The sequence below is a fragment of the Citrus sinensis genome, chromosome 2, assembly GCF_022201045.2.
Source record: "Citrus sinensis cultivar Valencia sweet orange chromosome 2, DVS_A1.0, whole genome shotgun sequence".
NCBI classification, from domain to species: domain Eukaryota; kingdom Viridiplantae; phylum Streptophyta; class Magnoliopsida; order Sapindales; family Rutaceae; genus Citrus; species Citrus sinensis.
This window is the reverse complement of record NC_068557.1, coordinates 24,159,885-24,303,225: the sequence shown is the minus strand read 5'-3', so window position 1 is coordinate 24,303,225 and position 143,341 is coordinate 24,159,885. Positions and strand designations below refer to the sequence as shown.

At 33.2% G+C, this 143,341-nt stretch overlaps 16 protein-coding genes and 1 long non-coding RNA gene across 22 annotated transcripts in view; 10 read left to right on the top strand and 7 right to left on the bottom strand.

Moving 5' to 3' along the window:
* The window catches only part of LOC102618963 (cysteine-rich receptor-like protein kinase 43), a 4,489-nt gene extending 2,957 nt beyond the window's left edge, over positions 1-1,532 (top strand). The window contains exons 4-7 of one of the 2 annotated variants that reach the window (XM_052435323.1): positions 201-237; positions 313-435; positions 545-695; positions 972-1,532. In XM_052435323.1, the coding sequence (XP_052291283.1) occupies positions 201-237; positions 313-435; positions 545-695; positions 972-1,385 (725 nt within the window). In that variant the 3' untranslated portion in view covers positions 1,386-1,532. Of the gene's footprint in view, positions 1-200; positions 436-544; positions 696-971 lie in introns of both variants that reach the window. The other variant, XM_006469150.4, reaches the window with a different exon arrangement.
* A 4,974-nt stretch (positions 1,533-6,506) lies between these two features.
* LOC102619266 (HMG-Y-related protein B-like) lies at positions 6,507-7,612 on the bottom strand. Its single transcript, XM_006469151.4, has 2 exons — positions 7,364-7,612; positions 6,507-7,270 (listed from the first exon to the last, which is right to left on the bottom strand). Exons 1-2 carry the CDS (start codon positions 7,472-7,474, stop codon positions 6,749-6,751), a joined length of 633 nt encoding a protein of 210 aa, XP_006469214.1. The 5' UTR covers positions 7,475-7,612; the 3' UTR covers positions 6,507-6,748.
* A 7,474-nt stretch (positions 7,613-15,086) lies between these two features.
* LOC102623504 (phosphoglucomutase, cytoplasmic) lies at positions 15,087-22,092 on the top strand. Its single transcript, XM_052435130.1, has 18 exons — positions 15,087-15,349; positions 16,218-16,299; positions 16,702-16,757; positions 17,282-17,395; positions 17,550-17,612; positions 18,012-18,131; positions 18,251-18,351; positions 18,861-18,920; positions 19,022-19,121; positions 19,232-19,389; positions 19,475-19,570; positions 19,873-19,936; positions 20,088-20,169; positions 20,276-20,451; positions 20,525-20,601; positions 21,098-21,230; positions 21,370-21,486; positions 21,582-22,092. The coding sequence occupies exons 1-18, from the start codon at positions 15,269-15,271 to the stop codon at positions 21,651-21,653; spliced, it is 1,752 nt and encodes a 583-aa protein (XP_052291090.1). The 5' UTR covers positions 15,087-15,268; the 3' UTR covers positions 21,654-22,092.
* Positions 22,093-24,463: 2,371 nt separating this feature from the next.
* Positions 24,464-26,884, bottom strand: LOC102619559 (pectinesterase). The gene is made up of 2 exons (XM_006469152.4): positions 25,919-26,884; positions 24,464-25,426 (listed from the first exon to the last, which is right to left on the bottom strand). Exons 1-2 carry the CDS (start codon positions 26,814-26,816, stop codon positions 24,747-24,749), a joined length of 1,578 nt encoding a protein of 525 aa, XP_006469215.1. The 5' UTR covers positions 26,817-26,884; the 3' UTR covers positions 24,464-24,746.
* Positions 26,885-39,420: 12,536 nt separating this feature from the next.
* Positions 39,421-40,504, bottom strand: LOC102619845 (21 kDa protein-like). Its single transcript, XM_006469153.4, has one exon. The coding sequence runs from the start codon at positions 40,443-40,445 to the stop codon at positions 39,807-39,809; it is 639 nt and encodes a 212-aa protein (XP_006469216.1). The 5' UTR covers positions 40,446-40,504; the 3' UTR covers positions 39,421-39,806.
* Positions 40,505-51,096: 10,592 nt separating this feature from the next.
* LOC102623794 (receptor-like protein 7) lies at positions 51,097-54,316 on the bottom strand. The gene is made up of 4 exons (XM_015527336.2): positions 54,280-54,316; positions 53,981-54,191; positions 53,831-53,877; positions 51,097-53,681 (listed from the first exon to the last, which is right to left on the bottom strand). Exons 1-4 carry the CDS (start codon positions 54,314-54,316, stop codon positions 51,097-51,099), a joined length of 2,880 nt encoding a protein of 959 aa, XP_015382822.1.
* An 11,222-nt stretch (positions 54,317-65,538) lies between these two features.
* On the top strand, positions 65,539-69,996 carry LOC102620120 (endoglucanase 8-like). Its single transcript, XM_006469154.3, has 7 exons — positions 65,539-65,836; positions 65,932-66,339; positions 66,455-66,547; positions 66,647-66,808; positions 68,545-68,656; positions 68,811-68,974; positions 69,259-69,996. The coding sequence occupies exons 1-7, from the start codon at positions 65,606-65,608 to the stop codon at positions 69,580-69,582; spliced, it is 1,494 nt and encodes a 497-aa protein (XP_006469217.1). The 5' UTR covers positions 65,539-65,605; the 3' UTR covers positions 69,583-69,996.
* Positions 69,997-78,917: 8,921 nt separating this feature from the next.
* LOC102620402 (protein PLANT CADMIUM RESISTANCE 2-like) lies at positions 78,918-80,128 on the top strand. Its single transcript, XM_006469155.4, has 4 exons — positions 78,918-79,097; positions 79,296-79,367; positions 79,481-79,693; positions 79,840-80,128. The coding sequence occupies exons 1-4, from the start codon at positions 78,998-79,000 to the stop codon at positions 79,923-79,925; spliced, it is 471 nt and encodes a 156-aa protein (XP_006469218.1). The 5' UTR covers positions 78,918-78,997; the 3' UTR covers positions 79,926-80,128.
* Positions 80,129-87,564: 7,436 nt separating this feature from the next.
* On the bottom strand, positions 87,565-89,351 carry LOC102620680 (phenylacetaldehyde oxime monooxygenase CYP71AN24-like). The gene is made up of 2 exons (XM_006469156.4): positions 88,342-89,351; positions 87,565-88,225 (listed from the first exon to the last, which is right to left on the bottom strand). The coding sequence occupies exons 1-2, from the start codon at positions 89,302-89,304 to the stop codon at positions 87,614-87,616; spliced, it is 1,575 nt and encodes a 524-aa protein (XP_006469219.1). The 5' UTR covers positions 89,305-89,351; the 3' UTR covers positions 87,565-87,613.
* A 5,175-nt stretch (positions 89,352-94,526) lies between these two features.
* Positions 94,527-95,609, top strand: LOC102624090 (MLP-like protein 43). The gene is made up of 2 exons (XM_006469255.3): positions 94,527-94,769; positions 95,198-95,609. The coding sequence occupies exons 1-2, from the start codon at positions 94,580-94,582 to the stop codon at positions 95,476-95,478; spliced, it is 471 nt and encodes a 156-aa protein (XP_006469318.1). The 5' UTR covers positions 94,527-94,579; the 3' UTR covers positions 95,479-95,609.
* A 2,497-nt stretch (positions 95,610-98,106) lies between these two features.
* On the bottom strand, positions 98,107-99,511 carry LOC102620964 (uncharacterized). Its single transcript, XR_369580.4, has 3 exons — positions 99,302-99,511; positions 99,059-99,152; positions 98,107-98,364 (listed from the first exon to the last, which is right to left on the bottom strand). It is a non-coding gene; the product is annotated as an uncharacterized LOC102620964 (long non-coding RNA).
* Positions 99,512-100,708: 1,197 nt separating this feature from the next.
* On the top strand, positions 100,709-101,973 carry LOC102621161 (protein PLANT CADMIUM RESISTANCE 2-like). The gene is made up of 4 exons (XM_006469157.4): positions 100,709-100,954; positions 101,163-101,234; positions 101,348-101,560; positions 101,707-101,973. Exons 1-4 carry the CDS (start codon positions 100,795-100,797, stop codon positions 101,790-101,792), a joined length of 531 nt encoding a protein of 176 aa, XP_006469220.1. The 5' UTR covers positions 100,709-100,794; the 3' UTR covers positions 101,793-101,973.
* A 6,248-nt stretch (positions 101,974-108,221) lies between these two features.
* On the top strand, positions 108,222-109,610 carry LOC102624376 (MLP-like protein 43). The gene is made up of 2 exons (XM_006469256.4): positions 108,222-108,501; positions 108,954-109,610. The coding sequence occupies exons 1-2, from the start codon at positions 108,312-108,314 to the stop codon at positions 109,232-109,234; spliced, it is 471 nt and encodes a 156-aa protein (XP_006469319.1). The 5' UTR covers positions 108,222-108,311; the 3' UTR covers positions 109,235-109,610.
* A 189-nt stretch (positions 109,611-109,799) lies between these two features.
* On the bottom strand, positions 109,800-110,165 carry LOC127900337 (uncharacterized). The gene has a single exon (XM_052434979.1). The coding sequence runs from the start codon at positions 110,163-110,165 to the stop codon at positions 109,800-109,802; it is 366 nt and encodes a 121-aa protein (XP_052290939.1).
* Positions 110,166-116,256: 6,091 nt separating this feature from the next.
* Positions 116,257-117,546, top strand: LOC102621443 (protein PLANT CADMIUM RESISTANCE 2-like). Its single transcript, XM_006469158.3, has 4 exons — positions 116,257-116,485; positions 116,692-116,763; positions 116,855-117,067; positions 117,230-117,546. The coding sequence occupies exons 1-4, from the start codon at positions 116,326-116,328 to the stop codon at positions 117,313-117,315; spliced, it is 531 nt and encodes a 176-aa protein (XP_006469221.1). The 5' UTR covers positions 116,257-116,325; the 3' UTR covers positions 117,316-117,546.
* An 8,143-nt stretch (positions 117,547-125,689) lies between these two features.
* Positions 125,690-128,459, top strand: LOC102621737 (protein PLANT CADMIUM RESISTANCE 3). Its single transcript, XM_006469159.4, has 4 exons — positions 125,690-126,136; positions 126,256-126,327; positions 127,071-127,283; positions 128,014-128,459. The coding sequence occupies exons 1-4, from the start codon at positions 125,986-125,988 to the stop codon at positions 128,130-128,132; spliced, it is 555 nt and encodes a 184-aa protein (XP_006469222.1). The 5' UTR covers positions 125,690-125,985; the 3' UTR covers positions 128,133-128,459.
* A 10,095-nt stretch (positions 128,460-138,554) lies between these two features.
* Positions 138,555-141,238, top strand: LOC102622021 (uncharacterized). Of its 5 annotated transcripts, XM_025095725.2 has the most exons (4): positions 138,555-139,301; positions 140,012-140,066; positions 140,708-140,773; positions 140,973-141,221. In XM_025095725.2, exons 1-4 carry the CDS (start codon positions 139,074-139,076, stop codon positions 140,978-140,980), a joined length of 357 nt encoding a protein of 118 aa, XP_024951493.1. In that variant the 5' UTR covers positions 138,555-139,073; the 3' UTR covers positions 140,981-141,221. The 5 variants fall into 5 exon arrangements, with proteins under 5 accessions (XP_024951493.1, XP_052291543.1, XP_006469223.1 ...); XM_006469160.4 differs by lacking the exon at positions 140,012-140,066 and having other exon boundaries at positions 138,558-139,301; positions 140,973-141,238; XM_025095726.2 differs by lacking the exons at positions 140,708-140,773; positions 140,973-141,221 and adding an exon at positions 140,429-140,663 and having other exon boundaries at positions 138,558-139,301.
* Positions 141,239-143,341: the final 2,103 nt, after the last annotated feature.

The following is a 143,341-nucleotide window of genomic DNA, read 5'->3' as shown; positions in this document are numbered from 1 at the left end:
TGTTTAACTACTAAGTTGATGGTCGTCAGAAAATAATTAAATCGCATGACAGTTGCTTCATTTGTTCCTTGTGTTGGGTCCAATGTAATGGACCAATTTGTTTTGCAGTCACTTTATTTGTTACTTCAGTAGGCTTCAATATAATGGATCAATTCACTTTATACTCAATAGTGATTGCCATTGCTTTGATATCTGTACAGAATCGAGAAGAAATCATGAGCTTAATTGGAAGCAAAGGTATGACATTATCACTGGCATTGCTCGGGGATTGCTTTACCTTCATGAGGATTCACACAACTGCATCATCCACAGAGACATTAAGGCCAGCAATATATTACTCGATGATAAGTGGATACCAAAGATAGCTGATTTTGGCATGGCCCGCCTTTTCCCAGAAGATCAAACACATGTTAACACCCGTGTAGCTGGTACCAAGTATGTTTTCTAGCATCCGCTATAATCTGTGATTATCCAGGTGCTTGAATGATAAAGTATTAAAGTAATGTAGGATTTTTTTTCCCCTCTTCAAATAATATGAAAACAGTGGATATATGGCACCGGAGTACGTAATGCACGGGCATCTATCAGTTAAGGCAGATGTATTTAGCTTTGGGGTTGTGATTTTAGAGCTCATCAGTGGACAGAGGAACTCAAGCTTCAATTTAGATGTAGATGCACAGAATCTACTTGATTGGGTAAGAAGATGATCAGAACCATTAATTTTGTCCAATATTGAAAATATAGCTTACGGTGAACTAGATTAGAAATGATCTGGGCCTTAAAAATGCCTCTGGTAACTTATGCAGGCCAAACCCTGGACACTGACTTAGGCAACTTATAAATTGAATTGGGCCTTCGGGTGTTAGAGATTATGAAACTAAGAAAGAAATTTTGTTAGAGATTATGAAACTAAGAAAGGCATCTACGGCACATAGGAGAGATTTCTAAGTTGCAATTTGACTATATTGCAGGCATATAAACTCTACAAGAAAGACAAAAGCTTGGAGATTGTAGACCCCAGTTTAGCAGCATCAGATTCTGGTGACCAAATAGCAATGTGTATCCAAATAGGATTGTTATGCACACAAGGTGACCCCCAGTTGCGGCCAACTATGAGACGTGTAGTCGTGATGCTATCAAAGAAACCTGGCCCTGGCAATCTAGAAGAGCCAACTAGGCCTGGCGTGCCAGGTTCAAGATACAGAAGAGCTAGAAGACCGGCAGCATTGTCATCATCAACTGCCGGAAGCTCCGGTGAATCCAATTCCCGTACATACACTTCAAGCTTAAATACAAATACTGGCACTGCTAGTGCCTCTACATCAGCTCTTGCAAGCCCAAGACAGGACAAGCGTGGGAAACGTCCGGTGGAGAGTTGGGATTAGATGTAGTGTAGAAAAATTTTGGTTATCCTTTTGTGATATTTAGTGTATTATTTGATTGTGTATACCAAAGCCGAGTTGTAGCCTCACGTTATAAATGAAAAATGGCGTCATCATTGAAATTAATAATAAATCATTTGTGCTTCGTTCGTTTGTGTAACTTTTAACCCAAAATTTTGCTATTCGATGAGTCTTTTATACCCGGAAATTCACAAAATTGATATAAGATTCGACTGGTGAGCCGCGATCTTACCATTTACAATTTTATCTGAAAATAAGGAACTATCAGGTTCATACTTCATAGAACATCAACTTTGCTGGCATGATTCATCATTGTTGTGGCGGGATTCTGATCGTTACATTGTTCTGACGTATGTTGGGGCCATTTTATAGTGCTGGTATAAAATACAGTATCAATAACAGTGAAAAAAATTGAACCGATTCACAATACTGATTACTTAATGAAGATTAAGTGAAATTTTAATATTGACTGTCTTTTTAACGTGGTAATAATCTTATAATATTTTAAATGAGATAAAGAGTTAAAAAAACAAAAAAAAAAAAATCTGATGATCTAATAATTTTTATTTTTATTTTGGTGGTAGTAATTTACCAAAACACAATTTTTTTTATTCGAGGCTCCACAATTAAAAGTAGTACAAATATGATGTTTTATAAGAATAAATCTAACTAGTTACACTTTGTATTGCAAAATTATATACCTATTATGTTGGAAATAAATTCAGTTGTACATATCATTGCATTAATGCATTCAGAATTTTGACCTAATAGTAAGTCTATAAATGACTGTATTTGCAAATAGACTAGACTGACACGGATTTTTATACATCCCTCGCTACCTGCGTCACGACTTATCTTTCGATTCATTTTTTTTTTTAAACGACATCTGAATATAAAGCAAAGTGTAGTGTTTTATTTATAGAAAAAGAAGTCTACTGTTCAATAAATTGAAGTTTACGCCCCGGGGGGGAGATGTATATCTAAGTAAAAATTGAAGATCACTTTAATTAGAACTTTTTAAAAAAAAAAAATCTTACATTTTAATTTATAAACAGTGTCTGCACTAGGGTTTTTATTTCAAAATTTTCTGTACTTACAATAAACATAAAGATAATTGATGCAAATAATTAAATGAATAACTTTTGAAAAAAAAAAAACAAAGATAGAAGTTAACTATCAATCTGGTTTATTCATTTTTATTTTTTTCGCCAAAGTGGTTAGTTTATATTTGTAAGAAATTAAGGAAGGAGATTTTCACTTTTTAATCAAATTGACGATAATAAAATTCACTATCATAAAATTTCTTATGGTATTGTAGAAATTATTAATAAGATTGAAAAATAAATAAATGATATTTCAGTCGGGTTTAACTAATGTCACAATTTGCTAGATAGTACATCACAATGTACTATAATGCAATGTTTACTGCAGCCAAACATAAGACTGCACAATGCAGTCTCATGTTGTGAGGAGTATCAAACACACCTTAACTGCTTTGAAAGAAAAAGCAGAGCAATATGCAACTCAAAATTAAAATTGAGTTGACAATAATACTAAATTTGAAAAATCAATTTATATTATCTAAACTTAGGATCAAACTACAGTGTAATTGTTGTACCGTGTCACAGTTGCATCCAGTCTTTGGATGCACTTGAATTAATGGAATCCACTGATATCCAACGGTTAGATGCAATTGTGGCACGGTACCACAGTTGTACCACAAGTTTTCCCTAAACTTATCGTGTAATATGATAAAATATTGGAGAGTTAAAATGGTATACAATAAAATAAATTTTGCTTTAAAAAAAAAAAGAAATTATATTTTCTACCATACATACAACCAAAGTGAAAGTATAAATGTACAATAAAAGTCTAATACAACCCAAAATATAAAGTTCAATTGAAGCCCACAGAACCCACAAAGAAAGAAAAAAAAAAGAATTCCACAATCTCAAGGAGATTCGAACTTAGAATTACGATGACAAAATATCGACCTAAAGACTTTTGGTGTAAAATTAAAATTAAAGCCAGTGAAAACTAAATTACTACATAACCGGTAATAACAAAATTGAAAAATTAGAACAATAATGAAAGAAGTAAAATTGCCAATGTTTTCGAGTCTTCCCGAACACAATCACAACCCCAGAGTATCGCATATCTAAATAGTAAATGAATATACGAAGTCAAACTGTAGCAGAAGGAAGAGATACAGTATATAACACCAAATTCCTCTGGCAGATGAAGACTGAAACAGAGTCTTCGTCGGCATCAAGACCACGTTTATGGTCGAATCTTCCGGATGATATATCATATACTTGATCATGCATCGCATTCACTACGTAGGTCAGATACATTTCCGTGGCGTCTGCAAAACTTGGCCATGAGAAGCAAACGTTAGAGGCGTAAAACCTGCATAGACTGCCATGGATTCCTCACCAGCGAAAGTATACCATCGAAACTACTATCACTTTCACGGATACAAAGTCTCTTGCTTCTAAACATTCGCCACTTTTTCTACTAACTTACCATCCCTCTACAATCCCTTCAAGTAATCAAACCACTCAACTCAACAAGGGGAAGGTACAACATTCAGACATCTCTAGAGAAGCACGTGTAGACTCGGAGACAGAGTAGAGAGTTGATGTCGGGGACATGGAATATGTGCTAGGAGTTGTCTTCTGTTCTGTGAGTCTTAAATTGGGTTTAAAAGTAGTAGTTGCTTTGTGGGAAGCATTCCCACGTAACATAGTCTGTTATTGTTAGAATCCTATTTCGTATCTAATTATTTAACTCTTCTGGGTGTTATTACTTACCTTATTAATCACTTGGGTTTAGGTAATGTTCCTTTTCTTATTTTCTATAATTTAATTTCACACCTTTTAAAACTTTAGCTCTAAAATCACTTTTTCAACTCTTTAAAATCACTTATAACTATCAAAACGTATGACAATCTCGAATTGATCTTAAAATTTCAGAGGTTCTTAAATTAAAAAATATATATATTAACCTATAAAACCCAACTGATGGATTAATTGTTGTTACAAAGTCGAATAATCCGTTTTAGTAATTAAGAGATTCCTATGAATATCAACGCGCATACGTTTAGAAATATAAGGAAATTTGAGGTAAATTTATGCTACATCTTATATTCCAAGTAGTTTACCATACAAGACTGCCTTAATTAAACTAAGCCAGGTGTCATTCATAAACCTACATGCCAAGTCAGATGATATATTGCCATTTGTCAAAATTTAAAAGTAGGATAAGACACCATTCCCCCTTTAGAAAAATACATAAAAAGAAAGAGATGAAAAGATAAATGAAAAATGGGTTGTCCATTTTCTTCACAATAAATGAAGTACAACTAAAATAATGGAAGAGAAACATGAGATATTTTAAGGTACTTTTCTTACACTATATTCACTTAATACAATGAATGACGTGTGTATGAATTAAATATAATTAATAATTACATAATAATTTTTTTGAAATAAATGTATCATATGTCGTACATGCATTATGTAGGTGTAATACAATAAAAGTGTTTGAGAATCTCTCAAGTAATAAATATAGAGAGAAAATGATAAAGAAGCATAAAAAAAAAAAGAACAAAAATTTGTTAAACTCATCAACAAAATTCTAAATTGAGATGGTATGTGTTAAAATTTTTATGGATGAATGTACATATGATATGGTAGTTTATATCACCTAAGATTTTCTCTCATGATTTGAAATAAAATATTTTCTAGAGTATTATATTACAGTAGGGGGGCAATGTAACTCCCAAATAATATCCCATGATATTGAATCTCAAAGGATGTAGTTTGTTGATTTTTAACTTTCATATTCCTAAATTATTTTTTTAATGAATTAACTAATTTAAAAATTACAAGTCAATAATATCAATTGACATCTAAATACATAGATATTACCTAAACTCTTGTGAGTGGTACTAATCATTTGTATAAGTTTACTTTTGGGTTTTATAATTTATGAATTAATGATTCATTAGTTAAACAACCGAGTAATTAGAGCCACCCTCTCACAAGTGTGAGATAAGTGATTCGAATCTCCACAGATGTATTGTGAGAATTTAATTTAAATTTCCTTCCTCAAATCTTAAGTGAAGGCAGTCTTATTTAAATTTTCTTTCTCAAATCTTGAGTGAAGACAATTTTCTTCTATGAGTAGAGTTAATGTTCCTTAAATATTAGAGAGGGATTTAATTTAAATTTCCTTCCTCAAAACTTGAGTGAAGACAGTTTTCTTTCATGAGTAGAGTTGACGTCCCTCAAATATTAAAAAAGAGTTAAAATTTAAACGGCATTCTATAAAATTTTATGTAAATTGATCACAGTAATTGAATGATCGTAAATATCATAAGAAATAGTCTCATAAAAAAAAAGAAAAAAAAAGAGATCCATGAGTTGATACCCCCCAATAGATATTGTAAACTCTTTTACTTTCCAGTTATCCTATTTTTTCATGTTTTGTGGAGGACATTTCCAACAAAAAAAAAAGCAAAGTGATATTGATTTAGAAAGCTAATTATGATCAAGCAAACAAGACATACATACAGTATACGTGATTGAAATAATTCCTTGGATTAATTAACATTTAAGCTTAATGTTACAATTTCAGAAAAATCGGTTAATTAGTCAAAAGAAAATATAAACTAACTATGATTTTCAATGGGTAATGGAGATTAGGTATAAAGCATGGGTAATGTTGTGAAGGCCACAAGGCCGGCCCTTTAAATAATAGCAACCAAATTAAATTTCAATAGAGAACCCGCCTAAATAATTTTAAAAAAGAAATGAAAAATTCATGGCCCACTGCCTTTGGTACAAAAAATAATATAAAAAGAAATATTCCCATATAAAAAAAATGAGACTTGACAACAAAGCCAAGCGCAAGCATTCCATAAAGAAGAAGAAGGAACATGCTGGCATGCATATACTACTAGTAAACGCAATTAATACCTTATCTGTAAAGGCTCCACAGATTTTTATTTTATAAAGGGCAAAAAAAAAAAAGCAAAGAAAGCAAAGATTGAAAAAGTCGTCAGAATCAATGTAATTGTTTTGGAGATGGGCAAGGAAAAAGAGAAAAAGCCTAAACAGCCGCTGAACATAAAATTTACATTCAAATTACAGTCACATTAACCTCTCAACATTACAACTCCATTACCACAACACTCACTCCCTAACATTAATTTTAAAATAAAATAAAATAAAAATAAAACCATCAATTAGTAAAAACTAACACACCTAAAAAAGAACCTAATTTAATTAACTAAATCAACTCCCCTTCTCTTTCTTTCTTCTTCGTCAGCTTAATTTCAGTCAACCAGCTACCGGCGCAACAGCTGGCTTCACTTTAGGTGGCCGGCCCCTCCCTCTCGGCGCTCCGGTAGCTGGAGCCGAACCAGAAGAAGCCGCGGCTGAGGCGGGAGCCGGACCCGGACCGGGCGCAGTCTTAGCCTTCTTAGGAGGTCTGCCACGTGGCCTCCCACTCCCACCCGAACTCTTCTTCTTAGACGCAGCCGGCGGCGCGAATGGATCTCTCGGCTTCGGCGGACGTCCGCGCGGTCTCGGCGGCGACAACACTGTCCCGGGCGGCAACGGATCCTTCGGCTTCGGCGGCCGGCCACGTCCTCTCTTAGGCGGCGCGTTAGGGTCGGGCTTCATGTAGTTGTTTTTTACCATCACGAGCTCTCCGCTCTGCTTCATTTTGTTTAAGTGGTGAGCAAGTAAGGTAGTGTGAGCCGGCGGCAGATCCGGGTAAGCCGACTCCATTTGCTTCGAGATCTCCGCCTTAGACGACCCCGCCTTCTCGTTCAATGCTTCGATAGCCGCCATGATCATCTTTAAAAGAGAAAAAATAAGCAAATTAAAGAATTAAGAACACATTCAATAGAAACTGGAGTCAACAAAATAAAACAAACAACTCATAACTACCTCCGGATATTGCGGGAGAGTAGGAGGAAGCTGTTGATGTTGAGCCGTTTGATGTAGCTGTTGTTGTGCTTGCAGAGCTGGTTGCTGTATCGCAAACTCGGCGGAAGCCATTGTTGGTGAGGGAGCGGAAGTGAGGGGGGACTGTTGGAGTGCGAGAAGATGGTGAAGTGAGGGGATTTAAAAGAAGAAGAGAGAGTGGTTTTCTTGAGGTTCGGATTCAAGGCGAAGAGTGGTTTGGATGTTTGATCTGACGGCTGGGGGCTATGAGATTGTGTTCGGATCCGACGGTTATGGTTGATTTGAAGTATAATCACTCGGATTGATGACGTGGATTCGGACAGGGATGGGATTTCGGGGATTGTTCATGCGATTTGACTGTTTTGGACATTTTTTCCCGAATCGATCCCTTATCATCAACGTTTCGAAAATTTTAATTGGCAGTGTTTACATGTGGAGCGGCTGTTGTTCCTTATCCACGTGTTCCTTTGCCATTAGCTTTATGGGAAGAGAGAACAAAATATGGCTTTTCTTTGACCTACTAAGATCTCGACACCGCATCGGGAGCACGTGCGAGTGGATCATCTGATTTTCGAATTTGAGGACCCAGATTCAGCATCCAAGTGCGGAGAGGCGCAGGGCCCCACATTTTGGACACGATATGAGGAGGAACGAAGAGTTATTATCTTCTGTTTCGAAGGAGTACGTTATATCGTGGAGAACCGTGATGTGTGTCCGCAGTGTTTCGAGAATTTAAGGAAAAATAGTGACTTCGGCGTTGACTTCCTTCGTGGTACAGTACTCTTAGCCATAAGCCACAACAGCCCGCTCCTTAAAATTCAAAGTCTTTCTGACCGTACAAAATTATTTAAATCTGGACGATGTTTTGTACATCCATTGACTCCTGGGTCCCTTCGTCTTTCACAGTTACAGAGAGTATACCGTATTCATACAGCTTTCGCAATTACAATTAAAATTACGTAAATTAGCCACTTAATCACGATAAAGGTTTGCTTGTCTATATTATATTTATTTTTGGCCATGTGATGATGAATATATTTTATTATCTGCGCTGAAAAATTATAAAAAGAAGATGGTGTATTGGAGTTCTAATTCAAATCTAATCTAAAAATTTTTGTATTTGATTGTTTAGTTTCTTTAAAAAAAAGATAATTACAAAAGAGTCATATTATTATGTACGGATGATATAATCTTCGCAATTAGCAGACAATCAAGAGTAAAACACACGGTACGTATCCACCTGCTTTCTTTTTACAACAAACATTGAGAAATGTTAATGAAATTCAAGCTCATAAATTCTGGTGAAATTTATTAAAAGCTAGGTACTTAACTAACTAATACACTAAAGCGACGTTTGTTTTTTAACTTAATAATTTAAAATGACTTAACTTAATTAATTAAGTTAATTAGAGGTGCTTGTTTTTATAACTTAATGAGACTTTTTAGATAATTTTGACTTAATAAAATAAGTCGATTTTTTTGGCTTTTTACTTAATGGAAAAATCTGAATTAAGTCAATTACTTACTAATATAAAAAATATCCCTACTTTATAATTTATTTTTCATGTCTATCCCAAAACTCACCCATAGACATTTATCCCACATAAAAATATCCATGTTTTTTCTTTCTTATATTATATACGATAAAATTTAAAATTTATGGTATTTTATCTATTAAAATTCTAAAATAATTATGTATTCACTTGAATATAATTTTACTTATAAATGTTAAAATATTGTGGTATTTAATATATTATTTATTTGACATTCAAATTTAATAAGGATACAAATGTAAAAGTACATACTTTCAGCTTTTTAAGTTAAAAAAACAAACAACTTAATACTTATTTTCTGAGATTCAGACGAAAAAACAAACATATTATTCAGATTCAGACATTCAGATCTATTCAGAATTCAGACTAATTTAGGTCTATTCAGATTTCAGACAAAAAAACAAACGCCACCTAAATATGTATGGTAAAATGATGTTGTTCTTAAAATTAAAATTTAAAGAAATCTCGCTTATTTGAATTGTGATACAAATTTGGCCATACGATAATTTTGAAAGTTTTAGTGCACATTTTTCAAGAGTAATAATGTTATATAATTGAGAAACATTCTATGTATCTTAAATAATGTGACATCTAATGTATTATTTGTTGACATGTGGTATAAGATTATCAAATTAATGATAAAAAAAAGTCTACTAACATGTGGCATAAGGCAAAAAACAATTGGTAACACATCATTTGGAATATAAATTATGTATTTTGCAATGTATATGTCGACTAGTGAGGTAATATACCTTATTGGAAAAAAATATTTAAATTCAAGTTAATTTTTGGGATAATTATTTTTTAGTGGGTGGATTTTGTTAAGAAATACAATGAATCAATTTATAAATTGTCTTTTGTAGTAGAGACAAATTGTTATTTTCAAATTTAACTGAAAAATTAACAAAATAATTTTTCTCCTCTCTCAAATCTCAAGCACATGGTTCACACCACTCTTTTGCCAATTAAAAATGTAGATCCCTCTTAATTTAGCTCTCACTTCTCACCCTTGATCAACATAATCCTCTTTTACTTCATTAAAATTCTTCTTCTTTCTTTGCCCCCAACAAAATAATTTTCTATATACTCCCCTGTGTGTATCCAATTGAATAAGTAGAGTATTGTTGTTGTAAATTTTTGTTTGACATGTAATAACTAACTTTTTGTTTCAAATACCCTTCTATATTAAGCTTTGCGGACCATTTCTCCTTGATACGTGGATTTCCATTATTAAAAGTTTTGCAAAAGAAATGAAATTGTCAAATGATGCCAGAATTGCTAGCAATAACCCTTCTACGCTCAAATCAGCCTTTTGAATTTAATTATAGAGAGAGAACCTAAAGAAAGAAGGATATCATTTCTTTACCCATTTTTTTCTCTTGTCCTTAGGTGTGAGAAATTCTGACCTTTATATAGGTAATTTGATCCACGCGGTAGATGCGTCATCATGACATGTGGCGTTATCTTAATGACAAGTGTCTGCAAAACTCATGCATAAAAGACACCTGTCATTAGGTGTCAAAGTTTGTTCATGACAAGTCTTCTTCGAACACGTCTTGATTTTGGGCTCTTGACCTTTATTAGGCTTGAGTACTTCGGTTTTCATGATGATTCCTCATAAAGAGTATACAACCTTTGTAGAATCTTACTTTCAGGTAGCTTGAGTATTTGCTGAATATCTAGGTCATTGTTTTTATAAAGAGTGGACCTAGATCACTCTTTGTAGAAACACGTCTTTGACACTTTATCGAAAACTCATCTTTTGGGTATTTTATTTAAAATGGACCTGAGTCACTCTTTATAGAAAATAATCATGGGTCGTACTTTGTAGAAACATGCCTTTGGCGCTTTGTCGAAGACTTATCCTTTACGCGTTTTACTTAGAATGGTCCTAGATCCTTTTTTAGAAAGAATAGACATAAATCACTCTTTATAAAATAGTGGACCTATGTCATTTTTCATAAAGAATAGATCTAGGTCACTCTTTGAGAAATACACCTTTGGCTTTTTGTTGAAGGCTCACCATTTGGGCATTTTATTCAGAAATGACTTAGGTATTTCTTTATAAAGAATGAACTTAGGTCTTGCCTTGTAAAAAATAGATATACGTCATTCTTTATAAAGAATAAATCTAGATTACTCTTTGTAGAAACACGCCTTTAGTGTTTTGTTAAAGGCTCGTCCTTTAGATGTTTTACTTAGAATGGACTTAAGTATAAAAATGGACATAGGTCACTTTTTGCAGAGAATGGACCAAGGTCATTCTTTATAAAGAATAGACTTAGGTCAATCTTCGTAGAAACACTCCTTTAGAGTTTTGGTATTTCTTCATAGAAACCGCTTTGGCATTTTCTTCTCTCTTTATAGAAATCACCTTGGCGTTTTGTTCTCTCTTCATAGAAACAGGCCTTTGGCGTTTTGTCGAAAACTTGCCCTTAGGTGTTTTACTTAGAATTGATTTAGATCCTTTTATTTATAAAGAATGGACATAGGTTGCTTTTTGTAGAAAATTGATTTAGGTCACTCTTTGTAGAAACACACCTTTGCATTTTGTTGAAAACCTGCCTTTTGGGTATTTTACTTACAATAGACCTAGGTCACTTTTTGTTAGGCATATACTTGTGTGGGCTTTTTAGGGTTATTCTAATCTTTGTACAAAAAATATAATTGATTTTCAAACATGAGGGGTGTCATATTAAACTGAAACATATGTATGATATATTATGTGCAACGAATTAATGTTTTTAACTATTCATAACAATAATTTACAAATCTTAATTCAAGTTTTTTAGATTCATAAAAATGAAAAAAAAAATTGTTTGAGACCATTTACCACCACAGGAATTGTAATTTTCATTAAAATCTTATTTGATATAGTAATGTATAATATAAATATTTCATTCTAGTCCGAAAATTATCCATACTTTACCCTAGGTAGAGTGGCGGACAAGTTGAGTGTTGGGGGTGGGCATTATCCGACTTGATTCGGTTTAGACTCAGAACCGAACCGAACATAAACCAATTGATTCATGATTTTATGAACCATTGAACCGAACTAAACGCTAGAATTGAATTGAATTTAACCAAATTAATTCGGTTTGGTTTGGTTTGGTTTTGTTTTATTTTGGTTCAAGTAATTTTACCTTATATATTCAATAAAAAAGGACATAATAGTAATATATTATTACTACGATAATAATTTTGAATCTATAAATCATAAACAATAAACAATATAATAAAGTCTAACAATAATCTAAAAATCCACTATAAATTACAAAAGAACCTTCAAAATTCTAATATCAATGAGGAGTTAAGCACTTTCCCAATCACTATTTATTAGTCTTTCAACTTCTAGGTCCACAATATTTACATTATCTCTCAAAGTAATCAATTAGTCAAAGCACCAACAAATTAAGAAAAAAAAATAGAGTGTATGCTATTACATTGATAATTACATGTATTAACTAACAGATAAAATCGTCAACTTCATAATCTAAATGTTCTTCATGTTTAACTCAAGTCTTAATATGGAACACCAAAATGATACACATTTGTTGATTTACAGTGTTCTACATTAACAAAACTTAAGCAAATCAAAATTGTGCAAGCTACTTAAAATAAACTTAAATTTAAATTTCACAAAACATGCCTTCTAAAAGTTTATCCATAAATTCATTTTCTAGAACTAATTGATTAAGGTTCTTTGTCATATCTAAGAAAAGAAAAGACTACCAATTTTATGTCAATATCAATACTTTAACCATATCAAGAGTTAAAGAACTTGTATATTGATCTAGTTTAGGCTAAGGTTTTCAATTTTTAATTTTCATAAATTCTATTTTTAATTTTTTTTAATTGTTTGGTCCTGGTGGTTTGGTTCAGTCTTAAACTGAATCAAACAAAACCCAATTAATTTAGAAATTTCTGAACCATTTGGTTTTTGTGAACCATTCGGTTCGGTTTGCTTCGAGTTGAACCCAACTAAATGCCCAACCCTATTGACTGCTAATGGTTTCAATTGTATTAGTTATAACTAATAACTTCAATAGGTGAGATTCTAGAGCACCTGGGTATTACACCCAATTAATGTATATACGTTATTTGTGCATTTATTTTGAAAAATCACCACGTAATTGGTAGTTATATTTAATTGAATTACATATCATACTTGTATTAATTGGGTGTAGTATCTCTGATGTACTATAAAATTTCTCCCTCATCAGACAAGTAGTGATGGTTATTAGTAGTGGTTGCTTTAAAATTATGTAATATCTTAAAAATAAAAGTAATTGTTAAATTATTTATTAATTACAAGCACAATAATATAGGAAGAGAAAGAGAAAAAGCAAATAAGAGATACAATGTCTAGAGAGAAATTTTATTCAAAATCAAATATATACAAATAAAGAGTAAATGTCTTTTTGATACAATCATAAAATAGTAAGTAATATGTTATAATTATGTGAGATAATAATCTTTAAATTAGGGAGATAGTGAGAGTTATAAGAAGGTTAAAGGTTGCTTGTGGGAAGATAGAATGTTGCTTTAATAAACATCCACAAAAATTAAAATTATTCCATAATAGTTATAACATTTTATTTTATTGTTGTAGCATATATAAGTATTGATTTATAAAATTATTTTAGTAAAGTACTTAATTTTATTGGTATGAAGTCAAGTTTAATTTTTTCTAAAATAATTTGTTAGTTCAATTTTTTTAATAATTTCTTAATAGGAACGTCTTTTGTAAAAGAGATGCCACGTACACAGATTCTTTCGTATATAAAATAATATGTCATTCAAGCGTTGATTAGATTGAAATAAAAAATTTAAATATAATTGATGAAAATAATCATGTGGGTCTGTGATACTCATATGGGCAACACTAAAAAAAATGAAAATTATGCTTTTACACACTTGGGGACTAATTTTTGTTTTGCTGGGTTTCCTTTTGGCTTGTCTAGAGAAGATGTACAATGCTTTAGATGACTTATGACTTCTAATTTCATCAAAAAATGGGACTTGACTATGTTGCAACTATGGTACAGTGCCACAGTTGCAACATAGCCGGACCCCAAAAAATGACCTTTGAGGACTTGAGGTGTGTTCTAAATTTTTGCGTTTTTAAAATGAAGGATCTTTCATCATAATTTAGTGGTGAGCTTTTGCTTTCAAATTTTTACGGAGAATTCAAACATTTAAATGAATATCTCTCTAAATATTAATGGAAATTAATTTTTTAATTGGTTTTGATATATATATTATCAATAAACTTCAAATCATTTGAAAAAAAAAACAAATAAGTTTTTTAAAAAGGTAATTACTCTACACACACATGTTTGGTGCTTTTCTTTTTTTAAACCTATTTACATTCATTAAATTATTTGAAACTTCCTTTCAAAAAGTAATTTTAAAAATTAAAATATGTTAACCAAAATCAAGTAGATGATACATACAAGACGAGTAAATTTGTTAATTTTTCGCTAATTCTTGTAAATTTCATCGATTTGATTTTATTTTAATGATCTTGACGGATTGAATTGAATTTGTGAATCATAAATAAATAAATTAAATATTTTTAAAATATAAAACTATTTAAATTAACAATAATATTATAGATCCCAATATTTGATTCTCAATTTGATGTATTTCTCATCTATTGGAATGTATTTATTATTACTTGTAAAGTTACTTGATCACCATCTAATATATAAATGCCGTATATTTTAAAACTTAAATTAAGACTTAAATGTTAAAATAGCTATTCTCTATATAAGACTAATTACATAATTTTTCAAACAATTATGCATGTTTTCGAGTAAAATCCCGGCTCTCCTATGAAATAAGTTAGATTTCATTAACCTCGGGCCTTGACAAGTGATTTCGAAAACGCTTGTTTTGGCTGGCCAATCTGGGACAGATAACCGGGTAAGTTAAATTTAATGAACAATTTCAACAAATAATTTAGGACAAAATTAAATTATTAAAAAAAACGTTTTTAAATAATTTCGTTTTATCCAATGAAAAGCGGGCAACAAGAGAATCGATATCGTAACCGCGGGAACCGCTCTTTCCCCATCTTCTTACAATTACGTGAGGCTTTAAATTGCCCAATACCATGTCCGTCATCCTATTCTCACTCATTCCGTAGAACAATAAAATGAAAAAATAAAAAGAAAAATGTAAAAGAAAAAAAAAGCATAAATAGCATCGCACACGCGTCCCTTCCTTATTTCCGCATCCTATAAAAGGCAGTTAGCTCCACTGAGCTATTTTCCAAACCCGAATCCACTGGGAAGACAATCCAATTTCCGAAATCAATCGAATTCACGAAATGGTGATGTTCAACGTTACGCGAAAGGAAACCGCGCCTATCGACGGCCAGAAGCCTGGAACTTCTGGTCTCCGTAAGAAGGTTTACTCTTTTGATTGATTCCTGATTATTGATTTTGTGTCGGATCTATCGTTATTTTCTATGATTTCCGAAATTAATTTGTTAATCTAATCGAATCTGATCAACGGTTACGATCAGCTGATTTCATGCATATTGTTGTATTGAATCAGAGCTTAGTTGAGACTGATAATATTTTGTTAAAGGTTCGTGTAGATTCAATTGTCGCTGGAACTTTTACAGTGCTGAATTATTTGATCAATTGTTTTTTTTTTAATTAAAGTTGTCTTGGCTTTTGTACTTATTAATTACTATTCAGAAGAGCTAATGCATTATTATTCAGATTTTGTGTTTCCTTTAGATCTAATCTATACTTAATTTTTTTTTTGGCTTATAAATTTGATTATGTAATGAAGTATCTGCTGGCGCTGGTGTTTGATGACGCTTACCAGAAGATTGTTTTTGCATGATCTAATTATTTATTTATTTGTTTTATTTTTTCTATCATTCGTTGGACTAATTAATTAGCTTTGGCTAGTAAAATGGCCTGTTTGCAGATATGGTTGAAACTGCTTGACAAAGTCATATTTGAGTGTCCACAAAACACACTATTGTAGATGGCTTGTTCGGTTTGGTATTGGATCTGTTTGCCATACATTATCCATCATCTCTGAAATTGTTTTTTAATTTGAATGAGTTCATGTTATGAATTTTAAGGAGCCAATTTAATTGGATAATTAATGAAGATATCATTATTAGACACTACTCAATTAGAAATTGGATGATGTAAGATGTCTTTTTATCTTCCAAGAATATTCTCTTTCATAGCATGTGGTTGTGAAGGGGGCCTTTTTCTTTTTGATTTTAACTTATATTGGCTGAATCTTTTTAGGTGAAAGTGTTTACGCAACCAAATTACCTTCACAATTTTGTTCAGTCTACTTTCAATGCCCTGTCGGCAGAAAAAGTTAGAGGTAATAGTTCCGTGATTGTTGCTTTATCAATATCTTCCCTCTTTTTTTGGGAAAACCATTTTTCTTTCTTTTTCTTTTTTTGATTACATAGCTATGATGGTGATCTTTTGCTAAGGTTTATAACTGATATTCCTGGTATGATGTACTTTCTAAACTACGTAAATGTTTTTGTGACTTCTTTTGTAGAATTTAGCTTAACATATATTTCCATTCATACACTTTATGAAGTAATTGGGAACTTTCAATGGAAAAAAAAAACTTAAATTCAATGTTTATTTTTTGGTATTTGGCAAAGAAATATTGGTCTTTATTTTTCTTGATGTTCTTGTTGAATAAAATTAGGTAGAATAAATTAACCACATGCTTACAGCTGAACGAGTAATTGTTTGTTCATGTGAGTAGGTGCTACACTTGTTGTTTCTGGTGATGGCCGGTACTACTCCAAGGATGCCATTCAGGTATCTGTACCTATTGTGTCAAAAGAGGCATTGCATGCCAACTTTCTTTTTCTTCGTTTGTATTTTTAAATTGTCTTGTAGCATGTACTTTTTTTTTTTGCTTGGAAATGGGGTTTGTGTATTTTAATCCACAATATGAATACTTGAGGTAGTAGAGGGTATACAGAATCTAACAACTAAGATTGTCCATGGTGTTTTGTTCATAGAGCATGATAATTATTTTCTTACTAAGAGTGAGATGTATTATCTTCTTCTTTATGTTAAAGGGTGTTTAAAATCCACCATTATACAAAAGAGTTGATAGAACTGTTTTTTAATTTGATAGAACAGCCTCTGGGCCAGTGTATGACTTGGAGGATAACTGAAGCACCTCTGCTAATCAAAATCTAAGTTTATGATCTACGTTGATATTTTTGAAGACCTTCTGTGCCATGGTTTTGCTTATCCATTTCATTGCATTCATAAATGCATGATGCTCAAGATTGACAAATTATTTGTTTCTAAAGCACTGTACTGTTCTGCAGATTATAACTAAAATGGCAGCTGCAAATGGAGTACGACGTGTATGGATTGGTCAAAACGGATTGCTTTCAACTCCTGCTGTATCAGCAGTAATTCGCGAAAGGGTTGGGTCTGATGTGAGTATTTTTTGCCAAAGTTCTTACATTAATCCACGATATGTCTTTACCTTCACAATATTCTTTGTGTTGGGAAGCTGGTTCAAAATCATAACGATATCCAAACATAAAAAGTTGTAATGACTACTTTTTGACCTATAAATATCCATTTCAGGGATCCAAGGCAACGGGGGCTTTTATATTGACTGCAAGCCACAATCCAGGTGGTCCTAATGAGGTAGGGTATGCTCATTTTTACAATTTCTGTCTTATTGTTGTTGGTGTTACTGATTTTATTGTTGTTGTTGTTTGTATTATTATTATTATTATTATTATATATATATATATTCTTTTTTTTGTGGTTTCTTGTGTTTCTATATTGGTCATTACTTGCTACCAATTTTACGTCTGAATTGTTCCAGATGAAGGAAATGGAGTGAAGGCTTGATTAGCATGATAAATGGATATGTTATGTATCTTAATTCTTTATGCATTTGGTAAAGGGATGGAATAAGAGAAACTTATTTGGTATTTTATTTGAACAGCTGAAGTAGCCACAGTTGTCTCTCCAAATTGATTGAAAATTTAAAATGTGACACCGAGCTTTAATTTTTTCATCTTTTGTTCTTTATGCCAGGATTTTGGTATTAAATACAACATGGATAATGGAGGACCTGCTCCGGAGGGAATCACCGATAAGATCTATGAGAACACAAAAACAATAAATGAGTACTCAATTGCAGAAGATCTACCAGATGTATATATCGCCTGCAGTCAAAATTGTTCCCTTTACTCCTTTTTATTGTTTTTATCAATCTATTGGTTGTGTAGTCCCCTAATTTCTTTCTTTGTTAAAATTCTTGTTATGTATTCCAGGTGGATATCTCTGCTGCAGGTGTAACCAGCTTTGGGGGGCCTGAGGGACAATTTGATGTTGAAGTTTTTGATTCAGCTAGTGACTATGTGAAATTGATGAAGTAAGCTCTTTTCATTACCCACACACTCTTTTTATCTTCATTTGATCCAGGAACTAGTTTTAATAATGTTTCTCTCTCTATCTTTCTCATTTTTTCTTACTTCTTGATATGAGGTGCCCGTTGTTGTGAGCTTTGCAAAATTAAGGGAATGGACTTTCTTTATGCAAACTTATTACTGTGCAAACTATATAAAACATTCTCTGTTAATAGAATATTGACCCTTTGCTAATGTACTATCATCTTTTAGTATGTGATAGATGGACGTATATGGTTATAGCCATATTTCTCACTTGCTGCTTTATGTTGTAAGATATCCACAAGGTGTCGAGTGTTGCCTTGTAATGGGTAACGAGAAAAAAAGTCATTTGTATTTTCTGAGGGGTGGGGGGGGGGGGTGGAAAAAAATTGATTGCAGCATGCTTCTTTCTTTTATTGTAATCCTGATGATAAGTGTACAGTGTCCCTTTTTTTAAAAATGATTTTAATCTTTTTTGCTTGTGATTTGCCAGGTCAATTTTTGACTTCGAGGCGATCCGCAAGCTACTTTCATCTCCAAAATTCACATTCTGGTACGTTGACTCTCACGTCTCTATGGTGCATGATATTCTTTTCTGGAATATGTTTGAGTTTCTGCTGGATGCTGAAAATTCTTACATTATCTTTATTCAAGCTATGATGCACTACATGGAGTTGCCGGTGCATATGCCAAACGCATATTTGTAGAAGAGCTTGGTGCACAAGAAAGCTCGTTGTTAAACTGCACACCAAAGGTCTAGTTATTTTTTATCTGTTTATTGCTACAAAGGTTTGATCAATTTTCTTCTGCTTTACGATTCTAATGAGTTTACTTTTTCCTTTGTCCGTAAATAATACCAAACAGGAGGACTTTGGGGGAGGGCATCCAGATCCCAATTTGACTTATGCAAAAGAGTTGGTTGCTCGTATGGGATTGGGTAAATCAAACACTCAAGATGAACCGCCAGAGTTTGGTGCTGCTGCTGATGGTGATGCGGATCGTAACATGATCCTTGGCAAAAGGTAGCATTTTTCATTGGTTTTTTAGCAAGAGAAGGTTCACATAAATGATAAATTTGGCACTTACAATTTTCTTTGGCATTGGTAGGTTTTTTGTTACTCCATCAGATTCAGTTGCCATCATTGCTGCAAATGCAGTTGAATCCATACCCTACTTTTCTGCTGGTTTGAAGGGAGTTGCCAGGTCTAACAATTTTCTGCTTTCGCTGCACTTACCACTTGCATAAATGCTGTCATAAATCATATGCAGTTAGAGCAGTAAGTTTCAATCAATGTAGTCTTTAGGAAATCATCTTGGACAAAAAAAAAAAAAGCACACACACACACATTGTGAATATGTTTGTAGTGTGTACCGGATGACATGTTTGGACTGTTTGGAGGTTGCTAGTCCTATGACGTGTTTGGTGCCATTTAAGATACTTCTTTAAGCTTTAACACTTCTTTCTATCAAAATTGAAAATCAATGTTTGATTTGCTATTTTGTAGGAGTATGCCAACCTCAGCTGCCCTAGATGTTGTAGCCAAGAACTTGAATTTGAAGTTCTTTGAGGTAATATCATTTACCAGACTTTCATTTGGTGGTAATATCATTTACCAGACTTTCATTTGGTGGTAATATCATTTACCAGACTTTCATTTGGTGGTTGTCCTTTGCTGTTATGTCATGCCACATAATTTGGTTTCTTGCTTCAATGCACCAGGTACCAACAGGGTGGAAATTTTTTGGTAATTTGATGGATGATGGGTTATGTTCAATTTGTGGGGAAGAAAGTTTTGGAACTGGTTAGTATTTGGCATCTTTTAAATCAATGAGGCAATATGTTTTCAATATTAAGGATCAATGGATACTTGAACAAAGCTGTTTAGTAATAAAAACATCTGTGAACAGGCTCAGACCATATACGTGAGAAAGATGGAATCTGGGCTGTTCTGGCCTGGTTATCCATTCTTGCTCATAAAAATAAGGAAAACCTTGATGGGGGAAAGCTTGTGACAGTTGAAGATATAGTTCGCAAGCATTGGGCTACTTATGGTCGCCACTACTACACTCGATATGACTATGAGGTATTTTGAAATTATTTTACTAACAATAAATATCTGAAGCAATATTTAATTTTGTTCAAATTGTTTCTTGAAGAATGTGGATGCAGGTGCAGCAAAGGAATTGATGGCAAATTTGGTCAAAATGCAGTCTTCACTTCCTGAAGTTAATGAGTATGTTTGTAAAACACTCTTAAAAAAATTTTGCAAGTTTTTTCAAGTTAATATTCTTCTCAAGAAGTGGTCAGCTTTTGTAATCTAGGTGCCGTTTAAATTTTGCTTGTGTATATTTCAAGTGCAAAAACCTTTATATTACTTCTGCATGGAAAGTCTTGAAGCTTCTAAATTGGTACTAACTTCTGGATACAGTATAAGTATTCCCTGACTCATTCATTTAAAAAGCAGGAAGCAAAAAAGTACTCTTCAATATGGAGCACTGGGAACAGCTTCTGTTAATTGTTTGGATTTAATGATGCATTAGTCAATCTCATGGATCTTCATGGCCAATTTATGTTGTTTTTTCAGGATTTTATTGAGTGTTAACCCTTTTGTCGTAAGGCCTGTGTTTGTCTTGTTCGTGGTTTCCTTTTTTCACAACCTTGAATTAGCTATCACAACTGGCATCGGAATAAACCAGATTTTCTGTACTTAACATGCCGTTCTCATGCAGTATTGTGAAGGGGATCTGTTCAGATGTGTCGAAGGTTGTCAATGCAGACGAATTTGAATACAAAGATCCTGTTGATGGTTCCATCTCAAAACACCAGGGTATCCGATATTTGTTTGAGGACGGATCGCGATTGGTAAGTGGACTCTCATAAATTAGGTTCTGCATTTGATGGAATTTTGAGTGAATTACTTCCTCAGATTGTCTTTAGAGAATTGTTGAAACTTGACTGAAGTTGTTTTATTCTTCTTTCCCCTCTGTGGAAACTTCTACAGGTTTTCCGCCTCTCGGGGACTGGTTCTGAAGGTGCAACCATCCGTCTCTATATTGAGCAGTATGAGAAGGATCCTTCAAAAACTGGCAGAGATTCTCAGGAGGCGCTTGCTCCTCTAGTAAGAGAGCTTTGTCCGCACCCAGTTACGACTAAACCATCCATTTTTCTTATTAATCGTTTGGACTGACTTCAAACATGTATGTATCGTTTCAGGTGGAGGTTGCTCTAAAGCTTTCTAAAATGGAGCAGTTCACTGGCCGATCAGCGCCTACCGTCATTACATAAACACATAGTGCTGCTACACGTGAGCCATCCATGAGATGGAAAGTCCATTTTGGCAATAAACGGGGTTTTGTCTTGATGATGTCAGGCATTATACAACTGAACTGTCAGCTGAAACTTGCATACTCTGCCCTTGACCCAGTTACAAATGTTTTTTAATGTTTGTCATTCTGCCTACTTTGACATAAACACGAGAGTATCTGGAACAAAGAGTATCTGCAGTTTAAAATTTTTGATGTTCAAAATAATTTGGATGTTGTTAATTAACTAACAAACCATCTGTTTTGTCTATTAAATTTTCTAACGTTATGATATCTGAGACAAGCGTGTAAGGATGGGTTTAGCTTTCTGATGTTATATACGGTTTCTAGGCAGGGGATCTTGTTAAGCCTATAAATGCTGTAAATGCTGGGACTACTATATATATATAATCATTCTTGTATGCAAGTGTCTTCATTTTTTTTGTTCGCATATATTATTAATTAAAATGATTCTATTAAATCACATGATTTAATAATATGTTTATATTTTTAAAAAATAAGGATGTCTGCATTGGAGAAGCATTCTCTCTCTCTCTCTCTCTCTCTATATATATATATATATATATATATATTCTTATGATTATTAGTTAATTAAATCTTAATAATGCATTTACTAATCAGTAATTGGAATGGGATGGAATTGAAATGAAAATGAGAATTAGCATAAATTATTTACTTGTAGAAATTGAAATCATAATGAGTTGTATTATTATTGATTATTATTAATGTGTTTATTTTGTCTTCAAATCATAATAGATTATTATAAGTTATTAAAATGACCTTAGTTGATTATTGTAATTATTTATTATTGTAATTGTGATTATGATTATTATTATTATTATTATTATTCAAAATAATTATTTTAATAACAATAATAAAAAATTAATAAATTGTAATAATAATAATAATGACATTAACAAATAACGATAGTAATAATAATAATTATTATTATAATAATTATTATTATTATAATTATTATTATTAAATAATGAAGGACCTATTTGTAAATAATACAAAATTTTTATGGAGATTGACCAAACTTAATTGAGGACATTTCAGAGGTTATGAAAATTTAATAGGAATAAAATGAGGAGAACTCGTGCTCCTTATATTCTCCTTTTACTTTTATAAATAAACATTATTAATAATTTTTATTACAGATTTTGATTCATTAATCCTACAAATAAACACTGTAAAAGTTAAATAGTGGGGGCATGGTCAAGAAGGCTTAGCTGGCATGGTCTTGATTAAAAATTTGGACATTTGTGGTCAACAGTTGTGGGCAAGTCTGCATGGGATTTTAGTGCCGTATGAATGTAATGTATATCATTGTCTGAAGGAAGCCTCCACTAGCTAAAGGAAGCTGACTGGCTGCAATCATCACCATTTTCACATCGATGCCACCATTCTTCATTTTAAGGTGGAAAAAATGGAATTTCTTTTTCTTATTTTCTTATTTGTATTAATAGAAAATGTTTCGAGCCGTTCATTTTATTTTTGTTGGGTATACCACTCATTGCATTTTGCGACACCAAAGATGGGGAGAATGGACCCATTCAAGTAGATAGAGTACAACTTGTACAATTTTATTGGCTCTGTATAGTAACTATTCTTATATCCCTTCACAGTCATTCCTGTAGAAGATTCACATAGGGAAAAAAGTCATGGTTTTTAAATATTGTCTAGTCTATGGGAATCTTCAACAACACAAAGCTGTTGGATCTTTCAGATAATGTTTTTTTTTAAAAAAAAAAAACAAAGAACTCAAAATTGATGTGCTATTCTTGATGGGTCCTTCAAATAATGTAGTAAATTCAAATTGGCCATATGTTGATACGCATAATGACAACTAAATTACTTGTAAAATCTTGATGGCATAGAATATATGGTGCAAATTAAATATACAACCAACAACCGTATTTGCTTAAATAATGGTTGTTGCCATCCAATTGTAGGATAAGGTGTTTCATATGACTTGGCTTTCAGCGTCTGCCAACCGAAAGTCACTACAACTTGTGGTTTAACAAAGAAGATTTGGCCTACTTTTAGTCCCCGACTCCCATTCTCAACAGCTATCCAATTTTATAACATTATCATTAACATTGAGATTCAATTTTTAAGCTGAAATTTCATACCCTAAATTGAATGGTTGGACCAAAAATACTCTTTGCTTGCTGGCATTATTATTCTTGGGAGAGAAATGGTCATCTTCATTCAATGCAAATGGATAATCTCGAACTTAAATAATTATTATCTGATAATATGTCAGTTTTCATCAGTGCGTGACTGTCAATTGATTGATAATCACAAGAATAATTATGATATATATGCATCGAACTATTCAGTTTTCCGGGGACAGTGACATGATGCGTACGCAGGACACAGCGCTACGGATGTACTACGAGCTAAGCAGCTAAATTATGAAAGTCATGCTGTTCCATCATGGCAATTTACAAATAAAGACAACTAGATGGAGGCAGCAGGATTGCAGGATGCATACATGGCCCTACTGTTCTAACTCATTTATTCTCCGAGTCATGAATCTAAATTTTCATTCAATGAAATGATAGTAAGAAACAGCTTCCGGTTTCATTTTCATGAGGACTTTGAAAAATTGGACCATGCATACTGCATAGCATCGGCATTTAATTATTAAAATGCCTGGATGTTTGCAACTTTCAACCACAACCTGGTATATTAATTTCATGGAGAAGAGAGGTGGGGTTTCAAGATCATGCTATTAAATATTAAATAGGAACTAACAATCATATATACAGCATAAAAGCTATTATATCACTTTTATTTTCACAATTACATATATTACAAATTGATAAAAGATTAGGCTATCATACAAATTTCTTTTATTCTTTAACAACAAGTGCAGGTAAAGCATCGTCTCCTAGTATATGTATATGATATGTGTAAATGAAAACAGCCAACAAAAACTATACGACGATTTGAACACGTTAAATCCCTTTTCCCATTTACAAATGACGACAAACACTATTGTTTCCCTAACATTATTAAAAGCAAACTGCGTGCGCCTGATGATAATTCACAAACCAGAATCAAACGGCACTCCGGTCGCCGGAATCCAAGAGTTTCCGGCCAAAAAGTTTCCAACCGTAAACTTCCCGGCCTCCACGGGGCTCCGTATAACATGATACCCGGACCATTTCACCCTCCCACTAGTGCTTGCACCGGTTCCGATGTTCATATACTCACCATAATAAAGAGTGCTCAAAGCAAAACTCCCACTCCACGGCAACCAACCAGCTGGATCAATCACTCCATCGATATTACACTTCATAAACACAGTTCTTGAATATTGCTTCCATGGCCTGCCTAAATAACTCTTGAACGATCCCTGACCCGACTCCGCCGTAACCCTAGAATTATGAACAATGATGCCTGTGTTTTCGTTAGGGTCTTTTCTTCCTTGTGCTGTGACAGTGTTCTTTTGGCCGCCTGTTGGTTTTCTTATGTAGATGTTGCAGCTTTGGAGAACAACTGCTGCGTCCCCAAATATGAAGTCTTGGGTTCCATATATGTCACAGTTGCGGTAGAATTGGCGTTGAGAGTAGACATATAAGGTATCTTGATATCCTTTGAAGCTGCAGCTATAGAAGACCGAGAAGTCGGAGCCAGACCGAAGGGCTACTGCTTGATGGTTTGCCGGTCCGGCCGTGTTCTCGAATGTCATGTCTCTAGCAATGAAGCCTTGGCCGGAAACAGCTGCCATAATAAGTAAACACAGTGAGTATAGTATAAGGTTTTTTTTTCCACCCCCTCCCCAACAAAAGATGGGAATGAAAATTAACTTTTTAACCTATCTGGCTGTCTTTGAATTCAGGTAACTAATAAAACAAAGCTGTTTGTCAAATCCCCCAAAGTGTAACCCTCAAAGTGTAATCAAAAGATTGTTAGATGTTACTTGTATTATATGGTAATTTATGAATTATTATTTTCGAAAAGTGAAATATGAAAGTATAAGAAGAGTTTTAAAATTGTCAAAGTCGTTACCAATTGATGTGAACAAAGGAGACAAGTTTACTATTTCTCTCACCAATTCGAAAAGGGCTCAGTTTGTTTATTGGTTTTAATTGGTGGAAGTAATTTTGTTTGTTATTATTAATAACTTTGATAAACTTATCGTTCTTCTAATTATTATTATTTTGATCATTAAAGCGGAGTCATACCCATGCATGGGTGGATCGTGGAGCTTACCAAAAGTTGCTGTGCGGAAAGTAGTGGTGCCCCCTTTCCCATTTTTGTTACTAGTAACAATCGTTGCATCGATCCCATCTCCAATTAACATCAAGTTCTTCATAGATCTCTTAATCTCAACATTCTCTCTATACACACCCCTTTTAACGTAAATGACAACTCTTTTACTTCCACCTCCTAGTTTGACAGCTGCAGCCACACCCTCTGAAATGGTCTTGTAATTACCAGACCCGTCTTGTGCCACCACAACATCAGCTTTTGGCCCCACCCCACTTGACTGGAGAAGTCTTCGATCAGCGGCGGATACCCACGTTGGAAATCCATTGACAAGTAACCGTCGGCCACCGTTCCTTTTATAAGCATACGGTATTGATGAAGATGAAACTGTGGACTTAGTTATAGCCAGTGAATTGCTAAGCAACTTGGAGAAGTTGCCTGACATAAATGGCAAGGATTGTAGATGAGAATGCAAATTAAAATCAGTGAACCCGTTTTTGCATGTTTCTTGATTGGCAATAGCTGCACTTAGCCAAGTTACAGAATCAATCGGATTGCTAGAGCTCATCGAACGATTGAGATGATTAACAGTATCGTCGTAAAGATCCTTGCAATCGACCAAAGCTAACTTGGCTAGCTTATTGAATGAACTCAAGTCCATAGTCGAAATAAGTTTGTGAGCGTGTATGGCTTGGTCAATGGTGACCTTAAGGTTTAGGTCACGAAAAGAGAATTGGGTTTGACCTAGCTCCAAGTTTGATAAAAAATTAGTGGCCGTGTAGTGGTTGCATATTTCAGGATATGGGGTCTGGCTACACGATGTTATTAATTCACCATGCGCAAAGTTTAAAGAAAAAATTAGAAAATGAATAAAAAGTTGGATGAGCACAAGCTTATCCATAGAGACCAAAAAGGCTTGCTAGCTATAGAGTTTTGGTATGATTGAATTATGTTGTGGATGATCAAAAGGTGGCAGGGGGAGGGTTGTTTATATAGGCCAAACAATTTGTGGGGAGAGGTACGTACTTGTGTATTTGTTGGTGGATGGTATTTTCATGATATTTGGACGGGGTTTTTGATGGGGCCATGCATGATGCTTACGTGAAAAAAGAATCTTCTGGATGCTTTGTGGTTGTGGGTCATTAGGGTTTATGGTTGGTTTTGAATGTCGCCATGGGTTTAATTCAAGCGGATGTAACACGCCATTAGACTTTGTTGGCATTGTAAAGATTCATAAGTTTTCTATTTGTTTAATTTTGTTGAATAGTGGATGACCGAAGACTCAAAATGACTTCGTATTTTGTAATTACTCGATTCAATTTGTCAGCAACAAAATGACAAGTACGATTGGTTATCTACGCTATTGGCTACCATTAATTCTTAATTGGGTAAGTTTTAATTTCCGCTGGTTTTAATCATAAACTCATATTTATTTTTATAAGGCATTGACTTATCGTTTTGATGGAAAGATTAATCTCGGTAGATCATTTGTCGGTTTTTAAACAAAAAAGGATTCGTTACTATGCAAACCATGTTTTAGATTTAATACTAAGCATTTTAGGCTATTGCTATATACTGTATCCCGAGAGTATATGATATTCCTGAGATGCCGTAATTGGATCCTTTAGATTTTTATGCTAAGTTTTTCATCTCAAATTTTTTTGTAACGATTAGTGGATTTGGAAAACTGAAACAACCATTCAATATTTCTCTCTTATAACTGAAATGAGCGAAATACAAAATTATTTCTCTAAAATGAATTTGATTCCAAACCTACAAACAAATTAAAATACGACACGATCGATTTCTCTCTCTCTCTCTTTTTATTATATCATCAATTTTTATTCTGTCGGATATCAATTGTTTTTTAGATTGCCAATTAAATCAATCAAATTTCGTAACACTATCCACAACAACCGTTTCAAATTCATAAAGAGTTAAACACTACAAAGCACATAATAATAATAATAATAAAAATAATAAAAAATTAATCTTCATGCAAAAATTATTGATAGTAGATGAAACTTTCTTTCTCAAACATCAAATCAACACAGCAAACCAGCAAAGTGCTCCGAACGCAAACAATATCACGTGAACTTTTGGGGTATTTGACCTCGATGTCCAGGATAATCCTCTCAAAATTTACTTTTCAGTTTGGTGAACGATAATCTTAATGAGCCTTTTGTTTCATGTTCTTTTGTTTACAAGTGTCAACCCATCAACCTATTGTTTATGCAAATGATCTTGTTTACATATCATAATCAATACCTAAAAGCTGATTAAATTGCATACGTGCATGTGAATTAATTTTACTTTAATTTATTCATACGTGGTAAGTAATCCTCCATTGATTTTTTCTTTTTCTTTTTTTTTTTCTTATTGGGTCATTTTTGCCCTAACTACAAAAAATCATTAAGATGAATGGCTTGAAAATGTTTAAATTGGGTAAGCATTGAATTCTTACTTTTTGTTCATGAACGGAAAATCTTGCTGGCTTGGAAATTGGAATAAAGCCTGTGCGTTTTGATTTGTCTCTATCACTACCAAAACGCTGAGGCCACTGGAACTTTAGGATATTTTTGGGTTGGTACCAAAACGTAACAATAGATTTGCCCTTGTTATCAGGGGTCCAACTATTGTGCACGCACGGTACCCCCATTTTTAATTGCATGAATGTATTTTTTTTTTTTTTTAATTTTTAACAATGATGTCCCTATTGTTTTCTTAAAAAGTAAAAAAGTAAAAAGTTTGACACATAATTTTAGATTATTTTAAATTTTATATTATGGTCAATTGACCTAATTGGGCTATTAAAATTAAAGATAATGTAAGGGTAATAGCATATAAAAAAAATTTAGTACATTAAATCTTTTTTGGGAAAACAACCTAATATTTGTTAATCCATAATAAATAATTTCAACAGATAATAAAAATATATGTTCAAATATATTAGACTAATGTATTGAAATTTTAAAGCTTCTAATTTTTTTTTAATTTAGGGACTGCAAAGTAATTTATCAAAAATAGGGATAACCGAAGCACCAGGGGCACCGTAGCTTTGTCCTAGTTATTGATTAAAAAAAAAAATTGTTTTTAGCACATAGGTTTTGCATTCTAATAAAAATAAGAAATTAAAATAAGAAGAAAGCAAAAACATAGAAGTCCGATTCAGCTTTCTTAGAAGAATATAAAAAATATTATAATTTTCGTAATAACGGTAGAAAATAATTAACTTCAAATGTTGCTGTGGAAAGTGGAAAAATTTACTCGTCTTGTCACAATTTCATTAACCCAATTTTAACCACATCAAAGTTACCCTCCACGTAGCACATATCTACCTACTAGGATTCTAAAGTTGATGTCCCCTAAAAAATTTATAATCTAAATAAGAATATAAGTTCATAAGAACCGTTATCTGAAAAGTCGTTTTTAAAAGTAAATTTTTTAACACCAAATCTTTCACAAATGGAAGGATTGAAAATAACATATTGACCAGTACCAATCAGGTTTGATAAAAGAAATTATCAAACAAGACAGGAAAAAGCTGGATCAAAACCTAATATTCGACGGCCGACCCTTACTTCTACCTCTCAAGTCTCAATTAATATGCTGGACCACGCTAATTACATCAACAAAATTTTCTGTTTTCTATTTCCATTCCAATCGTAGGCCTCACAAATGCGACTGACTGGAATGAGCCACTACAACCACAAAAATGTTGTAAAAGCTTGATCGACCAATTATATGACGAGTAAAGATCAATCTGAAAGTAATATATAAAGATCCGAAAGATCTATCTTCCTGAAGTGGTTGACTTTGTGAACCACTACGCATGCACTTCATGGTTCATGAAAGCCACAAAAATGCCCTGCATAATGGAAGAGGGTTCCTAGCTTGCCTTTAACCAAAAGACAAACGAAGAAATCGAGTACACCTTTTTGAAAATTAATCTCAATTATTTTGGAAATTTTGATTGCCAGCTTGCATCTCACATAAGAGAATCAGTGTTTAACATATATTATTAAAGTTATAATTTGACAAAAGGCTCCGGTGTTGAGTTGCAGGTCTTCCATTTTAGTACACGAAAGATATGGATACATGGATTTGATTAAAAAGTTTTAGACCTGACTTAATGTTATTATTGAGTTTTTACCTAATAATAAATGTAAGCTTATATATATTTGGGTCAAACAGTTCCAATATCCTTCTCTTTTTTTTCTTTTTTCTTTTTTTCATTTTTTAGTTTTCACATGTTCATCATATTGTGCTACATGAACCATGAACCACGACGCACTTCATGGTTCATGAAGGCCATAAGATCAGGGGCGAAGGTAAGAGTGGGCTAACCCGAGCTGCAACCTGGGTAAGCTTTTTTTTTTTTTTTTTAAGTTAAGTATAATTTATAAATTTAACTTTATTAATACTTTAAAAAAAAAATCTAATAGCCCACCCCATAAAACAATACTAGCTTCGCCACTGCATAAGATGCCCTACCTATATAATGGAAAATGCTTTCTAGCTAGCCCTATAAACAAAAGACAAAAGAAGAAATTGAGTATGCCTTTTGAAAACTAATCTCAATTATATTTGAAATTTTGATTGCCAGCTTGTATATCACATAAGAGAATGAGTGTTCAACATATAGTAAAGTTATAATTTGACGAAAGGCTCTGGTATTGAGTTGCAGGTCTTCCATTTTAGAACATAAAAGATATGGATAACAGTTCAATACATGGATTTGACTAAAAAATTTTAGACCCGACTTAATGTTGTTGTTGGGTTTTTACCTAATAATAAATGTAAACTTATATATATTTGGGTCAAACAGTTCCAATATCCTTCTTCTTTTTTTTTTCATTTTTTAGTTTTCACATTTTCATCATATTTTTGTAGATGTTTTCAAAATATTGTGCAGGGGTTTTCATTGAAAGAAATTGTTACACACATATATAGAACTAGACTATGTACTAAAGGAAAAATTAAACTTTTGTAATTACATGCATGATGATAAAACATCCTTGATACTAGTTTATGTGCATGCTATTTGAGTTACACGTAGGAGCAAATCTTGTTACGTGAATTCATTGAGATAATAATTTGGCTGCTTATCATATTCCACCTCAATTTGATGGGTGGTATTTGAATTAATTTATGAACTCCAAACTTGTTAATAGGTCAATATAAGAGACTCAGATTTGCCAGGGCTCCATAAGATATCTGCAATATGATGAACCAAATGAACAATAATGTGAATATTAGGTCATTGTGATATTAGTTCTGTCCTTGTGATTAAATTCGTAAAGAATACAAAAAATATATTGGATTTATTAATTTGTCTAAGGTAGAAGGCTGATCAATTAATTATTTGATACATGTTATATATGGAAGTTGGAAACTCTGTATTATAGGATTAATTATATTATTAATCAATAATTCTTACGTTTTGACTAATTTATTATTAGTCACATTGAAATATCTGCCAGTTTGTTAAATTGAATTAAAAGATGATTAAAGAATGACAGAGATTAATAACATTTAGAAGTTAATTTGAAGGGACAATACATACAAATTGTTGAATTATTGAATGGATAATCATAAATAATGTGTTTTCAACATTCTGATAAAAGTACCTGGCGGATATTGGAGGAGTCATAATCTTGTACTTAATAGTCCTTCTCTGTGGCCACCCCAAGCGTGTCTTATTGTCTTTCCATTGTCATGGCGGACAGCTATTTAATCAAGCTTTTTTATTAACTATTTTTTTTTAAAAGGAAAGCTACCTTTATTCTCATCAACGTTGCCCTTATCATGAATAGGAATCTAATTTATCTATTTTGCAAAAAAAAAAAAAAAAATTTATTTCTCTAATTATTTTAAACCACATTTTCATGATCATTTAAGGCAAGAAACATCTTCATTATGTTTTGCCTCGAAATAAAATTAACGAGCTTTTGAATGCAATCTTAAAAATACATAGTTCAACACAACAGCAATCTATTCGTATTATTTTTTAAAATTATGTTTAATGAGGATGCGATCCATTTTTCTTTAAAATTCGGATCATTACAAATCACAAATTGATGATAATCTTTTATCTAAAGCTTGGGTTCGAAGTTTTTGGAATGAATGCACGATTAAAATGACCCTACACGAGAGAGACATTTTATGATTATTATGTCCAACAGAAAATAATTTAAGACTGCATCATTCTAACTAATTGATTTAACTTCTTGATAGGCTTCACATAAAAATGAATTGATGCATGTAAGATCATTATCAAAGAACCATAGTACAGTGTGTTAATCAGTACAAATAATATTAATTGCAAGGAAGAAAAAATTGTTTTCACACTCACGTACAGTCATTTTCGGAAATTGATATATAGCTTAAAATCGCACCCAAGAGTGCGTAAAATAAAAGCTTAAAGAGTTTTTAATGCAAAAGATTTGATATTTGAAACTCATTTATATCAGGATTGGAGTGTGATTATTTAATTATACATAAATAAACATATGGTAACTTAATTACAAATTGATATGATTTATCTCATGTTTTTAGTCCCAAATGATCAAGGTGATTAGCGTCTATTAATTATCAAGAAGCTCATATACATATAATTTAATTAGCAATTTTTCCCGTTATATGGTAAGCAGCTAATATTTACTGCGGCGGGTGCCATCTAGTTTAATGATAAAATCTCTAAGTGTGAAAACAATGAAGTTTGAACCGTACTCACTCACGTGAGAGGGAAAAATGTTATCGTTACGCTACAAAAATCCATAATTAAAACAACTAAACATATGTTGCCATTGGGGGGAAAAATTAAAACTCATGAATAGAGCTGAAACTATTGACAAATCAAGAAAGGGCACATGGTAAAGAGTGATGATCGATATTGAATGCCACTGTTCAGAGGGAAAAAAAGAACCTTAAAATTTTGAATGCCTGCATGCTTATTGTTTTTACGAAAGGGACTTGTTATTGTTGCACCTTGTAAGAGTGAAACAAAACCAATTCTTCCTTCAAGTAATGTCTTTGCATTCAAGACACAGATAACACAAAATCATTCCACCGATTATTGAAAGCTACCTATTATTCATTGCGATTTTTTCCAAGCATACGATTTGCTAAAAATGCTTCCACATTTTGCACTGTCATACATCACTTTCTATCCATCATTTTTCTGTCTTAATTTTCCCTGAAATGAACCCCTACAAAGTTGACACTTTATCTTCAATAACAGAAAGCAAAATAGAATTTGTAAACAAAGTAATAATGCCATCATTAGCATCCAAAACCAATGTTAATTATTTTTCCGTCGCTGTCGACTTCAATTTTCAAATATGTACCCGGAAAAGGATTGTTGGCTAGAAAATTAGAATTTCACAGCTTGGTTGTTTTGCTGTCCATTTTTTTTTTAATTAATATTGTTGTTACTTAATTATCATTGTCTATTAACAGTGGCTTGGTATCTTCTTAATTTTCAGTTTTCAGTCACAGCTTTATTTCTAGTCCTCTGACAGTTAAGTTCCAATTACTTAAGAGTGAAAGATACGATATTTGACATTCTGAAATTAAACATCAGAATCAACTTTAATTTAATAAGATAGCATACTTGCATGGAACAAATATACTATTTTGGAGTGTTTCTGATGATTGCCTATAAATAAAGTAATATTAACTTCAATGTCATGATAAATTACGTGTGTTTTCATGGTGGCTCCATCTAAACATACTGAATGTTGACATTTGACGTCATAGAACCTGATTTATGATCATTTATTGCTTCCAGCCTTCCCTTAAACCATAAGGTTAAGACTTTAGTTAGCTTTGGATAGTTGGAAACGCTTTCATCTTTCCGTAAACGTGTGAAAATTATAAACAATCAAACACATATATTCAAGACCAGCAATAAGGACAATTCTCACAATTAATAATCATCTTGTAAATTTTGTGTGGAAGGATTCTAGGCTATATGATTCATCGGCACTCAATGAAAGTTGAAAATCAAAGTTGTTGAAGCCCATTATCTTTTCACTCCTTTTGATTCCCATTAACTTACAAACATTTGCTCTTCAAAATCGGTGAGGTTTTTTATTTCATATAGTTTATTTGTTTCTAAAATTTCCTGGAGCAGCATTAAAATGGACAAAAAAATTAAAAATCTTTTTGTTTAGCACATTCGGAATCTTGGATAGATTTATACGTGGATAAGTTCATATAAGCCCAAGCCCAAATCAATTTATGGGTTCCTATAGTTCATCGAGCCTAAAATAAACCAGCCCAACTCAAAATCCCAAACCTACTCCTCCTTTCAGTCCTTTGCAAGTCCAACCCTGCTGCATTGGGTTCAAAATGGAAAAAATTTGAGTGTTAAATATTTAGGAGCCATACAAAATGCAAATCATGATATGATATGTGTGTATTTATCTTGATAAATTATTATATAAGTAGTAATTATATATTCATATTAAACTCAAAAACACATGTCATACATGCATTTATTTAGTTATATTATCTCTGATGTATTGTAGAATTTCTCGTGATCATGATAAGCGTGTTAGATGGATAAAACCAATTAAAATAAGTTCAGTAATTTGAGTGAATCTGTGCTTATTAATTAAAATTTTGTAATGTCTAATTTTGACATGATATGATGAATAACATAAATCATCATCTATGCCTTTTTATTTTTGGCAGCTATGTATCGAACCTAAAGCCATTGTCATTCTATATCCACGTGCTTAAAACCACATGAAACAACACAAAACTCTTCCGGTTTAACTAAATGTATAATATATATATATATCTTGTTTTTTATACGAATAAACAAATTTTAGGCTTAATCGTAAACTTAACCATACTATTAGCACCCAACAAACAGAAGAGATACGAGTCATCCTGCCTACGCACAAAAACAAAGAACCCATCAAATTTGAAATTTGTCTGTTCATAAGAAGAAGGCAAATGTATGCAACCCGTGAATGCTTAAATTGAGCTGTAACAGGGCATGCATGAATCCGAATAGAAGAATTTAATGCCCTTAACCAAATCTTGAATACAAAACTTTGCTTTCTATTTTGTCGAACCTCCTGGCTGCTGGTCAATTCATTTCACGGGCCGTTTTTGTCCCCTGAGATCTGTCCAAATATGCACAACAATACAAGCCAGTTTGCCCTCCAACTCCAATTATTTGCTTCAGCGCTTTCATCACCTCTTCTTTAATTACATTTTTTTTTTTTTTTGCAACATATCAACTAAGAATCAAAGAATGTGTGGTTGGTCGAGCCCTCGTAGGTGAGCACAAGTACAAGAATTCGACGTAGCTTATATTATGTGTGTGTGTGTGTGAGTGCATACGTGGCAATTGCAGGCCCGAAAGCAAAATAGCATATAATATATAGCATAATAAAAAAATAAATTTTTTGCCGTTCTTGTGGCTCGGTTCGAATTCCAATCTTTTATATTATCTATGTTTTACCGGTTGAGCTAAGTCGTTGTACCTATAAAAAGACATGTTAGTATGTTTGATATAAGTTTTCGAAAATTGAATTTTACAAAACAAGTTAGCTTGTTTTCAACTTTCGCTTTTAAAAACAAACCGTATATATATATATATATATATTGATTTTCGCTTTTTATAATTAAGAAATGCGTTTAATCAGTTTTTCCTTAAAAATTCTTCAAATATTGCTTCTCAAAATCTTAGATACAGCAATTTTATTTTAAAAATCTGATTTTATAAATTATTTATTGTCTGAAGAGATGATGTTATAGTAACCCTTGGTGGCTCTTTGAGCCTTTTTAACTAAATTAATGGTCGTTACCCTATCCAATGAACCTTAATGGGACAACGAAAGATTATCAAAATAGAGGAGGGGGAAAAAAAAAATTGGGTCATTCCAACTAATCAAGTTCTTGTGAATAGCACTCCACAGTCTCAATTATGCAAATATGATCCAAGAAGATATCAGTTTGAAAGGCTTGCGTGATTCTCATGCATTACTTGGCCTGTTTTATGTAGCACATGAACAATAGTCACTCTCAAATTATTTTATAAAATCAAAAGATTATCTGCAATCATGCAAACTTAAACGCTTACTTTGTCACGAGGCATGAGATCATTGGCTACAATTACGTCAAAACCAACGTGAGTTTATACGCTGAGATTCGATTTGAACTGCTAACTCTCTAATCCAATTATCTGCCCATAAATTAATCCCTTTTTTGGTGGCATTAATTGGACAATATTCTAATTCTTTATGTTAAAAAAATGTCTATTTAACACTTATATTTAAAAAATAATAATTACTTAAAATATTACACTCTTATCCTTATTTTTTCTTTTCTTTTACAATAATACTCTTGCAATTAGGGATGGCAATGGATTGGATTTGACCCAAGATCCATGTGATTCAAATCCAATCGGATCGGATTTAGATATCGATGTGCGGATCTAAGACGGATCTCGAGCAGGTCTGGATCTATGTTAATATCTAAATGCATATCCATATACACTCATTTTTTAATTTTATTTTATTTTAAAAGTTTCATAACAATTGTGGAATTATAATGATAATAAATTTTATTTATAGCATATTAGTGGTGTTTACCATACATTTAAACTCTTAAAACTTAAAGGTTAGTTTTGTAAATTTAAAGGTCAGCCAGTCCTAAAGCATGTACATGTACATGCAATATTCAAATTGCAAGCCAAGTAATACAACCTGGTAATTTATTTTATTATATTGGCCAAATAATTTTTAAGGAATATAGTTATTCATATATTTAGTCAAATATGGTCATAATAAAAATAATAAAGTACTTAATATTAATCATATTTAATTTATATGTCATTATCTAATATTGTAAGAATGAAGGTAGGTGTGTCGTGGATATTAAAATGATGAAGGAGATAATAAAATATTAGATTGATCTTACTTCCGCAATTACTTTTGAAGGATATTTTATTATCTTTCTTCTTTATTATTTTGGTGTAAAAGTATAAACTACAATATTTATTATATTTTTTAGAAAAATTGTATAATGTATTTGTTATCAATACATTTTAGCCTTCAATTTTCATTCTAAAAAATTATTACTTTTTTATTACTGAATTTTATAATTCATGACGAATTTAGAGCAGATTTGGATTTTATTTTTTTTTATTTGGAGCAGATATAGATAATTATTTCTTTTTTTGGATCTGGATATGGAGCGAAAAATATGGATTCATGACGGATCTGGAGCAGATACGGATCTTGATTTTCATTATAAATCTAGATTTGAAATAAAATAGATCCAACCCATATCTGCCCCATTGCTATCCCTACTTACAACAATATTCTTAGGGATGTTAATGAAAATTTAAAAAAGAAAAGATAATTTATCAAATTTGTCTAAAATTAACATAAAAATTTACCTAAATTTTTATAGTATTATTTTGCTTTTAGGATAAATTTGTTAAATTAATTTTTAATAAAATAATTAATATTAAGATTGTAGCAAGGATATTAAATGTTTCTATTGTGTTAAATTAATTAATTTATAAATAATTATTAATAAGTTTGTTGCATGGATACAAAAAATACTAATTCTTTCATGCTGATTTTTAATGGTTAACTAATTAACTTGCTAAAACTAACTTTTTGAAAGATAAATTAATTAATATTAAGGATATTATTGTAAAAGTAAAGAAAAAATAAGAGTGAAAATGTAACATATTTAACTGTTAAAGTATTTTAAGGTAGTTTTGAAAATATAAAAATACAATAGCCATTTAAATTAAAATGTAAGGATTAAACAAATATTTACTCATGTACATTACTTGTGGTCCTCCGTATAAGGGTGAAATCTCGTTTAGTCCCTATATTTTTAAAAATACCTCAAAACATCCATGACATTAAATTATTAGCACATTTCCTCTTACTTTTTGTTACTTTTGGCTTTATTTTTACAATATTACCCTCTTACAATATAGTTTTTAGACATTAGTAAAAAGAAAAAAAATAATTATCAATTTAATCCCAAAAATAAATTGAATCAAAATTAATATATGTTACTTTTTTGTAACACACTGCTGAGGAATTAATATATTAATTTTTTATTACTAATGTCCAAAAAAAGTTAATTTAATTATTTTTACAATAAATTTTTTTTGGACACATGTAAGCTTTCACAAAAATTAATATATATTCTTTTTGTTTTTATTTTATTTTTGGGGTTAAATTGATAATTTATTTTTTTCTTTTTATTAAATTTATAAAAAGAAACATTATTGTAAGAGGGTAATACTGTAAAAGCAAGTCAAAAGAAACAAAAAATAATAGTAGGGATGTCAATTATTTAAGGATATGGATGTTTTGAGGCATTTTTAAAAATATAAAGACTAAATGGACACTAATATTAAAATATAGGGATGAAACGAACTTTTACCCTCCGTATAATTTAACTTCGAATGTTAGTTAGAAAAAATAAGAACCTAGAAGGCCAAAACAAAGCTCCAAAAGTTCGAAATATATTCCCTACTTTAGGGTAGGTCGTTTTGTTTTAAATTTTCATATCAATATATAATTATAAAAGCAGAAGAATAGAAGCCGACCACGATTATTTAATATTTTTCGCCCATCACTTAATTGAGTTATATATTTGTTCCCCACGTGTTAGTCTACTAAGCTTGCAAAAATGGGTTAGTAGTTATCACTATGAGTTTTTAAGCCAATATGAAGAAATTTTCTTTATTCCCATGAAGGATTTTACACATATTATCACTTACACATAAGGCGATCAATTCAAAAGCATCATTTCTGTTGGAAAAGTATTAATATTGTCCAAGCATCAACTTTAATAAGTTCGCGTAGTATTTATTCAATATTTCACATCACTATCAAACGATTCACAAAAGTTGCAATTTTTTTTTATTAAATCAATTTCATAAACTTTATTTCTTGAAAAATCAATTTATGTACGGAAATGTTGATAACTTAACCAAAAACGACTTACATCACACCCATTTGACCAATTATCTTCAATTGGTCAAAAGTGGGTTATTGACAATAATTAAACAACGTGCCACACACAAAAATTATCATATAAAACATCATTATTAGCCAACGTAAAAGAAAAAAAAAACACTTTAATTCACATATTTATATAATCTGACCTACCTTTTTAGATTTTGAAGAAACCTAATAATTGAATGAAACAGTTCTATTAGAAATGGCATCACAAGATAAATTTTTTTTCGTACAATCAAAATATCCAACCAACTAATTAGTGGTTGGTAAAGTTTGCTGTGGGTCCTTCGTCCTTGAGATTAAGGGTCAGGGTAATACAGAACTATGGTATCGACTATCATGAAAAACTTTATATTATAAACATGTAATCATTTTTTTACAACATAATTATATCACTCCACATGAAGAAATTTCCATCCCCAACAGAAAAAAAGCACATAGGTTATCTTTCGATACTGAATAATAATTCTCTTTTGGAGAGCTCCGATGTCTAATTGAAAAGGCTATTTTTTATTTTTATCATTTCACTTGAGACAATAAAAGAAACATAATTTTTTTTCACTCACAACAAAAGGGTTAAGATATTCTCAGTACCATTCACACTTGTAAAACCACAAATAGAAAGACACAAATAGACAAGGGATAAGACGGAAGACTGTATGAACTCAGAGTCCAACACAGTACTAGACTCGGTTCCTATTAATAGAAAAAAATTAAAAATGAAAATAAAATGTTAACAGAACAACATTTACAATAAACACGAAACTAACTCACTCTTAATATATATATATATATATATCACAAAATCACGAACTAAGTTCTATCTAACCCGCCACCAAATCCAACGGCCCAAAACCAGTCATCATCATGACGATTCAGTTCATCCCATTCTCAGCATAACGATTGACAAGAGCAAGTGCATTGCTCGTCAACTTCTTCACATACTCAACCCTGTCACAAACCTCCTCCTTCATTTGCCCATCAGCCACATCCTCAAATCCGTCCGTGCACGTTTCCTCGTCAGTCAGCGCGGCGCTCATCCACGTCTGCACATTGCTCATCTGAAACCTAAAGCTGGCCCGGGAAGTCCCAGCCGACCTAATCTGGCGCATCTGCTTGAGCGAGCCGTAAATCTCCTCGACTGCGTCCCCAAAGTTGGAGAAACAGTCGTGCAAAGCGGCTGCGGCTCGCTGGTCGGAGCCGTAGTCGGCTTGGCGGGAGATGTTGGACACGTAATTAGCCATGCGCTTGGCTTTGGATAGCGTCACGCCGATGGCTACGCTGGCAAGCTGAGCGGGGTCCTGCTGGATGGTGCTGGCGTAGCGGGATAGAGTGGAGTAGCATATTTCGGGGTACAATGTTGAGTTGCAACTTGTACGGATGAAGTCGGTGCCGTTGCCGGAACCGGTGTCAGGTGGATAGCTTGCGGGGGCTGCGGCGGGGATTGCATGAAGCTGGAGGAAGAAAGTTGAAAAGAGGAATGAGAGAAGAATTAGAGGACGTGGGGATTTCATGGTTGTTTGGGTTTGTGTGAGATAATGGTAATGGTGGGTTGAGTTCTGTGTGAAGGAGTGAGCGTTTAAGTAGTGTAAACTGTAAAGTGTTTGTAATAGATTGACTTGTTTGGCCATTATTATTCGGGATATTAACGAAAATGCCATTGATATTTTGTCACTTGTGATTTGTGTGAAGTCTCTAATCTTTGTGTCTAATTTGATAGTTGGTATGTGTGAATACGACTTTTGTAAAATCACTTTTCCGTAAAATATTGCTAGAAATAATGCATAAGATTCAGTCATAGAAAATTTTGGATTATTAATTGAGGTCTTAATTAGATCTTAATGGTAATTTATCAATGAAAATGAGTGTGGAATACATATATGAAGGCCCCCCTTTTTTTTTCTAATTGATATGAGGCTTTGTATTCATTAAAAAGTCAACGAAATGGAATGCCTCGGATTTGAAGGAATTCGTTACATTGACATCACTAAAGTCAAAATCGATCTTTAAGGGTTCAATTTTCTTACTATCCGGAAATGTTTCTTTTGATAATAATTAAATGTTTTCAAGGAAACTCAGCTTTTTATTCATTTTTTGATTTTCTAAGTTTCTGAGTTAGCATTTAACTAAATTTCTTTGTCTTCTAACCAAATTTGGTTAGTGTGAGTGATTCGACACTCCCACTCCTTAAAAAAAGTAAGGGGTTCAAGCCATACTCTCATATGGAGTCACCACTTTAGTCATCACTTTATCCCTTACGGACCTACCCGGTGCGAGTGAGAATTAGTCTAGGTTGTGGTACAGACTTAAAAGTACCTCCCACAGTTGGGGTCCACTTAAGACCACCTCGTGGTTCAGACAAAAAAAAATTTCTTTGTCCTCTTCCATTTATGATTGGATTGTATTTTTCAGTGTGTCTTTGTAATCATAAAAGCATTGTCGTAATAAATCTCAAGATTCTTTTTTTTTTCAAGTATCATACATAGCACAGTTCATCTAAAATTGAGAAATATGTCCTAAGAGGCCTATCTCACATTAGGAGAAGTTATTTTCCACATCTATGTAGGGAGATTCATTGCAAGGAGTATAGGTGTTAACCATTAGGCCAATGTATAATTTACTTTTCTACTTTTATTTGTCTAATCTTTCTACGATATTTTACCTTTTTTTTTTTTTTGCCCTCAATCAAGTGATATACATTGAATATGATTATTTCTATAATTTTTCAGAAGGAAATTGTAAAATTAAAGATTAAGTTGTGAAAATGTTTGAAATATATAGAACACTGTATGATTATTGTCATAAAATTATTTTTCTTTGTTATTTGGATGTAGATGGGGCTCTATGTTTATGGTTCTTTTTAAGAATAGTCATATTTGGATTGTTTTATAATAGATAGATGCAAAGTGTAAGTAAATTTCTTTAATCTAATGTCCATAAATTTGTAATTTAACATAAATAAAAAATACGTGCCATCCTCTATGTTTGACTTTTTTGTTTTTTGAGATGACTCTGTTTGACTTTAAATTTAATATTCACTATATATAGATTTTATATACTCTTCAAATTCAAAATTACGCGTGCACTGAGAAAAGAAACCAATATATTGTAATTGTATGTAGCCTCGGCCGCCTTTGCGGATGGCTTTTGAAATTGCGGGCGGTGACGCTTGGTGCGGTCGGCAAATTGGCTTTAGACTTAAGCAACAGCTTCTTTCTCACTACTTAAAATAAAATAAATGCAGTAACTTGAGATCGTGGGTCCACGACGAAGAGTGGTCTTGTCTGGTGCTATGCATGTTTAGATAATGGAGCACTAGACATTTGGTCTTTGCTATCATTTCTGCTTTTCATAGACGGCTGTTCATGGAGTTCGGAGTTTTTAAGTAAGTTGGTAGCTTTTTAAACATGCCCATTTTCCCACTACTGTGATTTAAGAAGCGTGCAGCGTTCAACTCATGCAATCAAGTTCAAGCTTTTTATCTTTTGGAATATAATGGGCTTCCTTCCATTCACCATATTCATATTGCACTACAATGCAACTTTTTAAATTAGTTATTATACCATTCACCTACAAAAATTTTAAAATACATCAAAGATAATATATATAATTAATGTATGTATAACATGCATCAATTAAATATAACTACACGTGTCATATTTAATTGAATTATACATGTCATACATGCATTAATTACGTATAGTACTTCTAATGTACTCTAAAATCTCTCATTCTATTGATGTGGCTACGTTTAACTTACAAAATTAGTTTCCATAAACCTTACAATATTTGGATGTTATTCTATCAGCATTGCATGATGGGTATAGCACAATTTATTAGTCTCTAAGTTTTGAGCCAAAATGCTTTATTAGAGTCCCTTTATACTTAAAGAAATTCTCATTTAGTCATTGTCACTACTTATGTGTTTATAGGATCTTAATTCTAGAGGTAGAATATTAATTGTGTTTAACATAACTTAAGATTCAAACAAATTTATGGAAAGTGAAGAATTAATTAAATTTTAATGAAAATAGATACACAACTTGAAAGATTTGGGTAATTTTGAAAAACACATGGACTAATTACCCAATTAGGGTAATTGACTCAAATCTGACCTTAAACCTAAAGGAACAATTACTCACATCAAGCCGACATAAGCATCAAAGTTCAACTACTCTGGTTGGGAGATGTGATGATCAGGAAAAATATACCATGAACCTGTTGACAAATGAACATAAACATGTGTTGTGAAAAAGATAAATATATTTTAAACTGATGACAAAATTAGTTGTCCATTGTTCAAAGGGAAAAAGTTTCTCCACTATAGGGAAAATATATATATATATATATATCTATATCATCATTAGATCGCGAAACCTGTCAAAGATTCACGGACTAGCGGGCGTAATTAACTCCATTTTTTTCAGATTAATTAAACTTGAGATCTCTCTTTGTAAGGACGAGATGAGGGAGCATAATCTTGATTCAAAAGCAGCTTATTGTAATAAATTATAAAAGAAGCAGAGAATCCGGCGGGGGAGCCATATTTTTTTCATCTCTTGACCTATTGGGCGACAATTAGTTTCGAAAGGAGGAAACAATTTCAGCATGAAATAGTTCACATGATGTTACAAACTTAAAGTTAGTCCAGCCCATTGAGCTATATCCTCTATGCACAATTGACCCACCACATCACATCACATCATTGTCACAAAAATAAAAGATTTTAGCGAATTCGACTCCGTGAATAAGGGGAAAAAGGAAGTCCAGTTCAGTAGCATTTGAAGATAAGTATATGGCTTTTTTTTTTTTTTAAATTGCTTTAAGCTTTCTGTAAAGTTGATTTCTATTTGTTTTTTTTTTTTTTTTTTATAAGAGTTGTTTTCTATTTGTTGATTAGACTCTTGTAGTCTGAAATGCACTCAAAATTAAGACCCCCACGTTTGATTTTCCTCGCGTTATTATGAGAAATGGTTGTTGAAATGTAATTTGTTTATAAGCTAGGTTTGGTTTCATATTATGGGGTTAGGTTTGAAATGTATTGAATCAAATTGACTTACGTTCGATTCATTTGAATTTTGAAATCAAAGCATCCTATTTTTTTTAAGGTTGTTGTATGGAAAATTTATGCAAAAACACATGTAAGCTTTTAGCGTATGATGTTGTTGTAGCAATTAATAGAGATAATTTTGTGAATTAAAAAGCCACATAATTAATCAATACAATGCATGAATTATTTTAAACGCTTAAAATAGAGATTATTTTAATTAACTGAACATTCCAATTAACAGGACAGAGAAAACCCATTAGCATCTGTAATTTGGACACTACATGAAATCGAACAAAAACTTTTGACCTAAAATGCTTTATTTTGAATGTTAAAGTTTTTTTTTTTTTAATGAGTTTGGGCTTATAAATAATCGTGAGTCACTTCGATGATCTTTTATATAAAGTTATTGTCGTCACTTTAAGGTGATTTGAGTCCAAATTAAAAAGTTTGATAACACAAAATGTTGTGTTGATTTTAAGTAATTTTGCTTTTTAACAGAACCTAGAAGTGCGTATCTTATCTTACCAAAATGTGTTTATTAATGTTAATCCATTTCTTTGAATTTATTGCATGATTGATTACTTGCTTATAATTGCTTGGAATTTTGTGACCATGATTGTCGTCTATTAAATGGATACTCTTGCAATAAAATGGTGTGAATTTAGTGGGATGTATATATAATAAAGAGAGTGTTATTTACAATAGAGAATATAAACTCATTGTTGTCATCGTGAGTGCTGATTAATATACCTAATATCATCCAGGGTTGTGACCAGGTTAGAGATCCAGAAACAAGAGAGATTCTGGATTTTGTTCGGCCCAAGTACATGTGGAGGCCCAAACGATCCAAGTCCAAATCAGAATCCCAATGGAAATTAAAAAAAAAAAAGTATCATTTAAGGCTGGTGTATGTTAATGGCCATTTTAATAATACTGTACTTTTTAAAATAATTGTTATCAGTTGTATTATAAAAATAATAAGTTATAATAAGAATTAGTTAAATTTTTTGTAAAATTTATTTTTAAAAATACTCAGAATTTTAAAAATAATCATATATATTTAGTAAATCTTAAAGTTAAACTTTTGTAAAAGTATAAATAATTGAAATAGACATAATGTTGAATAAAATTTATTTTCACATATATAAATATGTATAGAATTTTTTTGTTGTGTACATATAATAATTGATAATTAAAATACATATTTTTATATTAATGATTTTTTTCATTTTGTTATCTTAATATAATTGAAGATGATGATAATAATAATAATAATAATAATAATAATAATCATAATATATGCAACAAGTTCAAGAGATATAATTTTAAACACAATTTTAGACATAAGTTTTTAGTCATTGGATCACACTTATTTCAATGGCTTAGATTGATGCAGGCATAATTTTTTTAAATAAAAATATTGGGTCCCATGGAATAGTTTTTTTTTTTTCTCTCTTCTCTTTCCATTATCTCTTTCTCGTTATAACCAATATATTGGGAGAGAGAGACTGAAAATTTTCAGAGATCAATTTATAAAGTTCAAAGTTTCTAATACCGTTAAGAGAAAATAAACCTAGAAGAAAGTGAGAAACAAGATCGTTCGTTCACTGACTTCCACCTTATATTTCATCAAAATAAATTGGTGGGATCACATCATCAACAAGAAAAAATAATAATTTAAACACAAGTTTAAATACAAGTTTTTAACCATTAAATCACACTTCTTTTAATGGCTTAGATTTAAGCTGACATAAATTTCTTTTAATGCAAAATTAATTAGACGCTATTAATTATTTTTTCTCTTTCCTTGTATTCTTCTCTCAAAGATCATGTCTCGCAAAGTTTAACTTCTACGAACTCAAATAGAATTGTAAAGAGCCAAAACCAAGAAGAAAGGACTTAAAAGAAAAAACAACAGCAACAACAATTTTTTTTTTTTTGGCTTTTTAATTTATTGTTTTTATTGTTTGAGCAGGTTACTTTTTGCTTTGAAAAAAGTTGCTGCAACAATAACAAACAATGGCAGCAATACTTGCCATATAATGGTTCTTTTTCCTTCTTTAAACGACATTTGACTTGATTTTGGACTGATGATTTCGAAGTTCAAAGAGCGTAAAAAATTTTATGGGATTGATAAATGGGTGAGGTTTAATTATATTCTTAATTGTACACGACAGCAACGATGTTATTTTTTCTATTTATTTATTTGTTTGTCAATGGTGGGATTCCACCAATTTATTTTAATGAAATATAATGTAGAATTATTTTAATGAAATATAATGTGGAAGTCAGTGAATGATGAAAAAGAACCATTCTCTTCACTGCTTTCACTTTGGTGGGTTTATTTTCTCTAAATGTTATTAGAACCTTGAACTATGTAAATTGTTCTCCGAAATTTTTCAGTCTCACTCTCTTAATATATTGGTTACAACGAAAATGAGATTTAAAATGGAGAGAAAAGAGAAAAAAATTAATAATATTCCATGAGACTCACTATTTTATTTATAAAAAAAATTATATCAACCTCAATTTAAGCTATTGAAATAAGTGTAATCAAATGGCTAAAAACTTGTGTCTCTTGAATCAGTTGATTTTTAAAATCTCATTTTGAAAATCTCCTCCTCTACTTTCTAGTAGGATGGAGTGATTTTTAGAAAAAAAAAAATTTCAAGCAGTAAAAATAATTTTTAACTTTGTAAATAATTTCTGAGTCTCACAAAAATAGTATTAAACAGGCTCTAATTATATAGTGTCCAAAACATATATATTTTGAGTTTTAGGTTTAGAAAAAAATATAGATGATCGGATAGAACATTAGAATATAATTGTGATTGGCAAAAGGTTCAAACTTAAACGTATAAATGTTATTTGGTATTATTATTATTTTTCGAGGAAATTGAACAGAACCCACTTAATTTTGGTAGCTCTTCTGTGAAACCGTACAAATTCAGGAAGTATTAGTATTGCTGAGATATTCATACACAACACAACAAGATAAACAAAACCTAAAACATTAAACATTAAATATGAAACGAAAAGAAATTAATTATATGTCCATTAGTTTCCCATCTAAAAATAGAGGCTATTTAAATAAACTTATAATTCTTTCGTGGATCTGGGAATTGTACTATAAGAAAGATAAATCGAATGAAATTATATTATATTCTCTCGCAAATTAAACTCTCGTTTACTGCTCCAAATTGCGTTTGGAATTAAAAAAGCCTTAAAGCCAAATTAAACTTAATTTCACTTCTTTAATTTTCTCTCTTGTTCGCGTGCACATATCTCTTTAAAATCAATTTAACTGAGTGTTAAATCAAGAAGCCCACTGCAAATTAATGGCTTCAACTCCTCCATCATTGTATCATTGCTTGAAATCTAAAGTTATGTCACTTCGCCATCAAATTTGATGATCTTTAACATAAAGTTGACGTCGCCACTTTAGGTGCTTGGGGTCCAAAAAAACTTCCGACGCAAAAAAGTAGCAATGATTTTAAGCAATTTTAGAGAATCTAGCTGTGCATCAGTGCATATCTTATCAATGTTAATTCATTTCTTCGAAATCATTGAATGACTACTTGCTCATAATTGCTTGAAATGTAGTGCTCATCAGGATTGTCTTTAAAAAGAGAGATTCTTGCAATAAAATGATTTGAGCTTGAATGTTTGTTTAAGAGAAATACTGGATTTGATCATTCCCAGACATATTTGGAGGCCCAATCGATCCAAGTCCCTTAGCCAAGTGTATACTATAATCTCATGTCTCAAAAATATATAATTGAGTTTTATGTCCAAAGTTGTACTGATAAAATAATCATATTAAAAAAAGAAAGAAAATAGTAAATTATCTAGTAAATTATGTTAGAAAATGTTTTGAGTTTTAAAAATATGGTCCATGCTTATGGTATATTTTTAAGTAATAATATAGTTACAAATTTTTGAACAATTTTTTTTTGTGCAAATTGATGTGGCATGATTAAATTGGTTGAATTAAATATATTTTAGACCACATGATTTGTTTTTATTCAACCAATGAGTTAATGCCAACTCGATTTGCACAAAAGTTTGCAGTCGTATCATCACTTTATATTTTATTATTAAAATATCATTTCGTTGTATAATAATTAAAATAGATAATAGTTTAGTTTATCTAAACACATCCTTTTTTTTAATACATAAATTTATAAAAAAAAAGTGAAATTTTTTATTGTTCAAATCCAACCAACTTTATAATCAATAAAAGATATAGGAAATTTCATAACATAATAAATAAAAATGAAAAAATAAAAAGTAACACGTGATTTACAGGAGTTGTGGTAATGTAATATATTAGGGTAATGATTTATAAATTAGGGTTTATGAAAAATATGGATATTATCATCTTTTTTATAAAAATAATGAGATTATAACAGAAATTTTAAAAATGTATGTGGTGGATTATTTTATAATTAACTTTAAAAAGTTATTCTTCACTTTAAAAATTGTTGGTAAAATGGAGAAAACTATAAAATAAATAAATTTTAAAAATTTTACCAAACATTTTTTTATTGAAAATTATAAAATAAACTACTTGTGACATTTTAACCACAATCCTAAATGGGATCTTAGGTTTAGAAGAAAATATAGATCATCAAAGAAAATTTTAAAATATATTTGTTATAGCAACATTTGAAATTAAAAAAATGTAGAAGTTACTATGAAGTTAAAAGAAAATTATTGATTTATACAATTGAAAAGAATGCATTATTGACACCCCCTGAATATCCCTATGAAACCCCGTTTTTACATTAACAGCACTTTCACAAGATAAAACTACATAAAACTAATACAAAATTAAATAAACCTCTATCCATATATTTTCTTTTTGACTCTATACGGTTCATACCCACACATCATTTTTTTTTTTACAGTTCCAATATGATTTTGAAATAATTAAGAGAAAACTTAAAGTAGTTTATCAAATCATTATAAAAAAAATATATAAAAAACAATAAATTTTTAGCGAATCTATTGAATTTTCTTCACCAAGTGGGAAATTATTTTTATTTACAAAAAAATTAAGAAGAGCTAAAGGCAAAATAACAAAAATCCCAATAAAGTAATTGATTGGGTTTGAAGAATTAGTAATTTTAATTAAATCTGTTTTATCCTTTTATGTAATTATAACTAAGAATAAAGCAATAAATATCAAAATGGGGTTTCAAGTGAGTTTTAAGGAGGTGCCAATAGCACTACTCTATTGGTGATTTGAATCATGATTATGATATCCATACAGCACATCTTTAAACTATTCTTTTTTAAAATTTTGATCTGGGGGGCATCGCGGCGGTAGCCCATGTAGCCAGCTTTTATCCTCGTCTTTGATCATGATCATTATTATTCTATGAGATTGTATTGGGAATGTTTTTAGTTTTAGATATGAAATTCGGTTGGTTAGATTCGCCTGATTGTTTTACTTTTTAGGATTCTTTTCCTCTTCCTACCTAACTTATATATCTATAAAGTTAGGACTTGAGGATGTGATGTAGCATCACCATTTCTCATATTTGTATATTGTCTATTATCTAATAAATAAAGAAATTTCTTTTAGATTTGACTTTTCATCTTCTCATAATTAATTTGATTGTTATTACACAATAACAATTATATAAAGATTTTAATGAGGCATATTCTTTGTAATAAACATCCAAGGGAAGTGTTATGAATTTATTAAAATAAATGTAGATGTTCATAACATATATCTCTTAGTCTTCCCACTATCTCCCATTAGCAACGTTTAACTTCCCTATAACTCCCACTATCTCATAAGAAATTATGATCCATAATTTTTCATTAATTTCATGGAGTGATTATGTAACTATAAAAGGAGAGCTCAGCTTTTTGTTTTGTACACACACAATTGAAATGAATAAAATCACTCTATAATATATTCTCTCATTTTATTCTTTATCTTGCGTTGCTTTTTTATTTGTATTGCTGGCTAATAGCTTTTTTTGTTTTTTATAAGGCTGCCTCATTTTTAAAAAAAATCAAATCATATTTTTTATCAGTTTCATCAAGTGTAAAGTAAGAAAAAAGGATAATACTAAATTCTTTTTTCAAAACCGCGTGAAATGCGGTTCTATTTTCTAGTTGTGAAATAATAAAAAGGTACAACATGTGTTGCACTCTAATATTTTATTATTAAAAAAATTATAAAAATACTGCACTTTACTATTTTTTTTTTGTAATTGACTGTTAATTGACATAGAAAATATTAATTTTATCCTTATTTTATAGAAAAATATTAATTATCAATACAAATTAATGATTAATTAAATATTAATCATTGTACTAAATAAGTTTTCATTCAATGAAATATTATTTTAATTTTAGTTATCAATTACCGACAAAAATTAAAAAATTATAAATTTGTATGCTATTAATTGAATATAACTTTATCATTTAATACTTGGAATATCTGTGATTGTATGTATGTTAATTATCTTCATTTGATAGTTTTTATCAATAATTAATAATTAAAATTAAATTTATATTTAATTGAATGAAAATTATTATAATAAGTGCACTACAAAAAACGTAGGTTACAAGTTTTTCGTGTAAATGTAAACTTTTATTTAATTTTTGGGTTTCTAATTCAATAGTAGGTTGCAGGTTTTTAGTGAAAATTATTAAGCTTTGTTATAACTTACGTGTTTTTTCTCCTTAAAGTTGTTTTTTCTTCTTAAAGTAAGGATAAAATTATATTTTATAGGTCAACTAATAAAAAAATAGTAAAAATGTTATGGTGCAATACTTGTTGCACCTAGATATTATTTCACAATAACTTAGGTCATGTTTGAAATTGAGGTGTTATAATATTTAAGCTATAAACATTATGGAAAAAAAACTTTAACTATAAAACACAAGTGAATAATATGTAGTAAATATAAATTTTCAAAATTATTAAAGATATAATAAATTTTTTTAATATAAATAAAAAATCAGATTAACATACCTTACAAGTTATGACAGCTAAATCAAATAAAAAATAAAAGCATTAGAATTCTGCTGTCATAAAAAAAAACAATTATTAATAGAAAAATTAACAAACTAACTCAATTTCTAGCATCACTTCAACTTAAGAAGATCCTGGTGCTCTGCCTTCTGATCCTCTTTCTTTCAACCATCCTCACAAGCCATCGCGGCCTTCCTGTTGCAAATGCCATGTATCCAATAGAAAAGCCGATCACCAACCCAGATGCGTAGCCCATCATTGCAACTTTCCAATCAAACCAGCTCCAAGTATCCCTTGGCGCCGGTTCTTGAGCATCATCAATATTGCTACATTTATCTGACAACGGAAAACCGCACAAGCCCAAATTCCCAATGTAGGAATCGCTCTGAAATGTGTTGAATTGTGGCCCTTGAGGTATAGGTCCCTCCAGCTGGTTGTGGGAAAGGTTCAACTTTGAAAGAAAATTCAAACTTGTCAGCTGCGTAGGAATCTGTCCAACGAGCCTATTTGAAGAAAGGTCTAAGGATTCAAGAACCGTCAAATTTCTCAATGATGATGGAATGCGCCCCGTAAGGTGGTTGTGAGAAAAGTTTAGCATTTTGAGTAAATTCAGCTTTCCGACAACTTCTGGAATTTGTCCTTCAAAACGGTTGCTCGAGAAATCAATGACCAGGAAAATGCTTAAGATGTTCATTTCAACGTCGATTCCTTTCAGAGTAAAAAATGCTGAATAATATCGACCAAATCGGTGCATATACTGCACTTGAACTGTACTAGTGTTACTCCCACGCATCATAGCTTTCAAATTTTGAAAGTATCTTGTTGGCAAAACACCAGTGAATTCGTTGCGAGAGAGATCAAGTATTCGCAGCTTAGGGAATATAACTCTTGCATCAGTGTTCCCTATGAGACCATAAAATTTATTAGATCGCAAGATAAGAACAAGCAATTCTGGAAGTTGTGCTAACCAATGTGGAAATGTGTCATCGATCCTGTTATTTGCCACATTTAGAACTTGCAAACGGCTACAATTAGCCAAAGATTGCGGTAGTGGTCCCTCGAACTGATTGTCATTCAGAATAAGATTGACCAATCCACTCCCATTTGCAGAAATTTGAGGAATACTACCATTGAAGCTGTTCAAATGCAAATCTAACCATATGAGCGTGATGGAATCCACTAAGCATTCTGGAATCGGTCCACTCAAGCTGTTATTAGACAAGTCGATAAACTCAATCGGAGCAGCAGTACAAAAAGAACAAGGAATCTCCCCGGTCAATTTATTGTTTGAAATGGAAAAGAAAATCAAGCGAGGAGGCAGAACCATGACTGACCCTTGAAGCAAATTCGAGCGAAGATCAAGAAATCTAAGATTCTTCAACGGAACTTGCTCCACGTCTGTGAGAAAATTGTCGGAAAGATTTAGGTTATAAAGAGTATCTTTTCCTATATCCCAAAACCAGTTGGGAATCCTCCCATAGATTTTGTTCTCCGAAAGCTGTAGCCACTCTAATCGATCCTGACTTCTTAAGAATTCAGGGAACTCACTGATGTTGCAAGCAGATAAACCCAACTGCAAAAGTTTGGGAAATGTGGAGTTGGCATTTAATGTGGTGTTTACTGATAGACGATTTTGTGAAAGATAAAGGTACTGAAGATTTTTCAGTCTTGCAAACATGCAAAGCTCTATGTGTCCACTTAAATTATTTGAGGAAAGTCTTATGCTAGTCAAATTCACAAGTTCAAAGATTGTACTAGGAATTGAGCCAGTGAATCGGTTATCTCTAAGATGAATTACCTCTAAATATGGGAGTACCGTAAATAGCCAAGATGGAATAGTACCATTAAGAGAGTTACCTGATAAACGAAGAGTAACTAAATTTCGAAGCCCTTTCAAACAAGAAGGAAGCCGACCGGTTAGTTGATTCCATGATAAATCCAAAAATGAAAGTTGCGTTAGGTTGACAAAACTATCTGGAATTCCACCAACTAAATTGTTTTGTTCAAGATTTAAATAATATAGCTGCTTGAGATGTGAAAGAAATGATGGGATATGACCACTAAAATGGTTATACGAGAGGCTCAAACTGGTGAGCTGTGGAAGGTTAGCAAGTGATGCAGGAATTGGCCCAATTAAATTGCAGCCGGTGAGATGCAAATATGACAAAGAAGAAGAAAGATTCGTCAAGGAATAATCAAGTACGATGGTAGACATGTCTACCTCAGAAAGAACAAGTTCCTTCAACTTCGTTAGATTTTCAATGAGCCCTTTCCAAACAGGCGATTCAATCCTCACTTCATCATTTTTGGAGAGGTCAAGTGAAAGCATTTTAGACAATTGAGAAATTTCAGATGGAATTTGACCACTAAAGTAAGAATTTGACAGATTCAGATGTGTCAAACTAATGAGTCGACCAAAACCCGAAGAAATGAGAGAGGAATTGAAATCATTGGAACCGAGATTCAGTGTTTCTAGATAAGGAAGAAGAAAGAGGCTACTGTTTGAAGGGATGCTGCCATGAAGCCAACTGCAGCTTAGGTCCAGGCCAATCACTTGACCCGTCACCATATCACAAGTTACACCATCCCATGAGCAGCAATCCGTGCCATCATTCCAAGATAACTGAAGATTCTGATAAGCTGACAACAGAAGCTTTAAAGAACACTTCCCAAAGGATCTTGGATTAGAATCAATCAAGATGCCTCCCAAAGACAACCAGAAAGCTTAATGGATTAATGACCTATTACTAAGACTAGGATTGTGTTTAGAAACAAGCAAAGAAACGAATTGAAATCAAGAAATCACAGAACACAATTATGTAACGTGGTTCAGTCAATTTGCACTGACTTACATCCACGGGGGAACAAACTTAACAGCTTCATTGATATGACTTCAAGACTTGATTACAGAGATTAACAAGCACTCAACAGGAACAAGAAAACTCTCAGTCTCAAGCTTTCTTTCTCTCGTTACAATGCTCTCTCTCTCAAGCAACACACACCCTGTTTCCAGCTGAGCATCACAGCTTATAAACCACCTCAGAGGCTTCCCAGAAACGCACGTGAGGACCATGTGCAATAACGGCCCTTTAACAACCTTTTGTATGCACGTGTTCTGCTCGTGTTCTATTAACTTCAAAACGGCAAGACTGTATGTCGTTGTAGCAAGCAAAACATTTACTTCATAAAACGCAGTCTTTAAGTGTCGTTTTACTGAAGTTATCGAGCATCACAAAACGCAAGCTAACTCTGTCGTTTCATCCTCTTTGATTTGATTCACTGGATACACAACAAACTCCACCTTGAAGCAAATCATTCCTGATAAACTTCTTCCCCATTATCGTGTGCATTTCTCAGGAGCTGCACACTCCAGTCAAATCCAAGCAGAGGCTGAATTTGGCTGTAGGTACCACCTTTGTAAGCATGTCAGCTGGGTTACTGTCAGTGTGAACTTTAACCATTTTGATGACTCCTTTAGACACTTCATTCCTTATAAAGTGTAACTTCACATCAATGTGTTTGGTTCTTTCATGGTGTACTGGATTCTTGCTCAGATAGATCGCACTTGAGCTATCACAATGAATATCAACAGACTGTTGCTTCTTCCCCAGTTCAGCTAGCATACCCTTAAGCCACAAGGCTTCTTTAACAGCCTCTGTAGCTGCAGTGTATTCAGCTTCTGTAGTTGACAAAGCTACAATGTGTTGAAGGCTTGCTTTCCAGTTGATTAGACATCCGTTTAGCATAAACATATAGCCTTTTAAGGATCTTCTTCTATCATTGTCCCCTGCAAAGTCTGAGTCTACATATCCACATAGCCCACCATTTCTGCCCTCAGTTCTCCCATATTGCAGTCCAACCCCCAAGGTACCCTTTAAGTATCTTAGAATCCATTTCACTGCATTCCAATGCTCCTTCCCTGGTGTTGCCATGTATCTGCTCACAAGGCTTAAAGCATATGCAAGATCTGGTCTGGTTAATACCATTGCATACATCATGCATCCAACAGCATTTGCATATGGAATTTTTATCATTTCAGATTTCTCTTCATCAGTCTGAGGACATTGCTGATTTGAGAGTCTGAAATGTGATGCCAGGGGTGTCATGACAGGTTTACAACTTTCCATCCCAAAGGTGTCAAGTACCTTAGCTAGATACTTCTCTTGAGTTAGAAATATCTTTCCTTCCTTTCTGTTTCTCCTTATTTCCATGCCTAAGATCTTCTTGGCATGCCCTAAGTCTTTCATGTCAAATTCTGAGCTGAGCAGTAACTTCAAGGCATCAATCTCTTCTCTTTGTTTGCAGGCTATTAACATATCATCCACATATAAGAGCAAGTATATGTGGAGATCTGCTTTTGTTGTTTTGTAGTAAACACAACAATCAAAGCTGCATTTATTGAATCCATGAGATGTTATGAACTCATCAAATCTGAGGTACCACTGTCTGGGTGATTGTTTTAACCCATACAGTGACTTCTTTAGCAGACACACATGATTTGGCTTCAGCTGGTCTGTATACCCTTCTGGTTGTGTCATGAAGATTTCTTCTTGCAGGTTCCCATGCAGAAAGGCTGTTTTGACATCGAGTTGATCAAGCTCCATGTCATAAACTGCTGTTAGAGCCAACAAGACCCTTATTGATGCATGTCTAACCACAGGTGAGAATACTTCTTTGAAATCAATGCCCTCTTTCTGTGTGTATCCTTTAGCTACCAGCCTAGCCTTAAACCTCCTAGGTTCTGTAGCTGACACCCCATCTTTGATCCTGTATATCCATTTGCATCCCACTAGCCTTCTATTATCAGGCTTTCTCACCAGCTCCCATGTATTGTTTCTGTAAAGGGAAGCTATTTCATCATCCATGGCTATCTGCCATTCAACCTTGCTTGTACTGTTAACTGCTTCTTTGTAGCTCTTAGGTTCTGTTTCATCAATTTCATGTGAGGTAGCAAGTGCATAAGCTATTAGATCTGCATAGCCATATCTCTTTGGAGGTCTGGTAGTTCTTCTTTCTCTGTCTTTTGCCAACTGATATTCTCCAAGCTCAGTTTGATTTTGGTGATGTTGATGTTCTGTTTGGTGTTCTTTATTTTCAGAATTATCTTCATCTGAATCTGCAGCTTCATTTGAAGATTTCTGAAATGGATGCTCCACCTCAAACTGTATACTTTCAGTACCACTATGTTGAGATTCAGCAGCTTCAGCTGGGTTTCCAGTAGTCAGCTCATCCTCCTCATTGAACACCACATCCCTGCTTGTTATGCATCTGGGTGGAGTTAGTTCTGAACACCACAATTTATAACCCTTCACTCCATCTGGATAACCTATAAACTGTCCCTTTAAGGCTCTAGGTTCTAATTTTCCCTGATTTGTGTGTGCATATGCTGTACACCCAAATACTTTGAGATTATTGTAGTTTCCAGGTTTACCAGACCACAGTTCATAAGGAGTCTTGAACTCAATGGCTGCTGAAGGACTTAGGTTGACCAGTAAGCAAGCTGTTAACAAGGTTTCTGCCCAGAGCCCTTTTGGCAGCTTTGACTGAATCATCATGCACCTGACTTTATTCATTAAAGTTCTGTTCATCCTTTCAGCAAGCCCATTCTGTTGAGGAGTCATTGTCACTGTTCTATGTCTGCCAATGCCCTCACTAGCACAGAAATCATCAAACATCTGATTACAATATTCAAGTCCATTGTCTGTCCTTAGCTTCTTAACCTTCTTACCTGTTTGGTTTTCAACTAAGGCTTTCCAATCCTTAAACTTGCCAAATACTTGATCCTTTGTTCTGAGAACATACACCCAAACCCTCCTCGAAAAATCATCAATTATAGACATGAAGAATCTATTTCCCCCCATAGATGGGACTTGAGATGGCCCCCACAGATCTGAGTGAATGTAGTCCAGAATGTCTATAGTATTATGCTGAGATTTCTTGAAACTAGCTCTTGCAGACTTCCCTAGGACACAGTCTTCACAAAAAACTAATTCCCCAATCTTATTACTTCCCAGAACACCCTGCTTAGCTAGTTCTTTAAGGCCCTTAATGCTCATGTGCCCTAGTCTCAGATGCCATAATCTGGTTGCATCCATGTTAACCTTAGTGGATACACTGGATTCTCCAGTTACTACTTCACCATCTAAAACATATACTCCATTCTTTCTACTTCCTTTCATAATCAGTGTAGCCCCATTAAGGATTTCAATTTTTCCATGTTCAAGCCTAACACTATAACCAACTTGGTCAAGCATCCCTAAAGAGATTAGGTTTCTTTTGAGTTCTGGTACATGTCTAACCTGCTTGACTTCTTTTATGGTTCCATTATGAAGCTTAAGGTTTATATTTCCTATCCCAATGACTTTGCACACTGCATTATTTCCCATCATAACCTTTCCCCCATCAATCTTATGATATTCAGAAAAGAAATTTTGGCAAGGACTCATATGAAAAGTGCATCCAGAGTCAAGGATCCACTTACCCTTCTGCACTTCTTCTGTTGCCACACACACATCAGCTGATTCATATCCCTCTTCTTCAACAATAGCTGCATCACCATTCTGTCCCTTCTTCTTGAAACTCTTCTCTGGGCAGTCCTTTTTAAAGTGCCCCTCCTTGTGACATTGGAAGCACTTTAGATTTTTGTTCTTGTTCTTTGTCTTGCTTTGTTTTTTTTTCTTTCCTTCAGTCTTGTCAATCTTTCCTTTCACAGTCAGCCCCTCTCCATGTACTCCATTCACTTGTTTCTCTTGTAACCCTCTTGTATTTAAGGCAGCTTTAACCTCATCCAGGGATAGAGATTGTCTGCCATACATGAGAGCATCGACAAAGTTTGAGTATGAAGGAGGTAGGGAGCTTATCAAGAGTAGAGCTTTGCCTTCATCGTTCAGCCCTTCATCAATAGTTTCCAAGGTATCACAAACCTTGTTGAACTCATCAATGTGCTCATCAAGAGAGGATCCCTCAGCCATCTTGAGTGAAAACATTCTCTTCTTGATGTACAGCCTGTTAGCCAGTGATTTGGTCATGTATAAACTCTCAAGTTTTGCCCATAACTCTGCCACTGTTTTCTCCTTTGCAACTTCTCTGATAACTGAGTCACTGAGACTCAAGATTATGGTGCTTTTGGCCTTCTTGTCTATTTCAGCAATTTGCTCAGGAGTACGAGATGAAGACCCCTCTTTCTTGGTTGCTGGTTCAATGGCATCACCCAGCCCCTGTGTGATCAGCAGTGCTTCCATTTTCACTTTCCACATGTTAAAATCATTCTTTCCATTAAATTTTTCTAGATCAATTCTTGGAGCAGCCATACTTGGATCTAATCTTTCAATCCAGCTCTGATACCAATTGAAGATTCTGATAAGCTGACAACAGAAGCTTTAAAGAACACTTCCCAAAGGATCTTGGATTAGAATCAATCAAGATGCCTCCCAAAGACAACCAGAAAGCTTAATGGATTAATGACCTATTACTAAGACTAGGATTGTGTTTAGAAACAAGCAAAGAAACGAATTGAAATCAAGAAATCACAGAACACAATTATGTAACGTGGTTCAGTCAATTTGCACTGACTTACATCCACGGGGGAACAAACTTAACAGCTTCATTGATATGACTTCAAGACTTGATTACAGAGATTAACAAGCACTCAACAGGAACAAGAAAACTCTCAGTCTCAAGCTTTCTTTCTCTCGTTACAATGCTCTCTCTCTCAAGCAACACACACCCTGTTTCCAGCTGAGCATCACAGCTTATAAACCACCTCAGAGGCTTCCCAGAAACGCACGTGAGGACCATGTGCAATAACGGCCCTTTAACAACCTTTTGTATGCACGTGTTCTGCTCGTGTTCTATTAACTTCAAAACGGCAAGACTGTATGTCGTTGTAGCAAGCAAAACATTTACTTCATAAAACGCAGTCTTTAAGTGTCGTTTTACTGAAGTTATCGAGCATCACAAAACGCAAGCTAACTCTGTCGTTTCATCCTCTTTGATTTGATTCACTGGATACACAACAATAACATCTTTGGATTGGATTGTTGTCTTCCGTCACAGTAAGAACTAGAAATGTTTTTGAAGGAAAAGAGCTGCTTAAACTGAACCAATGCAATACTCTGGTCGTAAGAGCAAAGTTTTGCATTACTCCCAGAATATAGGACAAGTAATTGGAGGCACAAAACTTTGCAAGCACAAGGTAAACAACCCATGTTTTTTCTTTATGAAATTTCAACGACAAATATGATTAGTATATATAGACTACAGTTTGCCATTTTAGGCTCCGTTTGATTACTTTGGTACCAAATTCATGTACTAAATTTCTTTTTCACACTACAATAATTTTCTACAAAGAATTTATATCAAACACCAATCCTCAATGTGAAAGAGAAATTTCCCTTTGAAATTTTCAGTAACCGATCGAAGATATAGCAAGTTGCTCGAATGCCTGACTGAAAGTCTGGAACCTCAAATTGACAAATTCTTAGTTTCCTTACGCCAAAGAATTTATGTACTGGGTTCTCAAGTCGTTTTCAAGTTTAAGGGGAGATTTCCCCCCCCCCCCCCCCCGAGCATATGTAATGGTAGGGATGGCAAAATTCGGGTCTGGGTCTGGGTTTAGCCTTTCCGGATCTGGACCTGGATATCATTTTCTTTTTCCCGGATCCGGATTTTAACTCGGATTTTTTCACCCGGGTCCGGGTCCGGGTTCAACCTGGAAAAATCCAGGTTTTCGGATTCCGGGTTTTGAACCCGGATCAATGAATCAATATCAATTTTTAAAATTTTAAAAATAAAAAATTAATACATTTCCAAGCAATAACACATCTAGATTAATTAATAAAATTAATTAAAAAATAATATTAAAATTAGATATCTGGGTCCGGGTTATGGATGTCCGGGTTAACCTAAACCCGGACCCGGGTATATCCGGGTTATTAAAATTTATTCTGGACCCGGATTTTTTTACATTTTGGTACGGGTTCAACCCGGCCCGGATTATCCAGGTTCGTTCGGGTCCGGGTTATTTTGCCATCCCTAGTAATGGGAATGTACTGTGTATATATATCACATAATTTACGTGTATGGTGTAAATCTCATCATTATCATTTTTATTTTTTAAGAGAAAAAGAATTTAGAATCTAATTTGGCGAGGGGGCTCTGGCCAATTTATGTCAAACTTCTCTCCCCCCCCCCCCCCCCCCCCACCTTCCCAAACCTAAAGTCGTTGATGAACCCTTAGCTTAACCGCTCAAGTATCCTTTCAAGTAGAGTTGAGAAAACAGATTATCGAGTTGTGTTTGTATTGTGTCATGTTCATGTTATGTTAAAATTAGGTTGAAACAAACACAATTTATTTAATAATAGTATCAAAATATTGAGATCCTATCCTGACATGAAAAATAAATGGGTTACCTGATAATTTGCAATATCTATACATTTAACGAAACTTTTATTGACACACACACACACACACACACACACACACACAATTGTATGTATATGTATATGTATGTATGTATATGTATATAGTACTATATGTCGATGTTATAAAATATACACGTTCACTAATATTTTACATATTTATACTATTGACATTCTAAATTTATACAAAATTTTATAAATGAAATACTGTGTATATGTTCATCATTTCAAAAACAAATAAAAAAAGAAAATTATATCCAACATTTAAGTTTTGATGACAAAAACCTACAATTGATCGAGTAAATGAGTTAACAAACTTTAACTTTAACCCGACAAAAAAAAAATCGTGTTAATTAGAACCCAACCTATTTAATAACCGTGTCAAATTTGACAACTCATACTCATATTTATATCGTATTTGTGTCGGATAATTGAGTCTCGAATTTTGCCAGCTTCACTTACAAGAAGCCAAAACTTTTCTTTTATTCACATATAACGATTCCAGGTTCCAGCTTCTTTTCATTGGAAAATTAAAAAATAAAAATAAAAAAGGGTCCCAGCTTTAATGAATATGTTATATCTCCATTCATTATTCCCTGTCTATATGTTTAATATCTCCAAGAATTTTCCTTAAAGAAGACGTTGATTTAAAATTTTCCATACCAGCGCTTGACTTTTTCTAACTTAGACATCAGCTAGAGGGAGACGTGTCCAATTCTCAATGGACGTGATCACGCTATATATATTGTTGGGTTTTAAAAAATTCGAACTCTTATTTTTACATTTAAGGTAATATTTTATTATTCAATTAATGTATGATACATCACTTGAAACATAAGCTCATGTTGTATCATTTGTGAAAATAAAATTATTTCAATTGTAAATCACTCAACATATTCCTCAACTAGAAACTCAAATGACAAAGAATACTTATTCACATTTATGATAAGGAATAGCTTTCTTATAACTTTGATCCCGAGTTGGAATTGGTGCATGAGTTAATAATAATTAAAAAAATTAGAACCCTTCAATTCAAAACAATAAACACGCCAATTGGTTCAATACTTTTAAACACCTTTATACATTCTAATTAAATCACGCGTATTGATACATGAGCATCCAAATTAATACGAGCATGATCAATATTGCTAGATTTTTATGAGAATGGAAACCCACGCGAGCCCAAGTTCCCAATGTCGGAATCGTTTTAAAATTCAAACTTGTCAGCTGCGTGGGAATCTTCCCAACGAGAGACAGATTGAAGAGGTCTAACTAGCCAAGAGCTGTCAAATTTCTGAATAATATTATCGTGAGAAAAATTGAGCCCTTCGTGTGAACTAAGCTGCCTTACCACTTGTGGAATTTGCCCGTCAAGTTCGTTGCTCGATAAATCGATGGCCATGAAATTGTTTAAGATAAACATTTATGTGTCGATTTCTTTCACAGTCACAAACATTGAATACTAGTTGTTGATGATGAAATCTGGTCGAGCTTATAATGACGACCAAGTTACTTTGTCAACACTTAAATTTATTTTGATGGGGAACTACTAATTACTGCTTTGATGGAATTGGAATTATTATCCCGCTTTGTTATTACCTGCAACCATATAAAACTGTCAGGGGGCGCCAGATTTTCTTCTGGCGAAAACCCTCCGACTCTCAAGTTAGTAATTACATTTTTTTATTCAAGAACTGCTCTCACCCTTCTCATGATCTTGATTATATATTTTTTTTTATCTCTTTCTAGTTTAGAATGGATTTCTTCTTTTTCAAAAAATCTCTCTTCTCCGAAAAAATGTCCATTTTTTAAAGATCTTTTAGGGTTATTATAGGCACACCCATGATTATCGCGTGTCTTTTAATGCGTGGCGGTTACTAAATTGAATGAGCTGCTTGAATGAGGAATCAATGTATCCATTTTTTGTAGTTATTGAGCTGCAGTTACAATGCCCAATCATGCTTAGACGTTACGATCGAGTTTCCAGGTGAAGCTCAACGATCCGAGAATTTTACTGAGACCTCAGTGCCAAACGACTTGGTTTTAGTCTCCTCGCAAGACTCTGGTCGTCCTTGCACAAGCGACCAGCCTGATACCTCCTCGATGTCTAATATTAATATTCCAATAACAATATTTTCATACCCCCAAACAATAGTCCCCATCAATGCCTCGCTACATATAATCCACTGTAACACTGTGGCTATTTCCTTGCATCATAGCTTCAAAATTGTCAAAGTAGCTAGGTGGCAAAACACCATTGAATTTATTATGAGAGGGAGTTTTACCTAATAAAAGGAGAGTAACTAAATTTTTAAGTCCAACAGGAAGGAATAGGACCAATTAATTGATTCGATGAGATGTTTGTTATGCCATCTCCAAGAAGCTGTGTTCAATTAGTATATTACTTCTTATTAGCGGTCATCAAAATATTATACGAAACGAGTACTTATATACTTAAAGGGCACTGTCAATATTGGTCTTCATTTTTATTCATCTAGTTCTTTTAATCTAGATGTTTTTCAGATGCAGATTGGGCAGCATATAAAGATGATCGCAAGTCTATAACTGGTTGTTGTGTTTACCTAGGTCCTAATCTTGTTTCCTGGTGTTCCAAGAAACAAGCTGTTGTTTCTTGCTCCAACACAGAGTTTGAATATCGTGCTTTTGCTATGATTGCATCAGAAGTATTGTGGATGAGGTCACTACTTGCTAAACTGCAAATTGAGTTCATTTCTCTTCCTATTATTTGGTGTGACAATCAAAGTGCCACTGCTTTAGCTAGCAATCCTAAATTTCATTCTAGAACCAAACATATTGAACTTGATGTGCATTTCTTGAGGGAGAAGGTGGCAAACAAAAATTTACAAATTCAGTATGTACCTAGTCATGATCAAACGGCTGATATACTTACTAAAGCTTTGACATTTCAGCCTTTTCATTACCTTCGTTCCAAGCTTAACATTCTTTCTAATGTTGAGCTTGAGGGGGGATGTTAGAGTATATTCCCAATTGTTCCAGCATGCTCCAGATTGTCCCAACACGTTCTAGAATGTTGGAGATGCAGTTGGTGATTATTGTTAGCTCAGCTTAATAGTTAGTTAACAGTGTGTATGTGTATTTGCCAGCTTGGCATCAGGTTGTTGTAAGTTTAGCTTTAGGTTGTTATAAGCTGTACAACTGTCAAGCTTCTATTGGTCAGTGGTTAGCTGAGTTAGTTATTCAACCTTGTATAAATATCAAGCTCTGTATCTTTTCAAATCTTAATGAAAATGTTCATAACAAATTTCTTTTCATTCTCTTAATATTTCTCTCTGGTTTTTTTTTCTCATTCCAAACATATTACTCTGTCGTTTTTACACTTCATAATCGACTCTATAAATTAAAAAGATTATTAGAATATTATGATGATAGTCATATGTAATATAATCGTTACTGGCGTAAAAAGAATCTACATCTCAAAATATTTCAACTTATCTTCTCAATGAATATGATCACAAAAATCAAGATAATAATGTTTTGATATTTTATAGTAAATTGGAAAAGGATGCGTTAAAACAATTTTTTATAATTTCCTGTACGCAATGGAGATCAAAGTTGCCATTTTCCAAACGAATCAAAACTAAATTGAGTTGCGTTTAAGTCAGCCAATGAAACGTTACACATTTATGCTCATCTCCTCAACAAATAGCCGTTACATTTCAACTTTTGTAGGCCCAATCGATTACCTGAGAAAATCGAGGGGTAAGGTCATTATTATAAAGTCCCTATTACGTATTCATTTTGTTCCTTTTTGCCCTTCTTTCTCTCCGTTTGATAAGGAGAAAATTAGGGCTAGAAACAATGTAATCAGCCTACCAAAAACCTTTCCTCACGCTATTAAACAAGTAGGTTACCGTTTCATTTGCGCCAAAACATTAAGTTCGTTTTGGCTTCTGGTAACCTTTGAAGTTTGAAGTTGGAGCATTTTTTGTGCATGAGCAAATTAAATAAACCAAACTGCACATTAGGTGATTACTAAATTACTTCATGGACTTGAGAAACTCGTGATTGAAATTTGAAGTAGCCAAAAACTAATTTCATTGTGCAGTCTGTGAATCAAGTGAGCCAATCACGGGTCTCTGTTCCTCTTTTTCTTTTTCTTTTTTCTTCCTTATATATTTGTACTCCTCAAGTTTCCAGTTATGTATACACAATATTTCTGTTAAAGTCCAAATTTGTCAAATACAACGAAAAATGTGCGACGGTATAACATGAGGGTTGATTGATGGGTAGGCTGTCCATTTTAAGATAACTGAAGATTGACATTTTGGTTGAACGTTTTTAATGCGATTATGTTTGCTAAGGCTTCCTTCTCACGTCAAAAATCCAAATTGCCCGTATGCAATTGTGTGTTGGTTATGAACATTTTTATAAGATTCATCATAGACCTTGCTGTAACGGAATATTTTGCATAGTCAACAGAATAGTCTATAATTAAAAAATTAAATGCGCTTGAGCAAAACTTATCCTAGTGGATATTTTCTACGGAAAATGTAAAATCTTTTTAATCTTATGCAGTGGCATCACTGACCATAATCCAATGATATAATAATCTAACAGCATCTCACTTACATTACTCGTAGAATCTTAACCTAAATTTTCTTTATCAGAGTTCTAGGTTTCCCGGACTGCACAACAGAACAAGACTCACAAGCGTGACACCACCCCCACCCCAAAAACAACGCTAAAAAATATTAGTTTAAGAATCTAACGCTTTAGAATTATTTCCAGCCCGCACCGCATCATCAGTCATACACCTCCAGCCTATATATCCCTTCCCAAGCTTCACGCTCATGGACACCGCCAATTGCTGCTCTCCACGTTTCCATCACTAATGGGTCGGTGGACCACACATGCCCTACATTATTCATCACCTCTTTTTGTACGGCCGTACCCCATGCCGAGTCGCCGACCCCCCATTTAAAACGAACCGGGCTTTCGACCACCTGACCCAATAAATAGTCAAAAACCCGGTTCTCCCAGTCAAGCATGTTTCCGCATCGAAATCCGAAGTTCATCCAATAATGTCCTCCACGTGGTGTAACCCCATTGGAGAAATCTCTGGAATCCAATGACACATTTTCGTTATAAAATAAACAACGCTGGTTTCGGTTTCTTCATTGCTCCCCCCACCAGTCCCACGCTCTAAACTCCCCCGAGAAACCAAAATGGCGCGAAACATACATTCATTCCCGGAAAATGCTCCCCTGCTTCGCGCTGTTTTCTTCCTGTTCCTGCTTTTCCCTCTCCGTCCAATCAGCGCCAGCCAGAACGACTACCACAGAGCCCTCCACATGAGCATTCTCTTCTTCGAAGGCCAACGGTCAGGCCGTCTCCCTCCAGATCAACGCGTAAAATGGCGCCGCGACTCCGCATTGCACGACGGAGCTACCTCCGGGGTACGCAGCTCCGTCTCACCTCACCGTCATTACCTAAAAATCTAACTGAACTAAAGAGCTAACTTCGTTGCAAATGTGCTTTGGTGTTGTTTCAGGTAGACTTAACGGGAGGTTATTACGACGCCGGAGACAATGTGAAGTTCGGTTTTCCGATGGCGTTCACGACGACGATGCTCTCTTGGAGCATTATCGATTTCGGCAAAAACATGGGGCCAGAGTTAAAGTACGCCATCAAGGCCGTTAAGTGGGGGACAGATTACTTACTAAAAGCAACGGCGAAGCCTGGCGTCGTTTACGTTCAGGTTGGTGACGCTTTCAGTGATCATAACTGCTGGGAGCGCCCTGAGGACATGGATACGCTGCGAACGGCGTACAAGATCGACGTCTCTCACCCGGGCTCTGACGTGGCAGGCGAAACGGCCGCAGCACTGGCCGCTGCCTCAATCGTTTTCAGATCACGTGACCCTAGGTACTCGAGACTTCTGCTCAGTCGCGCCATTGAGGTAAGTCAGTCGTCACGTGGCGTCGCCGTTAACTGTTACCTTATCCCTAAAAAAGTTACGCTTGAATTTATCGCGAGAAATTGACCGTTATTTTTGAAACGGTTACTTTTGTCAGGTCTTTGAGTTTGCTGACAGGCACCGGGGTGCGTACAGCTCCAGTCTGCATCACGTAGTGTGCCCTTTTTACTGCGACGTTAACGGCTACCAGGTAATAATACTCATAGCCGAATATTAGCCGTTAGATTGCAGTAAAGTTAAATCAAGGGGATTGTGATATATATATATTATATATATATATTAACCGTAGGACGAGTTGCTTTGGGGGGCAGCGTGGCTGCACAAGGCCTCAAGAAGACGCGAATACAGAGAGTACATATTGCGAAACGAGGTCGTATTGCACGCTGGAGATACAATCAATGAGTTCGGTTGGGATAACAAACATGCAGGGATCAACGTTCTCATTTCCAAGGTAAATTAATTAATTAACCCAAATCATGTTGCATAATATAATGATTATAATCATATGGTATGCTTTTCTGGATATTTTAAATATGTAAAACATTTGTCTTCCTCTAGTGTTTTTATTCCTCTTGTCTTGTGTTTTTGTTATGGTATGTGGAGACTGATTTTAGTAAATAATGCTTACATTAGGAAATATGGGACGCGTCTGAAAAATCACGTGGATGGGAATAACTTAGAGTCTTAGATCATGAGTTTTATGGGTCCTACAGATTTGTGGACCCATCTCTCTTTTACTTTTAGAATTTTGAGATTGAGTGGTCACATGTTGTACCCATTTATTTTTCTAGACTTTAATCAACTGGAACAGTTTAAAGGTGATAGTGGTTCCAATAATTTTTATTGTGACTGTTTGGAAGTGAGGTGTTGTAGTTTTTAAATTGCAGTTATTGTGGAATAAAAATTATAGTTATAGAGTAGAAGTTGGGAAAAAAAATTTTACTAAGCTGACAAAATTCAATTATAAGTGTTACCAAATACTTTAGTAGTTGCACTTTGACAGTCCAGTTATCTTACCACACTCTCAAACGAGCTATTAATGTGCTTGTGTTGTTTGGGATACTTTTTCTTTTTATAAAAAAAATTAGATTCTTTTCTCTTTATTCGTAGTCTAAACAAGTTTTTAATTGAAAAACGAAATTTTTAATCACGTCATTTGTATAAGTGTATGCTATTGCCCATAAGAAGTTTAGAAGTACAGATAACAAAAGTGGATGGATTTACTTTTCTGAAGATTTAATACTTGCATATTCATCAAATTCTTATTGATAGGAATGTAAAAATGGCGAAATTTTGTTTGATTTCGACCGCATTCAATGCTTACAGAAGGCAAAAGTTTTTGGTGGGTGACTGTTTCTTTTTCTCTAGTAATTAAATGATTATGGTGGGTGTACATGCTGGATCCCTTATATCTCGATTTAATCGAATAGATTATATTCTAAAATGCAGAGTAAAATAGTCTTAACATAGGAATAATTAAGCCAATGATTGCACATGAATTAGCATAGAATTAGGCTTTTATTATTATGTTGGCACAATTCTCTCCTGACAATACAATTTGGCCAGTTCTTTCACTCGGAAAAACAGCAAATTAACATAAGAAAAATTAAATTAACGAAGCACCTTTGAGAGGGGATTTAGGGTGTCTTGTCCCTACAATCAAAATCTCGAGTGCTTTTGTGCTGTACAATAGTGGTGGCCTCATCAAGCTCTCAAAGTCTATCGTCTGTTTACACAGACTTGGGTAATTTTAGATCTGGATAACTGGATTAATTGGTTCTGGTCGTGGGTCCGCAGTCACTGCTGCATGCATGTGCTTAAAGCCTGCAACGACGACGGTTCTTCCCATGCTGTAAGGCATTTATTTTTCCAAAAAATAATAATAGCTTTTCTTGAAAAGTGATTCTGACTTATTGTTAAGGGCTTTTGCCTCTCAGATATCCAGATATATCTTTGCTCATCTCGTCGTTTTCACGTCTTTTTAATATATACTTTCCGACTCCTGAAGAACCAAAATAACATTATCTATGTGCATGAATGGGCTTTATAATATATAGTCTTGCAAACATAGGAATAAATTAAGAGATATGAACGTTGAAGCTAATATATGAGACAAATTAATATTGAATGTACGTATCATACATTTATACTTATACGTCAATTTCCTTGTTATTAAAATTTTCACAGGAGGTGCTGATGGGGAAAGCTGACTACTTTGAGTCTTTCAAGCAAAATGCTGACGGTTTTATCTGTTCTATATTGCCTGGAATTTCTCACCCGCAAGTTCAATACTCTCCTGGTATGCATTCATCATTACTAGTTCGCATGTTTGGTGAACGTGCTTATTTGCTAACTAGTGCGCCTTTGCGTCTAAAGAAATTCTCAAGATGCAGTTTGATTGATTTCTAATTCCAATTGTTGATTTCATAATTTTTGTTCTGATTAACGAAAAGGGGGATTGATCTTCAAGGCTGGAGGAAGTAACATGCAGCATGTGACGTCACTGTCTTTCCTACTTCTGGCTTATTCTAATTATGTAAGCCACGCCAACAAGGTCGTGCCATGTGGCTCAAGATCCGCCTCCCCCAACCTTCTAAGACAATTGGCAAAACATCAGGTAATTCCTCATTTAATTATATTCGTATTAACAAAATAAATAAGTATGCTCTGGTCCTTCAGATTTTTTGAGTCCAATCCAGACCACCATCTAATTATGGGGACCATCTCAGTTTCTGACAAGTTAACGGCTAGATCTTTGTCTGTTATTTTGAACAATCTGGGGATGGTCCCTCCCTTTTTTCACTGAATGGCTTGATTACCAAGGCACCTCACTTCACTCACGAGATAGGAAAAGATATTAAAAAAAAAGTTTTAAATTTTTGTGGGTCCTACTCCTACCAGGTGGACTACATCTTGGGAGATAATCCAGTGGGGATGTCCTACATGGTTGGATATGGTGCACGTTACCCCCAGAGGATCCATCATCGGGGCAGCTCACTACCCTCGGTTCAGGCCCACCCCGCCCACATAGGGTGCAAAGCGGGGGGTCAATATTTTCTAAGCCCAAATCCGAACCCGAACGTTCACGTAGGGGCAGTTGTAGGTGGGCCTAATGTGACGGATGCTTTTCCAGATTCAAGGCCCTATTTCCAAGAGTCGGAGCCCACGACGTACATTAACGCTCCGCTAGTGGGCCTGCTTGCATACTTTTCAGCCCATTATTGATGTTAGCAAAGAAAGTGTGAGATAAAAAGAGATCAATTTTAGTAGTGGTGGTGCGCAAAATGGTCACCCTGCCTGCCTAATGTCTTGCTTTTAGCGAATGCTTATGTTGTGAAAGATTCTAATTGTTCCCAATGAAAAATGAATGCTTTAGTAGAGTTTGTGCACATTTTCTTTATCTTTTACTTTTCTTTTTCTTGTAGTATTTTCGGAAGTTCAATGCAGTGCAATGATAAGAATTGAATGGTAAATCTATTCGTCGATGGTGCGGATGTCAAACTAGATAAAAAGAGATCAATTTTAGTAGTGGTGGTGCGCAAAATGGTCACCCTGCCTGCCTAATGTCTTGCTTTTAGCGAATGCTTATGTTGTGAAAGATTCTAATTGTTCCCAATGAAAAATGAATGCTTTAGTAGAGTTTGTGCACATTTTCTTTATCTTTTACTTTTCTTTTTCTTGTAGTATTTTCGGAAGTTCAATGCAGTGCAATGATAAGAATTGAATGGTAAATCTATTCGTCGATGGTGCGGATGTCAAACTAGACTATTCTTAACTGAAGAAAGAAATTACCTAGTGTAATGCAAGTAAAATTACTTACTTTTCGTTGCAACAATCTAATACCTAAATTTTCACGATTTGTCGTTTCCCTTTTAAGAAACGGCGTATTGCGATGCGAACAATCATTTAATGAACAGAATTCATTGATAAGAGGGTACTTGGTGACAGTTCTTTTTCATCCTCAAGATCAATTAAAAATAAAAATAAAATCATATAACACCATATTTATAAGTAATATGACTTGGAATTTGAAGAAAACTTATCCTGCATGAACGCTGTTATAGTTAAATGATTTAGACAAGAATGTGTAAATTATTTTTTTTTTGTTTGTCTTTATTCCAGGTGCATGATAATAATATTATGTGCACATCAATTTATATAAGAATAAGTTTTAAAAAATTGGTCGCTCTATAACCTCTTGCTGGCATTTTTTATTCCTTTCAAAGATGGCTCTAGGCCTCTAGCTAACAATACTCATTGAAAAATGCTTGGGAAGACATTAATGAGAGATTTTAGAATATCCCTATTGTACTACACTCACTTTATACATGTGTGATATTTGTGTATTTGTTTGAAAAATAATCATGTAATTAATAGTTATATTTAATTTATGCATACACGTCATACATATATTAAGTGGGTATAATATAATAGAGGTATTCTAAAATCTCTCTTAAAGAGTCAAGCTTTTAATATCCCTCCAAAGTCCTTATAATACCCTTTTTATAATGTTTATAATTTTATCCTTGATGGAAATTACAATAAAAGATTGAGACATGTTTGTTGCCGGTTATCAAGTTGTTGCTTCCTTGTCTTTTACAAGGTTGACTTCTAGTCTTCTTTACAAAGCGCTGTATACACTACACACCAAAGAAGGGAAAAAAATCATTATGAGAATAACAATTTCTAATATCTAGATGATAAGTCAATAGGATCTGGACCCAGATCAAAGAGAAATCATCAATTCAACCATTCGCATGGTCTAAGAGTGACCTCTTTTCCAAATGAACCAAACCTCGAAACCACGTTCATCAAAGTGACATGGCCTTCTCTCTATGAATAAAACCTTTAGATCATTCTATTCTATACATTCTTGAGAAAAAAACCCATTGGTCTGCTCATTCTAATAGACATTCTGTCCGGTGCTAATGATTCAGTAACTATCTTTGTAACTCTAAAATACTTTAGTTGGGAAATTATCATTTTATTACCAAAATTATTTTGATATTTCATGTCAATACCATGGTTTGCCGAAAAGTGCATTTTACTACCAAACGTTTGCGCCGTTATCAATTCACTACCATTCCGTTAAGAAAAAGTTAATGTTTAGAGGAAATTGAGTGAAAAGTTGATTTTACCTTCAAGAGTTTGGTAGTAAAATGATAATTCCCCTAAAAACTTGGTAGTAAAATGATAATTTATCTATCAAAGTAACAGACAATTTTACTCTTATTACTAAAAATGTCTTTGATGCCCTTATGACATTAGCAAATTTTTAACGTTCTTAATGGAATGGTAGTGAATTGATAACGACGCAAACGTTTGGTAGTAAAATACACTTTTCGACAAATCATGGTACTGATATGAAATGTCAGAATAACTTTGGTAATAAAATAATAATATCCATATTTTAGTTTATATTCTTACCTATTATTTGGATACACCAAGAAGGACGCATGGTCTAGTGAGGACTCATGTAATAATGGGAAAGTGCGTAGCAAAGATCTTTCAGAAAAAAGGATTTCCATTCTAAGAGTGCATAACCACATGAATAAGCACACACTAACCCACCATTTGAGATCCAATTCGAAATTTTCCTCAGGAGGTATCAGGAAGGAATTTGAGAGAAAATGATTCACTGTAGAGGTAGAAAATTTTAATTGAGAAGGAAAAACAAAAAATTCAAAATCTGACAACCAAATATCGAAACCCACAAGGCACAATTGACAAACTAAGTTTTTCTCCATGTAAGCCTGACGTTTAAATTTTTGCCCTTATCAAAGTTCTTATTCTGCTACTATACTTTTCGGCAGCATTGGAGTTAATGGCTTGAAATTCTTAACTAAATACAACAAAACAATATCCATTCAATAACAACAACAATAATAAATTGATAAAGTACCCTCACCATTAGCCTCCAAAAATTCACCTAGACTCAAAAATAACAAAATTTTCGTCAATCTAGATGGCCAACTCAGCTGCCGGGTTGTCCCGAAAAACTGCAAGTCATTTTCCCAAATACAAATGAGAGAATCCAGAGCAGTGAAAATTTAGAGTCCCAAAATCCCATGTTACGAATGAACGATGATTTGAAGCAAGGACGAGAATTGGTGTTTTTAGATTCATGATGTGGAATAACTGACGGAGATCATTAAGAAAAATTAAGAATATAGATAAATATATTTTTAAGTTTAGTTCTGTAATAGTTGTGGTATTATTAGATTTAGAATGACTTTTAAACAATTTAAACAGGGTATCTTTAAGAAGGGGGTGCATTTAAGATTCATTCATAATAGTTGGAGTATGTCTTTCTACGCCTCCAAAATTCCTCATAAAACCTCTTTCTTATTGAAATGTAGAAGCAGCCATTAGCTGTGACAAGAATATGGCAGGCTTGGGAGTTGTGATTAGGAACTCTTATAGTAAAATCATTACTGGATCAAGTCAGCGAACTCAATTTGGTGAAGATGTTAAATATGCAGAAGTTGAAGGTATAGTATAGGGTTTACAAGTAGCTAGAAATATAGGTTTTTAAACTATAAACATAGAAATTGACTGTCAACATGTTACAAGTTTAGTAAACAACAGACAGGATATTAAATTAGATAGTGGATAATTTCAAAAATCTAAAATCACAATAAGAATTTTCAGCATGTAAAATTTCAGTGAATTCCCAAATTCTATAATCCTTAGCCAAACTAGCTTTAGGATACAATACTCTTGTTGTATGGCTGAACTCTATACTAATAAGGATAAAAAATATTATATAAAAAAAAGATAAAAAAATATTTTCAGTTATGTGAATTATATATAATCATTAGAGATCTTTTAAAAAAAATATTTTCAATTGTGTCAATTATATATAATCATTAGAGATGTTTTAAAAAGATTGTGAAGTGACATATCCACTTAATTAGCTTTTACTTACATATAATACTTTTAATTTAATTTACCCATTTTCTCATCGTAAACAAAATTTGTGAAAAGTAATGGAGCTCTCACCATTGGGCTAAGCCACTCTCTCACAAGTGTGAGGGAAGTGGTTTAAACCCCAACATAAATATTATGAGAATTTAATTTATATTTCCTTCCTCATCTCTTAAGTGAAGGTTGAAGTCCCTTGAATATTAGAAGGGGTTAAAATCTGCGCAGTGCTATAGAAGATTTGATGTAAGCTAGTCTCAATATTATGTGATTGAATATTATGTAATATGTTGTATCCTGAGCAATAATCTCATGTAATTAAAAAAAAAGTAATGGAGCTCTCATTTAAGGCTTGCATCTCCGTCATATTATATATATATATATATATAATTAAAATTAAATTGATTATCCAAATTAACTAATTAATATCGAAATAATTAAACAATTGTTTCTTTGAATTTCGTGTTAAAAAATAACTAGTTACTTTCAATTTTGTAATGTGTGTCAACTTAATAAAATTCAGAAACTCGTTAGAATTTGATCGTTCTAAGGTCATTATTATTAACCTACACGGGATAGTTGTGACCTAAACTGTTATATTTCCCGAAATTTGTATCAATATCCACTTTATTGAAACCTTTAAAATTAGTTATTTTGATGATAAAAGATTTTATTAAGGGTAAATACCATTCTAATTGTGGATTTATATGCGCTCAGTCTTTTCTTAATTTTTCATAATAAGCAAGCAAAGTTTTTCTAGCTAACAATAATAGCTCATAGATTCCACATGGACCACATCAACGTGTTTGATGCAAATATTGGGGACCATTTTATTAAAATGGGCAAAGAGTTAGTGGTAGGGCTCGAATAATTTTATGCCATAAAAATACAAAGGCATTCCAACTACGTACAGAGTAATAATACATGCATTTTTTGGACGACACAGCCAATTCGAATATTTCTCGTCATTTTCATAAAATTATTATCGAAACTAAACCTGCAATAAGAATTTTTAGCCACCCAGAAATAGGGATGACAATGTGGTAGGGTGGGAGTGAGGAAGCCTACCCAATTTCTCACACCGTTAGAAATTTTTGCTTTCACTCCCCAATAAATTTAGTGGGATGGGGATGAGAAATTCCCATGTGGGGAATGATTTCCCCATTCCCACCCAATTCTCTATTTATCTATTTTATATTAAGTATAAATACGTGATTTCAGTAAGTTAAAAATTAGAGATTTAAAATAAAATCATCACCATATTATAAAGTATTTAAATTCTTTTAAAAAAAATCTAAAAGTTTGAAACAATATCTTAAAATGATATTAAAAATGAAAAATATTCAAAGAGCGTAGCGACTTAAAAGAGAAAAAAAATATAACAATATTTCAGAGTTGAAAAATATTATAGGGTTTTCTTTCATTCATATCTTATTTATATTACATAAAAATTAAAAAAATTATTAATTGACATTATAATTGATAAAATAAAAATTATTAAATAAGAATTAAAAATATATTTATATATAATGAGAATTAGGGTGGGATGGGGTGGGGTAGGGATAGGGGTGTGATGAGAAGTATAAAATCAAACCTTACCCTATTAAAAATTTAAAAATTATTTTCCCCTCACTTTTTATTTCATTCTTAAAAAATTATTCAAAATTTTCTGATAATGTTCCATAAAATCCCAAATTCGTGAAGGATTTTGCCGTCGCCACCCGAAAATCATAAAATGCAATTCTTTAGGTGGGTTGTGGGACAGACGCATTTGATGTCTTTTGGCCTTTTTTTGATATCGTGGATTTAATGCGTTTCAAATCGTCAAGAGGTGACCTTTGATGATACGAGGCCACCTTATCCTGTCCTTGTTGGTTTGATGCTTCTCTTCTTCATTAATGATGTTTTTCGAACGTTGTAGTTTTCACATTGAGAAAAAGCAGTAGCACCTTACACGTGTTTCAATAATAATTCCCCAAGATTGGGAAAGCACATGGCATGAAAGTGGCTGTCGTCGTGAAGGCTGTCTGATCTGAACATAGCGGGATCTCTTATATTTTGGGCAAAAATAATCAATGCCGATGCGCGCAATTACGGCAGCGTTCTGAGAAAGAATTGGATTAATGTTCATTATGATAAGTGTAATGCGTGTTCTAAACCTTTTTATTATATATGTTGTAGTTCTATTGATTAATGTTTGTTCAGTTCTTGTCTGTATACATTTATCACTTAAGTCCCTAATTTATTTTTAATTACCAATTATATACTTGACATTCGAACCTTATTGTTGAAGGATAAATGCAACTTTTTAACATACAATTAAACCTCTTTTCATCTTTTGTCCTATGCATTACTAACAATGAGGCGGCAATAAAAGAACCTTAAAGCCCTCAAAAGACTCCCCCCCCCCCCCCCTCCCCCCCGTTACGGTTATAAGGTTGGGGAACTTATTTAAACTTTTAACCTAGAGAAATGCATTAAATACATTTACTCAATAAATTCACCATGAAATTTAAAAACCCACTAAAATATTAAATAAACCCATTTTTTTCATTACAAATTTTATAACTCAAATGTCCCAAATGAAAATTATAATTTTAGACAAAATAATATGGTTCAATAAAATTTTTAAAAAATTACTCCTCGCAATCTCCCATATTATGTTCACTTTCGAGTTATAAGAACCGGTTTAGAGTTCGGGAATTTCAATCTTATTTGTGGTCTCTTCTGCTGTGTTTTAATCTTATCAATGGTTTATTGAAGTGTTGTGTTTTAAGATCTTGGGGCTCTATTAGCTTATAAAAACTCAACTACCATGGTTTATTAAATCAATTAATGAAGAAAATAATTATTTTTTTTCAACAGAAAGATAATTGTAATAATGAAGATGATTGTTGGTTTTTAGTAGAAAAATGATTCTTTTTTTGATTTTTTTGAAAATTAGTTAACTTATCAAGAATTGTACTCTTATATCTTTTTAAATTTGACTTATCATTCACATTCTCATCTAAATCTTGAGTGTGACGTCAAATCATTATTTTATATATCTAGTTCATGTTTAGTTAAAAACATTAGATCAATGATTGTTTATCTTTTATTCACATTTCTCTTAAACATTGGGTCAAAGTTTTGTTCAACTTAAAAATCTATTTAGAACTTTCTTATGCATTTAAAACTTCAAATTGAGTGTAAACCTCAAAGTTTCATTATGGAGTTTGCATAAAATTATATCTACAGTGATAACTTTTTGTGCTTACTATCACTCTTAACATATCATTAATTATTGTTGTTGTTATCTTAAATCATCGCAAATGATATATTCCATCAATTGGCCCCTTGTTTTTTGTGCTGTTAATTCATTTGTGCATTACTCTTGCCATAGAATCTTGAAAAACAGAAACAAAATGATAAGCAAATAATTAAAGTCTACAGTAACTAGATTTTTTGTGATTATTATTAGTATTAACTTATTATTATTATTATCATTATTACTGTTATTTTTCTTGTTATCTTAAATTATCTGTTACTTGCTAAATAATGTTGAAAATAAAAACAAATTATGACGAGCAAATATTCCAACAACTAGCAGTTTTTGTGTTTGTAATTACTATTAACATATTACTATTATTGAAGCTTTTTTGTTAATTATTACTATTAACACATTATTATTATTATTATTATTATTATTATTATTATTAATTATTGCTGTTGTTGTGGTTACCTTAAATTTTCCACCACTTGGTAAAGAATGCTGAAAATTAAAACAAATGATCACGAGCAAATATTCCAGCAGAAATGATCACGAGCAAATATTCCAACAGCTGGCAGTTTTTCATTTATTCTTACTGTAAATTGTTCGATATTTAAGTAGATGCGCGCGCGCGCGCATTCTTTCAATTAATTGCTCAACTTGTAAGTTCCAATTAATAATATTAGAGAATGCAATTATTTCTTAACTATAATTTTTTTTAATTATACGAGATTATTGTTCAGCATATAACTTATATTGCATGAAATTATTATTGATATTTACAATTAGAGAATTATTCGACTCATATTTTAAATCTTATGAAGTAGTATTTAGATTTTTATCCGCACTAATTTTCAAGAGATATCTACCCCACTTACATTTTATAAAAGAAATATTGTCTCCACAATTATAATCTTATGAAGTACTATCCAATTATCTCCACTCAAATTGTGAGGACAGTAGCGCCCACCACTCGGCCAAAGAAAATCCAACCATCCAACCATCTAAATACCACTGCCGACATCTATCCAAATAGCAATAATTGCGGGTCGTGTGTAGTTCATGAAAACATTTTTACACTATTGACTTTCTGGAAAAGATGGTATCAGCATCACTAGAGTTACACAAACCACTATATGTTTCAGGCCCTTCAAAACACTCCAGTCCACAACAAACACCATAGACTTAATTGTTAGCAATAGTTGTGGCGTTTTTAACAAGAGAAATTATCGTTGCACCATCTCTATTTTATCATATATTCATCCAAACCACTACAAAATTCTAACATGTTCTCTGCACCACTTTTCTTTTTAAATTTGTGTCAACTAGCCACTTTTGCGCTAACACCGTTAAATAATTTAAACGAAATGATAATTTTACCCCTAAATAAATTAAAAGATCATTTTATTTTATAAAAACTTTGAAAAATAAGAAAATTATTATTATAAAAATACCCCTAAATTCAATAAAAAATAAATCCCAAATAGAGATGCTCAGCTGATTTTTATTAAATTTAGATTTTGTAAAATTTTAATATTTATTTTTATTAAAATTAAAATTTTGCAAAATTTTAATAAAAATAACTGAATTTTGCTATTAAAAAATTGTAATTTTGCAAAATTTTATTAAAATAATTGAATTTATTTATTAAAAATAAATCCCAAAATTTTAATAATTTAGGGGATTTTTATTAAATCTCAAAATTTTGCAATTATTTTTATAATTATATTTTTTTAGATTTTTATAAAAATAAAAAATCTAATTTTGGGATTTATTTTTTTATTAAACTTAGAGGTATTTTTATAATAATAATATTCTTATTTTTCAAAGTTTTTATAAAATAAAATGATGTTTTAATTTATTAGGGGTAAAATTTTTATTTTATTTAAATTATTTAACGGTGTTAGTGCAAAAGTGGCTAGTTGATACAAATTTAAAAAGAAATCTAGTGTAGAGAACATCATGTTAAAATTTTATAGTGGTTGGATGAACATAATACAAAATAAAAGTGGTGCAATGATAATTTACCTTTTAACAATAATTTCACGACATTATGATAATATCAAATCAGCTATTTGGTGATAGCCATCAAAGGTTAAATCTTCATCATCTAAAAACACACGAGAAAGGATATCATAAGACGTAATGAATTCGATCGTTAATTAATTCTCCATATATTCTTCACTATTTTACACCTGAAAAAGCATATTCCAAGAAAATAATAATAATGAATAAGAAAACAGTCAGTGAACTTAAAAATGCGCACATATGTTAAAAGCCATTGGTCAGCGGTCAGCGTCAAGACTGAAAAATATCTGTGAACCAGTCTTTACTCCAACTGGCCACCCCGCTACAACATCTATATGTCTATATATACATATACCTTAACTGGAACATTGTCTTGTAAAACATATATCATATTTGTTCAATATATACAAGATTATAATTAATTGTTTGTTGATCATCATGAGCTCATCTAATTACCCAAATCAGGAGTTTGATCCTAAGGCCACAGAGGGACCTTGGTCCTCAGGACTCTGTGACTGCTTCTCCGACTGCTCAACTTGTGAGTCCCCTTCAACTTAATACTTTTTTTTTTCCTCAAGTAATATACGATTGACGTACCTGATACTGACACATACCAGCTAGTTAGCAGTAGTATATTGTGACTACAAATTTACGTATGCTGATGAAGAACAGATCGAGGCTAGCTACTGAAAGTTTTAATTAATTAATTTGTTTGTTTCTTTGAATTAATTAACAGGTTGCTTGACATATTGGTGTCCCTGGATCACTTTTGGTCGAATTGCTGAGATTGTTGACCAAGGATCTTCTTGTAAGTGATCTGTTCCCAAAAGTAACTATACATATAGTTTTTAGCTTTAGTTGATTTTATTAAATTCTATAGATTTACTAATGTGATTGGTCACAAAATTGTTCTGCATGCAGCTTGTGGTGTGAACTGCGCACTTTATTTTATAATAGCTTGGCTGACAGGCTGCTCTTGCTTACTCTCGTGCGGCTATCGATCTAAAATGAGGCACCAGTATATGTTAAAAGACAGCCCTTGCGGGGATTGCTTGGTTCATGTTTTCTGCGAGTTGTGCGCCTTGTGTCAAGAATATCGCGAGCTCAAATCCCGTGGATTCGACATGTCTCTTGGTAATTAATTTAATTCTCTGATGATGACCCTTTATTAAATTATTAAATCATTTTTTAAATTAGTTTCCTGTCTGAATTTTATTTGGCTGTGTGCAAAACTATCTTACAAAATTTTATACATTTTTTTTTTTAATTTATATGCATAGGATGGCAAGGAAATTTGGAGAAACAAAATAAGGGATTGGCAATGGCTTCAACGGCTCCGGTGGTGGAAGGTGGCATGACAAGATAAAGTGGATGATCTTCAGATATACAAAATAAATTCATCTACTTAATTTTATACAATTAGTAAATATGTGAACCGAATAATTATATGCTGTTACTTAATAATTGAGCTCTTTTAGATCTCACTCTCAACGCTGGGCGTTTGAAATTTGAGATTTTTAATTTTCTTTTATGTACCTTTTCTGTTTAAAACTCTGATCTTCCAATTAGCATTGTGCCGTGTTAATTACGTAGTCAGTCAAGCATAAACGCAACTACTGTTTCTTTAAAGAAAAGAAAGCAAATGGGTTGGTCCCGGCATTGCAAACACAATGTGCTTTAGGTAGTCCCATATGGGGCTAAATGGCTGTTCTAGGCTAAACCCAATTAAGACTTCGTTGGGTCTACTCGAGGGGAAACCTTATTATTATTATTATTATTATTAGGCTTTGGCTAAGTTATGTTAAACGTAACTTACGCCAGATACAGCAACAATGCTAGTGATGGGACTTGTCACTGTTGCTGTGCCTGGCGTAAGTTACGTTTAACGTAACTTAGCCGACTCCTTATTATTATTATTCTTCCTCACGTGTGTGATTCTAACTCAGACATGTTGTGCATTTGAAAAAATTACATTAGGCTAACACACACCTATGACGATGAATGCCAAATGACTTCCAAACTAACGGCAACTGACTTGAAATATAAATAAATAAACAATTGTCTCATAGGCTTAAGTAATTGGTTTTAAGTATATTTATTTGGCTGGCCATTTCAATTTGAATACTAGGGAGTATGAGGTTAAAAATTAATTTTAAATTTATCCATACCCTTTATATTTTAATATATAATATACTTTGTCAATAATGTAAATGTTAAAATTTTAATTTTTAATTAATTATAACTGATCCCCAATGAGGACGATATATTGTAGTAAAGACAAGTAAGAAGAATCTTATAGATATAAAGAATCAATCACCACTTCATGACAAATTTTCTTCATCACTATCATAATTATTATCAAGTACGTAGTTGTATGCTTTACTTCTTAAAAGCCGGTGTATTATTGTATAAAGTCTATTTTACTCAATTTCAAATTAAGACAAACAATCGATAAAGTTTTTCACACATACTGTCAAAATCATAATTAGCTTATTATTCAAACAATTTTTTTGGGAATAAATAATGATTGGAATTAAATGTTTGTCGTATTTCAATCCGTTGATCGAGGCCCTTCAGCATGCTTAACTACCAAAATTTAAAATAAAAGTTGCCATATTTCTTAAAAAATCAATTGGTGAGTAGGTAACCAACATTAAGCAATTTAACTTCATCCTTCTGTGGTCCTCAGGGTGGCGGCTGGCCCATAAGGCTAACACAATCAATAGCTTTACTTTTATTCTTCTTGAAAGCCGGTAATACAGCATCCGCAATGTTAACACCTTTGGAACCATTGGGTGATGCAGTTTTGATGAAAAGGATGGTAACAGAATGAATGGAGGATCATCAATGCTGATCCAGCCACAGACTTGTCGAAACAAATACCACATCTTTCTTCATCACTAGAGTTGTCACTCACTATATATTTCAGGCTCCCCAAAAGCTCAACAGCTTGCTCCCTCTCTACAATTATCACACGGATAACATGTACCTCGACAACAAACAGCACCGACTTGTTAGCTACAGTCCTGGAATTCTCAGCAATAATTTCACGACATTGTGATATTGTCTCATCGCATGTTTTGCATCAACTGTTAAATCTTCATCTCCGAAAACACACCGCAAATAATACCATCACAAGATGATGATGACTTAATAACGCCTCCATATCATCAATCTGGATGTATATAATTTCCCCAGCTGATCATGGGCATCTCCATGCTGTCAAATACTCTCACTTTATTTCCAAATGTTGTTGCGGTTCACAATAACAGTTGGTCGGAATGAGGACGAACATAAAACTTAATTGAAGATTTTGCTCGCCATTAATGAACAACACTTTGTGTCTTTTTTATACTCACGTTATAATCTGATGTCAACTCTGTGTTGATGGGTGTGCAAGGTTACAACGGTTTAAGATAATATGAATTTTTATGGTTTTCAAGGGTTTGGTTTTTTTTTTTTTTGGTAATTAAGCGTCGTTATTAGTTATGTATTTTAAATCCTAATATCATTAGGATTGATTTCCAATCTTATAATCCGTTTCGTGAAAGAAAAGAAAGATTAATTCAATAATACTACTTTCTTAATTCTAATACTCTATGCGAAGGATATAAAATGGGGAAACTTCTATATCCAAATAGCCATGGCCATGGGTGTTTGGCATTTACATCAACTTTTCAAATAATGAAATTGGACATTCCCCCCCCCCCCCCCCCCCCCCCACCCGCGCCCCCAAAAAAGTCCTTATTGTACATGGCAATAACCCTTAACAATCACGCTTTTCTTTTATCCAACAAGGTTAATTTCATCTCTCCAGAAGTGATGCTTGAAAGTGATTTTTCCTTTGAAGGTTAGGGTTTATGTATCATGCTTACAAACAGAACAACCCAAAAAATCGCTTACAGAGTGAAGAATAAAAGAAAAGTTAAAAAAATTAATACTAGATGGGTTTCAGTTTATACAAGCTTAAGCATGTACCTGTAACACAGAGAAAGGACATGAAATTGAGATCATAGTAGTTATTGTAACACCTCAATCCGAAATCTAAGCGCAAATATGTCCACAACTCACATATGAATTTAAAATAACTCTTTACAACCGATAAATTTCGAGCCTCAAATAAAAAAGCCAGCGGGATAACTTAAAAACTTAACCAAACCATCTACTATCCTCAATTCAAATCCATCTTCTCACTCATCACGAATCAATCCTGACTTCTGAAAACGGAATCATAATAAACTATAATGAGTATAAAATTTAGTAAGTAAACTAGTTTTTCTTATACGAAAGTACATACATACTTATACATAATGCAGATGGATGATATGCCATGATCTTTTAGAAATATTGTAAAATAATTTCATAAAAATCTCTTTCTATCGCTTTCAAACTTTTTCATTTTCTTTCGATGAAATACGTATCCTGCAATGTGGCACTTTGTGCTGTGCGTGACACTTTGCACCATGCGTGGCACTTTACAGTGCTCTGTCCCTCAAGAGTTGGCCCCCGCATAGTCTCAAGAGGTGGCTCCCACACAACTTCAAGAGGTGGCCCCCAATGCAAAATTTGATAAAACAGAAATTTCGTTTGCTAAAATCCATTTTCTCGTTCATAGAAAACTCAATGTATTTTCGTGCTCATGCCAATGAACCATCACACATACATATGCCCATGTACATAATCATGCTCAACACATAACAACACATCACATAAACATATGGGCAAAGACATATAGATCCATATTCGTACATATCAAAATAAGCTTTTCACACAAGTCAAACATATATCTTGTTTATTGTGATTCGTTTTGAAGTCTAGTTTACTTACCTCTTGGCATCCTCATGTAACAAATGCGTACTGATACCATCAACCTAAAATCATCAATAAATTCTCATAAGATATAATCAAATCTCAATCATAAACTCTAATGTCCTCAAATATCTCAATTTAAACAACTCTTAAGCTCAACCTCAAATGTCCTCAATAATCGACCCTTAAAACATAACAGTTCATACTTCTCCGATTTTTAATAAATTATTCTCTTATTGGAAGAATCTCAAATTTTACAGACCATATGCTGACACATTGAAAGTTCATTGATAAAAGTTTCATAGCATAATTCCTTCCAAAACGATTGAAAATAATTCACGTTTCAGACATCATCAATATTGTCAAACAGTTTTCTGTTTTGAACACACTTATTTTAAAAATACAAAACAATTTATTTATTTATCATAAAATCATGAAAATTTCCAGAATCGTACTAGACATATATAAAAATCATTGGTCCAAATTTCATAATTTTTGAAGAAGTCTAGATATGGTAGAAATAATTTCGTAATTCACTGAAATCATAAATTTCTAGGTTTTCAGACTTGATTTGAAAAATCATAATTAATTGAAATCTTATCCGATTAACTTGAAACAAGTTTCAAAACATATTAGACGATGTCTAGTTTAACATACCTAAAAATCAGAATCAAAATCAATTTGTACAAATTACTATGATTTTCGTAATAATTCACTGTCAGCATATTTATGTAAAATCTTTTATTTCTACTTCTATTACAATCATGCTTCTCCACAACAATTTAATAGAAACCAATAATTAAAACGTACCTCCAAAACTTCTCCCAACAATAACAACTTGATCCCATGTGTTGACTATGGCAAAAACTAAGAAGAAGAAGTTTCTTCTTCTCTTTTTTCTTTTTTTTTTCTCTCTTGTCTCTCCATCTCTCTTTTTTAACCGATCTCTCTTTTTCTCTCTCTTATAATGAAAAAGACATATCGTTTTATTTATACTAGGGTAAAAAGGATCACTAAAAATTAAAAAAACTTAAATACCCTTAGGAGATTTGGTGTATTACAGTTATTATATTGACTGCATCATAATTGTTGAATGAATTGGTGATTAAAACCACTGGATCTGTTTAAAGACAAAGTACGAAAATATATTCGTATTTAATTCAAGGCCTTCTATCAGGCACATAACTAGCATACTAAAAAAAATCTCAACTTCCAATACTAATATCTCATATTCTCATTCTCTAACAAGCTAAGCATTGAAACTGGTGAAGCATACGCATATTCACAAATCATTCAGGTACTAGCCAAGTAAAAAGCATGGAACAATTATCTTAGAATATATTGACTGTCTTTTTTAAAAATTTACATGAATCAATTCAGCCTCATATTTCATATCATCATGAGAATGAACTCACCCAATATTGCTTGCTGACAGACAATTTAGTCATTTGACAGTAGGGATGGTAAAATGTGGCTTGGGCTGGGCGTCTCCAAGCCTAGGCCCAAGTCCAACACTTATACTTTTTTAAAATGGACTTGGTCAGATTTAAGCTTTCAATTATTTTAAACTTGAAATGAATTAATGATCAACAAATTATTATAATCAATAATAAATTAAAGAAAATAATATTTTAAAATAAAATAATAAATAAAGAAAATGAAGAAAGTAAAAGCTTAGAGAATTAATTTTTTAATATTAGATTTTTTTAATTCAAACACCCCCTTAGTTAATTAACACTTAAGATAGAGTTTAGTATTATAATTTTAGATTTTTTAAGTCATTATTGGTTTATCAATTAGGGTTTAAGTTTTATTTTTTATTTTTATTATTTTTAGATTTTAATTTATTATAGTTTATGAATTTATTTTTTAAAAAATAGAGGGTTGGACCTGGTCCAAAATTTTTTTTTTCTTAAACTCTTGTCCAAACCCTCCTCCCGTGGAGGGTCAAACCAAAAACATGTGGGCTTGGATTAGGCCAGCCCAGGCACTTTGGCCCACCCTATTTGGCAGGACCACAATGCTGATAAAGATTGATAACAACCGGTGTACTTAGGAAATTGATCAATTAAATTAATGACATAATAAAAGATTTTACAAATAGAAACAGACTATATATACGAGAAATGATTTAGTAGGTGACTGTGCTTACCATATGGTGAATGAGAGTGTCATATGACATTGTCTCGTTAATCTACGATTTTGGTACTATTCATAAGAAGTCAAGATTCTGCTACATGTCCAGGTGTCAAGGAAAACCGAGTTCATGCCCGATAGTGTTGGCAACCCCAACTTTTAGAAAATTTATGAAATGCAAGATAAAATTAAAAAGTATTTAAGTCTGAAAAAACTTTGAAATCATGCAGTTTTTAAGATTTTCCAAATTTTTCCACACCTTAAAATTCAAGACTAAAAAATTAGTTATAAGCATAGTATATATATATATATATATATATCGGATTTATTAAAATCTGAAACAAATTTATATGTTGTAAACTGTCTTTTTCAAAGATTTTACAAAATTGTCAAATCTTTTACAATGTCGTAAATATCTTTTGATAAAATTGTCACCTTGGACCGAATTTTAATCTTTGGGATTGGAAATTTTTTGTATATATATTTTATATTGCCCGAGGGGATGTTGACTAGAATAGGACAATCACGACAGGCGCATAACAATCAATATTTTCTAGACAGAACAAAGGGATGTGCAGTGTTGGCAAAATTCACCCAGCCCATTTTCAGCCAAACCAGTATGAAAAGATTGGCGATTATAGATATTTACCCTCAACGGCAGCCAATGGCAACTTCTTCATTCAACACCAAACGGGGTGAATTAGAAGTCGTGTCTTGGCCTTTGCAATCAACTGGATTGTCTACAAACCTCTCTATTTGTTTGCTCTATTATCACACCTTGGGTTTCCTTTGAATTAATTGGCCGTGCATTTACCAGAACCTATTTTAGTTTTTGCTGGAAGAGTAACGATTTGCAAAGATCTTGTACAAAACATTACAAATTGCATTATTCAACTGAAAAGATTGATTCTTTTTTTTTAATTTTTTAAAAAATAATTTTACTGAAGATGCGTAAATGATTTCTATTGGTGGGATTCAGACGTTATGGCTAATTTCGGATTAAAATGTTTCTCTCTCAATTGATGGGATTCTCCTCCTCCTCCCGTGTACAGCCTTATTTCAAGACATGTCAATGGATTTTCCCGCTACATATTCTCTTAACATTATACCTATATATGTTGTCGTCTGATTAAGCTCTATGCTTTTGATAAGATAAGAACCATAACATCCTACTGAATTTTCATCAGCTTTTCCTATTTGTTGGGACCACTCAGAATAAATAAGTAAATGAACTCCATAATATAGTTGGTCCACTCTATCCACTATATTCTAGTATTATAAAGGATAATTTTTAAAAACATCCCCTGAGGTTTGGACTTGTTGCAAGTAGATGGCGAGAATCTGTTTATTTGTAAAAAATCTCCTACCGTCAGTTAACTTTAACATTAACCGTTAGTTGACTGTGCAAAGATAATATTACCCTCAACAACAATTTGTAGACGGAAATAATTAAAAAAAAATTAAAATTGTTGGCGCGAAAAGCACAAACCTTATTTTTTGACAATTTTATCCTTGTCAATTCCAAAAATTTACAATATCATAGGTAAAGATTATAACTATTTTATTTTCAAGTTTTTAATTTTATCTTTTTTGTAGAAACTTTAAGAAAATATCAATAGTTTAAAGAGAATTTTTTAAATTTTTATTTTTATCTTTCTTGTAGGAACTTTAAGAAAATATCAATAATTTAAAGAGGGTAAAATAATCAATAATTTTAATTTTTTTTTAGTTATTTCTGTCTACAAATTATTGTTAAGGGTAATATTATTTTTGTACAGTCAACTAACGGTCAATGTTAAAATTAACTGACGGTAGGGGGTTTTTTACAAATAAATCAATTCTCGCCATCTATTTGCAACAAGCCCAAACCTCAGGGGAGGGTTTTAAAAATTACCCGTATTATAAATAATGTGATATTTGACCGGCCGGGTACATACATAGTATCGTGCCCTTCAAAGACGAAATCCAAGAACAGAGAAGAAAATTCATATCAAATAATATACTGAGCTCAATTTATTTAGTTACCACATCTAACGGTGACTTTAGCTTATGCCAGAATGTTACAATAACGGTAAGAGCAAAATTAAGAATGAATATTTTGTAGGCAGATCAAGGAGAGTACACAGTTGGCACAACAAGAAGAGGTGATTTCCTTTGAAGGGTTAACCCAGTAGCTTCGCTCATGTCCAAATTCTCCTCAACTGGACCATCGGGCAATTTCCAGTCAAACCAGTATAAAATGTTGGCAATCACATACTCAACTGCAGCTACAGCAAACGATATTCCAGGGCAGCTTCTTCTGCCAGAACCAAAAGGGATGAATTGGAAATCTTGACCTTTGTAATCAATAGGGCTATTCTCAAACCTCTCAGGCAAGAACTCTTTAGGTCTGTCCCATAATTTGGGGTCCCTTTGAATTGCCCATGCATTTACAAACACTCTAGTTTTGGCTGGAATATCATAACCTCTCAATTTGACACACTCTCTTGTTTCTCGAGGAAGCAAAAGAGGAGCTGATGCATGTAATCTGAGGGACTCTTTGATAACACATTTCAAGTACTCCATCTGATCCAAGTCCTTCATATCTATAACTAATTTCCCTTTCACCACACCTCTAACCTCTTTCTGGGCTCTCTTCATAATACTTGGATTTTTCAATAATTCAGCCATCATCCATTCTAACGTTGTCGCAGCAGTGTCAGTTCCTGCCACAAACATGTCCTGACAATGCGAAACATGAAAACATTAATTGATCAGCCATATATATGATTAGTGCGTGTGTGTGCAAGTTGGTTCGAGAGAGGATTAGAAACAGAGGAGCTGAGGTTGGTTGAGACCATGAGAATTGCTTTAAGAGTGTCCTGAGTGAGCTCTATCCCATCGTTGCCATCCTTTTGAAGTTGGAGGAGTACATGGATAAAATCCTTTTTATCATCATCAGTTAATGTTATCCTGTGCTCTTCAATCACTTGATCAACCAAATCGCCCAAATCTCTAGCAGTTTTGTGCAAATGACCAATGGAACCTGTAAGAAAATCTATCCATTTCAAAGATGGATACAGATCCCCAACACAAGTGCTTGCCAAAAGTATCGGGTATTTTTTTGTTAACTCTCCGAACTTGCTCTCTCCACTCCCATTTTCTTCTTCATCTTCAACCTTCCTACCAAAAATGCACCGGGAGGCTATGTTGTTGGAAACAGCCAGTATCATCTCAGATAAATTGATAGTAGATCCTCCATGTACGTTAATACCTGAACGACGGATTTTATTAATCAAACATGAAACTTCCTCGACTCTAATATGTTGAGCTGATTTCACTCTTTTATTACTCAACAGTTCGAGAACACAAATCTTCCGAAGTTGTCTCCAGTACTCCCCATATTCAGCAAACCCGAGATCTTTCCCATCATAAAGCAGAATTTTTGTAGCAATGGATCGGGGACGGTTAGAGAAAGCAATGTCATGAGTCTTCATCATTTCGCTAGCCAACTCAGCCGATGAAACCACAAGACTCGGAGAATTGCCAAAGTAAACCAACATTATTGGGCCATAACGGTCGGAAAGGGCTTTCAAAGAGCGATGAGGGACATTTTGTAGTATCTGGTGAAGGTTCCCAATTATGGGTAACCGTGGAGGGGATGGAGGTAAGTTGAGTTTGTTGCTGCTTCTGCTGAGCTTCAGCAAATGTACAAGTGTTAAGAGGAGGATAAGAAGAAGAGAGAGAGACAATGGGTTGTAAATTTCTGATGTATCTGGAAAAGGCTGCAATTGCTTCATCAAGACTAATGGCAGAGCCATTTCTTTCGGGTTCTGAGTTTTTCTATGGGGACAGGTTAGTTCATCAATTCTCAACTCTTTCAAACCTTCTTATTATTGCCCATTTATGTATTTTTATTATTATTATTATTTCGATTTTCGGTACTAGCCCATGAAAATTTAATTTATTCTTTAACCATGTGAGCTGATTCCAACTCATGCATTTTGTACCACTTCAAAAGATTGCATTAAGTTAACTAGCACCTACGATAATTACTGCCAAATTACTTCCAAACCAACAGTAATTGAGTTGAAATATATCTATAATTTTTCAATAATGTAAATTTTAATTAGTTGTACGTAATCTTACATGAGGACGATTGGCATTATTATTATATATTTTCAGTAAAGATACACTTACGTGTTTAAAATTAGTCATAATCGATCTCCGATCAATTTCATTGCTATTGCCCTTTTTTATTAGAAAATGTCAGCATTTGATTTCTTCATGAACTTTGTCTTTTAGTTTATGGTCCTATCTGGGATTGAAATTAAGTATCTATTAACTAGCACCTACGATAATTACTGCCAAATTACTTCCAAACCAACAGTAATTGAGTTGAAATATATCTATAATTTATCAATAATGTAAATTTCAATTAGTTGTACCTAATCTTACATGAGGACGATTGGCATTATTATTATATATTTTCAGTAAAGATACACTTACGTGTTTAAAATTAGTCATAATCGATCTCCGATCAATTTCATTGCGATTGCCCTTTTTTATTAGAAAATGTCAGCATTTGATTTCTTCATGAACTTTGTCTTTTAGTTATGGTCCTATCTGGGATTGAAATTAAGTATCTATTACATCTTTAAGTTCTAGTATTAAAACGATTGATAAACATTAATTGTTGTAACTTGAAGTTAAGTTGATTTGATTTTACACTTGTATGATTAAAAATCTATTACATCTTTATACTTTCTACATATTATTAATTTTTATTTTATAGTTACAGTTTTTTTCTACAGCTTTTCCACAACAGTTGTACCTTAAAAACTATAATATCTCAATATCAAATATGACCAATTAAAGATTCTTTCTCCACCAACAAAGTGTTGGCTCCACTAGCAATGGAGTCCCCTTAAGTGGTTTGATTAGGTTTGCTCCCCAATTCGAGTCGCAGGGAAGTCGCCTTTGTTGGAAGAACATGTGCCTCCCGGTTCGAGCGGAAACTTTTAGTCTGGGTTGTGGTACGGGTTTAAAGGTGCCTCCCACAGTTGAAGCCCTCTCCAGGATACCTCGTGGTTAAGACAAAAAAAAAAAAAATTCTTTCTCCTAAGAGAAAAGATGCTTTATATTTTTAAATTATTCTTAATTACTTGTAACTAACACTCTAGCACAATTAATGTGTTTAAATAAGAAGGTTTAGTAGTAATCAATGTGTTTAAATTTTTTTTTTTCTTGGGAGATATCAGTTACCTACTGATATCAATTTATACCACTTACTTTTACTATTTTTGTAATACTTAATAATCATTGCACCATGATTTTATAGTATTACCCTTAAATTTATATACACTTCCATTCATATTTATGATAATTAAATAAATCATGTAAATTGAAATTAAAAAAAAAAGTTAAATACTAAAAGTCATAAATATCAGTTTCGGTGTGAATAAAAAAATTAATAATAACATATTTTTTCTTGTACTTTTTGTTATTTTTAAATAATTTCTTATAATAAATATATATTTTATATTCCTAAGATCAAGTATCAAGCAAATAACCCATTTACCCTTCTTTCTCTTTAAAATTTTGGCATTAAGAATTGGATATTATGAAAAAAGTAGGGTAAACAATATATATTAATTTCAGTAGTAGGAAACTGTTAATCTTTCTTTTTTTATTTTCAAAAATGACTTCAAATGTTATAGACACAAATTTCCCATAATAAGAAATTGAAGAAAACAGAAAGAACAAACGAATGAACAACTGATAAGTAGGTTAACTTCAAGAAATCCAAACCTCCCAATAGATAATATTGGTACTTTGAGTATCAACACATCTAAGGATCCATTTGGGATTGAGGTTGGACAAGTTACAATGTTTGGTAAACACTAACTACTGTAGTTTGGAAGCTATATTGATATGGTTTTTCACTTTTATGATGAAAATTCTATTATATCTTTAATAATTTTGTCAAAATTATTATTTAAAATTTATATTTACTACATACTATTAATTTTTGTTTCATAATTACAACTTTTTTCCATAGCAGCTATACCTTAAAACTTAGAGCACCTTAATCACAAATAAAACCTAAATACAACTCATAATTGTCAAATAATATTTTATACTATCATTATTAGCACTGTTGCTATTTTAAATACTACTTACAATTACAGACAAAACTTAAAACTAATGAACATGAGCCACAATCCTAATCTAACGCAAATAACCACAATCCTAATCTAACGCAAATAATTAACTAATTTTAGGTACATGTTAACCAAAAGCAATAGGATAATTACCACCTAAAATAAAATAGTTATCTCATGGAGATCGTTCATAAATTTCTTATAATTAATCTCCTATCGATTCAATTACTATTAAAGTGTTTTTTAAAATAAATGTTAACATGCTTTATTTAAAGATGCTTTCCAGATGAGAGGGAAAGATGCTTTATGTTTTCGGTTTTCACTCGTCCTAAGATGGAGCGTGATCATATCATATTTTCTATCTAAATTTGAAGCTTTCAAATCCTAAATCGGTAATGGCTATCTTAGAGTTGTTCTAAGGTAAAGTATAAATTATAACCACATTCGCAAAGTGATAAATAATTAAAAAAAAATTATACAATCGTATGATTATTGTTGTTGTCATCGTAAATTGTCTATCACTTGCTGGAGAATGTTGAAATGAAGGAAAAATGACAAGAAAGTTATATATTCCATCAACTAGAACATTTTTTTTTTTGGGTGTTAATTCAATTGTGCTTCACTCTTGCCATTGGATCTTGAAAAACAGAAGCTAAATGACAAGCAAATAATTAAATCTACAGTAGCTAGGTTTTTTGTGTTTGTTATTACTATTAACATATTATTATTATTGCTGCAGTTGTTGTTATCTTAAATTATCTGTTGTTTTTTTTTAAGAATCTTAAATTATCTATTACTTGCTAAATATATATCGTTGAAAGTAAAAACAAATGACAAGCAAATATTCCAACAGCTGGCAGTTTAATTTTTTGTTTATTACTACTATTAACATATTATTATTATTATTATTATTATTATTATTATTATTATTATTATTATTGCTGATGTCGTTCTTATCTTAAATGATCTGTTAATTGCTAAATAAAATAAAATCAAATATTGCAACAGCCGGCAGTTTTTGTTGTACTTACTGTTATTATATATTGTTCGATATGTAGGTAGGGAATGCGGATAAAAAATTTGAAACGGATAGATTATTTACACTCTAAAAATTACTTTGAGCACTTTATTTGTGTACACTCATTTATTAAATTAAAAAAAATTAAATTTATCTTGTAAGCTCTTAAAAATAGCAAAAAGAATTCTTATTTAAACCATTTAAATTAATTTACAACATCAGTAAAACTATTCAGCACTCTCAGAAGAAAATTTTAGCGTAACTTACAACAATCGAATTAAGTCAAGTATTAAACGGTCTTTTTAAAATAATTTTACTTAGTAGCTTTAGTTGATTAAAGAATTATCAAATATCAATTTTTACACTCTCAAAATCTTTAAAATCAACAAGTATTTGTGGTGTTCGCGGATTGGACATCAATCTATATCTGATCCACGATTTTGCAGATTATAAATTTTCAATCCATATGTCTACGGATAGGATGCGGATTTGGCCAATCCATATCCAATCCACTATTTGGCGGTTGATTTGCGAATAATTTTTTTTAATCTTGTCCAATCTACGAAGTAATTAAATTAAAAAATCTAATTTATTTAAAAAAATTAAAATTTTTTAATTTTTAATTTTGTCCAATCTACAAAGTAATTTCATTTATTTAAATTAATACATGAAAATTAACTAAATTATGAATTTAAATGTTGAAACTTGAGAGTTTTGATGTAACAGGAAGAAATTAAGAAACTTGAAGAGCTTGAAAAGCTTGGCAACAAGGTAAGAAATTAATCTTAATTACCTCAACTCCTCAAGCGGTGAAGTGACATAGTGATGGCTTGTGCATACAGTGGGGTAGAGCTTTGGTGTTATGTGCCAAAATGTTTTCTTTGGCTTAGAATTTTTTGTTTTGCTTTTAAATTTTTAATGTTTAGGAAGTTATATTTGTTTATTTAATTATTCAAATATTTAATTAATTTTATTTTATATTATTATCGAATAAGATATAATACGGTGTTAAAACACTTTAATTATTTAATTTATTAATAAGTAGCATTGCTACATTTATGAGTTTTACTTTTTATTAAATAAATATATTTTTTTTACAGATTCACGAATTTTTACAGATTTACAGAAGTAAATCCATATCCAATCCACCAACTGCGGATTTTTAAATTTGCAATCCAATCTAATCCACCAATCCATAAATCGGATTTCTACAGATAAGATTTTTGCAGATCACACAGATTGAGTGGATTAGATTTAATTGTGAATACCCCTAACAAGTATGGACTTTCATTGCCCCTCAATAACGATTGAAAAGCAAATCACCATCTCACATAAAAATGAAGAAGACCGAGAAGACGTTGACTGGGTTGATTGGGTTAGTAGGTTTAGAGTGCTTTTATTTTCTTATTTTTAAATCATAGATAAAAAATATGAGAATCTTTGAAATTCTTTCAGTTTATTTTATTTTTTTGAAAAATCTAAGGCTCACATATATTTTGACCTCAAAATAATTTAAAATATCAATTTGTTGCATGTATTTTTTAAGATGTTAGAAATAAAAGTGTTAAGGCTTTTGCTAAGAAAAGTAAATTTTGAATAATGAGTGTGCTATATGAGTATTCAAAATTGTATTGGCACATAAATAAATTGTCCTTAATAGTAAATTTATAATAAATTATTTTATTAAAAAAGAATGTTTAGGTAATTTTTAGAGTGTAAATAGCCTCACTCGTTGAAATATACGGAGGGAGCACGCAATTCACGTGGTTGCTCTAGTGGGACCAACCCCCATCAATCAAAATTCAGTATCCCTCTACTAATTATATATAAAGGCTGAAGGCCAGTGCAGTATTTCAACAGTGCTTATTCTTTCTGTTTACAGTCGGTTACTGAAAATCATTAGGGTTTATAAAAATGTCTCAAAATAGTAATAAGGTGGAAACTGTAGTGGAAGTGAGGGCTCCTGCTGCCAAGTTTCATCAAGTGTTCAGCTGCTGGCCACACAGCCTGGCCAGTATGAGCCCCCAAAGTATTCAGGGCTGCGATTTACTTGAGGGGGAATGGGGGAAGCCTGGCTGTATCATCTGCTGGAGATACTTTCATGGTGAGAATTAATGTTCACATCATGTCACATATTCAATCACTAGCTATATATGACCTTCTAACCATCTAATATGATTACGTAAAAATGAAGAATCATGCAGTAATGAAAATCAAAATAATTAATATGTGTTGTTTCCAATCTAGGCAATCAATGTAAATTGGATTGATTGTCAATCAACATACTCAGTCTCTTACAAATATATCAATCATTAGGATTAATTTATGCTAACTATTTATCTTGTTTTTCATGTTTAATCACTGTACCATTAAGCCCTTTTGGCTTTTTGTAATGATCTATAATTTAACAATTAGAATATTCTTGTCAACTTATATAGTTCCAACCAAGGTTGCTCAATACGTACAATGATGTGATAAGGAAGCTCAATATAATTGCAAAATGATTTATTGTTCTCGTGGAATGAAACACAGATGGGAGCCCTCAAATTGCAAAGGAGATAATAGAAGCGATAGATAATGAAAACTACATAACCAATTACAAAGTGATTGAAGGAAACCTGTTGGAGTTGTACAAGAGCTTCTCTTCGACTGTTAAAGTGACTCCAAAAGAAAACGATGATGGCAGTTTGGTGCACTGGATTTTTGAATACGAGAAGCTGAATGAAGATGTTCCAGATCCCACTGGCAAACTTCAAATGGTAATTGATGTTGCCAAAGATATTGATGCCCTTCTCCTTTCTCAGCAGCCGTAGGCCCAGAGATAATAATCATCAACTCCTCTTTTTAGTTCTTGTTCTAATAAATTGTTGTGGCTTTTGTCTTGGATGTGCGCCTATTTTAATTAATTTGTAAGAAATTAAATTCAGAAAATAATGGTAAAAGCTTTTTTAATTTTCTCTTTTTATTAAGTTTATTAAGTGTGTTTGTAAATAGGGATGGCAAAATCCCCACGGGGACGGGTACTCTTGGGGATTTTCCCTATTCGGGGAGGGTATAAGGATAATTTCATACCCAATTTCTTATTCGGGGAAGGGACGGAGAAATTTTTTTACCCAATTTCTTATTCGGGAAGGGGACGGGGATGAGGTGGAATCCCCATCCCCTACCCATTTCCCTATTTTAATTTTTAATTTAATTTAATTTTTTAAAATTACTAGTAAATAAATAATAAAATGTGAATTATAAAATTATAAGTATTGGTAAAAATAAAAAATACCAAAATATTTATATTATTAAACTTTTAGGCCTAATTAACTAATTAAAGTCCTAAATTTTTATTTAGGACATTAAAAAGACCGGACAGATTCTATTAGCCCAAAACTTTTGTTTTAATTTTAATTTCATTAAATATTTTAAACTTAAATCTATTTTTTATTTATTTTTAGATGTTATAATTGCCCACAGCAAATCACAATTTTAATATCTAATCTAATATAATATTTGCTTTTAATTTGCTTCGACTTAACTATTGTGTTGTAAAGGGAATAATCCACATTTATAAAGTGCCTACGCCACCATTGAAAAGTTAATTTTGAATCTAAATTTGATTTTATTTGTAATAATTTTGTATTAGACTATTAATTTGTTCATGATAGTTTGTATCCCTTGCATGCTGCGTTACTTACTAATTTAATGTATGTGACTTTTGTAATGGATATTAATGTAAGATATATTTCGAACTTTACTTTTATTTGAATTTTTTATTTTAATATGATTAACTCAAAATCGAAAACAAAAAAATGTATTAGTTATTTGGGGATCGGGGACCCTCGGGGATCCCCTGTTATTATTCGGGGAGGGGATGAGGATTCTCTAATTTTGACAGGGATGGAGAGGGGACGGTGACATACGCAAGATATCGGGGATGGGTACGGGGAGATTGGTCCCCTCCCCTCCCCTCCCCATTGCCATCCCTATTTGTAAATTAATTTAAACTGTCGGAATAAAATTACACAAATATTTTGATTTATCACTGAATTTAAATGCTTTTAGTTTTTTTTTTTGGATGATAAACCATAATACTTTATCTTCATAAAATATTATTTTTTTCGCCAGTCTTTTTTATAAGAACAAAGTTATAGTAATAATATTTTTCATTACTTATCATGCTAATGTCATATCACTTGAGACATCTCTATGTAGTTTCAAAATTTATCTGTGAATCCCAAATTATGGTTGGAGCTATTTGTAAAAATTATTACGAAATATAATCTTCTAATAAGGACAATTTAATTTAAGTCAATGTAATATTATTACTCTTCTCACCATTCAATCCAATTATCTTGTCATAAACCTAAAATTTCCTCACGATTAAATCTAGTTAATTATTGAAAACAGAAGATACTTAAGATTTAACAAATTTTTTATAACCCGCCAACTTCACGACTTGAAAAAAATACTTGTTAATTTTTTGGAGAAAAAACCAGCAGCAACATGGGAAAAAAGAAAAGAAAAACAGAACTTAGTAGCATCCTACCATTGATTGAACGTTTCAATTAAAAATATAAATTTGGCTCTAATGAAGGTAACTCTGGAATGAGGACAAGTCTAATAAAGATTATTTCATTTTTCTTTTTTAGACATTTGGTATCATCATTTAACCACAAATTCAATTGTTAATTTTTTTTATTATATAAGATTATTGTTCATATTACAACTCATATTAGAGGGATGTCAACTCCACTCACATTTCAAAAGAGAAAAAATTGCCTTCACTCAATTTTGAAGAAGAAATTAAACTCTCACAATATTATTGTGGGGGTTCAAAAGAGTTGCTCTAATCACGCGGCCAAAGATTAAATAATTGTTATTTTTATTCAGTTTACAAATGACAACGCTCCCCCTTTTATGGGCTTTCAGTGTTTAAGCCTAGAGCCTGGCCCACTGAGAATCCATGAAAAAAGTAAGCATTGATGGACGAACAGAAAAATTGACTTGCTGCATTGTTAAAACTTGAAAATTAAAACCCAACCAATCTTAGTTCACAATATTGTACGAATCTACGGGGTACGGCACATGAGCCAGCCCAGGCCAGCTAGTAATTAACACACATTTTTAGCCATCTCTTCTTCTTCAGCATATCATTTGAATTTTGATCATCAAGATGCCAAGACAGTTATTCTTCAGCTCAACTTAATTTCCGTTAATTAATAACAAACACTTTCATCTAAATCCATATATGTGCTTAAAGTCCAGCCAAAAGAAGTTCAAATTATCAGATCAGCCATGCTCTTTCAGCTTCTAATCTGATGTAATTTCCTCTTTTCATCCTCCCATTATTTATTTTCATCCTCATTACACAAAATACAAAAACGAACAAATCAAGGTTCTTGAGTAGTACCGACAACTTTGTCACAGTTAGATTTTTGGAAATGCAAACGAGGAAGAAGATTTCCACTGTTTTTATTGAATTTAGTTTTTTAGTACAATTACAATAATGGCTATGCTTAATATTTATAGACGTAGCTTACTAGCTTATTCACCAAGCACATCACTAAGCTTTATTTACAACTTTACCTGCATAACAGAATAACAAATTCCAAATCTAATAAACCATTTATTAATAGCTAGCAAACTCATCAACTTACCAACTACTACTTTTGTGAGCCCAGGAAGATCAATTAGCGCCAAGTTGACAACTATCAATGCGATAAAAAATCATAGACAATTTCAGAATTCACGGGCAATGGAAAAAGTAAAATAAAACTACTATTGAAATAACACTCTGCAATTTTTTGGAAAAGAAAACAATAATCATCGAAAATTTAAGTAGCTTTACTACTTAAGGGTGCATAACACTATGCAATTTTTGGAAAGAAAACAATAATCATAAATAAAAAATCAAGCATATTTTACCAACCTCTCTGATAGTATGAGCTAATTACAAGCTTTGCATGGTTGATATATCCTAAATATATGAACTATTTTTCACACCAAGCACAGAGCACATAATTAGGCTATATGATGGACTTTGCAAGCTACTCTTGCCGTAAAGAACAAAAATCCAAATATATAAATGTGAAGGGCTGACAATTAGCAAATACATGCATTTGAAAACCCCATAAAGCATTTCCCATTAGCATATAATAGGCTCCATAAATACATAGCATCACATAAATACAGAGCGTAAATTTGGCTCCATAAATACATAGCATCACATACGTTTTAGGTTGCAAAAATTCCAAATATCTTGATATAGTGACTAAATCCAAATATCATAGAGCAAATTCACCGTGAACATGAAAAGACTGTTCAACATGCTGGGCATCGAATTTTTTCAATACGTATTCACCATTAACATGAATAGACTTAACAAATCAGCAAGAAATTTACCTGATCAACATGCTGGGCATCACCAGGCATACATACTTTCATCTTAAGATGAAAGTGGAGATTGCCACCTCATTCGATAGTTTACTCACATCAGCTACACAAATAGAGTTAAACGATAATTAATATTGGGAAACAAACCAATTCTAAAATCAATGAGAAAAGCATAATATGGGGAAACAGAGCAATGGAATAACACAAAAACACAATAAAAGAATCATCAAATCAAATTTCAATAAAAATTACCTTGATTGATCAAATGGCAGCGAAGGTGGCGATGGTTGGTCAAGTCCGGCGAAAAATGAGAGTGCCAATGAGAAAGGGTTAGCGGTTTGGAGGTGCATAACGGCCGGCAAGGGGAAGCTCCATTGGGGCTCGGAGGTGGCGATAGGACCGATAGTGTTTTGAGAGAGACGACTTTAGATCCAGGTTTTTGTTATATTTCTTTTATTGTGTTCAGTATTTTTTTTAATTATTTGATTAAAATAAAAAAAATATTTTGATTTTAAAAAAACTTATAGCTCGGATTCGGGTTCGGGGCCTGATAAATCTCCAAATCCAAACCCGAAATATATTTAGGGCTTAGATTTATCCCAATTCAGGCCCATTTTTAATTCTAAAGATTTTCAGGAGTCCCGACCCGAATTGATCAGGGCCCCGCAGGGAATGTTGCCAACACTATCAACGGTTAAATCTTCATCATCTCAAAACACACGAGAGAGAATATCATAAGATGATAATGAATTTGATAATTAATTCTCCATACATTTTTTACTATTTTATACCGGAAAAAGCATATTCCAAAAAATAATAATGAACAAGAAAACAGTGAATGAACTTAAAATGCGCACGTATAATATAAGTCATTGGTCAACGGTCAGCGTCAAGACTAACTGTGTCTACTCCAAGTGGCCACGCTGCCACCACATCTATATATCTATATGTAAGAGAGATTGTAAAATCTTTCAAGTTTTTTGGTTTGATATTTTGGACGAAAACGGTTTGCCGTTTATTGAGAAAACGGCTAACCGTTTAAGTCCAGAGAGCATGTTTTCTGTTCTTGGTAAAACAGCGTACCGTTTATGGAGAAAACGGCTAACCGTTTAACTCCAGAGAGCATGTTTTATGGTCTAGAGAAAACGGCTCACCGGTTATTGAGAAAACGGTTAACCGTTTATGTATCGAGAGCAACATATTTGACATTCTGGAATAAAACGGCTCACCGTTTATTGAGAAAATGGTTAACCGTTTATTTCTAGAAAGGCGTCAACTAGAAACAGTTGACAAGCTTAAAAATTTCAAGTGTTAATCGTTGCAAATTTAAACCAAAAGAGTTTTTTGAAGAAGTACCATTTCGAATGGTTGCATTCTTTTGAATTAACATCTTCTTCATAAAGGAAACATATACAATTATATTAATATCAGATTTTGCAGGTTTCATATATGTTTTGGAAATACAATCTTATTTGCTAGAGATTGTATTCAGGATTTGATATATCTTGGGGGTAATTTACCATTAAAACTTTATAACAAACCAAGATTGGTGAGGGCAAATAAAACCTTAAAGGAAAGTGTGCAAACACGTCTCAAATCCTAAGAAAACTTCTTTGTTCTTTGCCTCCATATTCTTATTATTTTCTAACACTATATGCACATAAATCTTATTAGGAACGCTGTTTTGTAAATCATTTATCATATTTGTTCAATGTATCCAAGATTGTAACGAGTTGTTGATCATCATGAACTCATCTAATTACCCAAATCAGAAGTTTGATCATCAGCACGTGGCAATCGGCTTACCAGCAGCTGGTTTTCAGCAGCAACATGGGCATGTGCATCAGCCCACAGTGGGACCTTGGTCCTCAGGACTCTGTGACTGCTGCTCCGACTGCTCAACTTGTAAGTTCCCTTCAAAACTAAAGTGTAATTTACGTACTTTTTTTTTCACTCCGTTAATATACGATTGACGTTCGTGATACTGACACACACTGGTTAGCATTAGTATGTTGTGACTACAAATTAGCTTATGCTGATGAAGAACAGATCGAGGCTGGCTACTGAAAGTTTTTATTAATTAATTTATTTGTTTCTTTGAATTAATTAACAGGTTGCTTGACATATTGGTGTCCCTGCATCACTTTTGGTCGAATTGCTGAGACTGTTGACAAAGGATCTTCTTGTAAGTGATCTGTTCCCAAAATTAACTATACATATAGTTTTTAGTTTTAGTTGATTTTATTAAATTTTAAAGATTTATTAATGTGATTGGTCACAAAATTGGTCTGCTTGCAGCTTGTGGTGTGAACGGCGCACTTTATTTTATAATAGCTTGGCTGACTGGCTGCGCTTGCTTATACTCGTGCGGCTATCGATCTAAAATGAGGCACCAGTACATGTTAAAAGACAGCCCTTGCGGGGATTGCTTGGTTCATTTTTTCTGCGAGTCGTGCGCCTTGTGTCAAGAATATCGCGAGCTCAAATCCCGTGGATTCGACATGGCTCTCGGTAATTAATTTAATTCTCTGATGATGACCCTTTATTAAATTATTAAATCATTGTTTAAATTAGTTTCCTGTCAAAATTTTATTTGGCTGCGTGCAAAAATATCTTACAAAATTTTATACATTTTTTTTAAAAATTTATATACATAGGATGGCATGGAAATTTGGAGAAACAAAATAGGGGATTGGCAATGGCTTCAACGGCTCCGGTGGTGGAAGGTGGCATGACAAGATAAAGTGGATGATCTTCAAATATACAAAATAAATTCATCTACTTAATTTTATACAATTAGTAAATACGTGAAACTTATAATTATATGCTATTACTTAATAATTGAGCTCTTTTAGATCTCACTCTTAACGCTGAGCGTCTGTAGCTTTTTAAGCCATTGAAGTTTTGAGATTTTCTTTTATGCACCTTTTCTCTTCATTTTATTAATTGATAATATAAAACTATTATCTTCCAATTAGCATTGTACCATGTTAATTACGTCGTCAGTCAAGCGTAAAGCCAACTACTTCATCATAAACAAAAGAAGGCAAATGGGTTGGTCCCGCCATAGCAAACGCAACGTGTATTAGGTGATCACATATGGGCTAAATGGCTGTTCCAGGTCTAACCCAATTAAGACTTCGTTGGGTCGACTCTACGCTACGCTATGCCCTACAAAAGTTACAATATAATAATAATTATAAATACGGTAAAAGACAAGCCCCTTGAAACTTTTACAAATAGAACTAGAGGTGGTAAAAATACCCGCCCGGTCCGGACCCGAATCGTACCCGGGTATTGCGGGCCGGGTAATACCCGACCCGAATATGAAGTCGGGTCGGTCTTGGGCATCACTTGATAAACCCGGAACCCGGATTTTATTAAAAAAATTATAAAATATATATTATTTTAAATATTTTATATTTATTTGACTTATTTATTATACATATATAAAGTTTTAAACACTTAAAGTTTATATTTTCATGTCAAATTTTATTGAAATAAATTTAAAACTTATAAAATTACCAAAAAATAAAATATATATACACAAAATATTAAAAAATATAAAATCCGGGTACCCGGATTAAAATCCGGCCCGGACCCGGATTCTGACCGGTTGCATCCGGGCAGGGTCCGGTCATGGCAATACCCGGACCCGGGCCGAGGTTTTGCCATCTCTAAATAGAACCAATACGCCCCCTCGATTTTAGAAACGGACGTATCTACTCGCAATGGAAAAAAGTTTTGGATGCTTTCTTATTAGGGTGTTGTTAAGTTATATTATAATATAACTTATATTAATTCAAAAAGTATAATTAGTGATTTAAAAATAGTTTAGTTGATTTTACTTTTAGATCACTAGTTATAATTTAATAGTTGATGTAAATTATATTATAATGTAACTTAACAAGGTCCTTCTTATTATATGTTTGTTTCAACTAAGTAGTGAATGGTTAAGAAAAAAAATGTTTCAAGAAAATGAAAAACATTGTCGTAACAATAATATGTTAGGCATCTGCTAAGTTATGTTGCAATTGACCCAAAACTAGTCTTCCATTAACTTTTAATTGTTTGACAAGTGACCATCAAGTCATACAAAAAGATTGATTTTAGATTAATATAAGTTATAAATGATGTAACTTGACAAGACTCAAATATATTACATTTATCCCTTTTTTAATGTATAATGTTAAATCAAATAAATTAATATTAAACTATTATTCTAACCTAGTATTTTTTTTAGCAGATATTATACCTAAAACTATTTCAAATAGTTTGGTATAAATCACATCATGGTTAAGAACAAAATAAAAGTGAATCAATTGATCGAATTATTATTCACTCAAATATATAATTTTTTTATCAAATAGATCTACGGTCTTTTTAATTAAAGTCTCTTGAAACAATTCAAGAAAATGTTTGTCTCTTTATTATAAATCTACTGTTATTTATTATTTGAAATCTATTGTCTCACCTCTAACATTAATACTAATCTATAATGATGCAATTTGATATTTGGACTGCTTTTTTTTTTTTAACATCAAGGCAACTTGAATAGTTGAACTGGGGATGTCAATGGAGTGGGGTGGAGGTGGGAAGGCTTACCCCATTCCCTACCTCATTGAAAATTTTGCCTCCATTCTTTACCCCATTCCCCAATAAATTTAGTAGGGTAGGGATAGGGATGGAAAATCCCCTCATAGGGAATGATTTTCTTATCCCCTCCTCATTCCCCATTTACTTGTTTTATAGTAGGTATAGATACATAATTTCAGTAAATTAAAAATTAAAAACTTAAATAAAATTATTACCATATTATAAAGTATCTAATTTATTTTAAAATATCTCTAAAATTTTGAAGCAATATCTTAAAAATGATACGAAAACTGAAAAATGATTCAAGAAAGAAGCACTTTAAAAGAGAAAAGAAATATAATAATGTTTTATCGTTGAATAAGAAGGTTTTCTTTTAGTTATAATCCATTTATATTAGGTAAAAATAAAAAAAATTATTAACCAACATTGTAATTGATAAAATAAAAATTAAAAAAATATTTGTATATAATAAGGATTGGGTGGGGAGTACAAAATCAAACCCCACCCCATTAAGAACTTAGGGATTATTGTTTCCTCATTCCACAAAAAATAATTAAAATTCACCTCCTTTGAGGTGGAGCCCCATAGAGAATTTTACCATCTCTAGAATGAACCTACTCCATGTGGGAAACTTTATGTCACTATGTGAGTGCATGATTGAGATTCATCGTGGCTTTAATATAATTTCCAAGTTGAATTATTCAGGTATGTCGGCCATTGACTTGTAAATCGACTAACCCTATCTTCACTTCAATCATTTAAGATGTATAAATTAATTTCCACATACACACATGGCTCTCAAGTTTCATAATTAATAAACATTTACGCAATTTCTCATATTCTTCCGAATAGTATTTGCTAGTGTAGCAGCTTTCTGATCAACTTAAGGCCATTTGGTATTGAAGTTGGGTAGTTGTACCTTAAAAGTTACAACACTAAAGTGTTTGGTAAATATTAGTTATTATATGTTGGAAGTTAAGTTGATGGAATTAACCACTTTTATGATGAAAAACTTACAATACCTTTATTTTGTCAAATTATTATTTAAAAGTTATGTTTATTGCACACTATTAACTTTTTTTTATAGTTATAGTTTTTTTTCCATTGTAATTGTAGCTTAAAAGTTACAGTACTTCAATACCAAATAGAATCTTATTTGAGTTAATGACATAAATTTATTTTAATAAGTTTTATATTTTTGAGTCCTAAAACCATCTTTGATAAAACCAGATGAGTTCTCATCCTTGCAACAAATAACAACAATCGAGATTCTTATGCTAAATTATCATTACCAAAACCAATTGAAAAATAAGAATTTATAGTCCTTGGTAGGGAAGGCAATGGGTACTACCCGCAGTGAGCTTATCATTACCGAACTAACACCCGCAAAAAGTTTAAATTACCAAACTTATCCACAACCTACTATGAGATTTTAGCTCTTTTTCAAAAAAATTCACCTACTATGAGTTTTAACAATTACCAAACCCACTCCTAACCTGTATTGGGTTTTGCTCATAACCTGTAGCGGTGGTAGTAGCAACAGATTTATTTTAAATCAATGGATTTTACCTGTAACCCTCAGTAGCGACAAATTTCTTTCAAATCATAACACCATATCTTGAATCATAATACTACATTCAAAAAATTAGATTTATCTAAACATTTCTAAAAAAATATACTTTTACTATTGTGTACAAATATACAATTAACTCTTAACTAAAAGTTATGCTTACACTTGAGCTTTTGATTAGATTGATACCTAAGTTTAGGTTGATTTTTAAGAGAAACTAATAAATCTAAGTTAGACTAATTTCAACTAATATGGTTGTTTTTTCATTGGTAGCTACATATGTATCTTTAAAAATTATATGCATACATATTGTGAAGAGGACGACGTGAATCAAGCTAGCTACATCAGTTATGTATTTTTATAATTAATAAGATTATGTTAGGTCTTGAGCAACAAATGACTGTGAACAAATAGTGATTTTCTGGGGGGGGGGGGGGGGGGGGGCTGGTTTTTGCATATTGTTGCCATTCCTAATCCTAGGGTGGGCAAAAAAGTTTGGGTTGGCCCAGCTCTTACACATGAGGGTCTGGATAAGGGTTCAGAAAGAAAGTCTGGACCCTACTATTTTTTAAAAAATAAATTTATAAATTATAATATCATAATTAAATTTGAAAAAATAAGATAAAATAAAAAAGAAAACTTAAATTCTTAATTTATAAGTCAATGATGATTCAAAAAAAGTTAAAATTATAATAATAAAATCTCTCTTATGCATTAATTAATTAAGAGAGTGCTTAAATTAGAGAATTCAATATTAAAAAAATAAATTCCTAAGGTTTTATTTTCTTTATTTATTATTTTATTTTAAAATATTATTTTTAATTTATTTATTATTATAACAACTTGTTGATTATTAAATCGTTTCAAATTTACAATAATTTTAAAAAATTTAAAAAATAAATACAAGCCTAAGCCAGCCCCCATACTTATCTTAAAGTGGGCTTGCGCTGGGCTTTTTCCTTTTGCCATCCCTACTTCCACCCCACCAAAGAGATGGAAGGGCATGCAAACCCAAAATCGGTTTTTATCTCTTCTAACATATAACTTAGGCACAACCAAGTACAATTACATAAAAATCAGTCGGCCAAAATGGTTTCTATTTAATAATGAGGATGATTTTTTTTTTTAATAGAAAGATAATTATTTCTTTAGTTTTTTCGAGAATTAGTGAAGTTATCAAAAATAGTATTCTTGTGATTTTCTAAATTTGACTTATCAGTCATTTTCTCATCTAAATCTTGAGTTTGGTATCAATAATATTCTTTTATACATTTGTTTTGTGTTTAGTTAAAAACTTTTAGTCAAAGATTGTTTCTCTCATTCGTGTTTCTCTTAAATATTAAGTCAAGGTTTTGTGAAAACCTTAAAAGTTTATTTAGAGTTTTTATGCATCCAAAAGTTTTATTATGAAATTTGCATTGAAATGTACCTACAGTGGCAAAGATTTTGTGTTTATTATTACTCTTAAAATATCATTAATTGTTGTTGTTGTTGCCCGTAAATTTTCTGTCACTTGCCGAAGAACGTTGAAATGAAGGAAAAATGACAAGCAAGTTATATATTCCATCAACTAGCGCTTTTTTTTAATTGAGGTGTTAAATCAATTGTGCACCACTCTTGACTTTAGACGTTGAAAAACAGAAGCAAAATGACAAGCAAGTAATTAAATCTACCGTAGCTAGGTTTTTTTTGTGTTTATTATTACTATTAACATATTATTATTGCTGCAGTTGTTGTTATCTTCAATTATTATAATTTTTTTTTAAAGAATCTTAAACCATCTATCACTTGCTAAATGTGGTTGAAAATAAAAACCAATGACAAGCAAATATTCCAACAGCTGGCAGTTTAATTTTGTGTTTACTATTACTATATTAACATATCATTATTATTATTGTTATTGCTGAATGCTGATGTCGTTGTAATCTTTTTTTTTTTTTTTTTTTGAGAGTGATGTCGTTGTTATCTTAAATGTTCTGTTAATTGCTAAATAAAACATAAACAAATATTGCAACAGCTGGCAGTTTTTATATATTGTTCGATATTTAGGTAGGCGAGATTATTATTATTATTATAATGGCACCATCGCAATGGGTGTTTCAAGATCAGGATTAGGTAGGGAATGCGGATAAAAAATTTGAAACGGTAGATTATTTGGACTCTAAAAATTATTCCGAGTACTTTATTATTATGAATATTCATTTATTAAATTTAAAAAATTATGTTTATCTTGTATGCTCTTAAAAATATAAAAAAAATATTCTTATTTAAACATTTGAATTAATTTAAAATATCAACAAAACTACTCAGTACTCTGAGAAGAAAATTTTATGTAACTTACAACAATGGAATTAAGTCAAATTTTAAACAAACTTTTTAAAATAATGTTGCTTATCAGCTTTCGCTAATTAAAGAATGTATCTAATATAAAATTTTACACTATCAAATTCTTTAAAATCAATATGTATGGACTTACATTGCCCCTCGATAACAATTGAAAAAAAAATCACCATCTCACATAAAAATGAAGAAGAACAAGAAGACATTGACTGGGTTGACTTGGTTAGTGGGTTTAGAGTGCTTTTATTTTTTTTGTTTAAATTAAAGATAAAAAATATGAACACCTTTGCAATATTTCAGTTTATTTTATTTTTTTGAAAAATCTAAGGCTCACAGATATTTTATACTCAAAATAATTCTAACTATCAATTTGTAGCATGTACTTTTTAAGATGTTAGAAATAAAAATTTTAAGGTTCTTAACAAGAAAATTAAATTTTAAATAATGAATGCGCTATATGAGTATTTAAAGTTAAATTAGCACATAAATAAATTGTCTTTAATAGTAATTTTATAATAAATTATTTTATTAAAAAATATTTAGGTAATTTTTAGAGTGCAAATAGTCTCACCCAATGAAATATATAGAGCGAGAACTTAATGGATGTGGTTGCTCTAGTGGGACCAACCCCGATCAATCAACAATCAGGAGCCCTCTACTAATTATACATAAAGGCTGAAGGCCAGTGCAGTATTTCATCAGTGCTTATTCTTTCTGTTTGTAGTCGGTTACTGAAAATCATTAGGGTTTATAAAAATGTCTCAAAATGGTAATAAGGTGGAAATTGAAATAGAAGTGAAGGCTCCTGCTGCCAAGTTTCATCAAGTGTTCAGCTGCAAACCACACATCATGGCCAGTATGAGCCCCCAAAGTATTCAGGGCTGCGATTTACTTGAGGGGGAATGGGGGAAGCCTGGCTGTATCATCTGCTGGAGATACTCTCATGGTGAGAATTAATGTTCACATCATGTCACATATTCAACCACTAGCTATATATGCCCTTCTAACCATCCAATATGATTATGTAAAAATGAAGAATCATGCAAGAATGAAAATAAAAATAATATATAAATTAAAATGATTAATATGTGTTGTTTCCAAACTAGGCAATCAATGTAAATTGGATTGATTGTCAATCAACATACTCAATCTCTTACAACTATATTATCATTAGGGTTAAGTTATGCTAATTATTTATCTTGTTTTTCATGTTTAATCAGTGTACCATTAAGCCCTTTTGGCCTTTTGTATTGATCTATAGTTTAATATTTAGAATATTCTTGACAACTTATTACTTATTTAGTTCCAACCAAGGTTTGCTCAATATGTATAATGATGTGATAGGAAAGCTCAATATAATTGCAAAATGATTTATTGTTCTCGTGGAATGAAACACAGATGGGAGCCCTCAAATTGCAAAGGAGATAATAGAAGCGATAGATAATGAAAACTACATAACCAATTACAAAGTGATTGGAGGAAACCTGTTGGAGTTGTACAAGAGCTTCTCTTCGACTGTTAAAGTGACTCCAAAAGAAAACGATGATGGCAGTTTGGTGCACTGGATTTTTGAATATGAGAAGCTGAAAGAAGATGTTCCAGATCCCACTGGCAAACTTCAAATCTTAATTGATGTTGCCAAAGATATTGATGCCCATCTCCTTTCTCAGCAGCCGTAGGCCCAGAGATAATAATCATCAACTCCTCTTTTTTGTTCTTGTTCTAATAAATTGTTGTGGCTTTTGTCTTGGATGTGCGCCTATTTTAATTAATTTGTAAGAAATTAAGTTTAGAAAATAGAAAATATCAACCGTCCACCTGATTTTGTCCATTTTTTTTAAAATATACAAATTTTAATTTTTTTGGCTGCGCTCCACCTAAACTTATAATTTTTTTCACATTTCCACCTCCTTCTGTAAACCGTCAATAAAACTAACGGAATTTTTTCTAAATTACTTTTTAACTCCGAAAATAAAAAATTACATATTTACCCTAAATAAATGCCAAAATATTAGCTTTTTGATGCCAAAATATTAGCTTTGTGAGTGTTGTAGCCGTTGCCGTTTGTGGGTGGAGATAAAAATAAAGAGTATGTGTGTATGTTCTTGTTATAGAGGTGGATGAGAAGTCCTCCCAGTCCAAGACAAGAGAGAGAAGTTAAAAGTTATCCAGTTGTGCTTGTGAAATTGCTTCAGAGAAGTCAGCTTCAGGATCGGTATCTGAATCTGGGTCAGTATCATCAGATCAGTTATCCTTAGACATAACGAAATCATGAATGGCTTTAAAGAGCTCACGGTCAAAATTGGGTGGAAAGCAATCAGTATGAGCTTGAGTTTGGGATTTAGGAAAAGTCCTTGATCGCACAATTATCTTTTTGTACTCATCAATCAATGAATCCCATTTCCTCCGACATTGATTCGCAGTGCGCGGCACATCCAACGCCGTACAAGTTTCAGAAATTATTTTCCATTTTTGATAGCTTGATAAAGCTTTCAAACAATCTGCCTCCACAGCAGCAATCTCGTTCCCAAGAATCAGCGCTTCCTTCGAACTCCAGTCTGGACCCACTTGTGAACGCGTGTGTCGCGTCCTCGAACTGCCGCCTTCCATTGCTTGTGCCTTCAACACAGCAGCAAACACTCATTCAGTTTGCCGCACCTGCATCATCATCAATTCATTATTTAAAAAAAGAAAAAATTAGTAAAGATATAAATCAATCTGATAACATACATAGTCGTGTTGGAATGGAATTGAAAGGAAAGTGAGGTAATCAATTGAATTCATAGATATCAACATCTCCGAAACCGTAGGCGAAAGAGTTGACTCCACTCACCAGTTGCACGAGCGTTTGAAACTGACATCTCTCAAGACATCCGTAACTCTCAAAGCTCTCCCTACTTCAGCGAACACAGTACGTTTTGTTTTGATTTCACCGTCTAGTTCGCGACCCACCTTGATATCTCCGCTTTAGTTTGTGGGTGGTGGACCATCTTGCCGTTTGTTTATTTGCCCTAACCGTTCATCTTGCCGTTTGTTTTCTTTCTCATTTTAAAATTTCATTTTCTCTGTTGTTATTGGGACAAAAATGTAGGAGGATTTGGAGAATATATGCATAATTCAGGGAGGGGCAGTGTCGTAGTTACAGAACAAATTCGAGGCCAATTAAGATTCTGTATATTTTTTGCTGTGCTGGGGGACCACTATGCCTCCTTTTTCTTTTTTCTTTCTTATTATAGATCTTAAACGACGTCATTTTTTAAGCCCAAGTGAAATTATTATTTTATCCTTATGACGTCAGCAACATCTTGACGGTTTGCAAATGGAGGTGGAAATGTGAAAAAAAATATAAGTTTAGGTGTAGCGCAATTAAAAAAATTAGGATTTATGTATTTTTTTAAAAATAGACAAAATCAGGTGGACGGTGGATATTTTCCCTTCAGAAAATGATGGTAAATACTTTTTTTTCCTCTTTTTATTAAGTTTATTACTTGTGTTTGTAAATTTGTTAAAATTGTTGGAATAAAATTACGTCAAATATTTTGATTTATCACTGAATTTCAATTCTTTTAGTTTTTTTTGGATGATAAACCATAATACTTTATCTTAATAAAATATTATTTTTTTCGCCAGTGTTATTTATAAGAACAAATTTATACTAATAATATTTTTTATTACTTATCATGTTAATGTCATGTCACTTAGGATATCTCTATGTAGTTTCAAAATTTATTTGTGAATCTCAAATTAAGGTTGGAGCTATTTGTTCTTTAAAATTTATTTTGAACATGATAATTTTAATTAAAAAATTATTACGGAATATAATCTTCTAATAAAGACAATTTAATTTAAGTTAATGTAATATTATTACTCTTCTCACCATTCAATCCAATTATCCTGCCATAAACCGAAAATTTCCTCAAGATTAAATCTAGTTAATTATTGAAAACAGAAGATACATAAGATTTAACAAATATTTTATAACCGCAAACTTCAAGACTTGAAAAAAATACTTGTTAATTTTTTGGAGAAAAAACCAGAAGCAACACGGGAAAAAAGAAAAGAAAAATAGAATTTAGTAGCATCCTACTATTGATGGAACGTTTCAATTAAAAATATAAATTAGGCTCTAATGAAGGTAACTCTAGAATGAGGACAAGTCTAATAAAGATTATTATTATTTTTTTTAGACATTTTGCATCATCATTTAACCACAAATTCAATTATTTTTTGTTTTTTTTTATTACATGAGAAGAATGTTATTTAGGTTACAACTCATATTAGAAAGATGTCAACTCCACTTATATTTTAAAAGAGAAAAAATTATTTTCACTTAATTTTGAAAAATGAATTGAACCCTCATAATTTTACTATGAGAGTTCGAACCACTACCCTCATAATTGTAAGAGAATGACTCTAACCACTTGACCAAAGACTGAATAATTATTATTTTTATTCGGTTTACAAACGACAACGCTCCCCCTTTTATGGGTTTTCAGTGTTTCAGCCTAAACCCTGGGCCACTGAGAATCCATGATAAAACATAAAAGTAAAGCGTAGACGGACTAACAGAAAAATTGACTGGCTGCACTGTTAAAACTTGATGATTAAAACCCAACCAATCTTGGTTCACAATATTTTATGAATCTACGGGGTACGGCACATGAGCCGGCCCAGGCCAGCTAGTAATTAACACTCATGTATATAGCCATCTCTTCTTCTTCAGCATATCATTTGAATTTTGATCATCAAGACGCCAAGACAGTTATTCTTCATCTTAACTTAATTTCCGTTAATTAATAACAAAACACTTTCATCTAAATCCAAATATGTGAAAAGAATTTCAAATTATCAGATCAGCCATGCTCTTTCAGCTTCTAATCTGATTTAATTTCCTCTTTTCATCCTCCCGTTATTTATTTTCATCCTCGTTACACAAAATACAAAAACGAACAAATCACGGTTCTTGAGTAGTACCGACAACTTTGTCACAAATAGATTTTTAGAAATGCAAATGAGAAGAAGATTTCCACTGTTTTTATTGGATTTAGTTTTTTAGTACAATTACAATAATGGCTATGCTTAGTATTTATAGACGTAGCTTACTAGCTAATTCACTAAGCGCATCACTAAGCTTTATTTGCTAGCTATTAGTAAATGGTTCAAAACAATGAACCATTTACTAATTGCTAGCAAACTCATCACACGGCAGCAGGGGATTCTCTGCTCTGCATAGCAGTTTTGCCAACTGGGATATTCCAGCTCAGTTAGTTTTTTACGTGTAGCTGCCAATGCAATTCCCATGTGTGCAGCTGACTTCGTTGCCAAATGGATTCCAGCTGGCACTCCAATGTGGCTTGATTCAAGTTCAGCTTCGTCAGTGATTTCAGCAGAGACATCCGTACACTTATCTGGTAATTTAGGCAGGGCCCAGGATTTATTCAGGAAAAGATATATATTTTTGCAGATGAAGATGGTGGTAGATTTGGAGGAGGTTCAAGGTGGTGCCGGCAACGAAGGATGGTTTTCGAGCTGGAGTGTATATGTTGCATTTTTAACATAGGATGAAAGGTGGCTGCCCGGTGTGAATTGAGGAGAGGTGTGGATGATTTTAATCAACGGATGATTATGTTCCGGGCGATGCAGTTTTCATGGAAAAGGTGGTATCAGCATCACTAGAGTTATATATATAAACCACTATATGTTTCAGGCTCTCCAAACACTCCACTCCACAGCAAACACCACAGACTTAATTGTTAGCAATAGTTGTGGCGTTTTAAGCAATAATTTCACGACATTGCGGTATTATCAAGTCGGCTATTTCATGATAGGCATCAACGGTTAAATCTTCATCATCTCAAAACACACGAGAAATGATATCATAAGATGATAATAATTCAATAATTAACTCATATGTCAATTAGATAGAGTTTAAATTTCCGGTAGTGATCATGGGTACTTTGATTGATGGTGTGTGTAACTCTCGCTTTATTTTCGAAGGTAGCGGTATCCGCGATTGACAGCATTCAATTGTTCAAGTCTGCTTTCGTGACTGAGTAACACGGAGATCACCTCCTGCAAGTTAAGGTGGTCAGTCCTAGCAGTTATATTAACAACTGCGGATCATATTCAGCTCCAAGACCTAAAAGAATATAGCAGCTGCAAGATTTTTCATGGTGGATACGAAATCACTCATTGACAGATTGTTCTTTTTTGTTGTTTGCAGTTTCATCTTCAGTTGCAAAGCTCTTGCTTTTGAGTGTGAAGCAAAAGTTTTCTCTAAAGCATCCCATACTTCAAAAGAATTCTTACAATGAACAACTGTGCTCAATGCGGGTTCAGTCATTGATGACAGTGACTAGCTAAGCAGTATCTGGTTTTGTCGAACACGCTGAACATAGTCAGGATTCTCATCTGTTTCATAATTCTCCACATCGCCTATTGGCAGGTGTAACTTGAGCTCTAGAGGTTAGAGTCTCCGAGTTATTTCCGCGGATGGTTGGTAAAACTTAGACTTCCATAGCATAAAGTTATTCCTATTTAACTTAATAGGAACAGTGAAGTTGAAGTTTGTTTGGTGAGGTTTAACTTGGCCAGTTTGTGTCATTGGATCAATATGAGGCAATCCGCTCTGACACCAAAACAGAAAAATAAAACATGAGCTGCAGGATTGAAACTTTTTTATGAAGAATTTTCTGGTGGAAAACAAAATATAAATCAAGCTTCTACCTACATGTTATTTTCTGAGGAGAAGGGGGAACATGGATGGTACTTTGATAGCTGTGTGTGACACATCATTTTACTAACGATCTGAGTGACTTGAACATCAAGATAGAATTAAGGGAGGTGAGAAGGTCCTGATAGGTGATGACAGTTCTTTATCTATTACTCACCTTGGAAATATTTATTTTTTAGTACACAATAAAACTGTCTCACTTAAAAAATGTGGCAGCTGCTGGCACATTTTTAAGCAGATGATCTTATTTATTATATTCTTGCAGGTCTTGGAGCTGAATATGGTCCCGTAGCTGTCAATGTAACTGCCAGGACTAACCACCTTACCTTGCAGGAGGTGTTCTCCTTGTTACTCAGTCATGAAAGCAGACTTGAATTGAATGCTATCAACTTTGTTCCTGAACCAGAGACCAATGCTATTCACGCCAACTTTGTTCAAACTAATAATAAGCGATAAGGAGGTAGAAACGTTCTTTTCGATGAACACTCGTGGTGTCGGTCGTGGCAGAGGACGTTATCTTACAACGATAATCTGAGTGTAAAACTTAATCAAAGATTTTGCTTTACCATATATTATTGTGTACATAATTGTACTTTACATTACACATATATAAAGCATCCTTATTATTACATATTGATATAATTTGGATCTATCCTAATTCTAATTTGTTTTAAGAAAAGAAAAGAGAGAGAATTTGCCAACGGACATGATTGAATAGCTTTCCAGCAGTTTTTCCTTTTTTATTTTTTTTAGCCATGTGACTTGTGAGTTTAAATCCTTAGAGATAGGGACTAAAAAATTAATTTAGACTTTATCAAATCTCAATTTTTTTACTTAAATAAATAAAAGAAAAGAACATAAAATGAAATGAAAAAACAATTCAATAATAATATGTTTTCCTAATTATTGATATGTTTATAAAAAATTTGGATAAAGGTAAGAAGCTTTACCCATTAAACACCATTGTCGTTTCCTGTTCTTAATTGAGCCGGGTAGTTGAGGCACAAGTTAAATGCATTCATGGCTAGTCAACCTATGCCCAAGGGGCCAATTCTAATCCGGGGAAAGATTTTATGAAACTTCTCATATCCGCAAGGAGAAGGGTATACGGCAACTGCATCAACTTTTCAAACAAGTTTTTTGAACTTCAACTTTTCAAAGAAGTTTTTTTGAAGACAACTTTGCATATAAATAAATGCATAGTTCTTTTAAAATGTACTCATTTTTCTTAATAAAAAATAAAATTACAAAAACATTCCAGTTAATTTTTTTTAATTGCCTCAAGAATTGTGATATCATGTCTTCCTTACTGATAGAGCGATACTGCATCATAAAAATGATTAACCAATTAGTAAAAAAGAAATCCTGAATGGATTTTTTAAGGATGTTTCATCCCCACGCAACATTTTGCGTAGTCATACCAACTTTGTTTACGTATCCATGTATCTTTACTCGGTGTGGTCATTAACTCGTTCCAAAAGATTATAGAAATTATAATGTAGAATTCATATTGCATTATCCAAGATTATCTTTTCAATTAATATCCGACATACCATGACTTTAAGGAAATTTCTTAAGACCATCTTTTTAAGTTCAGGAGGGCTGCAAGATGAATAGCTCCTTCTCTCCTTGTATTTGAAAAATTCTCATCTATCGCCCTCAAACACAACTCTTCTTCACTATTTTACGCCTAAGAAAGCAGATTCCAAAAGTAATAATAATAATGATCAATAAGAAAACAACCGGTCAATATATATGTATAGATATCTTCAAATCATATAATTTGATTAAAACTGGTGAACAACTTCCAACGCGTTTGCGATTTTAATATAATAAATAAAGTGGTCACATTTGGAATGAATCAGCAGCCAGCGTCAAGACCTAAAATTATCAGTGGACCAGTCTTTATTCCAAGTTGCCACCAGCCGCCACATCTATATATCTATATAAACATATTTCTTTGCTGGAACATTGTCTTGTAAAACATATATCACATTCGTTGAATATATCCAAGATTGTAATTAGTTGTCGATCATCATGAACTCATCTAGTTACCCAAACCAGAAGTTTGATCATCAGCACGTGGCAACCGGCGTACCGGTAGCTGGTTTCCAGCAGCAACATGCGAATGTGCATCAGCTCGTAGAGGGACCTTGGTCCTCAGGACTCTGTGACTGCTTCTCCGATTGCTCAACCTGTGAGTTCCCTTCAAAACTTGTACACACACACACACACACGATTGACGTACGTGATACTGATACACACCAGCTGGCTGGCTGATAGATGTTGCTAGTAATAGTATCTTGTGACCACAAATTAACTTATGATGATGAAGAACAGATCGAGGCTAGCTACTGAGAGTTTTATTAATTAATTTATTTGTTTCTTTGAATTAATTAACAGGTTGCTTGACATGTTGGTGCCCCTGCATCACTTTTGGTCGAATTGCGGATATTGTTGACAAAGGATCTTCTTGTAAGTGATCTTATATGGTTAGTTTTAGCTGATTTTATTTAATTTTAAAGATTTATTAATGTGATCGGTCACTAAATTGTTTTGCATGCAGCTTGTAGTGTGAGTGGCGCACTGTTTCTTGTAATATCTTTGGTGACTGGCTGCGGGTGCTTATACTCGGCCTGCTATCGATCTAAAATGAGGCAGCAGTACATGTTAAAAGGCGGGCCTTGCGGGGATTGCTTGGCTCATTTTTGCTGCGAGACGTGTGCCTTGAGTCAAGAATATCGCGAGCTCAAAGCCCGTGGATTCGACATGTCTCTTGGTAATTAATTTATTTCCCTGATGATGATTTATTAAATTATTAAATCATTGTTTAAATTAATTTCCTCTCTGTTTTTTTTATTTGGCTGTGTGCAAAGATATCTTACAAAATTTTATGCAATTTTGAATTTCCTATCTGTGTCTACTCTCTATATATATATAGGATGGCATGGAAATTTGGAGAGACAAAATAGGGGATTGGAAATGGCTCCAACGGCTCCGGTAATGGAACATGGCATGATAAGATAAAGTGGATGATCTGCAAATATACAAAATGAATTCGTCTACCTAATTTTAAATAATTAGTAGACATGTGAAGCTGATAATTATATGCTGTTATCTTAATTATTTAGCTGTTTTAGATCTTCCTCTCAACATCCAGCGTTTGTAGCTCTTTAAGCCTTTGAAGTTTGAGATTTTCTTTTATGTACCTTTTCTCTTTATTTTATTAATTGATAATATAAAATTATTATCTTCCAATTAGCATTGTATCGTGTTACGTCGTAAGTCAAGCATCAACGCAACGACTACTTCAAAAATAGAAAAGGGCAGACGGGTTGATCCCACATTGGGCTAAATGGCTGTTCCAGGTCCAACTCAATTAAGACTTCGCTAGGTTGACTGGAGCTGTCACGGATCACGACGGACTATGCTATGACCTACAAATATTACAATAATAATAATAATTGCAAATACAGTGAAAGACAAATAAACACCTTCAAACTTTTACAAAAAGAACCAATACACATAACACCACACAATATTACTTATGCTGTGTTTATTTTTTGGAGTGGAAGTAAGGAGTACGGATTCCTCCCACTCCAGTGTTTACTTCACTAAATTAAGGAGGGATTAAGAATCCTACTCCGTAGACTCCACTCATTTTTTGAGTGGGGAGTGGGAGTGAGACTCCCATTAGATTCCCACTCCCACCTCTCTATTTTCTACATTTTTTTAAATTTAATGTTTTAAAATTAATAAAATAAATAATATTATATTTATTTGAATAATATTATTATATTTAACTAAATAATAATTTGCATTGATTCTAAGTTAGAATTATTTAAAAATAATATTATTATATTAATAGAGAATTAATAAATATATTATTATTATATTTATTTTAAAAATAATAGTACTATATTTATTTAATTTTAATAATTAATAATAATAAATAGTTTATTCTAAGAAAATATTAATTTTGTACTAAATAATATTATATTATTATTTTATATAATAATAAATTTAATACAATTATATTAAATAAAATAAAATAATGTTTCATTTTTTATTAAAATTAATAAAAAATTGTCATGTTCATAATTAAGAATATTAATAATTATTATAAATTTACAAATATAATAAAATAAATATTTATTCATTAAATATATTTTTTATTAGATTTTTAATTAAAAATTATAATTATTTAAATAAGGATAAAATTGTAATTTGAAACTATTTACTCACAATCCAAGACAAAGTAAGCACATAAATTGGATTCTTATTTCCATTCCATGCTTCCATTCCAGTGTAAGTAAACAACCTACTCTCACTCCCACTCCATACTCCCAATCCTAGGATTCCCACTCCTCAAGATTCTCACTCCAATCCAAAAAATAAATACTATCTTAGTCTCTTCCTTCGAGAGTGTTTTCTCTCTGAATGAGAGAATACTAAATGGAAGCAAATTTTGGATCCTTATGGTCCAGAAAACTGCCCACTAGTTGGGCGTAATTTTCATTTTAATTTTTTCTCTTTCTTTTCTTTTTTCTTCAGAGAGCTCAGTCTTAAATTGGAGCTAAAGGGTAGGTGAGTATTTATCGATCAGGAGTGTAAGAAAGCTGAAGCAGGAGTTAAGAGCAGGAAAGAAACGAAGCTGGCAAGGTGGTTACGTTGCATTAAAGGATTTTACAGCCTCATTTAAAGATGGAAACAGACAAATTAATTAAGAAGTGTAGTGCGATAACCCTTGAAGACGAGGAAGAAGACAAAATTATCTTTGGGGGTAACATGAAGGGAAAAGGAGCTAAGATTGTGGCAGGTTGCTTGTTGGGCAAAATCCTTACTACAAGAAGTATCAGTCACGAAGGTATTAGAACAACTTTACAACAAGCCTGGAGACCAGTGGGGGTAGTCAAAGTTGAAAGTTTGTGAAACAAAATCTTTATGTTCAAGTTTGCCTTAAAAGAAGATAAACGAAGAGTGTTAACATGAGGACTATGGCATTTTGAGCGTGCTCTTATTGTACTCCAAGAGCTTAGTGGTATTGGCAATATCATAGAACAACCTTTTTCACATGTTTTATTTTGGGTACAACTGCATAATGTGCCACTGATGTGTATGGATACTAGCACAATCCGTGAAATAGGTGTTAAGATTGGAAAAGTAGAAGACATAGCAACAGATGCAACTGGGGATTGTTTTGGTGAATATGTGCGGGTCAGAATATCAATAAACATTACCAAGCGACTAAAAAAGATCCTCAAGATTCAGCAAGAAGATGGAGGAAAAATTTCAGCTAGGGTGATTTATGAAAAGCTTTCAGAATATTGTTTCTGTTGTGGATTCATTGGGCATCAATACAGAGAGTGTGCAATGTATAAAGGCCAACCAAATGAGGAGATGGCGTATGGGGCTTGATTAAAAGCAGCTCCACTGACAGATCGGATAAGGGGTCAGAGGAATAAGGAAAAAGAAGTAAAGGAGCAAAGAAGAAGAATATAAAAAAAAATGGAGAACTTGGAGGACACAGACACCCACCATCCTCAACACCCAAACCCGGGAGGAGAAGTTGGGGTAGGGTCAACCCAACACCAGGAAGAAGTCAGTAGTTCACATATGGGAGTAAAACACATTGTTGTGGTAGTTGAGAAAACATTAATGTCTTAGGGGCAGGAACCGAGATTGCAGCAAACTGACAACAAAAAACAGCTTGATGCAGCTGATAACAAGGAGAGTTCTAAAAACTCGAGTCATGGAGTGGAAATTCGAAAAGCAGAAGAAAATTTGGAGGGAAAAACTTTAAACAAGCTCTCTCTAGTGGGCCAGACATTTCGCCAGCCCAATTCCACCAATACAGCCCAAATGAGATCGGATGAAGAAGTTGTGAATGAGGATTTTTCTTCTAAGAACCAAAGACTAAATGGAGGAGATGGAAGAACCAAGTTCGAACCACAAAAAAAAAAGCAGCAACCAAGGAGACCTTAACAATGGCAAGCAGGCTAGTTGCGATACAAGAATAAGTAGCCCAAAAATCAAAAGACCAAAGATGGCAAGTCCAAGCAAATGCAAACCGAGCCGAGTGGCAGACAATTCTCCCTCAGCTAAGCTCAAACTAAGCTGGGGAGTGATAGCCATGGAGGTGAGGGAAAGGTTAGACTCAACAGTACATGAAATATCGGCGAAGGCTGGTTTCCAGCCCCGTCGACAGCAATGAAAATCATAAGTTGGAATGTCTGGGGTTTGAGGAGTACGCGGACGTTCCTAGCTCTGAAAGACATTCTCCAAGAGCACAAGCCTCATATTCTTTTTGTTTGTGAAATGAAGATAAAGCATGTGCAGCTGACAAATATGGGGAAAACTCTAGGTTTTGAGAACTGCCTTAAGGTGGGAAGAATAGGGATATGGGCGGTTTGGCTTTGCTATGGAACGATGAAATTGATGTCAATATTGTATCGTACAGCAACCATCATATAGACGCTATTATTTATGGGGTGAAAGGGAATACTTGGAGATGCACTGGAATATACAGTCATCCGGAATCAATGCAAAAACGACATACCTGGACGTTGCTAAGGAGGTTGGCTAGTTTGTTTAACTATCTTTGGTTGTGCTTTAGCGACTTTAATGAAATTTTGAACTTGAATGAGAAATTAAGGGGCAATGACCGAAACTTGAACATGGTGGCTGATTTTAGGGAGGCGGTGAATGATTGCAATTTGGTAGACTTAGGCTGCAAGGGCTACCCTTTTACGTGGTCTAATAAAATATATGGACCGCATTTGATTGAAGAAAGGCTTGATAGGTTCTTAGGGAGTAAGGATTGGGAGCAAAGTTCTTATAAGCTTACGGTTACAAACTTGAATTCTTGGTGCTCAGACCACAGCCCTATTATGTTAGAGATGTAAAAAAAGACTCGGTTTAATTGGCACCAAAAGAAATCATGTCAAAGACTCCACTATGAGGACATGTGGAGTCCATATAAAGAATGCAAAAGAATAGTGAGATGAGAATGGATGGAGTGTGGAAGCTGGGGTAAGGAAGGTCGAGTTGAAACCTTCAAGAAGGCTGCCAATAATTCAATGGCACAACTGCAGATTTGGAGTAGGAAAGAATTTAATGGCAAGAAAGAGAAGCTGAAACGGCTGAAGGAAAAACTTTCAAATTTGAAGTATCAGTTTAAACAACATGACGAAGTAAACAAGATTAAAAGCACGGAGGGACATATTGAGAGGTTGCTGTTAAATGAGGAAGTGTATTGAAAGTAGAGATCTCGAGCAGATTGGTTGAAGGAAGGAGACAAAAACACGAAGCTTTTTCACCTAAAGGCCTCCTCTAGAAAAAAGGAATAATCGAATTTGGGGAATTTTAAATTGGCAAGAAGAATGGATAGAAGATAGAGAATAGATCGAGAGGGCGTTCGATGAATATTTCGAAAACCTCTTTGCAACTTCCAGTCCGACAGAAATGCAAATAGAGGCTGCCTTTGAAGGATTGAAACCGAATATGGACTCGGAGATGAACAACCATTTGGACAAGCTTTTCACAGAGGAAGAGATAGCAACATCACTTTCCCAAATGTGCCCAACAAAAGCTCCGGGACCGGATGGACTGCCAGCAACCTTCTTTCAAAAGCATTGGGGCTCAGTAAAGTAAGGTGTTATCTCTACTTGCCTCCACATTCTAAATGATAGAGGTACAATCTCTCCACTTAATCACACGCACATTGTATTGATTCTAAAAACTCAAGAACCACATAGGGTAACGGAGTTTAGACCCATAAGCCTGTGTAATGTCATTTATAAGATTGTAGTCAAAACAATTGCAAATAGACTAAAGCATATCCTCCACCAAGTCATATCCCCAACTCAAAGTGCATTCATTCCTAATCGTTTAATTACTGATAACATTATTGTCGGCCATGAATGCTTGCATAAAATTAGACATAGTAAAGGGAAAAAACACGGGTTGGTGGCTTTGAAATTGGACATTAGCAAAGCTTACAATAAAGTGGAGTGAGATTTTTTAAAGCACAAAATGCAAAAGTTAGGCTTCTCTAGTAAATAGGTTGGCTTAATTATACATTGTATCACTACGGTTTCTTTTTCTATTGTTATTAATAGAACAACCATAAGGGTAATTCATCCACAAAAGGAGCTCAGACAAGGATGCCATCTATCCCCTTACCTCTTTATTTTGTGCGCTGAGGCTTTCTCAAGCCTCCTAGAGCAGGCAGAACACCAAAAAATTATCCATGAAATTCATTTCGGCAAAGATACAAAGATCTCCCACCTCTTATTTGCGGATGACAACCTTATTTTTACTAGAGCAACAGTGGAGGACTGTAAACACTTAAAAGCCTTATTCGAGTGCTATGGCAAAGCATCCGGACAGATCTTCAATTTTGAAAAATCTTCTATGTTCTTCAGCGGGAGCACCAAGAATGAACAGATTTCAGCCATTAAAGACAACTTTCAACTACAAGGGTGTCTCGGCATGAAAAGTACTTAAGGCTACCTTCAATGATACAGAGAAAGACTAAGAGTTTTTTTTCAAGGAAATCAAGCTCAGAGTGTTGAACAAAATTGGTTGTTCGCAGCATAAATATTTCTCAAGTGGATGTAAGGAGGTTTTGATTAAAGCTGTTGCACAAGCAATCTCATCATACGCTATGAGTGTTTTCAAAATTCCCATGGGGCTATGTGAGGATATCCAAACAGCAGTGGCTAGGTTCTGGTGGGGAACTAAGCAAGAAAATAAGAGCATCCATTGGGTGAGGTGGGAGAAAATGAGCCATGCCAAAGTCAGAGGTGTGCTGGGATTTAAAGATCTTTCAAGTTTTAATCAAGCTCTTGTGGCGAAGCAAGATTGGAGAATTCTTTAGTTTCCAAACTCGCTGATAGCAAGAGTGTTAAAAGCTAGGTATTTTAAACATACAAGCTTTATGGGTGCAAATATAGGGTCAAAACCATCCTTCATTTGGAGAAGTGTTTTGCGGGGGAGGCAGGTGATTCAAAAAGGGTTTAGGTGGAGAATTGGAGATAGGAAGAGTGTGAAGGTTAATAAAAGCAATTGGATTCCCGTACTATCAACCTTTAGACCAATTTCAGCCCCAGCGATGATGGCCGACATTACAGTGGCAGAATTGATTGATAATGAACAAAATTGGAAGGAAAACTTACATTTGGAACATTTCACAGCAGAAGATGTAGCAGTTATTTCTCAAATCCAGCTGCCGAGAAGGCTAAAAGAAGATAAACTAATATGGCACTACGATAAGAGAGGTACATATTCTGTCAAGAGTGGCTACCAAGTGGCTATGCAAATAAAGTTTCCAGATCACCCAAGTTGTTCCACCAATTTCCAATGAAATATGATTTGGAAGCTTGATATACCAGAAAAGGTAAAAATTTTCTTGTGGAGAGCGGCTCATGACTATTGCCAACAGCGGAAAATCTATGGAAGCGGAAAGTTTTACAAGAACCAATTTGCCAAATATGTCGCTGCAAAATGGTGTCCATTTCGCATGCTTTGCTGGATTGCAAAATGGCAAGGAAGATTTGGAATGGCTCTTATTTGACATGTGGCTCTCAAAGAGAGCAAAACCAGGATGTAATTGGGTTGCTGCAATCTTTACCCCAGTAGCAAGCTAAAAGGGACGGAGCTTTAGTGGCTGCTCTTCTGGGGGTTATTTAGAATGCAAGAAATAAATGGTTGTTTGAGGGCAAAAAAGAAAATCCAATCAAAGTAGTTGCGTGGGCAGAATCTGTGGTAGAATAATTTAGGAGAGTCAAACAACATGAGAGGACATATGTTGCAAGTCAGAAGGCAGGGGAGCAGAATCAATAGAGCCCCCCACCAAAGGGCTGGGAAAAAATAAATGTGGATGATGTCGTGGATATTGAGAATCAAGTGATAGACTTAGGGGTGGTGATTAGAAATTCAGAAGGAATTTGCAAAGCTGCTGCTGTTAAATCTGTTAAGTTTTCTGGGAATGTGGCAATGGATGAAGCTACAACCATGGAGTAGGGCTTACATGTAGCTTTAAGAGCTAGTGTTACTGCTGGAATTTTCGAATCTGACTCGCTGGAAGTAGTTGAACTAGTAAACATGAAGACAAGCAGTATGGCTGAAATCTACTGGTTAATAGCTAAAATTCTGGAAAAAAAAAAGAGAAGAATTTCCAAAACTTTAAAGCTCAGCACATATCTAGGAACTATAATGGCACAACTCATGAGTTAGCCAAATTAGCTTTGCAAAAGCAGGAAATTGTATCATGGTTGGATGAAATTCCAACAAACATTTTGTACTTGTGCTCAAGTTAATTCTATGAAAGGCATACTTTCTTTTCAAAAAAAAAAAAAAGAACCAATACACCTCTCTTAAAAATGGACAAGTCTACGTCGACCGAGTGGATGGGCTGCTGCCCTTACAGTTGTGAGAGCAGCTGTTCAAGTTCCCATAAAAATATTGTGGGGCCTAAGTCTTTCCTCAATTATAATTTGTAATTGAGTGAAAATCAGTTTTCTCCCTTACTAATATAAGTGGAGTAGACGTCCCTCGAATATTAGAGAAGATAAAAATTTGAACGGTACTTCATGAAAATGTATGTAAATTAGTCTCAGTAATAATCTCAAATCTATCAAAAATGGAAAAAGTTTTGGATTCTTTCCAAGTACTGTTTCTTTTCTATCTCATTCATTATCTATCTTGCTTTTTAATCTAAGTCAACTAATGAATAGTTAAGGAGTAATGTTTTAGAAATGTCAAAAACCTTATGATAATAATGATATATTGAGTAATTGTTAAGTTACATTACAGTTGACCTAAAAATAGTGTCTCATCACTCTTTAGTTATTTGACAAGTGACAACTACGTCAAACAAAAAAAATTAATTTTAGCTTGATGTAAGTTACAGATGATATAACCTAAGAAGACCCAATAATGTTAGATTTACCCACTTTTTTAATCTATAATGTTATATCCAATAAAATAGTATTGACTATTAATCTAACCTAGTATCATTTGAGTAAATATTATTCATTACACCTAAAATTATTGGAAATAATTTAGTATAAATCATATCATGATTAAGAACAAAAATAAAAGTGAATCAATTGATATAATATTCACTTAAATTTTTTCTATCAAATAAATCTACACTCGTTTTAATTAAATAATTATATACTTAACATTCATGGTCTGTCTCTTGAAACCATTTTTAGAAAATATTTTTTCTCTTTTAATATAACATTATAAATCTACTGTTATTTATTATTTGAAATCTACTGTCTCACCTTTCAGGTCAACACTTATCTATAATGATGCAATTTCATATTTGGACTCTTTTTTTTTTCTCCCAACACCACGGCGACTTGAACAGTTGAACCCAGTCCTTGTGGGAAACCTGGTTATTGAAATTCGTCGGTGCTTTAATTTCCAAGTTGAATTATTCAAGTTTGTCCGCCATTGACTTGTAAATTGACTAACCCAATCTTCACTTCAATCATTTAACACGTATGCATTAATTTCCACACACACACGTAGGTCTCTCTCAAGTTTCAGAACTAATAAACACTTCGCAATTTCTCCTACTCTTCCGAATAATATTTGCAAGTGCAGCGGCTCTGGAATCAACTTATTCGAGTGAACTACATAATTTTATTTTTCCTGAGTTGCAGATTTTTGAGTCATACAATCATGTCTTCCATAAAGCCGGATGAGTTCTCGTCCTTGCCGCAAACAACAACTACTGGGATTCTTATGCTGAATTACCGTTACCAAAACCGGGTGAAAAATAAGAATTCTTGGTCCTCGGGCCTCTGTGACTGCTTCTCTGATTATAAAAACTGTAAGTTTAATCTTATTTATAAAATGCTCTTGATTTTCTTGTGAATTAGTGGATGATAAATTAATATCTAAAAGTTGAATATTTCTTTTTCTTTTTTTATTCTTTTTTGTTTTTTACAGGTTGCATAACATGCTGGTGTCCATGCATGACTTTTGGGCAAATTGCTGAAATTGTGGATAAAGGATCATCATGTATGTATTCTATATGAATGAATGGAGGAGAATTAATAACAGTACTGTGTGTTGTGCTCCCCTCCCAAAAAAAAAAAGATTGAGGGGTAGCTAAAGCCGAAATCAATTTTCAATTAATTAATATTATTGTTACTGTTGTTGTTGATGAATTTATTTAAGGTTAATATTTTATGACTATTATTGAATCATATAATAGTCATAAAGAGATATTTATAACTATTTTTAAGTAAATTGTGGTAAGTATTGAATCTATAAAGATCTTTGACACGAATCTCTTTTAAAATTCAAACTTAGCCGCAGCTAAATAAAATTATATAAAAAGTCAGTTGGCCAAAATGAATTCTTTAGTATGTATTCTGTATGAATGAACGGAGGAGAATTAATAGTATTGTGTAGTGATTTTTTTTTTCAACCCAAAAATGGAAAAATGGAGGGATAGGCAAAGTCGAAATAGATTTTTAATTAACTCTTATGTTTTTTAAGATTCAAACTCGGCTATAGCCAAATAAAATTACAGAAAAATCAATGGTGAAAAATAGATTGTATAAGTCACTAAATGATGGGGATATATGGTTGTAGTCTAAATTTTTAAAATGGGCCAAAGTTTTCACTTTTTTGTTAATAAAATATAATAAATTCGAGTATTAATTATCGAATATTTAAGAGTGTGTAATACGATTTCTATTATTGAGATGTTGTAATAATGTGCTAAAAATTAATGTGTTTGGGGTAAATTGTTGCAGCTTGCGGTGTAAATGGGGCGCTTTGCGCTTTAATGTGCTGCGTGACATGCTGCCCGTGCTGTTACACATGCTTTTACCGATCAAAAATGAGGAAGCAGTACACGCTGAAGAAGAAGCCTTGTTGCGATTGCTTGGTTCATTGCTGTTGCTTGCACTGTGCATTGTGTCAAGAGCATCGTGAGCTCAGAAACCGCGGTTTTGACATGAATACAGGTATACCGAACTTTGATTTAGTGCAAGACGTCGTGCATAAAAAACTCCTAATCATGGTTTGTCATAAGGCTGGCAAAACTCCCGGGTCAGGTCCGGGTATCACAATGCTCGAACCCGGCCCAGACACAATTTTTAGATGTCCGGGCCGGGTTTTAATCTGGATACCTGAATTTTATATTTTTTAATATTATATGTGTATTTTTTATTTTATGGTAATTTTATAAATTTTAAATTTATTTCAATAAAATTTGACATGAAAATATAAACTTTAAGTATTTAAAACTTTATATATGTGTAATAAATGAGTCAAATAAAAATAAATATTTAAGATAATATATATTTTATAATATTTTTTAATAAAATCTGGGTTTCAGACCAGATTTTGGGTTTATCAAGTGATACCCAAGATCGGCCTGACTTCATACCCTGGCCGAGTAATACTCGGCCCATAACGCTTGGGTGCGGTCTGGGTCCAAACCGGGCAGATATTTTTGCCACCCCTAGTTTGTCATGCATGACGAAGCGCACTAGATCAACTCTTTATGTATATTAACATTTTTTTATAGCAGGCTTTATAATTATGAGTAAAAAAAAAATTATAATTATGTGTAATTAAGTGGCAGTATATACTATTACCCACAGCACTTTCAAAATTTTAATGTAATGCTTTTGATTATTTTAAAAAGATTAAAAAAAGAGAGAGAGAATTCTGAAATCTTGTTATTTACAGGGTGGCATGGGAATGTAGAGAAAGAGACTCGTGGAGTGGCAATGACTCAGATGGCTCCAATTACTCCAATGGCTCCCTTGCCTCCGGTGATTGAAGAAAGCATGAGCAGAGAGTTTTGAAGATATTAATGATTATGTTCGAGTACTAAAAATTGCAATAATGTAAGGTTAGATAATCACATGTATTTATTTTGTGGTTGATAGGAATTAATATTTCAAGAAAACCATCAAGTCATTACATGACCCAACAGGCCATCATGAGTTTAGAGGTTAAGGTCTAGTTTTAATGGAAAGGAATGGCAACCATAAGACTTAAGTTTTGGGAGTGTTAGTGATGTACGTAAGTTAAAAATTTAAGAAAATATAATAATAATTATGAATTCAAGAATCTACTAGAAGATCATGAGATTTCCTTAAATATTAGTTGAAGTAATTCATATTTTTGCATTCTACTTCTCTTTCTGCTCTTTCCTCTTAATAAAATTTTTTCATCATTTATTGAAAGAAAAGTCATTCTGGGTTTAATTTAATAACAAAACAAAACAATTTAGGCTTCAAATGAATACCAGTATAATAACTAGTTCGTAGAACACAATTAGATCAATTTTATAAACATTGAATTACAATAAAAAAAATTTTGAAAATGTCAAATGAGGTGGGTCACTTTTTCTAGAAGAGAAAGAATTTCACATCTTTTTTTTACATTTGTTAAGGGCGGCACCAACCATATTGAAAAAAAATGGTGTCGTCCATAATTGAAAGAAAAAAATATAATAAAATAATAGCCAATATTTGGCTATAAAAGGGAGCTCCTCATTTCGTTTCATTCATCCAAAATCTTACAGCTCTCTAATTCATTTGTGAAAAGAATTGAGAGTTGAGAGTGTTAGAGTTTTAAACTCTTATTTTAGTGATTTGAGAGATTTGGTGTATTGAGGTTCTGGGTAGTGAGCCAAAATATTACAATACTTGTAATCCTCATTTTACTAATGAAATATTTTCCTTCTGTTTTCGCCCATGGACGTAGGCTAAAAGCCGAACCACGTAATTTCTTGGTGTTCCTGTGTGATTCTATTCTATCTCATTATTTCTCAATTTCACTTTAGTTGTGTGTCTGCTACACCCCTTCAATTTTCGAACAGTGGTAGCAGAGCTATTGGTTGAATTTTTAGAGTCGGGTACTGCTCACGTAAGAGGATATTATTACGTATACGATACTATTCACGTATACGGCACTGTGATTTGAGAGATTGGGTGTATTAGGGTTCTGGATAGTGAGCCAAAATATTACAATACTTGTAATCCTCATTTTAATAGTGAAACATTTTCCTTTTATCTTCACCCGTGGACGTAGGCTAAAAGCCAACTACGTAATTTCTTGGTGTTCCTGTGTGATTCTATTCTATCGCATTATTTCTCAATTTCACTTTAACTGTATGTCTGCTACACCCATTAATTTTCGAACAGTAGTATCAGAGCTATTGGTTGTATTCTTTGGAGTCGGGTATTGTTCACGTATACGGCATTGTTCACGAGAAACGGTGGGAGCGATCTAAGAATTTTGCGGTGCAAAACAGAGAATAGTGGAGTGAGTAAAACAACTATGTGGTTTTGTATATGTCTAAGAAAGTTCTGTCACAAAGGCGATAAGAGCCTAAGAAGTCTGGGTTTTAAGTGGAACCGTTGTGACCCCTCCGGTCTTTCCTGTGAACTTTTCTAGTGTGCATATTCACACATACTCACAACTATTTGAGGTGATACACTAGTTTGTGTACTGTATTTATCAACAAAATGACGACAAAGTATGAAATTGAGAAGTTTAATGGGAATAATTTTTCGTTGTGTAAAATGAAGATGAAAGTTGTATTGACGAAAAATAATTGCTTGGCAGCAATTGGAGAAAAGCCCATGGAAATAACTAATGACAAGTGGAACGAGATAGATGGCAACGCTATTTCTGATCAACACTTGGCATTTGTGGATGGAGTATTATCCAGTGTGGCAGAGAAAAATACAGCGAAGGAAATATGAGATACTCTTACAAAATTGTACGAGGCTAAGTCATTACACAATAAAATCTTCTTAAAGATGAAACTCTATACTCTTCGAATGGCGGAATCTACAATGGTGACCGACCACATTAACACATTGAAGACTCTATTTTCACAACTCGCAACGTTGAGTCATAATATATAGGAAAATGAATTGCAGAGCTTCTACTTCAAAGTCTACCAGGTTCGTATGATCAACTCATCATCAACCTGACGAACAATAATCCAACTGACAGTCTGGTTTTCGACGATGTTGCAGTCTTCATATTAAATGAGGAGAGCAGGCGGAAAAATAAGGAAAACAGACAAGCAAGTTCACAGCAAGCGGATGCGCTATTGGTGACGAGAGAGAGATCAACGAAGCACGGCTCTAGTGGGGGTCACAATCATAGCAGATCAAAATTCAGAAGTAAGAAGAATGTTAAATGCTACAATTGTAGTAAGAAATGTCATGTCAAGAAATAGTGTTAAAACAATCAAAAGAGAAGAGAGGGCAAAGAACCTGAGTCATCAAATGCTCAGGGTTGTGTAAGAAGTACTTCGGATGATGGCGAGATTCTCTACAGCGAGACAATAACTATTTCAGAAGGTAGAAAATGGCTATCTAACGTCTGTCTCATAGACTCAGGATCTACCTGGCACATGACCTCTCGGAAAGAATGGTTCCACACATATGAACTTATCTCAGGAGGATCTGTATATATGAGTAATGATCATGCCTTGGAGATCGCTGGTATTGGTACTATCAAAAGGATCAAGTGTTTGAAGACAAATAATGATGGAGAGTATACAGACGACGAGTTTCTTGCTTTCTGTAAGCAAGAAGGTATTCAGAGACAGCTCACAGTAGTATACACTCCTCAACAAAATAGAGTGGTGTTGTGCAAATTTTAATGTACTCGCAAGCGCACGAATCTATTGTAGTATAGACTAATGGTGACGAGTGTCGATCCCACGAGAAAGTGGATTTTAATTATATGTAGAATTAATTTTGTAAATGGGTGGTTGGAATTGTGGTGGAAGTGATTTAAATTATCCTAAAATTGGAATTGAAATAGCAATAATAAATTCTAAAATTGGAATTGTAATGACGAGAATAAATTGAAGCGAAATCTATTGAAATGACGTACTTTGGTATCTGGATCCGTATCAACATGCATCATGGGCTAAATAATCCGTATTAATGCCAATTAAATCATGAGGGGGGAATCCACACCTCATGAACCATGCTCTAATCAATATGGTGCTAAGGGCTTATTGTGCCAAATAATAGTAACCTTATACTAGAGAGCCGGTGTAACTAAGGCATTATCTAGACAAGATTATTATTATTTGTCGACGAGAAGTCAAAACATCCACAAAAACTAGAGGGGAAGAGAAAATAAATTTACCAAATTAAGCCCATGACACATGTTGAGACTTCACCTTCAACCCAAGCTTGAAAGAAAATTAGCTACTCATAATTGAACTAAGGGCAAAATGAAAATTTATTAAAATACGTAGAAAATACAAGATGGAGAAGGAATTATAGAAAATGGAGTCCAAAAATGGATTCAGAGATATCAAATTAGGGGGGAGAGACCCCCTTTTTATAGATACATGGAGTAAATTATGGCAATCGGATTAAAAACAGTTTGGACGCTCAAAATTGCGCCACGTCATCAATCAACAATACGCGGTTTGACCACGCGGATGAACAGTAACACGGTTTGACCCGGATGAACAATAACGCAGTTTGGTTGGAAATAATCCTATGTGATGCATGTACCGTACGCGAGATTTTTCGTCCACTGATATGCTGCCACGTCACCATCAACAGTACATAAGAATTTTAGCCCAACAGGATCGTGACACCTCATCAGTTAATGCCACATCATCGGTCAATGCCACGTCATCGTCCGTCTATGTGAACAGTGTCGTATACAGTACCGTACACGTGAATAGTACCGTACATGTGAACAGTGTCATTTTTCCTTTTATGCTCCTCCTAAGGTTTTCGACCGTCCTGAGTTCAAAAGTGATGTCCGTTTTACCATCTGATTTCTCGTTTATTGTGAAATGACTATAATGCCCCTAAAATACATAAAATACTTAATTAAAATAAAACAAACGGAATTAAATCAAAAGAATGTTAAATTCATAAAAGTAAAGGTGTTAGTAAGACTTGAAATGTAAAATGACGGTTTTCTCCTTTATAAATATGCATTTTCTAACACTCAACAAGTAGCAGAGCGGATGAACAGAACTCTTATAGAAAGGATAAGAGCTATGTTGAGGACTGCTGGTCTACCCAATTCATTCTGAGCAGAGCAGCCAAAACTGCCTGTTATATAGTAAATCGATCACCATCTACAGCTATTGGGTTGAAGACAGCGATGGAGATGTGGACTGGAAAGCCAATTAATTACTCCTACCTACATGCATTTGAATGTCCTGTGTAGAGCTGGCAAAATTTGACACGATCTAATTACCCGACACGAACACGACATAAATAAATGGGTATGGGTCGTCAAATTTAACACGATTATTAAATGGGTCGGGTTCGGGTCAGAGTCAACACGATTTTTTTCCGTGTCGGGTTAGGGTTAAAATTCTTGACCCATTTACCCGATCAATGACCCAATTATATTTTCTATTTAAAATAATTTACATATTCTTATCATTAAAACTCAAATATTAGAGATGATTTTCTTTTTTTTTTATCCTTTAAAATGATGAATATAAACACAATGTTTTATTTATAAAATTTTAAATACATTTAGAGCTTCAATAGTGTAAATGTGTAAAAATTGATAGACATGTATATTTTATAATATCGATAAATTATGTATGTATGTATGTATGTATGTACATACGTATGTATGATAGTGTGTAAATATTTGATGTAACTTTTGTTCAATAGATAGATATTAAACGGGTTATTAGGTAACCCGATTATTTTTTCGTGTCAGGTTTGGGTCTCAATATTTTGACACGATTATTAAATTGGTCAGTTTTGGGTCGACCTAAATTTGACACGACACGAACACGACCCGATGACCCGTTTTGCCAGCTCTAGTCCTGTGTACGTAATGTACAATGCTCAAAAAAGAGCAAAGCTGGATCCAAAATCTAGGAAGTGTATCTTCTTGGGATATGCTGATGGAGTAAAGGGGTATTGTCTGTGGGACCTCACTGCTCATAAGATCGTCATTAGCAGAGATGTTATCTTTGTAGAAGATCAACTGCAAATGAGAGATGAGGATGATAGCATTGTAAAGAAAAGTTAGAGATTATACCGGTGTATGTGAGAAATAATCTAAAAAAAGAAGATTCAGATTCTTCTGAAGCAGCACTAGAGCACGAGGAACAAGAAACAGTCGAGTCCGAGACTCTAGAAGCTCATCGATCAACTCGTGAGAGACGACCGCCAGTGTGGCATTTGGATTATGTCACAGAGATCAATATTGCATATTGTCTTTTAACAGAGGATGGAGAGCCATTAACTTTCCATGAAGTTTTAAATAGCTCAGATATTACTTTGTATATGACAACAATGCAGGAAGAAATTGAAGCTCTACACAAGAATAAGACATGAAAACTTGTACCACTACCACATGAAAGAAAAGCCATTAGTAACAAATGGGTCTACAAGATCAAACATGATGGCAATGATCAAGTGGAGCGATATCGTGCAAGATTGATAGTGAAAGGATATGCTCAGAAAGAAAGTATTGACTTCAACGAAATATTTTCTTTGGAGATTCGATTCACAACAGTTAAAGTAGTCTTGGCAATGTGTGCTACATTTGACCTACATTTAGAGCAGTTAGATGTGAAAACTGCATTTCTTCATGGAGAACTTGAAGATGAAATTTATATGCTCCAACCAGAAGGTTCTGCAAAAATAGAAAGGAAAACTTGGTTTGCAGTAGGGGTGGGCGCGGTTCGGTTCCGTTCGGTTTTTTACTAAATTTTTCATAATCGTTCGATTACGATTATTTTAAAATCATAATCGCAATTGATCAAATTACCGAAATAATCAAATACTCGATTAATTGAAATAATTCGATTCGGTTCGGTTCGGTTCGATTATTTTGATTATGGGCCTATTGGGCCTATTTTGGGCTTTTTTAAATTTAAAACCTTAAATTAATAAATCTACAACAAACATAAAAAATTAACAAACAAAAAATAAAAATATGTCTCAAACAATGTTCAATAACACATAACATGTTCAAATAACAAGTTCAAATCAAAATAAATCATAATCCCAATTACTCCTCTGCTTGTTCTTGTTGAAATATTATATAGAAATGAGCTTTCAATAATTGTTTGAATAAAAAATTTTGGAAGTGGGACAGTCCTGGAAGAGTTGAAAACGTTGATCAAGATAGACTACTTGTAGTTTGCTTATATTAATGATCACGAGCTTAATTTAGAGATTTGAGCCCAAGTCCCTCCATTTACGTTATTAATCATTTTTTATTATTAACGCTAATTGATTAGAGGAATGTGATAACGAAAAGATGAAAATACCTGCCCAAATGCTTTGCCGAGTGCATACTTACAAATCCACTAGTTTAGCTTTTAATCACATATATAAACCACCATTGTCACAAAATTATCATATATTACACAATAATCAAAGCAAATTATTGAAAAGCTATGAAGCTAACCAACTCGGCTCATCTAAATCTACTCCAACAGCAAACACTCACAAGTCCAACAACGTTAAACTTTGTTTCAAGTTTTACTGTTTTTACTCTCGGCATGAGCACATCATCATGTGAAACCATTAAAATCCAACCATTAAAATCCAAGTAATAGCAAACTCACAAGTTGTAGCTTTGTGGAGATCACTCGGCGACGAGCAGCAGCAGCGGCAGGCTGCAGCAGCAGCAGCAAGAGCAGCGAGCAGCGGCAGCAGTAGCGACGAGCGCTAGCAGCAGCAGCAGCGAGAGCAGCGAGTAGCAGCAGCAGCGAGAGCAACGAGCAGCGGCAGCAGCAGCGACGAGCAGCGACAGCGGCAGCAGCAGCGACGAGCAGCGACGAGCAGCGACAGCGGCAGCAGCAGCGACGAGCAGCGGCAGCGGCAGCAGCAGCGACGAGCAGCGGCAGCAGCAGCGACGAGCAGCGGCAGCGGCAGCAGCAGCGACGAGCAGCGGCAGCAGCAGCGACGAGCACGAGCACGAGCAGCGGTAGCAGTAGCGACGAGCGCGAGCACGAGCAGCGATGAGTTCAGGGGCTGAAGGTCACGAGTTCAGTGGCTGAAGTGAAGATCAATTTACTCACTTTAGGTTTAGGGATTATATTATTCGGTTTATTTAATACTCGCTTCGGTTTTTCGATTTTTTTTTTAAAACCGAAAACCGAACCGACTGGTTTTACTATTTTCTCTATATTACTAATTCAGTTTTTTATTAATCAACTATTTTTGCCCACCCGTAGTTTGCAGGTTGAACAAATCTCTACACGATCTCAAATAGGCGCCGAAGTGTTGGTATAAGAGATTTGATTCCTTCATCATGAGTCTTGGATACAACAGACTCAGTTCAAACCATTGTGCATATTACAAGAAGTTTGAAGATAATGATTTCATCATTTTACTATTGTATGTAGACGAAATGTTAGTAGCAGGCCCCAACAAAGTTCAAGAACAAGAATTGAAGACACAATTGGCTAGGGAGTTTGAAATGAAGGACTTGGGACCAGCAAACAAGATTCTAGAGATGCAAATTCACCGAGACAAAAATAATATAAAGATTTGACTTTCACAGAAGAATTACTTGAAGAAAATCTTGCGTCGCTTCAACATACAAGATTGTAAGCCAATTTCTACCCCACTTTCTGTTAATTTCAAATTATCCTCAAGTATGTGTCCTAGCAATGAAGCAGAGAGGAATGAGATGTCTCGAGTACCGTATGCATCAGCAATGAGAAGTTTGATATTCGCTATGATTTGTACAAGACCAGACATTGCACAAGCAGTGGGAGCAGTCAATTGATACATGGCAAATCCTAGTGGAGGGCATTAGATAGCTGTGAAGAGGATTTTGAGATATATCAGAGGAACCTCAGATGTTGCATTATGTTATGGAGGATCAGAGTTTACTGTCAGGGGCTATGTGGATTTAGATTTTGCAGGAGACCTTGATAAAAGAAAATTCACTACTGGCTATGTGTTTACACTTGCAGGAGGAGCTTTAAGCTAGGTTTCAAAACTGCAGACCGTTATGACTATATCTACAATAGAAGCAGAATACATGACAGCTACACAAGCTTGCAAGAAAGCTATCTTGATACAAAGGTTATTGGAGGAGCTCGGACACAAACAAGAGAAAATCTCTATGTATTATGACAGTCAGAGTGCCTTGCATATTGCAAGAAATCCAACCTTTTATTCCAGGACAAAGCATATAGGAGTTCATTATCACTTCGTTCGAGAAGTAGTGAAAGACGGAAGTGTAGATTTACAGAAAATCCATACAAAGGAGAACCTAGCAGATGTTTTGACCAAACCAATCAATACTGACAAGTTTATCTGGAGTAGATCCTCTTGTGGCCTAGCAGAAACGTAGGCAACATGATTATGACGAAGTAGAAAGGATGGTGTGGAGATTGATTGGTCCTCAATCTAATCTCTAAGTAGGAGAATGTCAAATGAGGTGGGCCACTCTTTCTAGAAGAGCAAGAATTTCACATCTTTTTTTTACGTTTGCTAAGGGCAGCACCAACCATATTGAAAAAAAATTGTGCCATCCATAATTGAAAGAAAAAAAATAATAGCCAATATTTGGCTATAAAAGGGAGCTCTTCATTTCGTTTCATTCATCCAAGATCTTAGAGCTCTCTAATTCATTTGTGAAAAGAATTGAGAGTTGAGAGTGTTAGAGTTTTAAACTCTTATTTTAGTGATTTGAGAGATTGAGTGTATTAGGGTTCTGGGTAGTGAGCTAAAATATTATAATACTTGTAATCCTCATTGTACTAGTGAAATATTTTTCTTCTGTCTTCGCCTGTGAACGTAGGCTAAAAACCGAACCACGTAATTTCTTAGTGTTCCTGTATAATTCTATTATGTCTCATTATTTCTCAATTTTACTTTAAATGCGTGTCTGCTACACCCATCAATTTCCGAACAGAAAATCATTAAAAATTCATTGTACAGTTTCATGAAAATCCTACCATAGCAATTTTTCATTCCAAAGGATTTTGGCATTTATGCATTAATTTAACAAATCATGATGATTCGTCTCCCAGTATATAAAATTACATACCGCTTATTATAAAAAGTTTGGAACTAATACTTAATTTTACTCGAATAATAATCTTTTCTGTTTTTTATTTAACCATAGATTTCTACGCTTTTTTTTTCTTTAAGACGAAAAAAAGAAAAGAAAAAGCATTGATTTCTGAACAGAAAATGGAAAACAACAGGACTTCCCAGACAAAAGGGACGAAGAGGAACAAAAGACCGGACCACCGAACAGCTTGCAAAATATTTTTAATGAGTTTACACGGGGCCCATGCGTTCCTTTCTGCGAAATTAGCGGCTGTTTGTCCTGAAAATGTAACTATGTAAGTAGGCCCTATGGTCTTTTTCACTCAAAGTGGGGGCTAGCGAATTTCTAACATCCAACTGGACCTACCCATTTCCAAAGTCCAACCCGAAATAAATCGTAGCACTGGTCACGGGGTTAGTCGTTGGCCCAACATTTCAATCAAATGCAGGTTACTTTTGGCCTCTTCTTTTTTTTTTTGGTGGGGGGAGGTTGTTTTGAGGTATTCATAAAGCATAATCCTTCAATTCCATCAATTTAATTAATTTTGACTAAATTTGATGTATATAAAATAAATATATTAAAAAATATATTGTATCAACAATGTGATTGATAACCACGAACTATATAGCTCGAAAACTAAGATCTGTTTTCATATTGAGATATTTTAACTTTTAAGTTATATTACTATAAAAAAAATTATAATTATGAAATAAAAGTTAATATTCTGCAGTAAATATAATTTTTAAAAATAATTTCAACATAATCAGTAAAAATATAGTAATTTTTTTATTATGTAAATCTAAAATTAAGTTAACTTAACTTTTAATCTATAACAATTAATATTTGTCAAATAATTTAATACTGTAACTTTTTATTTACAACTGTTTAATCTCAATTTAAAAAGACTCCAATATTAATAAGCGATAGTGTTTGTAAGTTTGCAACGCGTTTGGCATAAGAAGCTCGCTATAAGCGTGATAATGCCCACCTCCACATACAAAAGCAGTCAAAGCTCAGCTGCCATTACAGTAATACAGTTCAAACGTAAGGTATGAGTCTTCACATTCATAATAAATTTAATTAGCAATCATCATCAGCCTAACAAAGATGGATGATCATGATTCTTGATCTAGCATTAAATTGGGACCCAGCAAAGCAAATTCAGGAATTTCGCTTTTGTTTTTGGTCGGCAATTTTGTCTCCCCTGCGCCTAACCCAACACATACACTGACCTCGTTGGTACGCTCAAAACCTCCCATTAAAAGAAACCAAAACCTCGTTCGACTTGCAAACAGTGATGGGCTAATAACATTTGAATTCCTAAATTTTAGTAAAATCAAAATCAAGCCATTAGGATTAAGGAGCATAACGGTCAAAATCAGTCTAAGGAGGTGTAGGCACTAGGCACTGACACTGGCAGGTACCCATATGAAGAAAATGAAAACTATTTCCTAGCTTGTGATTTTATTAAAAAGTAGGTATCTCGATGTTATTACTCCAAACAGAAATTATGGTTACTAGTTTATTATAATACCTTGCATAACCGATGTTACTACAAGGGAGAGCTTTTGTTACCTCTCTATTGGAACTTTTCTTTTGTTCCTTTTTCGTTTTTCCTTCTCTTAGGCCTTATCTCAAACACATCATACAGTAACTGCTGTTTTGGAGTATTGAACAAGGACGAGGAGGAGCTTTTTGTTTTAGCTTTGAAGTGATGAGAGAGTGAGAAGATTTTGCTTTCGAAAATGGAGGCTGCAGAGGAGTTGGAGAGAAGGAGCAAGTTTTTGAACAGCTTGATACAGAAGAAGAAAGCCAAAGAGCAGCAAGAACAAAATGATCAGCTTAATGTTCGTGTTAGAGCCTCTGATATGCCACTCCCTTTACAAAACAAAGCATTTAAATGTGCCCGTGACCAGCTTGATTCCATGCCTGGCAAGCTTGACAGTAAACGTCTAGCTCTTGCCCTTAAGAAGGTAAAATGTTTACTTGGTTTTTATGAATTTGATCTTTGATTATTTTATTGGTTCTTATAGATTTAAGATTGTTTAGAGTTATGGGCATGGAGTAAATTTTTCATATTTGTTTTCTGCTGTTTGATTTTGTACTTTTATTCTCTGTTCTGAGTTGTGTGTAGAACAAGGTTAAACAGGTTTTTTTTTAATTTTTTATTAATTTATATTCTTTTTTAGTGGTGGTACAGTTGAATGTATGTCCAGGCTTCGGCACAATGTTCCAATCCTTTCTGTGTGTGTTATATTCAGTTTTTTTTTTTTTTTGAGTTCATATTCAACGTTAGGTAATGTGTACTTGTAATATTTCTCTAGATTTATCTGGGTTGTTTATGTTCACTTTGTGGTCTGAGATAGAATATCTTAATTTTGAGAGTTCATGGTGAAGGTTATTTAGGAATTGAGATGCTAATTGCGTAGTTCCTTGGTTAAAGAAGGGAAGCACAATTGTGGTTGGTACAGTTTCCTGGAGATGCTGGATGTTGTTGGTTAAGATGCACTCAGGAGCGCTAAAATTCGAGAGTGCTTTTGACCAAAAGCAGCTTTGCTCAAAAGCACATCTATAGGCTTCTCTGTGAGGCAATAGAATTCTTTATTTATTTCAGCAAAATGTTTTATTTATTTCAATCAACCGATACTAATGGAAGAAAATTGTAATTTTGGTCATTTGGAAGCACTTTTGGCAGCTCACAAGCTTTCCTAAATGCACTATTAAACCACAGTCAGAAGGTATTTTCCCCCTTTACTGTAATTCAAATTTACCTTTGTCACCTATGATATTAAAAATTCTCTTCAAATCCTTTTCCAAAGATTATTCTTCATAGGCTTCCCAAGTTTTATCTATATCCATAATTTAAGAGTGATATCGTCCTGCCACTTGCAGTAATTTTTTTTTGCCCACTTGCTCTGTTTTTATATGAAATGTTTTATGGGATTGGCATAAATTGCTTCCTTTGCTAGTAAATTTGGCACGATTTATAGCTGAAGACAAAATTTTGGAATTTGATATGTTTTATCCTCACCTATAGGCTATTAGGCTTTGCCATAAAGTTAAGAGTTTATTTCTTATTGACATAATTTTGTGCTGATAGTGTTGGGTGCAATAAGAGCAGATGGTTGCATCCATTAGCATCTTTGTGAAACCTGAGTTAATTTTGCTTCAGAGCTCTAGACGACATTTATGAATATGGGTAGGAACCATTACCATTACCTTTACGACAGTGGTGCTTCAAGTGATGGAAATTTTGATTCTGGACAATTATCTTTGGACTTCTCCACATCTAACTTTGCTAGGTTCATACAATGTTGCTTGTTATGTTATATGCTCAATAGGTTGGAATTGCAGCTGATATTGTACTGACGTAAATTAGAACTTGATCAAAACTTGGAGACAGACAGAGACAAGAATTGTTTACTCTTCTTCACCCCATGCTCAGGTGACTGCTGAAAACACCTGCCGGATGAAGCAGAGCTTGTCTCATTTATCAGTTTTAGCTTTTGACAAATAAAATTAGGCAATAAAGATATTGCCTCCTATGCAGAAATGTCCTTCTCTAACATTATTCAGAATGATTATTTTCTTTTTATCGTGCTTTATACATGGACAGTACATGATGCATTTTTGTTCAATTGCAGGAATTTGACTCTTCATATGGTCCGGCTTGGCACTGCATTGTAGGAACTAGCTTCGGATCCTATGTCACGCATTCCCTTGGAGGCTTCTTGTATTTTTCAATTGACAAGGTTTATATCCTCCTCTTTAAGACGGCTGTTGAGCCTTTAGACCATTGAAGGATTTGAGGAGTTTGAGTTTTGCACGTGTCTATGTCATTAAATGTAAAATTGGAGACGGCAACATTTATCAAGTTCCTGCGTTCACTATTTTATAGTTTTTCATGTTATGTTGATGAGTTTACTTCTCTTCTTTTTCTTCTGATACATTGCATGATCTTTTTTATGGCCTACCTGGTGAAAATTTTGATGCAGACACAAGTGCTGGCGCGGCCATTTTAAACCGTCCCTTCGCAAAGAAGATTTTGGGTGGAACTGGCATGCCATTTTCATCCTGTTTTTATGGTCGTCACGGTTTTGTTTCTAATATTTTATTTTCAAACACTGAGGACCCTATAGGATAAAACTTGCTAGTCCAACTTTAAACTTTGGAACCTTCTGGTCCTTCCGCAGTCTTCTTTACGACATTCCAAAAACTGTTTGCTCTAAAAATACGTTTTGATGATGAAAAACTTGTTCAATGCTGTCAAAACGTTACGCAAAAGATTCTAGAAACTCCATGTGCATGTAGTAGGCTTTTATACCATGTCATGCTAAAATTCGCGATAAGAAACAAAATTTGTTGCCTTTGTTCACGAATTTTGTAATATCTTGGTCAAATTTCATTGTTTTAAAGCCTAAAAAAGTTCATGAATATACATTTATGGGATGGCCGTGACTTCAGAACCCAAGTTACCTCATAGTCTAGATTATAAAATTTGAATCTTTACATCGCTGTTACAAGTCAAAGCATATAATTTTGATTTTTTAATTAAAAGAACTATTTTGCCCATTTTCTTCTACAGCAAGAAAATTATAATTGCTTTAGACCGCCCACGTGGACAATTTAGAGTCCAATAAATCTGTTGTGCTCTTTGCTCTGTCTCAACCAAGCAAAACCCTCGCGGTTCAAATCCCCTAAACAAACATCGATCACCCCATAAATCTTCCCTGCATATTTTGTTTCTTTTTGTTGAGAAAGAGACTGACACAAACAGCTACAAATTAAACGAAAACAATTTTTTTTTTCTCTTTTAGTGATTAAAATAGGTTGTGTAATACAAATAAATAAGTAGAAAATAAACCAACATAATCCAGAGCAGCGAATCAACTATAAGAGACAAAAAATTTACGTGAAAAATCCAAAGCGGAAAAAATTACAGGACCATAATCTGATATAATCTTTCACTATATTAATGATATTACAACACAAATTTTTCTCTAAATAATATTAGAGGCTAATAACATCAAGAATCTCAATATTTTTAGCTCACAGTAACAGTATAATAATTATCTCTCTAATAGGTGAGTATCTCAAATAACAATCAACGAGAAGATAAAATAAAAATTAAGACTAGTAAGATTGTAGAAGGCGATGTCAGGAACTTACCCTCAAAATTTAGAAGAAATCAGAATTAATTTCACATTCTGATCTTTCAATTAAAGATTGAAATTCTTATTCTCAAAACTAAGAATTCCCACTGTCTTTCTCTCCCTCTCTCCCGTCCTTTTGCGATAGTGAAACTTGCTGCCACCTCCGCTTTCTCTTCTTTAGATCCAACCATGTTTTCTAAAACCTAATTTTATTATAAAACTTCACTTAACCCCTCAATCTTTCTTTAATTATTTAAATACTCAAATTAATGAAATTTGGGCTTAGGCCACCCAAATGAGATGAATTCAACAAATCTCCCCCTCCAGATCATATGGGGGCACCACCAAGCCCGATCTCTGTATACAACTTTTCAACTTTTTCTTGGGTAATGACTTTGTCATCATCTGACACATTCTCTATTATGTGAATCTTTTCAAGCTGCAACTGTTTCTTTTCAAGCACGTCTCATATCCAATGATACCTCACATCAAAGTACTTGAATTTTGAATGGTATGTCGAATTCTTTGCCAAGTGAATGGCACTCTAATTGTCATAGTATACAACATAGCTATCTTACTTCACACCAACTCTTGTAGGAAATTCTTCACCCACAAGGTTTCTTTGCAACCTTTAGTGATTGCATTATATTTTGCTTCAGTGGTAGACAAGGCAACACATTGTTGAAGTCTAGATTGTCATAAGGATGCTCCCCTCCAAAGGTGATCAAATATCCTTATAGGGATTTTCTAGAATCAACATCTCCTCCCATATCTGCATTCATGTACACTTGTAACATAGATTTGTCACCACCAAAACATAAACATGTATTGGAAGTGACTCTGAGATATCTGAGAATCCA

Bases quoted from the DNA above. Each gene is read 5' to 3' on its own strand.
- LOC102619266 (XM_006469151.4), bottom strand. From the start codon at position 7,474: ATGGCTTCCGCCGAGTTTGCGATACAGCAACCAGCTCTGCAAGCACAA. The intron at 7,271-7,363 runs GTAGTTATGAGT...TCTCTTTTAAAG, and splicing joins CTCTCCCGCAATATCCGGAG to ATGATCATGGCGGCTATCGA.
- LOC102623504 (XM_052435130.1), top strand. From the start codon at position 15,269: ATGGTGATGTTCAACGTTACGCGAAAGGAAACCGCGCCTATCGACGGC. The intron at 18,132-18,250 runs GTATATATCGCC...TATGTATTCCAG, and splicing joins TTGCAGAAGATCTACCAGAT to GTGGATATCTCTGCTGCAGG. The intron at 20,170-20,275 runs GTTAGTATTTGG...ATCTGTGAACAG, and splicing joins GGAAGAAAGTTTTGGAACTG to GCTCAGACCATATACGTGAG.
- LOC102619559 (XM_006469152.4), bottom strand. From the start codon at position 26,816: ATGGATAAGCTTGTGCTCATCCAACTTTTTATTCATTTTCTAATTTTT. The intron at 25,427-25,918 runs GTAAGCTCCACG...TTATTATGGCAG, and splicing joins TTTCCGCACAGCAACTTTTG to CTGTTTCCGGCCAAGGCTTC.
- LOC102619845 (XM_006469153.4), bottom strand. From the start codon at position 40,445: ATGAAATCCCCACGTCCTCTAATTCTTCTCTCATTCCTCTTTTCAACT.
- LOC102623794 (XM_015527336.2), bottom strand. From the start codon at position 54,316: ATGGGGAAGAAGTTTATCAGGAATGATTTGCTTCAAG. The intron at 54,192-54,279 runs GTGGAGTTTGTT...CGATAACTTCAG, and splicing joins CAGGAATGATTTGCTTCAAG to TAAAACGACACTTAAAGACT. The intron at 53,682-53,830 runs GTAAGTCAGTGC...TGTCTTTGGGAG, and splicing joins AAGTTTGTTCCCCCGTGGAT to GCATCTTGATTGATTCTAAT.
- LOC102620120 (XM_006469154.3), top strand. From the start codon at position 65,606: ATGGCGCGAAACATACATTCATTCCCGGAAAATGCTCCCCTGCTTCGC. The intron at 66,340-66,454 runs GTAAGTCAGTCG...TACTTTTGTCAG, and splicing joins TGCTCAGTCGCGCCATTGAG to GTCTTTGAGTTTGCTGACAG. The intron at 68,975-69,258 runs GTAATTCCTCAT...TACTCCTACCAG, and splicing joins GACAATTGGCAAAACATCAG to GTGGACTACATCTTGGGAGA.
- LOC102620402 (XM_006469155.4), top strand. From the start codon at position 78,998: ATGAGCTCATCTAATTACCCAAATCAGGAGTTTGATCCTAAGGCCACA. The intron at 79,098-79,295 runs GTGAGTCCCCTT...ATTAATTAACAG, and splicing joins CTTCTCCGACTGCTCAACTT to GTTGCTTGACATATTGGTGT. The intron at 79,368-79,480 runs GTAAGTGATCTG...TTCTGCATGCAG, and splicing joins TGTTGACCAAGGATCTTCTT to CTTGTGGTGTGAACTGCGCA.
- LOC102620680 (XM_006469156.4), bottom strand. From the start codon at position 89,304: ATGGCTCTGCCATTAGTCTTGATGAAGCAATTGCAGCCTTTTCCAGAT. The intron at 88,226-88,341 runs GTCTCAACCAAC...TCGCATTGTCAG, and splicing joins CTCTTAAAGCAATTCTCATG to GACATGTTTGTGGCAGGAAC.
- LOC102624090 (XM_006469255.3), top strand. From the start codon at position 94,580: ATGTCTCAAAATAGTAATAAGGTGGAAACTGTAGTGGAAGTGAGGGCT. The intron at 94,770-95,197 runs GTGAGAATTAAT...AATGAAACACAG, and splicing joins CTGCTGGAGATACTTTCATG to ATGGGAGCCCTCAAATTGCA.
- LOC102621161 (XM_006469157.4), top strand. From the start codon at position 100,795: ATGAACTCATCTAATTACCCAAATCAGAAGTTTGATCATCAGCACGTG. The intron at 100,955-101,162 runs GTAAGTTCCCTT...ATTAATTAACAG, and splicing joins CTGCTCCGACTGCTCAACTT to GTTGCTTGACATATTGGTGT. The intron at 101,235-101,347 runs GTAAGTGATCTG...GTCTGCTTGCAG, and splicing joins TGTTGACAAAGGATCTTCTT to CTTGTGGTGTGAACGGCGCA.
- LOC102624376 (XM_006469256.4), top strand. From the start codon at position 108,312: ATGTCTCAAAATGGTAATAAGGTGGAAATTGAAATAGAAGTGAAGGCT. The intron at 108,502-108,953 runs GTGAGAATTAAT...AATGAAACACAG, and splicing joins CTGCTGGAGATACTCTCATG to ATGGGAGCCCTCAAATTGCA.
- LOC127900337 (XM_052434979.1), bottom strand. From the start codon at position 110,165: ATGGAAGGCGGCAGTTCGAGGACGCGACACACGCGTTCACAAGTGGGT.
- LOC102621443 (XM_006469158.3), top strand. From the start codon at position 116,326: ATGAACTCATCTAGTTACCCAAACCAGAAGTTTGATCATCAGCACGTG. The intron at 116,486-116,691 runs GTGAGTTCCCTT...ATTAATTAACAG, and splicing joins CTTCTCCGATTGCTCAACCT to GTTGCTTGACATGTTGGTGC. The intron at 116,764-116,854 runs GTAAGTGATCTT...TTTTGCATGCAG, and splicing joins TGTTGACAAAGGATCTTCTT to CTTGTAGTGTGAGTGGCGCA.
- LOC102621737 (XM_006469159.4), top strand. From the start codon at position 125,986: ATGTCTTCCATAAAGCCGGATGAGTTCTCGTCCTTGCCGCAAACAACA. The intron at 126,137-126,255 runs GTAAGTTTAATC...TGTTTTTTACAG, and splicing joins CTTCTCTGATTATAAAAACT to GTTGCATAACATGCTGGTGT. The intron at 127,284-128,013 runs GTATACCGAACT...TGTTATTTACAG, and splicing joins CGGTTTTGACATGAATACAG to GGTGGCATGGGAATGTAGAG.
- LOC102622021 (XM_006469160.4), top strand. From the start codon at position 139,074: ATGGAGGCTGCAGAGGAGTTGGAGAGAAGGAGCAAGTTTTTGAACAGC. The intron at 139,302-140,707 runs GTAAAATGTTTA...GACGTAAATTAG, and splicing joins TAGCTCTTGCCCTTAAGAAG to AACTTGATCAAAACTTGGAG. The intron at 140,774-140,972 runs GTGACTGCTGAA...GTTCAATTGCAG, and splicing joins CTTCTTCACCCCATGCTCAG to GAATTTGACTCTTCATATGG.